This window comes from Mustela nigripes, chromosome 11 (genome assembly GCF_022355385.1).
Source record: "Mustela nigripes isolate SB6536 chromosome 11, MUSNIG.SB6536, whole genome shotgun sequence".
Classification (NCBI taxonomy): Eukaryota; Metazoa; Chordata; class Mammalia; order Carnivora; family Mustelidae; genus Mustela; species Mustela nigripes.
In genome coordinates, this window is record NC_081567.1 from 6,844,859 (window position 1) to 6,956,977 (window position 112,119).

General features: G+C 49.6%; 8 protein-coding genes across 15 annotated transcripts; 4 read left to right on the forward strand and 4 right to left on the reverse strand.

The window, feature by feature from the left end:
• The first annotated feature begins 957 nt into the window (after positions 1 to 957).
• On the forward strand, positions 958 to 6,507 carry COPS6 (COP9 signalosome subunit 6). 2 transcript variants are annotated; one of them, XM_059414504.1, is made up of 10 exons: positions 958 to 1,070; positions 4,165 to 4,290; positions 4,498 to 4,629; positions 4,961 to 5,049; positions 5,140 to 5,202; positions 5,515 to 5,562; positions 5,639 to 5,753; positions 5,839 to 5,931; positions 6,039 to 6,139; positions 6,247 to 6,507. In XM_059414504.1, exons 2-10 carry the CDS (start codon positions 4,179 to 4,181, stop codon positions 6,385 to 6,387), a joined length of 894 nt encoding a protein of 297 aa, XP_059270487.1. In that variant the 5' UTR covers positions 958 to 1,070; positions 4,165 to 4,178; the 3' UTR covers positions 6,388 to 6,507. The 2 variants fall into 2 exon arrangements, with proteins under 2 accessions (XP_059270487.1, XP_059270486.1); XM_059414503.1 differs by lacking the exon at positions 958 to 1,070 and adding an exon at positions 3,510 to 3,943.
• An 874-nt stretch (positions 6,508 to 7,381) lies between these two features.
• MCM7 (minichromosome maintenance complex component 7) lies at positions 7,382 to 14,534 on the reverse strand. 2 transcript variants are annotated; one of them, XM_059414482.1, is made up of 16 exons: positions 13,491 to 13,606; positions 13,299 to 13,395; positions 13,126 to 13,205; positions 12,673 to 12,837; positions 12,380 to 12,504; positions 12,125 to 12,305; positions 11,684 to 11,821; positions 11,270 to 11,419; positions 11,008 to 11,122; positions 10,784 to 10,915; positions 10,446 to 10,529; positions 9,821 to 10,214; positions 9,507 to 9,590; positions 8,770 to 8,938; positions 7,887 to 7,996; positions 7,382 to 7,744 (listed from the first exon to the last, which is right to left on the reverse strand). In XM_059414482.1, exons 4-16 carry the CDS (start codon positions 12,805 to 12,807, stop codon positions 7,543 to 7,545), a joined length of 2,019 nt encoding a protein of 672 aa, XP_059270465.1. In that variant the 5' UTR covers positions 12,808 to 12,837; positions 13,126 to 13,205; positions 13,299 to 13,395; positions 13,491 to 13,606; the 3' UTR covers positions 7,382 to 7,542. The 2 variants fall into 2 exon arrangements, with proteins under 2 accessions (XP_059270465.1, XP_059270464.1); XM_059414481.1 differs by lacking the exons at positions 13,299 to 13,395; positions 13,491 to 13,606 and adding an exon at positions 14,399 to 14,534.
• A 143-nt stretch (positions 14,535 to 14,677) lies between these two features.
• AP4M1 (adaptor related protein complex 4 subunit mu 1) lies at positions 14,678 to 18,441 on the forward strand. 2 transcript variants are annotated; one of them, XM_059414501.1, is made up of 15 exons: positions 14,678 to 14,901; positions 15,003 to 15,091; positions 15,430 to 15,536; positions 15,622 to 15,718; positions 15,852 to 15,962; positions 16,041 to 16,121; positions 16,329 to 16,391; positions 16,499 to 16,565; positions 16,671 to 16,724; positions 16,861 to 16,967; positions 17,069 to 17,163; positions 17,431 to 17,475; positions 17,692 to 17,742; positions 17,874 to 17,985; positions 18,123 to 18,441. In XM_059414501.1, the coding sequence occupies exons 1-15, from the start codon at positions 14,844 to 14,846 to the stop codon at positions 18,342 to 18,344; spliced, it is 1,359 nt and encodes a 452-aa protein (XP_059270484.1). In that variant the 5' UTR covers positions 14,678 to 14,843; the 3' UTR covers positions 18,345 to 18,441. The 2 variants fall into 2 exon arrangements, with proteins under 2 accessions (XP_059270484.1, XP_059270485.1); XM_059414502.1 differs by lacking the exon at positions 15,430 to 15,536.
• Positions 18,442 to 18,533: 92 nt separating this feature from the next.
• On the reverse strand, positions 18,534 to 27,545 carry TAF6 (TATA-box binding protein associated factor 6). 2 transcript variants are annotated; one of them, XM_059414483.1, is made up of 15 exons: positions 27,439 to 27,545; positions 23,390 to 23,605; positions 23,199 to 23,285; positions 22,899 to 23,052; positions 22,666 to 22,722; positions 22,445 to 22,564; positions 22,084 to 22,229; positions 21,911 to 21,988; positions 21,703 to 21,804; positions 21,429 to 21,611; positions 20,701 to 20,775; positions 20,454 to 20,579; positions 19,770 to 19,943; positions 19,332 to 19,529; positions 18,534 to 19,096 (listed from the first exon to the last, which is right to left on the reverse strand). In XM_059414483.1, the coding sequence occupies exons 2-15, from the start codon at positions 23,543 to 23,545 to the stop codon at positions 18,716 to 18,718; spliced, it is 2,037 nt and encodes a 678-aa protein (XP_059270466.1). In that variant the 5' UTR covers positions 23,546 to 23,605; positions 27,439 to 27,545; the 3' UTR covers positions 18,534 to 18,715. The 2 variants fall into 2 exon arrangements, with proteins under 2 accessions (XP_059270466.1, XP_059270467.1); XM_059414484.1 differs by lacking the exon at positions 27,439 to 27,545 and adding an exon at positions 27,333 to 27,407.
• Positions 27,546 to 27,726: 181 nt separating this feature from the next.
• On the forward strand, positions 27,727 to 32,002 carry CNPY4 (canopy FGF signaling regulator 4). Its single transcript, XM_059414508.1, has 6 exons — positions 27,727 to 27,992; positions 29,812 to 29,938; positions 30,036 to 30,132; positions 30,365 to 30,487; positions 30,991 to 31,108; positions 31,203 to 32,002. Exons 1-6 carry the CDS (start codon positions 27,878 to 27,880, stop codon positions 31,361 to 31,363), a joined length of 741 nt encoding a protein of 246 aa, XP_059270491.1. The 5' UTR covers positions 27,727 to 27,877; the 3' UTR covers positions 31,364 to 32,002.
• A 182-nt stretch (positions 32,003 to 32,184) lies between these two features.
• Positions 32,185 to 37,847, forward strand: MBLAC1 (metallo-beta-lactamase domain containing 1). The gene has a single exon (XM_059414507.1). It carries the CDS (start codon positions 32,683 to 32,685, stop codon positions 33,433 to 33,435), a length of 753 nt encoding a protein of 250 aa, XP_059270490.1. The 5' UTR covers positions 32,185 to 32,682; the 3' UTR covers positions 33,436 to 37,847.
• Positions 34,983 to 48,905, reverse strand: LOC132026533 (paired immunoglobulin-like type 2 receptor alpha). Of its 4 annotated transcripts, none has more exons than XM_059414511.1 (4): positions 48,664 to 48,905; positions 47,949 to 48,335; positions 41,369 to 41,566; positions 34,983 to 35,068 (listed from the first exon to the last, which is right to left on the reverse strand). In XM_059414511.1, the coding sequence occupies exons 1-4, from the start codon at positions 48,716 to 48,718 to the stop codon at positions 35,001 to 35,003; spliced, it is 708 nt and encodes a 235-aa protein (XP_059270494.1). In that variant the 5' UTR covers positions 48,719 to 48,905; the 3' UTR covers positions 34,983 to 35,000. The 4 variants fall into 4 exon arrangements, with proteins under 4 accessions (XP_059270494.1, XP_059270496.1, XP_059270492.1 ...); XM_059414513.1 differs by lacking the exon at positions 34,983 to 35,068 and adding an exon at positions 37,693 to 38,127; XM_059414509.1 differs by lacking the exon at positions 34,983 to 35,068 and adding an exon at positions 38,496 to 39,158.
• Positions 48,906 to 57,868: 8,963 nt separating this feature from the next.
• LOC132027278 (NXPE family member 3-like) lies at positions 57,869 to 67,336 on the reverse strand. Its single transcript, XM_059416029.1, has 4 exons — positions 66,546 to 67,336; positions 61,815 to 61,888; positions 61,496 to 61,708; positions 57,869 to 59,508 (listed from the first exon to the last, which is right to left on the reverse strand). The coding sequence occupies exons 1-4, from the start codon at positions 67,334 to 67,336 to the stop codon at positions 58,976 to 58,978; spliced, it is 1,611 nt and encodes a 536-aa protein (XP_059272012.1). The 3' UTR covers positions 57,869 to 58,975.
• Positions 67,337 to 112,119: the final 44,783 nt, after the last annotated feature.

Below are 112,119 nucleotides of genomic sequence, written 5' to 3' on the forward strand. Positions count from 1 at the left end.
AATCAGGCATCCATTTCCAATAACAACTAAAACCGAGCTGGAGTATCGCCGTCATTCATTCGGGGTCCAGATGGTCCCCAGTGCTAGTGCTCTCATCCGTAGAGCTATAGCGGAAGGATGTCCAGAGGTCCTGTCTGTCCCTCTCCATCGCTTAGGCCTGCTCTGTCCCCACGTGCCCGGGACTCCCCAGTAGTCAGATGCTTCTCTTGGGCTCTGCCCTGGGATGTTAGACAGGAGGGGCCGGGCAATCAGAGGAAACTGGTCCCCCCCAATGGTGGGGGTTCCTGAGCGGGAGGCTGGAGTGGAGGAAGGCCGCCCTTGCTCCTGGGCTGGCCTGGGGACAAGCACGGGCCAGCTGCCCGCTCTACAGTGTGTCTCTCAGTGAACCAAATGGGTTCAAGTTCTTTTTCATTCCTTCCATCTCCGTCTGGACTGCCCTGAAGCCGTGGAGATGGGGCAGCTGCCGGGTCAATCGTCCTGTAGGGTTGGGGCTGCAGCCTGAGGAAAGGCAGCTGGGAAGCATGGTCAGATCTCTCCCGGAGGAAATGCCAAGTGCATGAGCTCTATTATTCCCAAAGCCATGCTGGGAGTGTGGTTGTGGCAGCTGGTAACCGGCTCCAGCAGCTACTTCGGGAGCCCAGGTGCCCCTCGCAGTCCTCGTCAGGCCTCGGAGGGAAGGCAGCCCTCCTAAACTAAGCTTGGGGAGAGAGCCTGTCACAGAGAGCCAGGAGGTACCCCCACCCCCACCCCAGGGCAGAGGCAGTACGAATTGTGGCTGTTGACCCCGGAGCTTGAGGCCAAAGTCAAAAAACCAGCCTGAGCGTTCAGTTTCCCCTTGGGGGCCACCATCAGGCCCTGCCCTCGATGTCTGGTCTGGAGGAGTAGTCTGGTCTCCCGCTGGTTGTTGTTGTAACCCCTGACAAACAGGTTAAATTCCTTGGTCCTTGTTCCTGTAGGGGAAGACATGCCTGAATCCAGCCGCAGGGTCTGGACAGGGTTTGCGGTGGAGAAGCCAAGCCCCAGTGATCTTGCGTGCGGCCAGTGTCTCTGCTGCTTCTGCACCTAAAGATGTAAGTGGGAACCGGAGGGGGATATGCCCGCAATTTTCCAGCCCCTTAAGAGTTAGAGGGGATTTTCCCATTCAGGGCCTGCTGTGTGCAGCTGGGGACAGTGGGACCCGCAGATGGCTAAGCAGAGGAGGAGGAAGGGAAAGCACAGCTTGCCTACCAGGCGCCGTCAGTGTCGGTGCAACAGCGCCACCTGCAGGACACAGCTAGGGGCACACCTGCTCCTGAAGGACTCCAGACCCAGGGGGCTTGGTAATTCTCCAACACAATACTCCCATTTTGGGGTGAATCAAGTCAAAGTTGATGGATGGCAAGATCGGCAGAGCCTAGCAGACCTCACTGGTGAGACAGGAATGGTCTATTTAAGGGCACAGTCCTTGTGCTCCCGGAGGGGTCTTACATGAAGTGGCACTACGGCTTTGTAAGGAACTTGAACCCGAGACGTGGATCAGTAGGGACTGGAGGTCTCAGAGTCTCCCCTGAATGCCTGGGCTTGGTTCCCTGATGGCTCCTGATGAACCCTGATGGGGTGAGCCCTGATGGGCTCTACTGGGGAGCTGCTGCTGCCCAGCTTCAGGGCCAGCTGCCCCAAACTGAAAGCCAATGTCACAGCTCTGCTCAGTGGGCAGAACTCAACGCTGTTCTCATCATACATCTGGCCAGCACTCCCCACGAGGAGGCTGGTGACATTTCGCTGACTTGGGCTGTCAGCCAATGGCTGGCTGCTCACTTGGCCCCTTGAAGCTGACAGAGAAGATGAAAATCATGTGCTTTGGGAGCAGTGAACACACCTTAGCTCTGACAGTCGAGTCACTCGTGTGCTTGCCCATGGTGGGGACCTGGTCTCTGGTAAGACTGGCACCTTTAAGATGCTGATCAAGCCTGTACTGGCCAGAAGCTCCTGCCCACACCTAAACCAATTCCATTGAACCTTCGACACCTCCTCGGGTCTTTCTGGGTGCTGATGTCCCTGTTCTAGTCTGATCCCCTGACTTAGGCCACATCATTATGGCCCTTGAAACTAAACCGTGTCATGTTTTAGGTTTTGCAGACCATCTACAGTCTGACATTGGGGTGCATGAAGCTTTATCTCACAAAAGCTACCCAACAACGGGTCAGTAGTCAAGGTGTTGCGTGGACATCCTACACTCCCCACCATCCTCAGCATCTGAGTCCCAAGGGCTGGGACGGCCTCCTCCAGATCATCCTGACCTCCCTTACCTCCTCCTGGCCCACAGACCTTAGTAAGACATCCTGGTTGCTAAACGTGGCTGTTCCCTGAAAGTGTTCATCTCCTCCTGCTCAGCCATCTCTTGGGTAACAATCAGGATGAAAGGAAGGCTTTCTAGACTTGTTTTGAAAATTAAAGATTCTGTCCTGACCATTTCTTGGTTTGACACTTCTCTCCCTCCCCCTGCCCCCCACTGCATGGCTACCCCGGGGCCAGCCTGGTGGTAGCCAAAAGGGAGCCTAGGGAATTCCAATCCTCTGGGTACAGCCCAGGCAAAAGGGAGCTTAGCGAATTCCAACTTAATTCTGCTTCAGCCACCAGGATTCTCTTCATGGACTGACATAATGCTAGTTCATGAAGACAATGCTCTCCAGCTCCCCCACAGTGTGCTGTGGCGGGCTGAACAGTGGCCCCCAAAGACAGCCAGGTCCCAATCCTTGGAACCTGTGAATGTTACTTTACAGGGAAAAGAGATTTTGCAGATCTCATTAAAATATGGATCTTCAGATGGGGAGATTATTATGGATTTACAATTAAGATCTTCAGATTGGGAGACTGTCGGGGATTTATGATTAGGTTAAGGATCTTCAGATGGGGAGATTATCCTGGGTTATCCCAGTGGGCACTACGTGGAATGCAGGGGGTCTTTATAGGAAGAAAGCAGGGAGGCGGTTTTATTACCGAAGGTGATGTGACAAAGGGAACAGAGGGACAAAGAGAGTTTCGAAGACGCTGCTAAAAGACTGGACTTGAAGATAGAAAGTGATAAAGCAGCACACATCTCCGGGTACCTGCTGCCTGTGGGCGCTGGGGTGGGCTCTGCGGGGTCGGGACACAGGTGTCCACCTGCTTTCTGAGGGCTTACACTTTGGACACACAGTAAAAGAGCCAGCGGGACAAACTGTAGGGGCAGCAGGGGGGTAAACGCAGCCCTCAGCCTGCTCGAGTGTAGGAGTGGGGGGAGGTCTGGAGAGGGCGAGGTTTGCCACAAGCCAGTTTTGCGAGGCTGCTGGAGACGGAGGGTAGAGAGGTCGGGAAGGCTTAGAGTGCTGGGGATGTCCCTAGTCCTGTGGGGAATACGGTATTTGGAGGAAAACCACTTCAAAATAACCATCCGCTGAGAACTACTTGGGTTCCTGTGTGTCAGGTGTGGCGTTGGTCACAGAGGCCCTCACGTGGGAGCGAGCGAGAGCCCGTGCGGCTGCAGCAGGAGGACCACGGGACAGAGCAGAGGACAGGCCGGCTGGCAGGCGGGCCCGGATACTGCAGGGCCTTGCACGCGGCTTGGATTTCATCCTGAGGGCAAACACATGATTTTTCATTCCTCCTGCAACAGCCTTAGGAACTAGGCCGTTTTATTCCAATTTTACTGACGAGGACGATAAGGTTGGGAGGGATCAGAGTTAAGCTGTTTGTTCCAGGACTTCCGCAGCTGCAGGTGACACCCAGGACCGGGTCTTCCGGAGCCCGGCGGCCTCGGGGCAGCACGCCCCGTCCGCCGAGGCCCCGCGCCCACTGAGCATGCGCCGCCGACCTACGGAAGCCGGCAGGGAGGGGGCGGGGCCGAGGCTGGCGGGCGCGGGGAAAATGGCGGCGGCGGCGAACGGGACTGGAGGGAGCAGCGGGATGGAGGTGGATGCAGCAGGTAACGGGCCTCGCGGGGGCCTCCTCTGGTGACGCCCCTCGGGGAGCGACAAGGCCCCCCTGGACTCCCGGGAGGAGTCAGCAGGCAGGACGGCAACACCTCCCCCTGGACTAATTTGCGGGAGGGATGTCTGGCTCCGGCTCCGCGGTCTTCCGCTCGCAGCCCCGGGGCAGAATGTGCCGCGCCGAATCCGACTCGCCCTCCTTTTCCTCCACCCTCAGTAGTCCCCAGCGTGATGGCCTCCGGCGTGACGGGCAGCGTCTCCGTCGCTCTCCATCCCCTCGTCATTCTCAACATTTCAGACCATTGGATTCGCATGCGCTCCCAGGAGGGGCGGCCTATGCAGGGTGAGTGTTCGGCGTAGTTCTCCCACCTCCTCTCGGTCACCTCCCCCAAATAGGGGTCTTTGCCCATTCCGTCCCTGAGACCGGTTCCCCGTCCCCCAGGTCACCGTGGCTCCACGGTGGTTCACACGGACCTCGACCCTTGGGCTTGTAGTGATGAGGGCCAAGATTCCTCACCCTCAGGTCTCACGTGTCGTTCTCTCCCCGCAGTGATCGGGGCTCTGATCGGGAAACAGGAGGGCCGAAATATCGAGGTGATGAACTCCTTTGAGCTGCTCTCCCACACTGTGGAGGAGAAGATTATCATTGACAAGGAATATTACTACACCAAGGAGGAGCAGTGTGAGAGGGGAAGAGGCTTGGAGGGGGAGGGAGGAGTGGGAGTAAGAAACAAAGGCAGAGTCGGGGAGATGCCCGGGTGTTGGGAAGAAACAGAATGGGACAAGAAGGGGCGGGGGAGTGAGAGTAGTGGGAAGGATCTCAGAAAGAGACCGCATTTAGGCATTCCCCCCAAATGACAGTAAAGGACAAGAGAAGATAGAAGGGATTAATTATTGTGAGTTGAGCCAGGAGTTGAGTGCGGAGGGGAGAAGTCGAAAAATATACCAGGCGCTTCCAGTTACGGGAGGGTGGTTTAAAGAAAGAACCCTGTGCTCTGGTTCTTTCTCCGCAGTCAAACAGGTGTTCAAGGAACTGGAGTTTCTGGGCTGGTATACCACCGGTGGGCCGCCTGACCCCTCCGACATCCACGTCCACAAGCAGGTACACGTGCTCACACGTGCGTGCTGGGGGAGAGTGACGGGAGGGAGGAAGATGGGCCTTGACTCTCGTGCCCACCATCCCCTCTTCCAGGTGTGCGAGATCATCGAGAGCCCACTCTTTCTTAAGTTGAACCCTATGACCAAGCACACAGATGTGAGTAATGCTGACCCTGTGCCTGTTTGGTAGCCCCACCCCCACCCCCAGCCTGTCCTTCCTTTCCCGTCTCCGACCGGCTGAATCTTCACCTGAGGGGTATTCTCCCACTCAGCAGCTGTGACTTTGGGTTAGTCATTAAACCTCTAAACTGCTTTTTGCCTCACGTGGGAGATGGGGATGATCCTTACTTCAGTGGGTCTTTGGGAAGATTGGATGGAAAAGTCTACGGTGGAAGAGCCAAGCCCAGCGTTTGGCCTGTAGTAGCTCAGGGGCACTTGATGTCACGCCGTCTCCGCTGTTTCTTTACAGCTTCCCGTCAGCGTTTTTGAGTCTGTCATCGATATAATCAATGGAGAGGTAATGGCCTGCCCTTCAACCCTCTGATCCTGCCCCGGGCCTTTTCTGCTTCTGACTCTGCCTTTGTGCCCTGTAGGCCACCATGCTGTTTGCTGAACTGACCTACACTCTGGCCACGGAGGAAGCTGAACGCATTGGTGTGGACCATGTAGCCCGGATGACAGCCACTGGCAGCGGCGAGAACTCCACGGGTAAGGAAGGGGCTTTCTCGGCCGTGGGGCTGCAAAGTCTGGCCACGTTCATTTTACACGTTGGCCTGTTCCTGTCTCCCTGCAGTGGCCGAGCACCTGATCGCGCAACACAGCGCCATTAAGATGCTGCACAGCCGGGTCAAGCTTATCTTGGAGTATGTCAAGGCCTCCGAAGCGGGTAGGACAGTGTCTCCCTGGCACTCCTCTCCCTCCTGGGAGATCACTCCGTCTCCCTCCTGGGGAGGTGACAGCATCTACATTAACGCAGTCCTTTTGCGCCTTTAGGAGAGGTCCCCTTCAACCATGAGATCCTGCGGGAGGCCTATGCTCTGTGTCATTGCCTACCAGTGCTCAGCACAGACAAGTTCAAGACAGACTTTTACGATGTGAGTATAAAACCCAGGCTGGGGAGGTGGGGCTTTTGTACATCATGTCTATATGCAGGACATGGGACAGTCCGCTGTCCCCCGGACAACTGGTCTTTTCCTTCCAGCAATGCAATGACGTGGGGCTCATGGCCTACCTCGGCACCATCACCAAAACCTGCAACACCATGAACCAGTTTGTGAACAAGTTCAACGTCCTCTACGATCGACAAGGCATCGGCAGGCGGATGCGGGGGCTCTTCTTCTGAGAGGGTATTTGAAGGGACGACACACAGGTCGGACAATGGTCCCACAGGGGAGGGGTGTCACACTACCATAGAAAAACCTCCTGTCGATAATAAAAGGGGAGCAGCCCCTCAGCACCCCTTCCCGTGGCTCTGTCCTCTCTGTTGGGCACCACACAGCCTTCTCAACTCGGATCTTAAGGAAGGGCCTTGGTTCCAGCCTTGCTCAGGCAGGACAGCCTGCAGTGGTGGGGAGCTTGCTGCCACTTGAGGTGACCCCAGGTCTGGTCAGGTGAAGGAGTCTACATTTGAGCCAAAGGCTGCCCGCTTCCGCCTAAGCGAGCCGTTTCTTAAGGTCTCCCTAGGACAGCAGTGCAGAGACCAACTCTATACACTTGACTAGTGACTGATTCTCCAAGCTGAGTGAATTGGTCTTTTTTGGACAACCCGGAAGCTTTATGGGCCCGGTCTACTGCCAAGAGGAAGTTTTCTCTTCGCGCTAATGTTCAGTGCTTATGACAGTGCCACATCTGACCCCTGGCACCTCACCCCTAGCAGGTGGGGGGGCTCCAGTCACCACACTAGAGAGCCAGGTGTGAATGCGGGGACTGGTACCTGTGATCACCTGTCCGTGGTGTCCCACCTCCCTGTGCCACCCTGCAGCTCCCTGTCCTCACCCCTGAACAAAGCTTTAGAGGGAGAGTTGGCAACAGAAGGTCTGAGCATTGAGGCATTTCAGGAAGCAGACAAGGGGAGGAGTTGCCTGAAGCCTTGTAGTTCACCTCCGCAAGGTGAACCTCCAGAGCCGGGAGGCACAGTAGGACCGGGAAAGGGACTGGAGACCAATCTTTCATGTCATCTCCGCACAGCGGACTTACAGGCTGGGGACGCAGCAAGCAGTAACCGTGCCTGGCAGGTAGAGCGGGCGCATTACTCAGTCAGTTTATGGAGTGAACCGGGTAAGAAGCACGAAGGGAACAAGGTAAGAATCTAGAAAATTCTTAAAACCTTGTCTGAATAGAATAAAGCAACCTACAAACACTTTATTAGCAAAAAGAATAAAACGAGTGCAGTTCAGGAGAAACGAGGGGGTCCTCTTTTCCCCTCAAAGGCACCACGGGCTCTTTTGGGGGGCGGGGGTCACCACACGGAACGCAGAGTCTCACCAGCAGGATGGACTCAGACAAAAGTGATCCGTGTCCGGGTGGTATTAACCTGCCAGACGTTTAACTCCTCGTACTCATCGAGCGCCGCTTGGAACTGGGCAGGGGTGAAGCCCCGGGAGATGCAGCGCTGCTCCGCCTCTGCAAAGCGCACGCTCCGGCCGTCGGAGACCAGCTCCCGCACAGTGGCAAATATCACATCCGCGGGCCTCTGGGTCCTGTAGGGAACAGCAGGGCGGTGTAAGGTCAGAGGACCATCGGCCATGTTAGCGCCGAGGCCAGCACCACACACGTGAGGATGCGGGAGCCGTAAGGCTAAGTCGCCGGGGCAGGTGAGGCACGGGGCCTGGTGTGGCTCACCTCGCCGCCTGCCCCTTGTCGCCCAGCAGGGAGTCCTTGGACATCTCCATGAGCCTGATGGCTTCGTTCACATCTTCCTTCTCCACTGTGTCCACCATCCGCAGCCGCGCCTGCGGGGAAGGGAGGGAGAGATGGGCACGGGAGGAGGGGAGGGAACCACCTCAGGGGACCCCCCCACCCCGCTCCAGCTTCAAAAAGGGCAGCCCCGAAGACGAGAGGAGAGCCCCCCGCCCAGCAGCCGCAGTGCGGGGCCGGCACTGTCAGACCGAGACAAGTGCAATGCGCGGGCAGCGTCCAGCAATTGCCCAAGTCTCCGCCTTGCAACGCTGGCCAGTCCCGGGCTTCCGCTGTCCTGTGAGGGAGACCAGACCCTCCGGAGCACCCCTGGGCTCCCCACCACGACAGACAGAGCAGGGGGAGCTCGGCCAGGAAGGCGGCTGGCAGAGAGGTCGCGTCCCCGGGGCTCGGGAAGTGCTAGCTCAGCAGTAGGTCAGGTAATCACACTACCTGCACGAACAGCACTTTGGAGCCCCCGGGACCAAGGTCCAAGGTGTGCGGACAGAACTGCAGGTTTCTAGCAAGGACGGAGGACACGGGGGAGCGCAGGCGACCCCCCCCCCCCCCACCGCCGTGAGGCTGGAGCAGCGGGGCAGGCCTCTCCCTCCAGGGACGCCGTGCGTGCCCTGCCGGAGCAGCAAGTACCCACAGTGCGGTAGCCCGCAGGACCGCTATCTGCACTGTCAGCACTTTAGCACCGGCAGGGCCTGAGCGGGAGGGAGGCGGCCGCAGGCACAGCGGGGCCGGGGTGCTGGGGGGGGGGGGGGGGCTGCCCGGGGAATGTTGGAACGGCCCCCCCGCTGGCGGAGCGGGCCCGGGCGCTCACCAGAGCCGTGGACAGCCGCAGGACGGCCAGCAGCGTCCGGGCGGAAGTGTAGGTGGCGTCCTTGCTGGCCCAGGCCTCCCGCCTCATCTCCACGTACGCGGCCGTGATGTAGTCGGCCAGAGACTCCGGCACCGTGGGCTGCTTCTCCCGGCACATGGCGATGTAACGTCTGCGGAACAGGTTGGTGGGAAAGCAAGAGTTCCCCACTGAAGGCAACACCTGCTCCCCCAAGCAGGAAAAACAAATTCGCTTGAGCACCGCTGGAGTTCTCCCACTGGCACCTTCCAAATGACTTCAAAGTTTTCAGAAAAAGGATTTTACAGGAAAAATCCACCAGTCATAAAAGATGGTCAAGTCCCCTCTCCTGAACCTAGGACAGGGGCCCCACTGTGCTGTTGACTGCAATAGAACAAGACAACAGGGACAAGACCAGGAGAACTGGGGGCGCCTGGGGCCCCTCGGAGCAAACCCATCAACTCCACGGAACAGGGTCCAGCCACTCCTGAAATCTGGACCTGCCTCCACCCGAGACGGGCAGCTGGCGAGAAAGGCTCTGATGCTAGGTCTTGTGAGGCCACCAGCGGGGTGGGGGTGGGCACAGACTCCCTGCTCTCAGCCCCAGAAGGGAGCGGGGCGGTGGTGAGAAACACCCGATTCCAGGAGACGCACACACGGCCCAAGCTGCTGCCATGTGGGGGGACAGGCCAGGCACGCTGGCCTTGCCCCCGCTGTCCTACCTCATCAGCTTCATGTCCAAGGGTTCAAACTGGGCTGGGGGCTGGCGGCTGTGCTGGTGCACGTAGGTGATGTGCTGGGCCAACCTGGGCAGAGCGGAGGCAAGCAGACCCGTTCTCCTTGGGGCCACATACCCTGTGCCCCGTGCCTCTACCCACGGCTCAACCCACCAACTCTTCACAGTGTGGAATCCTCACTGGGGTTTTAGTCCCGACTCCCTATCTCCCGTAAGCAGGAACTGGAGGGGTTTCCAACACCTCCTCCCTCCCCACGGAGCACTAGGGCGGTGTGTCCTGGAGCGCTGAGCTCCACTTACCGTAAGTCATTGTCCCGGTCAGGCCGGTCCTGGATCAGCCACAGGAGGTCGAATCGGGAAAGCAGGGCAGCAGGAAGCTGTATGTTCTGCTCCAGGCTGCGGCGAGGGTTGTAGCGCCCGTAGGCAGGGTTGGCGGCAGCCAGGATGGAACAGCGGGCGTTGAGCGTGGTGAGAATGCCGGCCTTGGCAATGGAGATGGTCTGCTGCTCCATGACCTCGTGGATGGCCGTGCGGTCGGCCTCCGCCATCTTGTCAAACTCGTCGATGCAGCACACGCCCTGGTCGGCCAGCACCAGGGCCCCGCCCTCCAAGGTCAGCTCTCCGGTCACCGAGTCTCTGAGCACAGCTGCTGTGAGCCCCACTCCCGAGGAGCCCCGGCCCGTGGTGTACTGGCCTGAACGACAGCATCAGGAAGAGGGAAGAGGCAGACACGTTGAAGAGGAAAAGAACAAGGGCAGAAGCAAGGACAGGACGGAGGTGGGGCCCGCCGGGTCCGGGGCTTCCCGAGGCCTCTGAAATCGAGTGTTGGCTCCGGAACCACGTGCCCTCCCCGACCCCCCGAGGAACAGAGAAGCATAGGGCCCCGAGGTCTGGTACATTCACCCCTCCCAGGGTTGTTACTCACTGCGGGGCGCCAGGCGATCGATGTAAGACAGGAGCTGAGACTTGGCCACACCGGGATCCCCCATCAGGCAGATGTTGATGTTGCCTGGAAGAAGGGTTGAACTCCAGCTGACCCCTTCTCTCCACGCGCGCTGCCCGACAACACGCACTCCTGAGGTGCTCCCCGACAGCCAGCGCTACTTCTCAAACCCCCACCCCGCCCCGTGCCCACGAAGCCCGCATGCTCTCTTATTCTGTGACACAGAGGTCCCAGATTTGACTTGTCACAGAACGCTGGACCCTTGACATTCTGGCTCCCTCCCACCTGCCCTGTCCCCTCCTTCCCTCCCCCAGGCTTACCCCTGATCTTCATGCCCCGAGGAGACTGGTCGACCCCTCCCACCAGCAGAAGCAGCAGAGCCTTTTTCACGTCTTCATGCCCATAGATCTCTGGGGCGATGGAGGCCGCCAGCTTCTCATAGAAATCCTCCTCTGCGGGGAAGTTTAGAGTAGTTGCTGGGGGGATGGGGGGGGGGGGGGGTCAGAAAAAAAACCCCGTTCCCAGGCCCGCCCAGGCCCCGCACCTGCAATGTGCCTCAGCTCCTCCGCGCTCAGCTCTCCTGCCACAGCCTCGTCGTCGTCGCTCTTGTTCATCTTCACGACCCGATGGGCCTCCAGGTAGGTTTCAGAGAGGAGACCCTTGGGTGGGAAAACGCCAGGACACGGATGAAGGCCCTTTCACTGGCATTTGTGCTACGTTGCCCCTGACAGTTCTCTTGGAGGGGGGTGGGGGCGAGAACGGAGGCAGAGAGAGCGCATCTTTCCTCCTTCAAGCCCCTTTCCTACCTGTACGACCTGTCGGAACCCAGTGCGCAGGATCGGCAAGAAGATACCAGTGACACTGACGTGGTCCCCGGGCTGGGCGAGCCTCGTGTTCTCGCCTTCTACCAGCACCGTGATGCTCCGAGGGATGTTTCCCACAGGCACTTGGTCACTCTATAGGGGAGAAAGCCCGCGGGCAAGGAGGAAGGTACATGAAGCCGACGAGGCCCTCATCTTCTGGGCCTACGCATCCCACCCCGCTTCTCAGCCTGAGGAGCCAAAAGAAGGGACCCCGAGATCATCTTCGCCAAATCTCCCTCCTGCTCTAGGTCACCCCTCTGCCTCAGCCTCTTTTTCTTCCTTCCGCTCTGCGAGTGGCTGCGGAACCTGAGTGGACACCTCAACTCTCTTTCCCCAGGCCCTGTACCCCAAACTCACATGTTCCTGCATCTTCATCTCCTGGAATTTGATGAATTTGGAGCCGCGTGTTTGCAGATACAGCCGCCCTCCTGAGCGGTTGGTCTGGCACTCTTGGCTCGGGCACATGATCAGAGGCATGAAAGTAGGGGACTGGATCTGGGATGTGAGGAAGGAAAAGCAGAAGGAAACGAAGTCAGTCACCTGAGTGAACACTTCCTCCCCACAGCACCCACCACAAATGGTGAAGGAGGTCTTGACCCGTCCTGAGCGAAATGATGATACGAACAAAAAACACAAAATAGATGAAACGACCACTACAGACCAGAAAAAGACCAGCAAGTGAACACAGTCACGTTTTACAAGAATAAAATAAACGACAAATAAATATCATCACACAAACCAGTTCTGGGCAAAATCACCAACAATTAAATGTGTTTCTATTCCTTGCTCTGTACGTACCGGCTGGTAGGTCTCCGCCCCACACTGGTCACAAGTGTAAGTGGCCACCACCATTCTGGGTTTGACTTCAGAGACACGAGTGACAATTCCACGCACAGTGACCAATTTCCCCACAGAGTCAGCCCGCACTTCCCGGATCACACGAGGCTTGTTACTGCTTGGGCCTTGAAAGTACAGCTCGCTACGTGTAGAAAATGGTCACATTAACGTCCTGGAAAACAAATTCCCATAGCCCCCCCCACGGAGACCACTCACAATCTGCGCATGAGCTCAGGGGGGTACTGGTTTTGCGGGCTTCGGGCTGCCCCAGGGTCACGGCTACGCTGCTCCATCATCAGCCGGTGCTCGATGTAAACATCCAGAACATCTTTGTTTACCACCTAAAGAAAGATGAGAAAAAGGAGGAGCTGAATGAGGTAAGCAAAGACCATGAAGGGCACGAGGCAGAACTGACTGCTCTCTTTCTGCCAGCAAGAAAATCACCAGTATCCGAGAAGCTTCCCAAAAGCAACTTGTCCCTCGCCCTGCGGTATTCTGCAACCACTCACCTCCCTCTCCTTGTACTGAGGAAGCAGCTCCTGCACAGCGTCGGCGAAGAGCCTTACATAGCGCCTGGTGTTCTCACAGATGGAGTCCACCAACTCGGGGTCGTCCTCAGCTACATCGTCTAGGTCTACGTACATTGCCACTTGCTCCCGATGAGCCAGTCGAACCTGCGGCAAGAAGAGACAGCAACGGAGCCACGCTTTACCGGACCTGGCAGTGTCCACCCGCCATAGCGGGGAAAGACCAAGCAATACTCCCTTCTCAGCCCCCCAAAGACATCCTAACTCGTAAAGTACACTCTAATCTTTAAACATTGTACAACCACACCCACTTACTAAGTACTAAATAGAACACCCCAGCGATCATTTACAACACATACTTAAGAAAATCAACCCGAACACCTTTTACAACTCCTTAAGCAAACACCCATTCCCTCCACTTTATCTTAAACTTACCAACTGGTTCCCATATTTGAACTGTTTCTTGCCAAATTCATCATCCTGATAAAACTCCTGTAGGAATTTCTTAACCTTTTCTGGAAAAAAAATGTAAAACCACCAGAATCAGTCTTTCAGATACTTTGCCAAAAAACCCCTTGATGCAAACCTAAAAAACTCGCTTCGCTTACAAAATGTATGAAGTAATCAGTTTACATGAACATCGAAGAAAGCCTTTGTAATTCTCCCCAAGTAGAACAGAACTCCTTCTCACAAGTCCGTTCCTACCTACGGAAGAAGGGGCCCGGGGCAGTTAGAGCATTACCCAAAAACCTACGCCCGCCCCCAGGGAATTCCAGGCTCTTAGTTAAAATTCTCAGTACCCCTTTCCCAAAGGGCTCCCGCACTCCGCCACACACTCCGAGCTCAAGGTTCTCGGCTTTTCTTCCACGCCCAAGAGTCCGCCTTTTCTTTCGGGCTCCTCAACCTCTCCACTAGGCCCGTGCTCCACCCCACCCCCTCTCCCGCCACTGCTTCCGCTCTTAGTAAACAAAGAAGCACATGGGCCCAGATGCAGCCGCCTCACAGCCCGGGATTCCTCCGCCCAGGGCGGGAGCCCGTCCGGCGATTGGCCCGCTCGTCCAAGGCCGCGCCGTGCCGCCGCACCTCCTCCTCCCCGGGGCTTCCGCGAAGCCCCCCAGTTCCAGGCACGCCCCCGCCCCGAGCAGCTCTCTCCAGGGCCGCCGCGCGGAAGGACACTGTTTACACACGACACTCCCTCCCGCGACGTCGCGCAACTTCCGCCCGCCTTCACTTCCGCTTGGAGGTTGGCCTAAACTGGCCAATCCCGACGCGCAGCGGCCCGGGCCCGCCCGCCCCCGGGACTCCGGCGCGTCTCCGAGGGACGCGGGCGCTCCGAATGCTTAAGGGCGCGGAGTTAAGCGAACCCGGGGTGGCCGTCCCTGCGGACGCGGGGCCCTTGGACAGGGTCTCCTGAGCTCTTGGTTTTTCCTGGGCGCGACCCTCTCCTCTGGAGCCCCCAGCCCGGCTATCAGACCCCCCACACCCCGCGAACCCCCCACTCCTTCCCCAAACAAGATGACCGACTCTTCTCCGACCTCGGTGGCCCGCGTGCCTCTCAGGCACCGTCTGCCTCGGCCCCGCCGCCTCCCGATCCTGCCTCTGGCCTCGCGCACCGACCCCAGACCCCCAGGACGCCGGTTCACACCAACAGGTGTTGGCCGGAAGGCTTCCTGCGCAGGACGCTCCTCCCAAGTTTGCACACCCTCACCTTTCTCGAGCACGTAGTCCTTAACTGCCATTGCCCGTGCGGCAGCAGTTGGCGAGTTCAAGGTTCTCACTCCTGGGACGGCAGAAAGCGTCCGCGCGGCGGGCTACTCAGGACCAACCGAAATTGGCGCGAAACGTCGCGCCCCACGTGACCGGCGCCGCTGCGAGCAGGCCTATCAGAGAGGAGGCTCTTCGCCCCTCCCAGGCCCCAGCCTCGGCCAATTACCGGGCGAGCGTGGACTGAGTGACGGGGCAGCATCGCGGGCACCGGGAGGAAAAGGCGGGACGGGGCGGGGCGGGCGCCGGGTTTCCCGCGGTCCGAGCTGGCACGGGCAGAGGAGAGATCGCTCTTAAAGGGCCAGCCTCCTCGCGTCCTTTTGTTCCGGGGCCGCAGGGCGGGGCAGGCCAGACTTTAGCTGTCTCCTTGCCTACTCTCCGGAACCGCCATGATCTCCCAGTTCTTCATTCTGTCTTCCAAAGGGGACCCGCTCATCTACAAGGATTGTATCCTTGACCTGCGGGGCGGGAGGAGGGGCCTGGGTGGGAGTAGCGCCCCAGAGCCAGCCTGTGTCGCTGACTCCTTAGCTGCCCTTCCATCCGGTCAGTCCGCGGGGACACTGGCGGTCGGGATGTGGCCGAGCTCTTCTACCGGAAGCTGACGGGACTGTCCGGAGATGAGTCCCCGGTTGTCATGGTAACCAGTGGCGGGGCGTGGGGTAGGCTCCCGTCGGGCTGGGAGTGGGGGGCGCCTCCTTCCGCCCGGCGCTGTTTCCCTGAGAGCTTGTGCTTGGTGGGGGGTACACGCTACCAAATAATCCGAGCGACAGTTTCTCGAGCGCTAACGCTATACCGGGCACAGCTCCGCCACTCCGGAGTAGGTGCTGGGGACTCCCTCCGCCGACACATTAAGCAGCTGGGTCCCGGGCGGGGGTGGGGGTGTCCCTGGCTCACCCCAAGGCCCACCGCTAGGAAGTCTCGCGGGCCCTTCGCACAATTCTGTCCCTAACGCTCTCTTCCCCGCCTCTGCCTCAGCACCACGATGACCGTCATTTCATTCACATCAGACACAGCGGCCTCTATTTGGTGGCCACGACTTCAGAAAACATTTCTCCCTTCAGCCTCCTAGAGCTGCTCTCCCGGTGAGGAGGGCAGGACCGGGCACCGGGGCGCGGGGATGCGCGCGCGCAGGAGGATATGCACGCTCCGACCGCCCTGTTTTCTCAGGTTGGCCACTCTCCTGGGCGATTACTGTGGCTCCTTGAATGAGGGGACCATCTCCCGCAACGTGGCTCTTGTCTACGAACTCCTGGATGAAGTGCTGGTGAGGGCCAGGGGGTCTCCCCCACGGCACTCCACACCCTGCTGATGTGTGCTGGGATGGGGAGGCTGAGTACATTCATTTTCACCCCTTTCCTGCGCTGATCACCCACTGGCTGTCCTTCCTCTGCCGGCAGGACTATGGCTACGTACAGACCACATCCATGGAGATGCTGCGAAACTTCATCCAGACAGAGGCTGTGGTCAGCAAGCCCTTCAGCCTTTTTGACCTCAGCAGTGTTGGCTTGGTTAGTCAAGGGGAGGAGGAGGAGGAGGGTTGGTGGGTGGCGTCGAACCTGAAGATTGTTGCTTTGGGTGCTTTCCAGTTCGGGGCCGAGACGCAGCAGAGCAAAGTGGCCCCCAGCAGTGCAGCCAGCCGCCCCGTCCTGGCCAGCCGCTCTGACCAGGTGAGGACAGGTGTGATGGGTTCAGACCCTCTGATTTTTTTCCGGGGACGCCAGAGATGGAGATCCTTGCGTTGCTAGATGTGGATTATCTCTTCCCTAACCCCCGTGTCCCCACCCCGGGGTTCTAGCCTCCACTGCCCTGTCCTGTTTGTCCACTTGAGGACACAGGCTGTTCAGCCTCCAAGCGTCCAAATCTCTCTTCCTCAGAGCCAAAAGAACGAAGTGTTTTTGGATGTGGTCGAGAGGTTGTCCGTGCTCATAGCCTCTAACGTAAGTTTGGGCCCCCAGCCCTGAAGCTGAGGACAGACGGCATTTGGAAAATGTCTGGGGCATTGCGGGGTGTCACCTCTGGGCATTGAGCTCTCTGCTATTCTTAGGGCTCGTTGCTGAAGGTAGACGTGCAGGGAGAGATCCGGCTCAAGAGCTTTCTTCCCAGTGGCTCTGGTGAGAAGTGTGTAGGCTTGGCCCAGGGTGGGTTCTGGGACAGGCTCCTTGGTGCCTTGTACGGTGGTATCTGGCAGCCTTTTCTGACATTCTTTTCTCTGACAGAAATGCGCATCGGTCTGACGGAGGAATTTTGTGTGGGGAAGTCAGAACTGAGAGGTGAGAAGAAAGTAGGTCTCTCGCTCCTGCATCACCAGCCGGAAGTGGCGTGGGACAGAGACACGTTCTCGCCCAGCTCGCCCCGGCTGCTCTTCTCTCCCACACGTGGGTTCCAAGAGACTCTCTCTCCTTCCAGGCTACGGACCGGGGATCCGGGTGGATGAGGTCTCGTTTCACAGCTCAGTGCTTCTGGAAGAGTTTGAGTCTCATCGAATTCTGCGCCTACAGCCCCCTCAGGGCGAGGTGAGGATTGGGCTGGCCTAGCGTGTTCCATCCACTATGGGGAAGGGAGGCAGTTCAGGGGTGAGGAGACCAAACTGATCTCCGTTCTTGTCTGGTCCCAGCTGACTGTGATGCGGTACCAACTCTCAGACGACCTCCCCTCCCCGCTCCCCTTCCGGCTCTTTCCCTCTGTGCAGTGGGACCGAGGCTCAGGCAGGTGAGACCATTTCCCTGTTCTAGAACTTCTCTGAAGTCTGAGCTAATACCAAGATGCTCCCGAAACTCATTACGGAGGAGTGGTGGTAACAGGATAGAAGTCAGAAAAAGACACCCTCCCCCCAACATGGATTCAGCCCTTAGTGGATCCGTTGCTTGGGGCACGACCCAGCAGCAGCCACGCATGGAGGCCGCGGGGTTGTGAGGGGCAGGGGGGTGAGAGGGAGGATGTGAGCTGCCAGTAACCCCACCGTGCCCTTCCACCCAGGCTCCAGGTTTACCTGAAGTTACGATGCGACCTGCCCCCAAAAAGGTACAGGCGGGCCTTAGCCTAGCTCCTTCTGCAGGGGGGGAGGACACAGGGCCCACATACCTACTGCTCCTGCCTTCAGGTGCATCCGCCAGCTTCAGAATCCTGTTCGGTTAGAGGCAGGAGGGCTGGGGAAGGGGACGGGGGAGCACTGGTGCTGATCCCTAGTTGTGATGTGAATGAAACACGGGGCTGACTCTGTTCCTTTTTCCTTTGCAGCCAAGCTCTCAATGTCAGGCTGCACCTTCCCCTGCCACGAGGGGTGATCAGGTTAGTGGGCGAGCCACGGGGGCTCGGGCAGTTGCACCCACTTCCCTGGACGAGAGGGTGGCCCCGGGAAGGGTGGAACTGGCCTGCCCCGGGAAGGCAGGGACTGAGCCCAGCGTTTCTCCGAATTCCAGCCTGTCTCAGGAGCTGAGCGGCCCCGAGCAGAAGGCAGAGCTGGGGGAGGGCGCCCTTCGCTGGGACCTGCCTCGGGTTCAGGGCGGCTCCCAGCTGTCAGGCCTTTTCCAGGTACAAGCTGCGGACTCTCAGATCCTCCCCTCCGCCTGCACGTTCAGCCCCAACCTGTCCCTCCTCCCGCGGTGGGCCTCCCCGCTCTCCATCCTCTCTGGGCCTCAGTACCTCTCCCCGGCCTCTGTCCCTTCCAGATGGATGTTCCAGGCCTCCCCGGGCCTCCCGGTCAAGGACCCTCCACCTCGGCCCCTCTGGGTCTGGGCCCTGCCAGCCTCTCGTTTGAACTTCCCCGGCACACGTGCTCCGGCCTCCAGGTTCGCTTCCTCAGGCTGGCGTTCAGACCGTGCGGCAACACCAACCCCCACAAGTGGGTGCGACACCTGAGCCACAGCGATGCCTACGTCATCCGGATCTGAGGCTCCCCAGACCGGGCCCCAGGCAGCAAAGGTGGTCGTCTGGGCAGCTGGAGAGGATGACCCTATCTTGTCCACCTTCTGGCCCGTGGCTGTGGACCTGGCTGGGGCGTCCTGAGAGGCCCGGAGACGAGGCCGGGTTGGCAGGCTCCACCTTCCCGTGGTACCTGACACAGGAAGGGCCGAGGTGGATCAGAACTTACAAATCAGACTTTTATTCTGAGGAACTGGCTGTACAATATCTAAAAAAAAAAAAAAAAAAAAAAGGAACACGGAGGAAGCAAACTATTACTTCCTTCGACCCCGCACGCGCGCATGAGAAAGAGAGAGACACAGAGTTGAGACAGAAGAAAGTTGGCAGATGTGCAATAGCGTTAAGGCGCAGGTTGAGGGGAGCCAGACCCAGGGGGCTGGGAGCCATTAGCTTTCGGAGTCCCTGGAGCCGGAGGGGGGCTATCCCCAGCTTCCTGTTTCCCCCCACACAGGGCACTGCCCCCCAGCGGGGAGGGGGCTGAGGACGGGGGAGGAGCCGGAGAAGGGTGGGAGGCGGGGCCTCCTTTGCCCTCCCCCGTAGGGGGGAGAGAGACCACGATGTACTTCTGGACGCTGCCGGGCCCAGACGGAGCCGTGCTGGGGGGTGCGGTGGTGGCAGTGGAGACCAGCTTGACGATGGGCTGCACGCTGGGGACTGTGGTGGTGACGGGAGAGGTAGTGGTGGAGCCTGAGCCAGGGGCTGAAGTGCTGAGGGACAGGACCTGGGGGAGGGAAGGAAAGGCGCTGCCTGGGGGAGCCTGGAGGCTGCTGCCAGCCCGAGCGCGCTGCTCAGGGACGAGCGGCCATGGCCTCGTGGGCCTCCTCAGAGTGCCCCTTCCTGCTCTCGTCTTTGGGCCCAGAGGGAACTGGGCTCTACTCTGGGGCCCCCAAGGTACTTGGAGGTAACCCTGGTCATGCTCTCCCCCTCTCCCCCCGGTCCCACATGGCCCCCGGTACCTGTTGGGTGGACGAGGCGCTGGAGGAGGACGACATGACAATAAACTTGGTCGGAGGAGGGGACGGCTGAGGCGGGGCGGCAGCTCGCGCGGACACCAGCGTCTGCACCGGCAGTGCGATGGAGCCTGGGACCTTCAGCAAGCCAGGGGTGCGAGGGCCGGGCTGAGGGGCCTGTGAGAGGGTCAGCGTGGGCCGGGGCTGCAGGAAGGAGAAGCGGGAAAAAAAGTCAACGTCTAAGAAAAGCAGGGTCCCCTGTTGCTGCTCCTCGGCGGGTCTCCCTGGGGTTGGGGAATCATCCACAAAGGGGGCCTGGACTCTCCCCAACACTGCTCTCTCAGAGGCCCTGTGTTTTCCAAAAGCAAGCTCAAGTCTGTGTGAGTGCCGCCCTCCACGTGTTTCTTCACCAACCCCCGCCCCCTCACCGCCGCCATCACAGACCTGAGTGATGGTCAGAGTGGTCCTGTTGACCTGCTGAGCCTGGAGGGCGGCCTGGGCCCGGGCCTTGACAACATGGGAGCAGAGGAGGGGTCCGAGGGACCCAAATTCTGCCCGATAAGCATCCTGATTGTCAGGTGGCAGGCGCAGCTTTGCCAGCACAGGGGCACAGTGTTTCTGCAGAGAAAGCAAAAAACCAGTAGGTGGAGGCCGGGCCCGCGGGGAAGGGGAACAGGGAAGGGGTGAGGAGGAGACGCCTGATATCTCAATATGCTCCTGGTGCAGGCCGGACTGCTGGGGTCGCCGTGTGTGTAAGGGCCACTGGCTTTTCTGCAGAAGAAAACAAGCACCCACTGGTGTGACTGGGCGGCTTGCTGAATACACTGGTGATGTCTAAGGGGTGGTTGGTCCATAGGGTGAGGCCTTGCACGGAATGGAGCGCAGTGACGCAGAAGCCTTGGGCAGTCCCGACTAGGGGACGTCCTGGGCTGAGAGTTATGATCTCTTTTCTTACTTAACCTCTCGGTGCCTTGGTCTCCATCTGCACAGCAGAACTGGGCTCTGAATGTATGAGGCAAGTACGGGACGAGGGAATAAAAGCCAACCCTGGCTGAAGATTGTGTGTGTGTGTGGGGGGGGGGGGGGGATAGAAGTGCGGAGAAGTGCAGGGATGGGGGCTCTGGTCACCAGGAGGAGGCTCTGCACGTGGTCCGCTCCGATGCGGTCAATGTTGCTCAGCACAGGGCCGTCCAGGACGCTGCGGATCCGCTCCCCCTCCTGCTGCAGCCGTGGCAGAATCAGAGTCTTAATCACCTGTTGGAAAGGTGAAGTCAGGATCCCGGGGTCACCATGGGGTCTCCCGGGTGGGGCTCTTGCCCACTAGGACCCAAGATAGCTCCTTTCCTCCACGCTCCCCCTACTCCCGGGGCCTCACATCGTGTCCCAGCTCTGCCAGGCCGGCGATGGAGCCGTAACGCGTGGTCCACGGAGTCTTCTCGTCCACCCAGCTCTGTTGGGGAAGGAATTAAAAACCTGGGTCAAGGGGCCTGCAAGGCGGCGCCTGGGCGGCTCCGTGGGTTAAAGCCTCGGCCTTCCGCTCAGGGCATGGTCCCAGCGTCCTGGGATCGAGCCCTGCAGTGGGCTCTGCTCAGCAGGGAGCCTGCTTTCCTTCCTCTCTCTCTGCCAGCCTCTCTGCCTACTTGTGATCTCTGTGTCAAATAAAATCTTTAAAAAAAAGTGGGGGGCCTGAGAGACTATTAAGGACCGAGTCTCATGAACATGCTTTTATTGTGAATCATTAAGGCATTACAGAGAAGGCCCGAGTTCGAGGCCCTGCCCCTCTGCCCTGTGTTTTCAGTGTCCTTTCCTCGCTCCACACTGACTGGCCTCTGGCTTGGCTGAAGACCTTTGTCCTGGTCACCACCCTGGGTTGGAGGGATGAAACTGATTACATTCCTCATTCTTTAAGATTTATTTACTAATTTGAGGGGGAGGTAGTGGGCAGAGGCAGACGGAGAGAGACTCTCAGGCAGACTCCCTGCTGAGCACGGGCCACCACAGCTCAATTCCACGACCGAGATCACGACCTGAGCTGAAATCAAGAGCCCAGCGCCCAGCCCGCTGAGCCGCCCAGGCACCCCCACACTCCTGTTTCTTGCTCACCTTGGTGAAGGTCTTGGTGATCCGGGACTGGATGTTGTTAGTGGTTGTGCTGAAATGCTTGCAGATCTGGGCCACGAGGCGGGCAGCAAAGTCCCGAAGGGCCCAGTGATTGTCCACATCTGGCCGTAGGCACAGCTGTCTGCTCACAATGCATGTCATCACAGCCGGAATCAACTCGTGCACCTAAGGAAGAAGGCGAGAGCTGGCGGATTCAGACAAGCGGATTCTCGCTGGCGGCCCTGGTGGGGCAAGGGGGGCGGGCAGGGCGGCTCACGTATTTCTCGAGGTACAGCGTGGGGTTGTCCATCAGCGCCTTCACCATGCGCATCAGGTAGATGAGCAGGGCCAGATTGTTCTGCACCACGTTCACACGGACCTGTGGGGAGACGTGACGGGACAGCGAGGCCCTCGGGTGAGCTCCCCCAGCGCCGCCTCACCACCCGGAACCTACTCCTCCGTCCCAGCCGTCTGCCTGCGCTCACCCCCTCCGAGATGAAGGTGCTGAATCGTGGCAGCATCTGATAGAGCCCCGGGTCCGTCGCAATGCTCTGCAGAGCCTCCTGTGGGGGGAGGGCGTGAGTGGGGAAGGACGGGCAGGGATCCGTGGGGCTTCGGGGAGGAAGGGCCCCGGGGGGCGGGGGCAGTGGGGCCTCACCGCTCTCTTGGCCTCACAGGAGCCCACGCAGGCCTCGGTGATCTCCTTGTAGTACAGCTGCTGCTCCACAGACAGCTCGTGGATACTGCGCGGCTTCAGCCGCAAAGGGGCGCCCTCCAGCAGGGGTGGCGCCTTCTTCTCTTTCCCTGGGTGAATCGGGAAGACAGGTTTGAAAACAAAAGCTCCAGGAGAGGCCTTGGACAAGACAAACCTGTGCTCCCCACCCAGTGAGACCCGGGCCTGGCTCCTTTCAGGGCTCCCTCGCCACAGGTCTCGCCCCCTGCCCAGCCCTCAGCCGCCTCACAGCTCACCATCTGGCTCTGGCACAGGAGCAGGGGAGGCCTGGCCTAGCAGTACTGACCTTTGCCGTCGGCTGGAGCAGCCCCTTGACCTTTGCCTTTCAAGGGCCCATCTTCCTCCTGGCCTGGCTTTGCTGACTTCAGGGGTTCCGTGGCCTCAGCCTTCTGCTGTTCTTTGGGAGCTGGTGGCAAAGCAGTCACAGCAGGGGTGACGAGAGTGGCAGGGGTTGGAAAGGAAGGAGAGGGGAGGGGAGGTGGAGGGCTGGGCTCTGGACAAGGTTACCTGGGGGCGGATTTTCTGGGATGGCCGGCTGGCAGCCTTCGATGCTCAGCCAATGAGCTGCAAGGAAAGAAGGTGTCAGATTGAACTGCGGGCTGGACGTGGACACTAAGGAGCCCCCCTGTGCTGCTCCCACTCCCTGCAAGTCACAAGCCATCTCACGCAGCGGGCTTCCCCACTCGCCACCCCGACCCCCTTCCCCTCCTCCCCACCACCTTGCTCTCCCTGCCCCTGACCTTTGAGGCAGACGTCCAGGGGCACCCGGGGCAGAGGGGTATTGATGATGTCGCTCAGATCAACCTCCTTCTCCTCGTAGAAGTAAAGCTCCCGGCCCCCGCCAGAGGCGAAACGGAAAGGAATGAACTCCTGAGCGTGGAAGCCGTAGAGTGGCTAGAGGAGGAGAGAGACACCGGGGTAAGAAGGGAGCCCGAGGAGGCACGGCTGAAGGCAAACGCAGCACCGGAGAGGACGGGTCTCACCACCCTGCCGCCGCCCCCGGCCCCCGCGCCCGCCTCAACCCTACGTGTCCCGGTCACCTCGACATTCTTTAGCTTCAGCGCATAGTCAATGTCACTGGTGGTGAGTTTCTGCCGCTTCCCCATGTGCATGAACTTCAAGGCATCCTGGGGGATGGAAGGCAGACAGACATCAGCCTGACAGCTTGAAGAAGGGTCCTGGGCAGCGCGACCTTGACACGATGCATGGCTGGGTGGACGGGTCAGGTTACCTGGGCAATCTCCTTGATGCGGTAACTGACCTCATCGGTCAGCAGCTGGCAGGTCTCCTCCTGAATCTGGGCGATCCCCATGGACTCGGCCACCACCTTCATCGACTCGGAGGGCAGCACCGTGTTGCTGAGTTTCAGCTTCTTCTCTTCGGCCATTCTGGAGCCCTGCCTTCCCTCCCCCAAAGAGTGACACCCCAGGGTGGAGAGATGGAGACCCTGGCAGGTGGATGCGGCGGGCAGAAGAGATTTAAAAAAAAAAAAAAAAAAGTCAGCGCCAAGGGTAACAGAAGCAGGTAGCAATCCGCAGCGGCACACAGTGTACTGAGCTCCGATCCTGTGCCCGGTGCTGGGCAAGGTGAACAGACGTGGCCTCGGTGGAAATCCTGGCCCTCGATTCCCTAGCTGGGTTATTTGGGCAAATTACCGACATTCTCCCAGCTCTGGCTTTCTTCCCCATATTTGGGATGCGGAACGGGCCTGGTTTCCTGAGGCGGTTTGGTGTACGCCTGCGCCTCTCCTGCCCCTTCTTGCACCATTATTCGTGCTTGACGCACACGCAGTAACAGATACAACGCTCCCACTCTGAGCCCATACACCCGTACAACTGAGCGTGACGAGAACACACACAACCACCCCGACCAGTTCTTACTTTAAACTCATGGCCGTGAACTTCGAACGAACCCCTCATGCTGCCGGACAACCGCTCTTCATCTGCTACACCTCTGTGCCCTCAGTCTCCCTCTGTCCCATGTGACACCTCCTCTCCTCCTTCTTCAGGCCATCAGAAGAGACCTCCACAGATTCCCACGACATCTACCGACCTAACAGCACCGGCACCCACATCCTCTGCCTCCTCACCTGCTACCTTAAATATTTATTTATTTATTTTTTATTTTTATTTTATTTTTTTTTAAAAGATTTTATTTACTTATTTGACAGAGAGAGATCACAAGTAGATGGTGAGGCAGGCAGAGAGAGAGATAGAGGGAAGCAGGCTCCCTGCTGAGCAGAGAGCCCGATGCGGGACTCCATCCCAGGACCCTGAGATCATGACCTGAGCAGAAGGCAGCGGCTTAACCCACTGAGCCACCCAGGCGCCCCCTACCTTAAATATTTAAATAGGCTCTACACCCAGCACAGAGCCCATTATGGGGCTTGAACTCACGACCCTGAGATCAAGACCTGGGCTGAGATCAAGAGCTGGACACTTGGGGTACCTGGGTGGCTCAGTCGCTAAGCGTCTGCCTTCAGCTCAGGTCATGATCCCAGGGTCCTGGGATCAAGCCTCACGTCTGGGATCCCTGCTTAGTAGGGAGTCTGCTTCTCCCTCTGCTTATGCACTCTCTCAAATAAATAAATAACCTTTAAAAAAAAAAAAAAGGTTGGATGCTTAACCACCCAGGCATCCCCAACCTAAGAGAAGCTGCTTGGGCCTCTCACCAACTCCCAACACTGCTTCCTCCCGGCATCTCCACCAAGGTTTCAACCTACCCAATCAGTCATTCCGGCCAGCCTACAAAATGTGGTTACTTCTCCCATCTTAAGAAAACAAAACGGTGGTCTATCCATGCAAAGGAATGGTTTTCAGCCTTAAAAAGGAAGGAGATTCGGACCTGTGCCATACCACGGATGAACCCTTAGGACACGATGGTGAGTATAATCAAGCAGCCACAAAAGGAGAGATGATGTACGATTCCACTTACGTGAGGTTCTTAGAGGAGTCAAATTCACAGACTCCGCAAGTGGAAACGGGTTACCGCGGGTAGGGCAGGGAAAAATGGGCAGTCAGTGTTTGATGGCAACTGAGTTCCAGCTTTACAACATGAAGAATTCTGGAAGGACGGATGGTGTGACAGTTGTATAATGAGGTGAACATACTTAATCCCACTACGCTGTATACTTGAATTGGTTTAGAATGATGAGCTTTTGTGTATTCCACAATTACAAATATAAAACAATTTTATTTTTTTCATTCCACTTTCTCTCCAATATATACCCCCGGTTTCCAGCTCCTCCTTGCAACCAAACTCCCTGAGTTATCTTAACTTTCTAATTCCTCTCCTCTCTTCTCCTGCACCTACTCCAAGCAGGCTTTGGACACCACCAGGTCCCTGAAACCACTCATCAAGGTCACTGATGACTCCACATTGTTCAATCCAAGGTCCACTCTCCCTCCTCATCATACTGACCTGCCAACAGCACACACTCTAGCTGACTACTCCCTCCTGAAAATTCCTTACTCTGCTGCCTTCTGGCTTTCTTTCTACCCCAACTGGCCACCTCCTCTTGGTTTCCTTGACCAGTTTTTCCTCTTCTCATCTGCCTAATGCTGGAGCACTGTAGGCTCAGTCTTTGGTTTTCTTCTGTAGCTGCACGTGCTCCTTTGGTGATGTCAACTACCCTCAATTTTTAGTACTGATAATAGGCTGACAGCGGCCAAGTTTATATCCTCAGCCAAGAATGTTCTTTCCTAACGTCGGACTTGTGTATCAATCTCTCGACTTAAAATCTCTTCTACAACTAAGCTCCTACAATTTCTACAACTAAATCTCCCTCCCCATCTGCTTTGTTTTTCTTCATCTTCATGAAAATGCCGTCTATCCAGGAACTCACTCTTTACATAAGCCCTCACATCAAATCGGCCTGGTGACCCAACCTGATTCTCCCCTCCCATTGCATGGCCAAGTTGCCATCATCTCTCGCCTGGCTACCTTCCACAGTCTCCTGAAAAGGTCTTCCTGCTTCCATCCTTGCTCCCCACATCTATTCCCAACACAGCAGCCAGAGCGATTCTGACAAAAGAGAAGTCACACTAGGTCATTTCTCTGCTCAAAATGGCTCCCCATTTGCCACAGAGTAAAATCCAAAATTCTAATTACAGTCTATAAGGCCCTTCATAATTTGCCCTCTCTCCCTACATCTCTGGTCTGCTTTCCTTCCTTCTTCCATCTTGTTCCAGCCCCAATGTCCTCCTACTATTCAAACCTCCCAGGTAAGCTCTTGCTTTATGACCTTTGCTCTTTTCCTTCTGTCTCGAATGCTCATCCCCAGATGCCAGCTTGGCTGCCTATTCCCATCACCCTATTTAGCACCGCACTCCAATCCCACTCTGGTTTTCCCCTTCAAGGTATTTAACATCGACTAACAGATAATGTATCATTTCTAATTATTTATCACCACCACACCTTCCCTTTCCACCCCCCTCCCCCCAACTGTGTGGACAAAAATCTGTTATGCTCACCGATGTATACAAGATCCCACACCGGTACCTGAGCATCTGTACTCAGTAAATCATTTGTTGAATAAATCAGTGAATTATAAGCCTTAGAGATGTAGGTGTTCGATAAATACACGGTACGATTGTCAAGATGAACAAGATACAGGTCCCAGCTTGGAACCTGATTTGTGGCCAAAAGGAAGGTGGCTCGCTTGAAGTTGGCACTAGGAAGACTGCTGTCAAAAGTGTTTAGGACTGACTGCGGGGTGTTGATGGGGGCGTGCTGGAGGGGTGAGCGCGGGGGCGAAAGAGAATTTGGTCTCCTCCTCCACTGTGCCTTATGTTTAGGGAACACATTTATTCCACGCATACTCTGTGCCTGGCGCCGGGTATATAAGACACTGTCGTATCCCAGAGGTCACTGGCGAACTCTTACTAAGCCTTCAATACCCTCCGTACCCTCTGCCAGTAACAGCTCACAAAACACGCTACGACCTCAGGAGCCCCTCGGGTCAGTGGAGCCGGCAGGAAAGCTTCACAGAAGAGGGCTAACTTGAACTGGATGTGGGTAGTGGCTTCCCCAGCAGGGAAGCGAGTCGAAGCTCCCCGAGCAATGGGGTACAGCGTGGAAGAAGGTGCTGAGAGCCCACCTCATCCCCCCAACATCCTCCAGTGCAAACACACACGCACACAGAGAGTCCGCACGCGAGCGGACACACAACCCACCGTCCTCCTCCAGGCTCCCACACAGACCCCTCAAAGGGCCTAGTCCCGGGTGGCACTCAGACCCGCCCCCGCCAGCCGAACGCCCCACGCAGAAAAAGACTCTCACCGCCGCCAAAGCGCCGCTCACCCGGCGCTCGGCGCCATGTTGGCCCCGCCCCCTTCCAGGAGCAGGTCCTGGCAGAGACGGAGAGGCAGTCACTGCCCCTTCCCCGAGCCCGAATGAGTCTCTTGGGCTCACGGCCTGAAGTGGAATTAAAAACGGATTTTTCTATCTACGTGCAAGGAGCACACCCTCCTGCTAAAATTACTTCAGTTTATACTTTTACTACCCGGCGGCCAGGACCCTAGGAAGCGCCACAAAACCTAGGCGGGATAGCCAGGAGGGCAACGAGGCCCCACCCACTTCCGGCCCGGAACTGCGCGTGCGTCTCCCAGGCCTAGCTGGATGGAAATTCCCGCCGACCCCCTCGGAATTTAAAGGGCCCGCTGCCTTCCCGAAGTTGGTCTGAAGGCAAGGGCTTGTTGGTTGTGGACAGCACTTGGTCATGGGACCTGTACGGTTGGGGATGATGATTTTCATTTTGGCTGTGTATGGCGCTTGGGTTGCGACGCCGAAGGAGGAAGACGATGACACAGAACGCTTGCCCAGCAAATGTGAAGGTATCTAAAGGGAGTGGCCCCTATTCGCATCCCTCAGCCCATCTCCTTAGTCGGGACAGGACCAAATGGACCGTGATTGGCGGGCCACTCGATCTCCTTGAAGACCTGAGGGAGATTCTGGTGGAGCCTGGCTGAATTCGAAGGGGGTCAAGGGAGGGAATGCATAAAGCAACCCCACAGCTGTGGCACTACAATTCCCACAGGGCATCCAGAGGAAGTCCGCTTTTTCTTGCTTGCGTAGCCGCATGGATCTGTGGGAATTGTAGTTCAGAGACTATAGGCCCGGGATCACCCACTCTACTGAGCATCTAAAGTGTGTCCCCCCCCCCACCCCGCCATGACACTAAACCTAAGCCTGGGGAGCCTGCAGGAGCTGGGTGTGAGGCTCATACCTATGGACATCCTGTGCTCCACCCCTGCAGAGAAGCTCTCAAATTACAGGCCCCACGCTGTAGGGAGGGTTTGGGTGTATGCAAATAACGCCCTGAAGCTCATAAAGAGGCCAAAGAAATGGAGGAGGTTCCCCATACGTGTGAAGTTTTGCGAAGTGTGTGTACTTATGGATTTTACTGTGAGCAGCGTCTTATGTGGCTTCATGACAGTGGTGACTGGGTGGGGGGGGGGGGCACCAGGGCTGCACCACTGAGTTTCCTGATTCCCTGGTTTGTTGCCTTCCTGACTTTAATTTCTTCCCTGTATTCTTTTTCCCCTCAACCCACCCCACCCTGCATTTCCGGATGACCTGAGCCTACCTTGCCTCTCCTCCTTGCTGTAACACCTCTGCAGGCTTCCTGCTGCAATCAGAATACACCCGTTTCGGGCACACTATAGACGTCTCTTTGCTGTATGGCCCCCACCGCTCTTATATTTCTGTACCTCCGCTCCTGTCCTCAAAGTGCCCATGATTCAGCCACACTGAACTTCACAGCTGTCACGGAGCCGGCCTTATCCCCTTGCGCTCTGTGGCTCAGCACACTTTTTCCCTTGGCCTGAAATAACCCTCTCCCTTCTATATTTGACTCTTCAAGACCGAGTTTAGATGTCAATTCCTTTGGAAGCCTTCTTCCTTTTCTGTCACCTCCCACTATATTGTAAGCCCTTGGAGGGAAGGAGAGTACCTGTGTCTCCAAGGTCCTAGCATAGTGCCTGGAACATCTTAGGCACTTTTGTTACCTGCCCTGTGTTGAGCTTGCTTGGTACTTCTTTGTAGGCCACTCCCTTTCTTGAGACCCACCTCATACCAGGTCAGGTGCTAGTTGCTAGCAGACAGGGTGGCACCAGACGCAATGCTCATCCTTAAGGAAATCACAAGCTAGCAGCAAGTCAGTAAAAGGCCACTGAATGCATTTTGTGTTTCCTAAAGAGACCGAATCTCTTGTTAACCTCTAGTGTGGGGCCCATCACACCGCACTGTCATCATTTTTACCCAGCTACATCAGCAATGTCCCGTGGATAGGGACAGCGGGTCTTATTGCTCTCATGCATAGAGGAGCTCAAAAGATAACTGCAGAATAAAAGCAAACATTTATACAGTGCCCACTATATGCCAGGCATTATTCTAGGGGCTTTACCGAGCTTGATTTATTTAATCCTCACCATACGCCTACGAAGGAGGTTCTGCGCTATTGTTATCTCAGTAACAGGTGTGAGGTTTTGCGGAGGGCACATAACCAAGGCACAGCAGAATTGCCACACAGCTATTAAGTGGCTGAGTCAGGATTCTAACCCAGCCAGTCTGGCTCGAGTCTGCTGCTTTTGCTCACCGACAGAATGAGTTGTGGGAATGTTTTTTATCTTTCACATCCTTGTGGACATCTAGTGTGTAAGTTGCTGAGCCTGGAGCTGCAGGAAAAGCTGAGTCGCACTGGCCGATCTCGGGAGGTGCTGGAGCTGGGGCAGGTGCTAGACACTGGCAAGAGAAAGAGGCACATCCCCTACAGTGTTTCGTGAGTTACTCTTGTTGATCCTCTACCTTCTAACCCCGAGGGATGCCTGGGAGCTCCTACAGCATCTAAGAAATCTTTGTTTCCTCTCTTCTCACAGAGAGACAAGGCTGGAAGAGGCCTTGGAGAATTTGTGTGACCGGATCCTGGACTACAGTGTTCATGCCGAGCGCAAGGGCTCACTGAGATATGCCAAGGTCAGACTCTTCCCTAGGGCAGCGTCCCACTTTTCAGAAACAACAGTGGGTATCCCCTGGGACCCATATCTCTCTGGCTCTGGAGAGCATCCCCTCCGCATTGTTAGACTCCCTCACGTCGCCCTCATGGAGTTCACCCTTCAGTCTATGGTAGTTGACACAATGCAGCTGTGGCAGAAGGGGAAGGAGGTGGGGCAGTGAGCTGGGCTGATCGCAGATTCCCGTCTCTCAGGGTCAGAGTCAGACCATGGCAACGCTGAAAGGTCTGGTGCAGAAGGGGGTGAAGGTGGATCTGGGGATCCCTCTGGAGCTGTGGGACGAGCCCAGCGTGGAAGTCACGTTCCTCAAGAAGCAGGTAGGACATGATACTGCACTGCCCAGGGCAACGAGAAGGGAACCTAGATCCTTGGGGAGTCCACCTGCTCCAGGCTGAGCAGGGAGAAGGGGACAGAATGAGAACTCTGTCATTGATTAAAGTGGGCCCAGAAACATATCAAGGAATAATAATAGAGGCTGGTAATATCTACTACCACATAGCGAGCACCTACTATGTGCCAGATTTGGACCCACATACTTTCCAGCTGCTGCCTCATTTTACCCTCACAACAACTTTATGTGGTAGGTACTGTTACCATGTCCCATTTTATAGGCAGGGAGCTAAGACACAGAGTGTTTAATAGCCTACTTGACAGAAGAGGTGCTAGTAAACGTTTGGTTGAATGAATGAGGATCACCGCCTCAGGAAGCCAAGTTTAGCTTCCTGCTCTTCAGGGTGGGGTGGGCAGGCAGGAGTGAAGAGCAGGAGGGTTTCCAAAGCCCAGCAGAGTAGACTCCCTTCTGACCCTTGTACTTGATCAGTGTGAGACAATGCTGGAGGAGTTCGAAGATGTCGTGGGAGACTGGTACTTCCATCATCAGGAACAGCCTTTACAGCATTTTCTCTGTGAAGGTCATGTGCTCCCCCCTGCTGAAACTGGTAAGTGTGTGGGGCTGGCCCCTTTGCCGCCAAGCCACAACCTCCCCTACCCCCCAGACGAATATCTAAATTGTTTTTCTAACACCCAACCTAGCGTGTCTACAGGAAACTTGGACTGGAAAGGAAAAGATCACAGATGGGCAAGAGAAGACAGAAGGGGAGGAGGAACACGATCAGGAGGAGGAAGAAGAGGAAGAGGAGGAAGAGAGGATCAACACACCAGGGCACTCCAAGCATGACCCTGAGGATCTTTGACTCTTGCCTTTGAGCCCCCAGGAGGGGCAGGAGTCACGGAGAAGAACCCTCTGAAATCTGAGCTCTCTGTGCTCCACATAACGGCATGTGTGTATGTGTGAGTGATCCCACCCCGGAGCTTGTAGCTGTTCTCACCTGTCTGCTCTCAGGTAGGATCCTGGTGGTGCAGCCTAGCAAGGCTGTGGGGACAAAAGCAGGAGCAGGAGGCAGAAGGCCTGCTCCAACAGATGAGTCCTCTGCCTGCCATCTAGCCCCTTAACTGGCAGGTGTGTGTGTGTGGTGACAATGCTGAAGGCTTTCCCCTTTAAATCTCTCTACTACTTCCCACCCCACCCAGAGGTCAGTGAAGCCATTGGAGCTATGGGTCTAAGGCGAAAGGCACTTTGTCCTTCGGGTCCGTTTTTAGATCCCTACAAGAAGAAGCCAGCTTGGATATTCTCTACGACCTATACCCACAGCCTGCGTCAAGGCTACAATCCAAGAAACTGAACAAAAAAGGGGACACTATGAAGATGGGGCGATGTTAAGTTAGGTGGGGTAGATATTTGGTCTACTTCATACGAATTTCACCGAGGGCCCACCATGTAATTTCACAGGCGCCAAATTTTCTACATCGCTAGTAAATTTTTAAAAATATCACCTGGGCCCCTAGTTTCAAACAACTTCCCTGCACACATCATACCTGGCCGATATAGCAGCGCCCAGAGAATGGGGCCGTTGGTCGCCCGCTGTTGGAAGCTAATGGTGGTTTGTAATTTGCAGTCCAGGGAGGCTGGCAGGGGTGCCCCGGCTGATAACCATTTAGGCGCGGGGCCGTGCCACGCTCTCGGCGCGCGCGGGGGAATGCACCGGAATTAGGAAACCGCGTCCGGCAGCGCGTCTCGGCCACCGTACTCGGGGTTTACGGGAGCTCGCAGAGGACAAAATTTCGCGCGCTTTTCCGGGGGCCGGTCTAACCTGGCAGGGAGGGAAGAATTAGGAGACGCGGTGAAACTAGGTCCAAGGCGGGAAGCGCCTCGGTTAGATTGAGGGAAATAAAGAGGATGTCCTTTGGGGGATGATGGGTGAGGACCTACCACAAGAGAAGCGCGGCGACGGCCGAAAACAGAGCGACTGGCGGGGTTCACGCTAAGGGCAGCTTGGGCGATGCCATCTACGGATAGGGGGTTAGGGCGATACCATCTTGAGGGAGTTAGGGGGTGGCAAGGAACAGCCTTGGAAAGGGCTACTTGGAGGAGGCGGGGCGCACGTGGGAACCCAAAGGGACCGGGCAGTCGCCCACATCCGCACTTCCCTTCCCCAGCCGTCCCGATCCTGCCATGAGCGCTGCGGTGCGGACCGAGCCGCTGCGCGGGGAGCCGCCTCTGCTGGTGCGCGGGGACCCCTACTCGGTGGTGGTCCTGCTTCAGGGCTACGCGGAGCCGGAGGGGGTCGACGAAGCGGTACGCGCCGACGGCTCCGTGACGCTTGTGCTGCCTCAGGCCTGGGGCTCAGCCACCGGCCACCAAGAGTCCCCGCCCCACAGCGGCGGGGCGAAGACCGCCCTGGAAGAGGCGGCCCGTGGCCCCATCCTCGTGGACACTGGGGGCCCCTGGGCTCGGGAGGCGCTCCTGGGGGCCCTGGCGGGGCAGGGCGTGGCCCCTGGAGACGTGACGCTGGTGGTGGGCACCCACGGACACTCGGATCACATCGGGAACCTGGGGCTTTTTCCTGGGGCGGCTCTGCTGGTCTCGCACGACTTCTGCCTCCCCGGAGGCCGCTACCTCCCCCACGGGCTAGGCGAGGAGCGGCCCCTGCAGCTGGGCCCCGGGCTCGAGGTGTGGGCCACGCCGGGCCATGGGGGCCAGCGGGACGTGAGCGTGGTGGTGGCGGGCACGGCCCTGGGCACCGTGGTGGTGGCAGGCGACGTGTTTGAACGCAGCGGAGACGAAGACTCATGGCAAGCTCTGAGCGAAGACCCGGTGGCCCAGGAGCGGAGCCGGAAGAGGGTCCTAGGTACTGCGGACGTAGTCGTGCCTGGTCACGGAGCCCCCTTTAGGGTGGTCAGAGAAGCCCCTCAGCCAAGGAACTGATGTCCAGAAGACCAGAGGTCAGTGTGATCGCTTCCAGCCCCCTTGCAAGAGGCCGGTTTTCCAGCGAGGACAGTCATCTCTATCACTGGTTCTGCAACCAAAACTAGGACCAAAGACTGGCTCAGCCGTGTGCCACCCCTTGGGGTCCCCTGTAAAGTAGGAGAATGTTCTTGGGAGGGTCGTCCAAAATAAAAATAGGCAACTGCATGGAAAATCATAAAGCCCTAAGGTAAATGCGAATCCTTAATGGAGATAATCCTGCAAATTTGGTAATTAGCAACCGCAACAGAGGGGCACTTGGGCCAATTGCTTATTTCTCACAAGATGCAGGCTTGCTGAGAGAAGGTGCAGGACACAGAAGTAACACCTTAGTCACCTGCCTTTGATCCATCTGTTCATTGGAGGAATGGTTCAAGCACTGCCCTAGGTCGTGGGGATGCGACAGTGAGTAAGCTAGACAAACTCCCTGTTCCTTAATAGTAAACCAGATAATTATAGATTGTGTTTAGTGATATGAAAGAAAAGGAGAACAAGACTGTGGTAGAGTGCCTGGCTGGGAAGATGGCTTCTTTTATTGAAGGTGGTCAGGAAAAGCCTATGAGGAGACGATTTTTAATCAGGGAGCTGAATGGGAAGAAAGCCAGCCATATGAGGGTCTGGCAGATGTGCCTTCCAGGCACAGGAACAGCAGGTATAAAGGTCCTGAGGCAGGACGACTTGACTTGCTTGAGCAGGAAGAAGAGCATGGGGTTGGACGGCAGAGAGTGACAACAAATGATGTAGGGTTCGGCCGGGCCATCACGGACCACAGTTAGGGCTTTGGATTTATACTGAGATATAAATTTGGCTTTGGCTTTTGAGCAGGCTAATGAAGGTCTCATTTAAAGTAACTACTCTTAAAAAAAAAGTAACTACTCTTGTTCTGAGTAGAGAAGTGGTCAGAGTAGGACGAAAATAGAATAGGCTGGACTGGTTAAGAAACTACTGTGGCCTCTCAGGCCAGAGAAGTCAGTAACACCCGCTTTTATCCTAGAATTCCTATTATGACTCTGGTCCTCTTCACAACTGTGTCCCAGGCCCTCCATCCACACAGTCGCAGGACCCACAGAAGCACTCAGATGGGGCAGATGAAGAGGAGGAGCAAATCCTCCTTGTGGCAGATGAACCACCCTGGGTGGGGGGTGCCACGGGGCAGGGCCTGATTGGGGGTTATTTCCCTGGTGTCCAGAAAGGCCAGGTGGAGGTCCCCAGATGCAGCACAGAGGGGCCGGTTCACCTAGAGGGGAAACCAGAAGCTGCCCCACACACAGACTTGGAGTCGGTGTTGGCCAATTTGATGACCACAGAGTTCAGGGTTCCCAGGCCAACAGTTCAGCCACAGCTTGTCCAGATCCCTGCCAGTCACCAGGTAAAGACAGATGGAGTGAAGGTGGCGATGTAGCGGACCCAGCCTCAGAACTACCATGCCGTGGGGGCCCTTGGGCAGCTCTTCTAGCTTCTGGGCCACGCAGTGCCAGGAGGCTACTGGTGTGTGGAAGAGAGTACGGGCTCCAGCTGTGGGCCCATCAGTGCAGCACTGTGGCCTTCAGGGACCCCGGCTGATATGTGGAGTGCAGCTCCAACACCTTCAGGGCTGTAGGAAGGATGGAAAAGGGGCAGATGGGGGTTATGTAGAACAATGCACTTTCAACGCATACAAGTAAAAACTCCAGTCCTGACTTTCTTTTTCCAGAACATGCACCTCTTCCCATGACTCAGGTCTGGTCATGTAGAGAGCAACACATCTCTATGGCCACACTGATTGTTTCCAGGATGGACAGGTCACCTAAGCTAGTTGAGGCGTGGCCATCTGAGGGGTTTTGCTGGAGTTAGTGGAAAAAAGTAGTTCTTCCCTGAAAGACCGACGTGGGAAAGTTATGGAACTGTTGAATCCCTATAGTTACATATATCATGATGTGTACACCTGAAACTAATACTCCACTGTTAGCTAACTGGAATTTAAATAAAAACGTAGGGGCGCCTGGGTGGCTCAGTGGGTTAAGCTTCTGCCTTCGGCTCAGGTCATGATTCGTGGGTCCTGGGATCAAGCCCCGCATTGGGCTCTCTGCTCAGCAGGGAGCCTCCTCCCCCCACCCCCCGCCTCTGCCTGCCTCTCTGCCTACTTGTGATCCCTCTCTCTGTCAAATAAATACATAAAATCTTTTTTTTTTAAATTAAAAAAATAAAAACTTAAAAAACTGACATGAGAAAATAGGTCATATGCCACCTTGTAGGAAGAGCCCATGGGCCCTGAGACCCAGTGGAGGCCGAGGATGAAGCTGAACAGTAGGGGGCAGAAGTGAGCAGTTCAGAGAAAAAGATCCGGAGAGAGAGTAGCTAGAGCTCTGAAAGCCAGACCAACCCCAGCATTCTTCGGTCACCTGGGCTAATCCCCTCCTTTGCTGCCTGAGCTGCTTTCTGTTTCAGTCACAGCAAGAGGATACAAACACTTGTGGAAATGACCCATTAGAGAGGCCGAAGGAACTGTGGGAAGGCAGCCTTGGAGGGTGAGGCCCAGGGTGATGATCCTCTTAGACGTTTTTCCCAGCTTCCCTTTTGTGTAAACTCTTGGGAAAACTTGACCCCTATGGTTAGATGCTTCTACTCACAGATATTCAGGGGCTCCACCTTGCCTGCAGAATAACCCAAACTTCCTCTCCCAACCTAAAACCAACTCTGCTCTAGCTGGGCTGGGTCTGCCTGCCTGTGTCACCGCCTTCTGCCTTCTCCTGCAGGCCTCTGATCCCGCTCTCTGTCCGGCTTCCTTCCTCTCCTGTACCATCCCAACCATCCAGGCTCAACTCAGCTCATCCCCTACAGGAAAATGCCCTCTGAATTTTCCATCCATACTTTAAACTCTTGTAACGCATTCCCTTTATTATTCACGTAGCAGTAGATATGCTGGTGTTGGTTCTTTTCTTGCCTAACGTCCTTTCCCGACTGTGTCCCTTGAGAGCAGAAACTGAGAAAAATGTTTCTCTGAATGCTCCAGAACTTGGTGTTTTCTCTGTAAACACCACGTGATAAACACTGCTCATTTCCTCACTTCTCTGGGCATCTGTTCCCTGTGGCCCAGCTCTGAATCCTTGCCCAGGACTTCAGTGTCTGACCCTGCCCAGCCTCCGGAGAAGCTCCAGTATCTTGTCCGCTCTGCAAACACGGGGGCACCACTCAAAGTCCTCCCCGATCCTGTCCTCCTACGGGAAGCTCCAGGTGTCTTGCCAGGGGGCTTTGGAGCAGGGATCCCAGGGTGGGATGAGAGTTATGGGTCAAAGCTGTAGGAGGGAGAAAAAATAATCGGGCTAAAAAACAAGAAGTTCCCCAAAGCAAGCAAGCAGCTTGTCTGAGCCTGACCCCACCAGCTCATCCCTGGGGCCTGTCCCATGGTGGGGGGAGGGGAGGGGAGAAGAAGGGCCCAGACCCGAGGAGCCATAGCCTCAGGAGGCTGGATGTGACCCGCTGACGATGACGCCTCCAGTGACCTGGACCTGGAGCAGTTCCTGGAAGATGTTGGGACAGAGCCAGAGCAGCTGGAGGAGCCCTGGTGTGGAGATGCCGCGGGGGACTTCACCTTGGCTTTCTTCGAGGAATAGCTGTGTGCACCTGGCTCCCTGCGGCTCTCTCGCCCTTTCCCTGCCGGCAGCAGGGGGCGCCCCTCAGAGGGTCCCTGAAAAGCTGCTGAGTGTGCGCTTGGTGACAGGCTACAGGTCAACTGGCCGAAGTCCTAGCTGTGCAGTTCCCGTGTTAATAGAACAGGTTACAGCTCTCCGCAGCTGGTCTCTAACCCCGTGCTTCCCTTCGGCTTCCCTCCCTCCCCTCCGCTCCCAGGACACGTCCCTGTGTCTGTGGGAGGCTGGCACAGTCTGAGGGATCGGGGAAGGCCGGGACACCTGAGTCCTGGGAGAAGGCCGTCGTCGGGGAGGGCAGGTCTGGGTTCAGACCAGGCTCAGCCACTTACTAGGCGCGTGGCCTGGAGAAAAGCGCTAACCCCTGTGGTCCTGTTCCCGGTTCGGGTGAGCGCATCCAGCCCGGGCACAGCGTGTTGGAGGTGCCTAAATGAGGTGGTGCACTTGGCAAGTGCGTGCTCGTTCTGATCGGAGGGGAAGGGGAATGGGCAGAGGAGGGGCAGCCCCTGGCTTCTGGGCTGGCTACCAGGGTCTGGGTTTATTGTGTCCCGCCCCGAGGCAGTCACCCAACTCCAGTACTAGGGGAGGGATCTGGGGTGTGACCTTTTATTATAATTCATTCGTGGTGAGAAGGAGAAGACAGAAATGGAAGGAGCCATCAGTTTTCTCCTTAGATGCCTTCGGGCAAATACCACCAGCCCTGTGACTCTCTGGGCAAGGGCTGGGAAGGTGGAGAAGGGGTTGGAGCAGATGGCTCTATCTCTCTGTGGTCCTTGGAGGCCTTCCACACCCACTGGCTTCTGAGTCTGCCCGTCTGGCCGGGGTCATTATCAGAGGCTGTGACCCGCTGGGCAGCTCAGTCTAAGGCATCATCCTCCAGTCCCACTCGTCAGGCCTTTACGAGAGAATATAGGGTCTCCTCCTGCGGGGCCTCCTTGGGAGGGAGGTGGGGAGGTGCTGCCCGTGACGAGGAGCTGGGGAGGGTGAGGGAGGCATAGAGGCTGGGGTTGTCGCCCTGGGCTTCATCCTGGCGAGAAGGAAGGAGAAGGGGGTGAGACCGTGGACGGGGAGGGGCAGCTGTTTCTCTCCTGCCTTGTGAGCCTCATGGTTGGGACCTGGGTCTGAGCTGCGGCCCGTTCCTCTCCACCCTCCGCCCCCGAACCCCGCCAGTCTCCCCACCAGCCCCTTCCTTCCTCATCATCCAGAGTCTCTCTGGGGCGTTTCCCAAGAATTGGCCCCTGCATCACAGACATGCCCTCCACCACCCAACACCATCTAGGAGGTCCCACCATCCTCGGAGACAACCCTCTGGACACAGGGGACTCCTACTCCAAGACCCTCTATCCCACCATACCCCTTTTTTTTTTAATCCCTGGGACTGAGAACTCCGCAATATTAAACACCAGCATCATTTTTCTTTTATTAAACACCAGCATCAACTTTCTTTCCTTCCAGCTTTCTCCTGTTATCATCCTGCTGGCTATGCCTGCGCTTTGACCCCGTGAACTCTTGTCCCTTAACAATCCACTTTCTTTCCGGCTGTCCAAGCTCCCTGCTGACCCTCTCCTCTGCATTCCCCCTCTCACGAGCACCTTGACCTCTCCTGTTCCCCTGTCCTTAGGCCACACTTAGCTGACACATCTCTAATTCCGGATGAGGCCTATGACAGCGGACGCTCTTTGCTTACCCAATTTCCATTGATTTCTTTCTACTCAGTTACAGAACCTTGGTTTTATTTGGGGTGGCAGCGTGCTCCCCTACTGACAGATGTGGGGAATATGACTGCATCCTCGCCAATATGATTCAAGGGGAAGTTGTGGATACGATTTTCAGGAAGACTGAGTAAAGGACAAACTGCCGCAGCATGGTCTTTTTGTCCTTTCTTCCTTCCTCCTGTTTCCTGCCTGGATTCAGAAATGATGGCTGGACTCCAAGCAGCCATCTTGGATCACGAGGCAACCTTCAGGACAGAAGCCAGTAGCTAGGACAGTGAGCAGGAAGTTAGAAGCCTGAGTGCCCGAGGACAGCAGCCTCTGCCATCCGCCTTCTCATCCTTTTCTGTGAGGGGAAACAAGGAACTCTGTCTTAGGTAAGCCCTGGTACTTTTCATCTGCGGTGCCAGCAGGGGAACATAACTTCTAACCAACATGTTCTAGAAGTTTCTACACCTGCATGGGGGAGACATGATCATGCACAGTGATGCTTTTACAGAGCTCTGGCTTCTCATCTGGGTGGAATCCTGAAATACCATCTTCTGTTCCCTCAGTGACTGTCACAGCTCTTCCTCTCCGACCCTCAGCCTCACTCTAGAGACAGCCATTGTGACTTTTCCTCTGCAGAATGAAGAACAATTTGTATATGTTGAGTTTGTCAACATTTTTCTTCATGGCTTTTAGGTTTTACGTCATACTTAGGGAGGCCATCTCCACTGCATGGACATGAGATGGTCTCACGTGCTCTCCTCGAGTACTGGGGTTATTTTTCCCCTCATTTAACTCTTTGGTTGATCTCGGTGGAAGTTATTTTGGTGTGAGTTATGAGATAATATTATTTTCCCCAGATGGCCGCTCACTCGTTCCAGCACCATGTACTGAATGACTCATCCTTCCCCATTGATTAGAAATGCTGCTGATTAACCTATTAAATTCTGAATATATTTTGATCTGTTTCATCCTGCCTATTTTGGGGCTTTTCTCTTCTTGGATACTGGTTTATCTGTGTTTCCATAGGACTGGATTGAATCATTTCAATCATTACAGCTTAAAACTGCAGGTGCTAATGCTCATATGGTCCTTAATGTGTGCCGGGATCTAGTCGCGATGCGTTACATGTGATTGTCATGACAACCCCGGGAGAAGTGTAATTACTCTTCTCGTTTCACTGACGGGTGAGCTGGGGCAGAGAGTAATGGTACCATTGCACCGGTGTTTCTGCAGCCAGGACCTGACTGCAGCTGTCCGGACTCTGTGCTCCTCACTCTGTGCTTTAGTATCTCCCGCAGCTCACCTCCTCTCGCTGGAAGTTTTCTTCAGAGGAATTTCAGATCAATACTGGAGGCTGGTGGGGTATAAATGATGAATGCCTCTAGCCCTGTCCTCTTGAGCTATAGATGCAGACACCCACACTGCTCAGGGACATCTCTCCGCGGAGGCCACACAGGCACCTCTCCAACATACCCCAGACTAAGGAACCATCGTCCTCCCCCTAACATGGTCTTGACCTCCGTGTTCTCTAATTTGCTTGGTGGTTTCCCCAGGACTCTTTCACCCGAGTTCTTCCCACTCCCTCACCTCTACGCCAGCCCAGTCCCTAAGTCTTACTGGTTTTCCTTCCTTTTTTCTTTCTCTCTCTTTTTTAAAAACTGTTTTCCTTCTTAAACTGTTCCAGGATCTGGCTCTTTCCCTCCACCCACTGCCACTGCATTAGACTGGCCCCGCCTCTGGCCCCTCCAGCACAGACTGATGGATCCGGAAGGCAGAGCTGAGGTGGCCACTTCCCTGCTTCACGTTGCCTCTGGGATCAGAGGCTCTTGTGAGTCATTTACAAGGTTCTCTTCTCCCATTGCCAGCCTCCTCCACAGCACTGAGGTACCTACAGTTTCTTCACTGACTTCCTGCCCCTGTATGGATAGTGACCTTTTCACCACCCTCACATTGTACAGGGTCACTTCCTATGGGAAGTCCGCCTTGATTCCCCTCCTTTCTCCAGACCTACACAGCTCTTTGCAAGTGAGGCAAAGAGCTCTCCTGCCTCCAGCTCTGAGCTCCTGGAAAGCAGGACTTATGCTTTATTTACATTTGTTATCTCCAGTCACCCTGCTCCAGGGCGTGGAGCACTGGTTCTCAAACTTGATACACGCACAAAAACACTTGACTTTAAAAATGCAGATTCCAGGGCACCTGGGTGGCTCAGTGGTTCAAGGCCTCTGCCTTCAGCTGGGGTTATGATCCTGGGGTCCTGGGATGGAGCATGGAATTGGGCTCTTGGCTCAGCGGGGAGCCTGCTTCCCCCTCTCTCTCTGCCTGCTGCTCTGCCTACTGGTGATCTCTATCAAATCAATAAATAAAATCTTTAAAAATAAATAAATAAATCCTATTAAAAACATAAAATTAAAAATACTAAAAATGCAAATTCCCAAGCCCAGACCTCGAGCCCAGCAGGGAGCTGCATTTTTCAAAGTAGAATGACCTGGGGTTATTCTGATGCAGGTGGTTCTGAGAAACACTCAGTAGGGAAGTTTGGTGGGACCATGGCCCTGAACCACTTACCTTTGCTCCTCTTCCATCTGAGGTAGAGTATCAGTCCCAAAATTGCAATTTTGAGCCCAATGTCAGCCAGTGTAACTATGACCATAGGTCCTACACCCATTGAAGGTGCTGAGCTCCAGTTGCCTTCCAAGACACCACTGGTGGGGGCAGTGGTCATGGGGGCAGCGGTCGTGGGGGCCGTGGTGGTCATCTCGAGAGCTGAAAAGACATGAGAATTTAGCAGATTCTCCCCTGGAGGACTGGAGGTTTCTGGGTGAAACCATCATATCTTGTTCCCTACTTTGGGGAACACTGGGGGTGGGGACCACTCTCTGAAGCTCTCACACAGGGAGCAGGTAATGAATCCACATCACCCAGCATAGATGCTGATTGTACCTCCCATCAGTGGTGTGACCTCAGAACCTCATTTCATAGCCAACAAATAGGGATCCCTAAACTCTAGCCTCAGGCACAGCAGAGGTAATCCTCAGGGCTGGGAGATTCCCAGAAGGCCAAGACCCCATGTCCTTGTCCCCTTGGAGGCCAATGTACAGAAGCCACGCTGACTAGAGCCTGGGAGAAAGTACTTATCTGCTACTGGGCTGGGAGAAAGTGCTTGTCAGCTACTGGGCTGTAGGATCTGTTAGGATTTCTGGATCCTTTGGGGTTTCCATCAGAGAGATTTCCCAGAGAAGAATCTCCTGATTTCTTGCCCCTCATGGGATGGGGGACACCAGCTGGGTTGCCTGAGAACTGGGAGGCATCTAAGGGGGCTGGGTGTTTAGGGTCTCATCAGTTCACCAAATCTCCAGTTTTAAGGACTGATCCCTTGCCCCCAGTATGCCTGGGGTAGTGCCCCCAAAGTCCCTCTGGTCCATCCTTTCTGGAAAGCAAATCTCCAGTCTGCTGGGTGGGTAGGGGACCCAGAGGTTTCCCTGCTTCTTAAATAGATTCTGGCCCAATCCTCCAGCTTTCTGACGCTCTTGCACTCCCACTGTCAGGCGTTCCGGGGCCGCCCTTGCTGAACCGTCAGGGGATTTTGTAGTTAAAAAAGTGCCTTTCTTCCGGGTCTCCCCACTGCTGGTTTAGGGCTAAGCTCCCCTGGTCTCCTAGGCCAGGTAATTAGGCTATGTGTTTCTAGCTTCCCAAATACTGATTTTGACCACATGACTCACATATTTTTTTTGTCCTTGGGCATTTTGTCTTAAAATTCCCTTTGCTAGAAAAGGTCAAACTTTTTAAAAATCCTCTTTGCTAAAAGAGGTCACTCTTTGCAGATGACATGATACAATATGTGGAAAACTCAAAAGACTCCACTCCAAATCTGCTCGAATTTGTACAGGAATTTAGTAGAGTGTCAGGATATAAAATCAATGCACAGAAATCAGTTGCATTTCTTTACACGAACAAGACAGAAGAAAGAGAAACTAAGGAGTCAATCCCATTTACAACTGCACCCCAAACCACAAGATACCTAGGAATAAACCTAACCAAAGAGGCAAAGAATCTGTACTCAGAGAACTATAACGTACTCATGAAAGAAACCGAGGAAGACACAAAGAAATGGAAAAATGTTCCATGCTCATGGGTTGGAAGAACAAACACTGAAAATGTCTATGCTACCTAGAACAATCCACACATTCAATGCAATCCCTATCAAAATCCCTTCCAGTTTTTTCAAATAAATGTAACAAAGAATCCTAAAATTTATAGGGAATCAGAAAAGACCTTGAATAGCCAAAGGAATATTGAAAAAGAAAGCCAAAGTTGGTGACATCACAATCGCAGACTTCAAGCTCTATTCCAAAGCTGTCATCATCAAGACAGTATGGTACTGGCACAAAAACAGACACGTAGACCAATGGAACAGAATAGAGAGCCCAGAAATGGACGCTCAACTAATCTTCGACAAAGCAGGAGAGAATGAGCCTCCTCAACAAATGGTGTTGGGAAAATTGGACAGCCAGATGCAGAAAAATGAAATTGGACCATTTCCTTACACCACACATGAAAATAGACTCAAAATGGATGAAGGACCTCTATGTGAGAAAGAAATCCATCAAAACACTTGAGGAGAACACAGGCAGCAACCTCCTCAACCTCAGCAGCAGCAACTTCTTCCTAGGAACATTGCCAAAGACAAGGGAAGCAAGGGCACAAAGGAACTATTGGCACTTCATCCAGATCAAAAGCTTTTGCACAGCAAAGGAAACAGTTAACAAAACCAAAAGACAACTGACAGAATGGGAGAAGACATTTGCAAATGACCTATCCGATAAAGGGCTAGTATCCAAAATCTATAAAGAGCTTAGCAAACTCAACACCCAAAGAACAAATAATGCAATCAAGAAATGGACAGACGACTTGAACAGACATTTCTGCAAAGAAGACATCCAGATGGCCAACAGACCCATGAAAAAGTGCTCCACGTCCCTCGGCATCAGGGAAATACAAATCAAAACCACAATGAGATACCGCCTCACACCAGTCAGAATGGCTAAAATTAACAAGTCAGGAAATGACAGATGCTGGCGAGCATGTGGAGAAAGGGGAACCCTCCTACACTGTTGGTGGGAATGCAAGCTGGTGCAGCCACTCTGGAAAACAGCACGGAGTTTCCTCCAAAAGTTGAAAATAGAGCTACCCTACGACCCAGCAGTTGCACTACTGCGTATTCACCCTAAAGATACAAGCGTAGTGATCCAAAGGGGTATGTGCGCCCGAATGTTTATAGCAGCAATGTCCATGATAGCCAAACTACGGAAAGAACCTAGATGTCCATCAACAGATGAATGGATAAAGAAAAGGTGGTATATATGTACAATGGAATACTATGCAGCCATCAAAAGAAATGAAATCTTGCCATTGCGACATCGTGGATGGACCTAGAGGTATCATGCTTAGCGAAATAAGTCAATCGGAGAAAGACAATTATCATGTGATCTCCCTGATATGAAGATGTGGAGATGCAACGTGGGAGCTTGGGGGGTTGGAAAAGAATAAATGAAAAAAGATGGGATAGGGAGGGAGACAAACCATAAGAGACTCTTCTCAAAACAAAATGAGGGGGGCTGGGGGAAGGGGGGTAGAGAGAGGGTGGTGGGGTTATGGACATTGGGGAGGGTATATGCTATGGTGAGTGCTTTGAAGTATGTAAACCTGGCCATTCACAGACCTGTACCCGTGGGGCTAATAATACATTATATGTTTATTAAAAAATAAAAATTAAAAAAAAATTCCCTTTGCTGTCATTTCAGTAGAGTTTGGTAGGAAGGAAAGGTAAACATGCATATCACCCAGCATTTGGCCTGAATTTATGTAATGTTTTCTAGTGAAAATTATAGAAAATGAACATTCAAAAAATAATGTTGCATATTAGTTAAAAAAAAAATAGAGGATTTAGAGGAAAGCGTCTTGTGAGATATTTACATGGTCCGTGGAAGAACACTGCTGAGGTTCCTGAGGGATATAAAATAGCGGCCATTCTGGTCGGAGGATTGGACTCACACTGATTTCCGTTTCTATCAATTGCCTTATAGTTTTAATGCAAGTCTGGTTTTAAAAATGTCTCTAAGTGTTTTCTTCAGAACTTGGTGAGCTTATTCTAATATTCATGTGACACAACAGACCAAAACAATAGTGAGGTTTTTAGGGAAGTAATGTGGTTCTGCTGGACATACACTTAGCAGCCACTGAACTGTGACATAGTGCCAGCCACAATCCCTAGAACAGTGCAGTAGCGACAAGGGAAAAGACAGGGAAATGGCCATTGACAGACCAGAAGTGGGTGCTCTCCTACAAAAAGGCCAGGCCTATGAGTCAATGGAGAAGAGAAAAAAAGATTCCATAAAGCTAGCTGGGACGATTGATTTGTTTCTCGCTATGAAGATCAATGTAGTTCTTGAGCTCACACCATATAGCAAAAGAAATCCTCACTAGATCAGTGAGTTTTCCTGCCAAAAGAAAGCATACAAAAATCAGAAGAAAATAAAGTATTTTCAGCTCCTAGTGGAATACCGGTTTTTGGCCTAAGACATAAAAAGGAATTTACAGAGGAGAATACAGTGAGATTTGGATACAAAAAGAAAACATCTGTATGTAAAAAGCATGGTTAAGCCAAGCACAGACTTCTCAGTTCTATTTGCTGCCAATTTCTCTTAGGGGGATGTTTTTGTGTGGTGATAGTCCACTTAGGTAAAGACTTCTCTTTTTATTACTTCCATGTATTTTAAAAAATTATGAGCATGAATATCCAATTAATTGTACTAACTGAAAAAAATAATTTATTGATGAAAAACTCATAGCGAATGTGACTGAAACTGAGAAATGAGAAGAGTTAGGAGAATTAAGGAAGGAAGAGGAGGAGGGTCTGAGAAGAGCCCAAATCTCCCCAAAATGGCCACTTAAGGGAAGATGCAGGAAGTGCCCAAAATATAAACCCAAGGCTGTCTGGCCTAATTCAGTCGTGAGCCATTTTCTGTTTGCTCTAAAACCAGCACAGTGGTCCTGTGGGGCAGTGGGTACCAGGGCTGGGGACACAGACAGTGTCCTTCCCGCCAGGAGCAGTGATGTATAGTTTGGAACTGATGAGGGAGCACGAGGCTGGCTGAAGACAAAGCAAAAGCTGGCGCCTTGTACCCCCCCCTCCATCGGCTCCCCCTCAGTCCTATGTGTAGCATCCCTCAGGCAGCCCTGACTGCCATGAACAATAAGCAAATAGTCAACTTGCAGAGCTCACAATCCTGCTAGACAGGAGTCTCCCTTGGCTTACAAATGTCCTAAATCTCACTAACAAAGACGATAGCTAGCAGGACTGTGACATCCCACCAAAAAGTCTCCCAACTGTCTTAATGTTAATGGCTGGTCTAAAGACAACATTGATCAAGCTGCAAGGGCAAGGCCTCCGGTAGGCCTCTGACATCCTGGCACCTTGTAGGCCCTCTTTAGCATGAAAAAACTCCGTTGAAACCCCCCTTCCCCTCCCCTTCCCCCAACCACAGGGTACAGAACCTGCCACCCCTCACAACCCCGGGGCAGCAGCTCTTCCTGCCCACGGGTCCTGTCCCCGTGCTTTAATAAACCACCATTTTGCACCAAAGATGTCTCAAGAATTCTTTCTTGGTCATCGGCTCCGGACCTCAGCCCACCGAACCTCACCTAGGTTCTAGAACTTCATCAGAACTGCTAGCGCGAGGGGCGCCTGGGTGGCTCAGTGGGTTAAGCCGCTGCCTTCGGCTCAGGTCATGATCTCAGGGTCCTGGGATCGAGTCCCGCATCGGGCTCTCTGCTCAGCAGGGAGCCTGCTTCCCTCTCTCTCTCTCTGCCTGCCTCTCGGTCTACTTGTGATTTCTCTCTGTGGAATAAATAAATAAATAAAAAATAAAATCTTAAAAAAAAAAAAAAACTGCTAGCGCGAGTAGCTGTAAAAAGCAAACCTACGGTTTTTCATTTTTAAGGAAGTCTACAGACAGCGCACCCCCCAGTGCCTGCTCCTGGGAGAGATGCCCTCCCCCCTGCTGTGGGGACAAACGCAGGTTCAAGTTCCCATGGGCTGCCGAGTTACATGGAGGATCTAGTAATGTAGCACATCCATTATTCACGAAAAATAGGTCAAGACAATGATAGCCTCAGGTCAGCTGGTGAGGCTGAGCAGTTACTGGTTAAGAGTGGAGGCTCCGGGGATAAACTGGGTTCCAGTCCCACCTGCACTAAGATGGTGGCTTTGGGGAGGTCCTTAGGCTGTTCGAGCCTCAGTGTCCCTATCTGCGGCAGGAAGACGACAGCAGTACCTGCTGTTACTGTAGGGCCGTGGGGCAGGTTAATCCCGGCGACACATACGAAGCTGTTCACCCCACAGGGCACACTGAGCGGGAGCGGCTGTACTTGTGCGTCTCAACGGCCAGCACGGAGGGGCGCGATCGGAGGGGACAGCGGGGACAGGACAGGCAGAGGCGGGGACCAGGGATGGGACAGCAAGGAGGGTAAGGAGGACGGAGGCAGGGGAAGAGGGAGATGGGGAAGGAGAGGAGGGATGGGGCTGGGCGGGGAGCACTGCCGTCTGGGTTCCGAGGAGCAGAGCAGGAGGAAGTTGGGGGATCGGGAAAACAGGGCATGGGGCGTCGCCGGGGGACCGGGCTCTCGGGTGGGTCATCTCTGGGCACCTGCTGGGTGCGCTGGGCTGGGCCCATGGCTCTGGGGAGACGCAAGACTGGGGCTGGCTGGGGCTGCGCACGTGGACGCATGACAAAGGGAAGGCGGCCCACGTGCTGGATGGATGGGGGCAGGGCAGGGAGAGGCTGGAGCCCCCGCTTAGGGCAGGAAGGGAGGGAAACTGGGCAGCCCAGAAGGTGCTGAGGCTGGGGGCGTGGGGCTGGGTCTGGGGGGAGCCGTGAGGGGGTGGCGGGAGGGCAGCCCGGGCCTGGGGACATGGCGGAGAAAGAGTCAAGTCGGCAGAGGGCTGGGGAGGAGGTGGTGTGGGAGAGGAGTTTGAGTGAAGGGCACCCAGGAAGAGGGGGGCCTGGGCCAGGCCTGGGGGATGCGGGCGCCATGGCCTTTAGGAGCCTCAGGGCGAGCGTGGTGGCTGCGGGGCAGCTGGACTCACCGGGGGTGATGGTGACTTTGGTCCCGTTGAAGGCCTGCCACACCTTCCTGCCGCATCTTAATGTTTCCACTTGGATCCGGCAAAAGTACAAATTCCCATCCTTCTTCTGCAGGTTCCATATCTGCAGGGAGCCAGGCCTCTGACCCTTTGGCAATTCAAGGGAGATCCGGTTCTCGTAGTCCTCATGGATGAAAGGCTGAGTACTGTTGTAGATGACCTCCCCATGGAAGTGTGTCCGTCTCAAGGCTACACTCACTCTGGGATCCGGGGCTAACTCCAAGTCGTGATAGAAGGAGAAAGGGATGCGGACGGAGCCACCCTCGGGGGCTGAGAGGCGGTCTGGTTGCTTGATTCCGTAGTTAGTTGTATCACACTTTGCTGATCTACCTGCAGGAGCGGGGAGAGGAGAGACCTGAAGCCACGGGGAGAGATGAAGACGATAAGCCCAGCCCTTCTGACACCCTCCCCGACGGGCAGTAGTGGGACAGATGGTAGGACTGGCTCCCTGGCCTGGGTGTTCCCCTCGCCCGGCATGGGGTAGGGAGGAGGGTGAAGGGTTGGGGCTGACCAGCACTATGGGACCAGCCCGTCGCTTGCTGGGGCTGGGAGGCCTGGCCAGCTCCCCCAGCAGACCCCCTGTCCAGCTGCACAGCCATAGCCCTTGCTGGGGACTTGCTGGGCCTCGGGACAGAGCCAGGGTGTCCCGGACACTCACCGGCCTGCAGACGTGACGGCAGCAGCAGCAGAGACAGCAGCAGGAACAGACCCATTGTCTCACTCTCCTCCCTGGGGAGGAGATTTCAGCAGCTCTGTCAAAGCCAGAGGGAGGCCCTAGGAGGTGCCTCCTTGGGGAGTCAGGAGACACCCAGAGAGTGAGGATCAGGCCCCTTCAGAAGAGCAAGGGAAGGTGCGAGCCTTCCCCAAACTCACCCGTCTCCAGAGTGACCAGCACTTCCTTTATCAATCTGGTTTCTTCTTTTCTTATATTGCAAAAGTGCTTCCTTGTGGTCAGAGCACAGAGAGCCATGAGGCCCCAGCCTCTATCTTCCTGCAGAGGGCCATGTTTCTTACCTTGGCCATGTGTGGCCTCTCCTCTTCTGCCTCCGCTCCTGGCCACTGCCAGCACCTCTACATCTCCTTAGGAGTCCGTCTTAACTGTTCCTGGCAGGGAAGGGGCGTGAGCAGATTCAGCTCCAGGTCTGCCAGCGAGAGGACAGGCAGCGAGGAGTCTCTGAGAAGAGAGAAGGAGGAGGGAACCACTGGTGTTGAGATGCCCTCGACCTCCAGCCCCAGCACCAGGAACACCCACTTGCTCTTGGTCCCTGTCCTTCCTGGCCTTGGTTCCCCTTCAGCCCCTCCCCTGCTGTCCTGTGCAGAACCCAGGCCTACCAGACCCCTTCCCTGCCCTGATCAGATCCTTTTGGGCAATCTCACACCCTCCCTTTGGTTAAGAGGCTGGGTGGGCCTTCTGGAGGCCATTCCTTGACCCCCCAGGATGCAAGACCATATCTGTAGGTCCTTCTGTTCTCTACTCTAGGTGAGGAGACCAAGGCTCAGAGGAGACCTGCCCTAGGTTTTATGAGTCTAAGGTAGGAGGCCCATGACCGATACTCTAGACTTGCTGAGTCCACAGAGCATTCTGCTCCTTCTGGATGCTTCTGTCTGGTTGTCCCACAAAACCTCTGGGCCTCAGCTCCTGAGAGCAGAGTTCTGGAGGGTGACTCTCTGGAGGCTATAGTTTTCTAATGCTCCTCAGGTGATTCCCTCCAGAGCTGGGAGAGTCCTGACTCATCCAAAGCCTTCCTTGACTAGGAGGGATATTAGGCCCAGAGCAACAGAGTCACCCTGGTGACAGTCTCTGGACCACCTGCAAAGGAGCACACTGCCAGCTTGTGCCTGGTGGCAGTTGTGGGTGAGAGCGTTGGGTTGGGACCTTTGCTGACTCACTGGGCAGGTTCTAGGAGGCTCTGCTCCCTCCCTCCCCACGATGAGGTTGGCATTGGCTTACTGCGTAGACGGTGATGGTGGAAGAGCATGATTTCATCACAGGAAGTGGCCTCCTCCTCTGGCAGTGGAAGCAATGAGAGGGACCAGTCATCAGCCTTGAGTAGTGGCTCTACTCATGGAGGGGGTTTCTGAGAGCAGGAGGAGGGCCTGGAGTTCTGATTCATAGATGGGCCGATCCTAAATATAGCTTTTCAGCCCAGAGGGTGATCATATGGGAGGGGTCAGAAGCGGAGAGAGAGAGAGAGAGAGAGAGAGCAAAGGCTATGAGTGGTGGGCCACATTTTGAAAATATCACCTCAGAGCTTCTCCCCAATTCTCCCAAGTTTCTGTTCTCCCCTCCTCACTGGCCACATCTATCACTACCGCAGTCCCTTCTTACTCCAGGGTACCTCACCCTGCTCCTGCTTCCCCCCCCCAGACCAGGAATAAGACAAATATGCCTGGTCTCACTACCTCCATTTATTGTGATGGAGGTTGTAGCCCTTACTGTCTTGCAGTAAGGCAAGACAAAGAGGCAAAAGTGTTCTGTGTTTTCTAGATTTTGTAATTATGTACTTGGCATTCATTCATCCAAGTCAATTTATTAATTAAAAAAAAACTTATCTGCACTCTTGATGCTCTGACACATGAGTCCTTGCTGACTGAGGAGAGATGGCCCCTCCTAGGGCTAGCCTGTTCTTAAAGCAAAGTGCATTCCTAGGGCATTTCTAGTTCCTATGCTAACTAAATAATCCAGGGCCCATCCTCTAAACCACCTCCTTTATCTAACTCTCACACACCAAGTCACTATTTTCTCTGCCCTGACTCAATCCTGTGCCAGGTGCCAGAGAACTTGAGGTAGTACTTGTAGCCCAAAGCCCACGAGAATTAGTCAAACTAGCCAATCCTAAGCTGTTTCCCCTTCCTTGCTTATCTTGCCAGGGGAAAACAAACTAAAGGCTATGGTCTGTGTGTTTTCCGTGGTCTTGCTTCTACCTCCTCTAGTGCTTCCCCAGGTCGCCCTCTGTGGCATGGCATTTTCATTCTCTGCAGGAAATGTGAGTTCTAAAAACCTTCTTTCACTGTTATTACCTGCTCTGTGTCAACACTCAGTCACCTGTTCAAATTAAAACCCTGTGAGTATAAGAATCAAGCCCAACCTCCCCCAAGGAATTGAGCCAAAAGGAATCCAGATTGGAAAGAAAGAAGGAAAAGCTCTTCATTTATAGATGACGTGATTGTATATGTTGAAGATCCAATGAAATGGACAAAAAAAGCTACTAGAGCTGTAAGTGATTTAAGCAAGGTCACAGGATACAAGAGCAATACATGAAAATCTATTCTTTTGCTATATACTAATGAAAAAAATGGAAGTTAAATGAAAATGGCACCACTTACAATAGCTTCAAAATATGAAACACTTAGAAATATATACAAGAGAAGATGTGTAAGATATGAACACAAAAATATAACATGTTACTAAGAGAAATTAAAGATTAATGAATGGAGATGTCATACATATGTATGAACAGTATTCAATACCGTTCAGATGTCAATTCTCTCCCCATTCATATGTACAGAGAACACAATCCCAACCAAATCTCAGCAGGCTCTTTTGTGGAAATTGGCAAGTCAATTCTAAAATTCCTATAGAAATTCAAAGTAGTTAGAATGGCTAAAAACTGAAAATGAAGAACAAAGTTTACACTACCTGACTTTAACACTTAGTATAAAGCTACTGTAATCAAAATGTATTGATGTCAAGACAGAGAAATAGATCAATGGAACAGAACAGAGTAAAGAAAGAGATCCACAATTCTGGGGTCAGTTTATTTCTAACAAAGATGCATACGCAATTCAGTGGAGAAATCAGTCTTTTGAATAACTGGAAATTTACATTTAAAAATGAGCTTCAATTCATATTTTGCACTATCTACAAAAATTAACTCAAAATGAATCATCAGTCTAAATGGAAGTCCTAAATTATTTAAGTCAAGAAAAAAAAAAAAAACGAGAAAATCTTTGTGACTTTGGGTTAGGTACAGATTTCTTAGATTCAACACCGCAAGTATTAAAGAAAATATTGACAAATTGGAGCCCCTCAAAGTGAAATCTGTTCTTCAAAAGATGCTGTCAAGAAAATGAAAGGAGACACTACACACTGGGAGATACTGGCAAATATTGGCAAATCATGTAACTCACAAAGGATCTGTATCCCAAATATACAAAGAACCCTCAACATTTGTGAAAAAAATTCCAATTGAAAACATGAGCTAAAGATTTGAAGAGACACTTTGTCAAAGAAAACATACAGCTCACAACATTAGTCATTAGGGAAATGTGAATGAAAACCACAGTGAGATCAGATCACATATCTGTTAAATGGCTCAGACTGAAAGACCAGCCAATGCTAAGTGTTGACAAGGAAGTGGAGCAACTGGGGGTGTTATCCACTGCTGGTGGGAATGCACAGAGGTGCAAATATTCAGCCATTCCTTACAAAGTTAGACCTACTTCACATCCACACACATGTACCTCATATCACAGTATAGACCAGCCGCATGTGGGAACTTGTGAAAATGAAGTCTTGGGCACCACTCCAGACTGTTGAAGTTTGAGAACCACTGCCCTGGGGCAAGGATATGGACATGGAAGACGAGTCTTGTGTTTACCTTTCCTTTTCAGTCCAATCCTGTGAGATAAAGGAATTTTTTCTTTTTAAGGTTTTAACTTGCGGTCTCTGGAGAAAAGGAATACTTTGGTCTGAGCAAAAGTCACTGTTTCTCGGTACAAACTGGAGAATGTCGTTTCTGAAGGCAGAGACGGGGATCATCTCTGCTTGTGGGATGGGACGCGGCCTGATTAATGAATTGCTTAGGAAAGCCGATTCAAAAGGAAAGGCGGATGGGGCGCCTGGCTGGCTCAGTCGGTTAAGCTTCTGCCTTTGGCTCAGGTCATGATCTCAGGGTCCTGGGATCAGCCCAGAGCCCCCCATCCGGCTCCCTGCTCAGCGGGATGTCTGCTTCTCCGTCTCCCACTACCCCTGCTTGTGTTCCCTCTCTCACTGTCTCTGACAATAAACAAAAATCTACCAAAAAAAAAAAAAAAAAAAAAAAGTAAAGGTGGAGATGATACCAAAACAGGCGGCGTTACTCAGAGTTGGGCTTCCTGTAACAAAGCAGGGCCCACGACCTCGGGTGGGATGTGGGGCCCATTCTCCCTCCTACCCTGGCCTGAGCCCCAGGCGCATCTGCTGTACCCAGTTTGACCGACAGACGCCCCCTTGTGCTCAGCCAATGGGAGCAGCGTCTGGATCCTGTTGGGGGGCGGGGAGATGCGGTCACGTGGGGACGCCTGGGGTCCCTAAGGCCAGAAGGGCAGCGCCCTGCAGGCTGTGGTCAGGTTCCCTCTGGGCCCAATCACCTTCCTTCTGGATGGTGGGTTTGCGCCTATCGGTTGGGTGAGACCCGGGTCAGAGCACAACCACAGCCCCATGCCTTATGGAGACTGTTTGCCCAATAAGATCTCTCTGCCCTGAGGAGTCTACCATCCTCATACAGAGCTGAGAAATATGTTTTTACACAAATAAAAGTTAGCAAAACAAAGTCAACAGTACTGATTATTATTACAAGATCCTGGATGATCTGTTTTAGGTTGACAATATTTGCAGGACGCTAAAGATGTGGAATTTCAAGTATTACACATTTATGTCGTAAAAATTATCTTTTCTCTCAGTAAAAGCACTGAATATGTTGTTATCAGCAATATTCCAAATAACGTATTTTTTTTTTTTTTTATCGACAGCAATGCCAAATTAACAACATTCCTTTGTCTAAGAACACCAATAGGTCTTGGGAAAAGTCTATCACACGGCTAACCCAAGAAACACTCCTTTTAATTTTTTGAATTAAAATATAATTGACATATAGTACTGTATTAGCTTCAGGTACACAACATAATGATTTGATATTTTTATTATTTCAAACGATCATCACAATACATCTCGTTGACTTTCTCTGTGTGTTACAATCTCATTGGCCACCTGTGTGTGGCCAGGCTCAACTACATGGCCTTTGCTCTATAAAAGTTAGTCTGTGGGGTGCCTGGGTGGCTCAGTGGGTTAAAGCCTGTGCCTTTGGCTCAGGTAATGATCCCATCGTCCTGGGATCGAGTCCCCCATCGGGCTCTCTGCTCGGCAGGGAGCCTGCTTCCCCCTCTCTCTCTCTGCCTGCCTCTCTGCCTGCTTGTGATCTCTGCCTGTCAAATAAATAAATACATTTTAAAATAAAATAAAATAAAAGTTAGTCTGTGAGGATGGGAGGGGTCGCCCTCTCTGTAAGAGGCGGCCCCAACCGGTTGGTTTGATTCTCCATGCTTGGTGGGAAATAAAGCTTTGCTTGACCTTCACTTTGTATCAGTCTCACTCCTTTGATCACGGACCCTAACATTTGGGGGCTCATCCGGGATCAAACGACCAGACTGAGCCAGCATCAGAATTCCTGGAAAAAGCCTCCAGAGGTACGATCTCAAGATTTTATTCTGTGAGATCCAGTCTGTCTGTGTGGTTGCAGAGCTCCAGGGTATAGCCCACTGGAGAGAAGTTGGATGCAGCATTGCTCCCTAAGGCTGGAGTGGATGCGGGGATGCCCCATCCCTCCTCTGGTAGATTGCCAGGGGGTTCGAGTCCCCCTAGGTGGTCGGGAGACTGAGAAAATCCCCACCAGTGGGTTTTTGCAGGGGACCAAGAAAATCCCCACCGGCTGTTGGGTCTGCGGTTGTCTGTCTTGTCTTTTTGTTGTCTGTTGTGTTGCTTGTTATATTTATAGGGGACCAAGAAAATCCCCACTGTCGAATGTTTGTAGGGGACCAAGAAAATCCCCACCAGCAGGAGGTTCTGGGTAAGGGCCGCAGGGTCTGCGGTTGTCTCTGTCTTGTCTTTCTGTTGTCTGTTGTGTTTGAAGAAATGGGGTAAGCAGAGTAGGGGGACTCTGACTTTCATCTCTCCATTCCTCCAAATAGATGTGGGGCTTCTCCCTTACTTATTTCTTGGTTAATGGCTATAACTGTGGTTAGTCTAACTCGAGACAGAGACTTTAAGGAATATTCCCAAGCAGCTGCCAAAACTCTCTTTGTTTTGGGGAAATTTCTTGCCTTCTCTGGCCAGATGTGGACTGCCTAGCCCCTCCCCCTTGCTGGTGGGAAAGCATGGCGTCTGCTCCTCTGTTGGAGCTGATGAGCTCTCAACCTGGTAACCCTTTCTCTGCCTTCTGGTGGCACTTTGTTCTTCTGTCTCCCCCTTCTGTTTCTGCCCCAACTTGGCTGCGGCCTGCATAACTGGCCTCTAGACCATTCTCGGTGCTTCCTGCACCACGACTCCTTCCCTCTTCACTCTCAAGGAGCAAGAAGAGCACCCTCTGGACCTAACACCCCCCACTCCAGACCTTCCCACCATGTCTCAGGTAAACATTCAAAGTGGAGTGGGCCCAGGTGGAATGTAAATCAGTATTTGAACTAAGTTAAGTTTGTTGGTTTAATTAGGATGAACATGTCTTTTGAGTTAACAGCAGTAAATGTGAAACTTCAATCAAAGTTTATTGAGGGTCAAATAAGCTTGTGTTATTTGTTGACATCTGTCAGCAAAGAGATGACTAAAACTAATGGTTAATTGTCTGTCTCAAAGTTTTAATGGTTAATTGTTAAAGGAGCTTTCAGAGTCTTTGGTAACCTGAAACGTTAAAGTTTTGCTTGGCTGACAAATGGAATTAAATTTGTTGGACATCTAGGTCTTAACCAAATGGGATAAAATGCTAGAGTGCTGGTTGCTTGAACCAGGTTTGTGCTTTTGAAATCTGTTGGTAAACATGTTTTGGGCTTAACTGATTCATAAATTTGCCTTCTAAGATTTCTGTTGTAACAGTTCACAATTGGTTAATGTTTAGTCTTCACTAGAGATGAGATGTTTCTCAGAAGATTGTAAATGGTTTTCTGTTTGCCTGCCCAGAATTATAAATGATATCTCTTTGACTCATATGACTTTTCCTTGATATGCTAAGTTACTCAGGAAGTACTGCTAAACCAATGATAAACCTTGGGTTATATTGGGTAAATGCTGTAACTACTCTAGAGGTTCTATACACTTCCTAAAGTTTTAATGTTTTGATAGGGTCATCAGTTGATATTTAACCATATCTATTCTGAGTTTTTGTCATTTTTAATTGTTTTAATTCTCTTGTAAAATGAATTCCGCCTTAAAGGAAATTCATATGGGAGACTTTCAGGACAAATTCAGGTCTTTGATATGTTGAAATCCTGGAACTGAAATGGGTAAGAATTTCCAGAAGTAAGAGTTGCATTCAGACTAAACCAGAATTAGTTGCATGGGGCTAGATGAACCGAAAGATTGTAATGTTGTGTCTCTTAATGTTTTGTCTTATTTTAAACAATTACTCGTTCTGTAATGTTTGTTCTTCCAGACTAGGGAAACTTTTCCTTAAGCTGTCTGTAATTTACAGAGATGTAAAAGTATTCCAAACTGCCCACACTGAGACAGAGAAAGAAGTGGAAACACACCCTTACCAACTCGGAGACTTGGTTTGGATATGCTGCCACTGAGTGGGAAACTTGGAGCTTCACTGGATGGGACCATTTACTGTCATCCTGACCACGGCCATGGCAAGAAAAGTAGAAGGCATCAGGGCCTGGATTCACATGGGTCTTGTCAAATGAGCCGAGGACGAGGATGTACCCCAGGATGGATGCCACTGCCAATGGACCCAACAGATCATGGACTAAAGCTAAGACTCAAAAAACAATGAGTTCATTGAGTTCATTGTTGCTCCTATTGTTCAAATATAGGTGGGATATATAGACAATTGCAAAATAGAGGAGGGCTTGAAATACTATTTCTAGAAAAAGGGGTCTCTGCATAGCCCTAGGAGAGGAATGCTGTTTTTGGGTAAATCATACTGGAGTCATTAAAAACAGTCTGGCAGCCATTAAAAGAGGACACAGACCTGGCTGACAAGTCAAGGATTTGACTAATATGCAAAGAAAAGGGAGGAAAGTAAGAGCCTATTTAGCCAGAGTGATTTCATCTCCGTTAAACAGGGATTTTGTCGTTTATGCAGTAAAACTTAAACTGATCCTGCCCTTCCCCCAACCAGAGGAACTTACTTAGAAGCAAGTCTGGGAAACCAGTAAAATGTGGTCCACCAGTCCCTGATAAAAGAGCCCAAATACAAGGGTGGGTGAGGTGAGGTGGAGATAACACAGCTCGAATGCAGGGATGAGTCTGGCCAGATGGAGACATCCAGTCAGTGGGGCGTGCATACTGTCTCCCTAGCTACCAAGGAGTGGTAGCTGTCGGGCACCTTTTGGGAGCCAATTCTGACCAAGGTGAAAGTCTAGTTCAAATAGCTACTATGGGGTGAATTGTAATTCAATTGGTGTGTGGCCTACTATGACTATGCAACTTTCTCTCTATGTTGCAATCTCATTGGCCACCTGTGTGTGGCAAGGCTCAACCACATGGCCTTTGCTCTATAAAAGTTAGTCTGTGAGGCTGGGAGGAGTCGCCCTCTCTGTAAGAGGCGGCTGCGACAGATGGTTTGATTCTCCATGCTTGGCGCAAAATAAAGCTTTGCTTGATCTTCAATTTGTATTAGTCTTGATCCTTTGATCACGGACCCTAACATGACCTCCTCCACCCATGGTGGCCCCTTCCCCACCTCTGGCAGCCACTGCTTTGTTCTCCTTATGAGTTTCTCCACCCCCACCCCCCCAGATTCCACATGTAAGTAAGATCATTTGTCTTTCTCTGTTGTATTCAGTGAGCATAAGGCCCTCAAAAGCCAACCACATTGTTCCAAATGGCAGGATTTTTTTTCCTTCTTTCTTTCCTTAAAAGATTTTATTTATTTGACAGGAAGAGAGGAAACACAAGCAGAGGGAGTAGGAGAGGGAGAAGCAGGCCTCCCACCAAGCTGGGAGCCCCATGTGGGACTCGATCCCAGCACCCTGGGATCACGGTCTGAGCCAAAGGCAGATGCTTGACAACTGAGCCACCCAGGCATCCCGATTTCTTTCTCTCTTATGGCTGATTAATATTTTACTGTGTATATATGTTACCAGACTCTTATATACAGACTTGGGTCTTTGTACCCAGCTACAGTAGAAACCAAGGCTGGACCCCAAATTTAAAGGTACAGGCAAGGCTTTCTTGGGGCAGCAGGTACCGCTGAAGGGAGACACAGTCACGAGTAAGGTGTCACACTGGCTCTCTCAACAACAGCCAGGGCAAGCTTTAAAGGGGCTGAGGTGGGAAAAAGGAATGATGCCCGGCAGGCAGGAGCAGGGACTCCCAGGAAAGTGGGCGGTATCTGCATCTGACACAACCTGCTCCTTCCTACCCTGGGCTTTCATTTGCATGAGGAGTCTCCACCTCTGGGCATGTTTTTAGCATTAAAATGAGGAGGAAAGTCAATGAAAAGTCAATTTTGGCGACCACGTGTCTGGCATCATTTTGAAGTGGTCTGAGTTTGCTCCTTGGTTCCTGCACTGCAGGAAAGGGAGGGCCTTGTTCCCAGGGTCCTTCTCCATCTCATCTAGGCCACATTTCCTTTATTCATTTATCCACTGGTGGACACTCAGGTTCCTTCCGTGTCTTGGCTGTTGTAAATAAAGCTGCCGTCAGTGAAGGCGGGGGTACAGATACATTTCTGAGTTCGTGTTTCCCTTTCCTTCAGATAAATACCCAGCAGTGGAATTGCCGGGTCCTATCTGTAATCTCTTGTTTGACTGAAGTTTGACTTGGAAGGCTCGCTGACACTCTAAATGGAGACTCCGGCACATAAAATGACAAGCCTCGCAGGCACGGATGTGACAGATGTCGCTGGACCACTGCCAGGCTTCCCTCGCAATTCTTGCTGGCCTGGGCATGAGAAAAGTCTGCGAAGAGTTGAGGACGGCTGAAGGGAAGGATGTCCAGGCTTGATCATCCCCTCAGCTTCTCCGTCCACGCAGCCCAGGACCCGCAGCAGCGCTCAAAGGGGACAAACCAAGGACAGGAAGACGTTGACTTCATTGCGGACGATAAGCCGGCCTGGGTGGATCCTGTCGGGCAGGCCCAGACTGGAGGTCATCTCCCAGGCGTCCACAAAGGCCACACGGAGGTCCGCAAAGGCAGCTCGGAGAAGCCGGTTCACCTGGAGGGTGAACCAGTCACTGCCATACACGGACTTGTAGCCGGTGTTGGCCAGCTTGATGACCACGAGAGTGCGGGGCTCCCGGGCCAGCAGCGCTGCCACCGCCGCCCTGATCCCTGCGAGGCGTTGCACAAAGACAGACGGGGGAAACGTGGTGAAATGGGCGCCCAGGCCCAGCACCACCACGGTGTGGGGGCCCCCGGCCAGGCCCCCCAGTTCCCGCGCCACAGAGTGCAGGGAGGCCACCGGTGTGCGCAGGGAGCGCAGGGGCCAGCTGTGGGCCCGCCAGTGCAGCACGATGTCCCGAGTGGTCTCCACGGCCATCAGGGGCCCCGTGTGATACGTGGCATGTAGATCCACAGGCTTCAGAGCTGTGGGGAGGACAAGAGGAGGCTTAGGGGTTAATCTGGGCCTGTACTTCCTCATTTAAAAACACAAAAGATCTAGCATCACTTTCCTCTTAGGACTCAAGTCGCTTCTGGCCTTAGCAGCAGGTTGTGCTCTCCCTAATCTGTAAGATCGCCAGTGACCTCCCGGTTTCCAAGACCCCAGACCTCTTCGGGGTCCTGGGCCTCCCTGGCCCCCTGGAGCATTTTGTCTCGTCGATGTTCCTTTGGCTGCCCCCCGCCTTTCTTAGCAGTGTGTGTGGTCACTCTCTGCGGTCTCCCCTCTGACCCAGCACTTCAACTCGGATTCACCCATCAGCTCCCTTCGGCCAGCCCTGGATGAAGCCTTACCCTAGGTGAGACAGTCAAGGCTGTCCGGTTTCTGTCCTTGTGCAACGGTGGCCAGCTGGGGGCCAGAGGCTCCTGACATCTGGTCTGTCCCCTCAACTGTGTGCCCTGATAGAGAGCCAGATGCACCTGCAGGGAAAGGCCCTCCTTTCTCTGCACACAGTCCCTGCCTGTTGGCCCAACCTTGTGTTTCAGGGCTCTGTGGGCACAGGGGTCCCTTTTTCTATCTCACAGGAAGGTGCCACATCGGCTAGCAGAGGATCTGGTTTTCCCCACTTTCTGACTCGAGCTTCTGTTCATCTCTAGAGACATCTCCTGCTTAGGAAAGTCACCTGCTCCACCTGCCATGCGCATAATTGTCCCAAAGTGACCCGGGGGGGGCAGGGGTCACTTGACGTTGCTTACACATCAGATTAGTTGGAACTGGAGCCCTTTTTTTCCCCCAAAGGAAGGGGCTTCACCCAGGCTAATCTGCCTGGGAGGCAAGGGCCTTCGGTTCCTGCAGCAGAAGGGTACATGACATCCCACAGACCTTAAGGCCTCTAGGTGGGAGCAGTGGGTGCTTTTAGGACTTCTGTAAGCAAACGGCGGCTCACATCCCTCTTGTGCCCTGTGGGCTCTGCACGCTTCTCTGGGGTGATGGCGGGACAGGGAGGGGAGGTAAGGTTTGGTGCTGATGTTCCTTCTTTCCTCGGCTGTCATGTTGCCCCCACTCCCCAGTCAAGCATCCTCGATAACCCATGTCACGTTACAGGGTAGGATCTGTGCACACAACGTGGAGGCTCTGACGGGACTCCGCTTGCACGACACTCACCTCTTTTAACTTTTCTCCTCCGGGGAATAAACATGAAACTCTATCTGAGGCTCAGACATCTCCATTCAGTTCCAATCCCGTGTTCAAAAGCGTCATGCACACCCTCCCCGGAAGACCCCTCCTCACCTGTTCAACCCAATGTGAAGAATATAAAATAAAGACACCATCGCCTCGCACTGCTGCTTCTTGCTCCCACATCTAGTCAGGCCCGCCAGGAACTCCCATTCTGAGTCCGTTTCCCGTTACCCCTAGTTACCTGGGCACCTCCCCCCTCTCTAGAAGCAATCAGTCAACAAGCTGTCGGTTCCTTCAGGGTGGTGGTTCCTGGACTGCTGACCCCGGCCTGCATACTGACCTCCCCTAACGAGGAACTGGTCTTTGGACTTTCCTTTTTCAATCCAATCAATCCAGCAAACTGAAAACTCTGCAAACATTCAGCGTCTCCCCAGTGTCACAAGATAAGTCCCTGGTTTCCCTACAATATTTTTCTTAAGTTGGAACTCGATTCCTTCAGTATCTACTGCCCGCCCCCCAGCAAATCCTCACTTCCGGTGAGGGTTATGGGGTTATGTATTCATCATTCTTCAAACCCATTCCCCCTCCTGTGAGAGCCTCCCATCATCAACCTAATTGTTGAGATTATGTGTAACTGGGCATCCTGTTCTCCATCCCTGTTTCTGCCCCAAACCCAGGCATCTGGTGCTTCCCCAGGGATCCTTCAGGTCCTTGTCCTGAAATCTTCTGTGCCTTCTCAAAGCCCTGGCTCTTCTCTCCTCCAAGGAGCCCCCCGCTCCCCTCACGGCCACTCACAGGGCACGGTGTCCCGCAGGTACTCCCACCACTGCCGGAGCGTGGAATCCCCCATCATGTGGACGATGCGGCCAGCCAGGCAGCCCAGGATGCTGACAGCGGTGGAGAAGGAGCGGCCAGAGCAGGACAGGGAGTGCCACACAGCTCGGTGGTAGAAGCCAGAGGGCCTCGGGCCCGGGATCCCAGGGCGGCACGGTTGTTGAGGGGACACAACTGTAAATAATTATTTGTAAGCAAAGCAATCTGGGGGTACAGAAGAGTCCAAAGCCACGGGCACGGAAGAAGTGCTGCCTTTTCTGCAAGCCCCGGTGTCACTTACCCAGACTCTTGTTGCTCTCCTTGGCCACCCAGATTGGAGAAATACCCTGAGGGAGGACCTTGTCTGTCACATTCCTGAAGAGAAACCAATTGGCGAGAGGGGAGCCCTTAATGGGAATGTGTGATGGGAAGGAATCCTGGGCTGAAGTGACATGGGGCTTCTTGGACGAAAGGATGTCCTCAATGTCAAGAGCATCTGTCCAGTGTCAGGGCTTCTGGGAGACAGTGCGGGTCTGGGGCCAGGAGAGGATTGGAAGCTGAGTTCAGGGATCCAGGGACCCGGGTTCTTTGCCTTGGGGATTCCGTCAGTGCCGAAAGCAGAGCTGTTTTACAAAGTACCCAGGATTTTGGTTTTATTTAGGTATTGCGGAGGCCAACGGATCAGGAGATGATGCCATGAGAAAGATAAGGGATTACCCAGAGTTCCTGAGAGGCAGGGGCACACAGAGAAGCACCAGGGTCAGTCAGGGGCAGAGGGAGCAGGGGCAGAGGGCAAAACCTTTGTTGTGATTTTCATAGGAAGGAGCAGGAAAGGAAGGGCAGGCAGCGGGTGGGGTGGGGTGGGGGGAGTTAGGATTGGATCCTTTGAGTAATGTCAGCAGGCTCTGGGCTATAGAGGGAGATTCTAATCGTCAGTACAGGCCCTCACCGGCCGGGGGTGTTGGCTTGGACTGTAAGAGCCGGAGAAAAGGAGGCAGGGTGGTGGTGTGCACTTAGGAGTGGGGGGTTGTGCTGAAGGCAGGTTGTTTGCTCTCTCCAGGAGCTAGCTAACCTGGGCAGTGGCCACCCCTCCTTGGTCTACAAGGCTGCAAGGTGTCAAAGCATCACAGAAGTACAGGAAATTAAAAGCATGATTCAGGGCGCCTGGGTGGCTCCATCCGTTAAGTATCCAACTCTTGATTTCAGCTCAGGGCATGATCTCAAGGTCATGAGACTAAGCCCTGATTCAGGCTCTGCGCTGAGTGTGGTGGAGCCTGCTTAAGATTATGCTCCCCCTCCACCAGGCATGGAGCTCTCTTAAAAACAACAACAACAAAGAACAACAACAACAAACAAACAAACAAACAAACAAACAAAACCCATGATTCATAGGCTTGGAACGTTTTTTGCAAGAAGTGCTGACTCTCCTCGTGGTCTCACTGAGCCCCCTCCTGTTGGATTCTCCCTGACCATCATCAAGCCAGCAGTTGCCCCCTGGTCCCTGGGACCTCTCCCTCCCCTACTAAGTAGCCTGTTGTGGGAGCCCCTTCTTCCCAGGCTCCAGCCACAGCCCTTGGTTCCTCTTTCGAGATCACACTCCCTCCCTTGGTGGTCTCACTCAACCAAGATCTCCAGCCCAGTCTTCTCTGCCGAATTCCAAGTTTGTGAGTCTAGTCATTTGTTCAACATCCCCACTTGGTGTCTAATACACATGACCAAACTCCCCCTCTCCAACCCCCTACACCCCACCTGCCACTTTCTCACTCCAGATGATGGCAACTGTCCTTCCACGTGAGCAGGCCCCAGACCCCACACTCATCTGTGAGCTCTCACTTTTTGGCACGTTCCATGTTCTCTCAGGACATCCTATAGGTACTGCCTTCAGAGTATACCCAGAAATGAATCACTTTAGACACCTTGACTACCGCCACCTGAAGCAAAGGTCTCCCACCTTTCAGTCTCGCTGATTCTCCCTTAACCTGCAATCCATCCTCAAAACAACTGTCTGAGAGACCCTTTAAAAATGTGATCAGGGGGGACGCTTGGGTGGCTCAGTTGGTTGAGCAGTTGCCTTCGGCTCAGGTCATGATCCCAGCATCCTGGGATCGAGTCCGACATCGGGCTCCTTGCTCCGCGGGGAGCCTGCTTCTCCCTCTGACTCTGCCTGCCACTCTCTCTGCCTGTGCTTGCGCGCTCTCTCTCTCTCTCTGACAAATAAATAAAATCTTAAAAAAAAAAAATGTGATCAGGGTGCCTATCTTCTGCTCAAAATCCTGCAAGTGACTCCCTTTTCACTTACACCCAAAATTACGTTGCCTACAGAGCCCTTCCTGGTCATGCCATGTCCTTCCCTTAATGCTACTGGTCTTCCCCTGCCCCTTCTCAGTTATTGGACTTCCTTGCTGTTCCTTAGACACACCAGGCACACCCCGGCATTTCCTCTGCCTCGAACCTCTTCTCTCGGGTATAGCCTGGGTCTCATCCCCTTCAAGTCTTGGCTCAGGTGTCACCTTCTTAATGAAGTCTACCCTGACCCCCTATTTAACATTGCAACCATACTCCTAACCATACAACCCACCATACTCCTAATCCTCACCTCCTGTGTATTTTAATTTCCCCCAGCCTGTATCTCCTTCTTTTAAAAAAAAAAAAAAAAGTTTGTATTTATTTATTTGAGAGAGAAAGCTTGAAAGGAGAGGCCAGAAGGAGAAGCAGCCTCCCCATGGAGCTGGGAGCCCGATGCGGGACTCGATTCCAGGACTGCAGGATCATGACCTGAGCTGAAGGCAGCTGCTTAACCAACTGAGCCACCCAGGTGCTCCCGTATCTCCTTCTAACATTCTATACACTACTTGGGTATTGCCATGTTCACTGTTTCTGACCCTCCCTCCTGTCGTAAGGAAGCTTTACGGGAGCAGCGTACACGTGGTTGCCTTTCCAGTGCCTCCAGCAGGCCCATGCAGGCAGACGTGCTCAGCTTGCATTTGCTGAATGAAGGAACGGACTGCCTGAAGGGCTGTGTCTGAGGAGGAGAGAAGAATTTGCTTCTGGGGAGAAAGGGTTGAGAATATTCCTACAATCTAGAAAAATGCCTGTGGATGGCCTTCCTTGAACGTCAGGGCTCTAGCGCCCTCTAGAGGCAAAAGCTTCCGGAAGCAGGTGAAGGATGGTCCCAAACTGGACCCAGGTGAGGTTGGCTGCTCTCCCAGCAGACCCCAAGGTTACACAAGTCTGGACAGTGGGCACCTTGGGGTGACCAGAGGGCCAAGGAAGGATCCCAGATGGCCAAGGTGTCAGTTTCTTTGCAAGACCTTAGGTGAGGGAGCTCTTGCCACCAGCCCAGCTGCAGGGGTCCTCAGATGGGATTAAAGTTGATGTAAAGAAAACACCTGACCTTGGAGCTGCAAGTGCATGTCAACTACACATATGCCACATGTGTACACGTGTGGTTATCTCTTTAACGCCCGTCTTCTATCAGCACACTGGGGCTCCCGCGGGACGGGGCCACTTCTGCCCTGCTCTCCCATCCCCAGAACCTCCAGGCCTTTGGACAATGTCCGACAGAGCAGGGGCCACTCGACAGCAGCAAAATACTTGGGACACGATTGTAAGAGCCATCAGAGCCGCTATATGCTGTCCCTGTTCCAAGCACTTTACACACATTCATTTATTTGTTCTTTACCACAAGCCTCTGAGGGAAGTTCTATTATTATTCCCCTCTACGGATGAGAGAACAGAGAGGTTAAGTGACTTCCCAGAGGTCACACAGATGGAAGCTGGCAAGTCGGAGCAGGTGGAGCCGGGATCGGAACCCACACACTCTCCCTCCAGAGACTCCTGGGCTGTACCCCGAGCGCCATCCCGAGATGGTTCCTGTAATTTCATCTTAGAATTACTTTTAATCGACCAATGCAGAAAGGGTGTGTGGTTCTCCTTTTCTGACCAAAGGGAGCATAAGAATTGGTCTGGAAAGACCAAGGTTTCTTGGCACTAAATTCTCATGCCAGGAAGTCAGTGTTAGTGGGAATTCCCCAGTCTGAGCTCCCGAGAGCCTCCCAGAGACGAGCATCTTGTGGGGCCAGCAGGCACCCCCGTAGCTCGGGCATCTCCAGCTTGGCTCACCTCATGGCAGCCCGTGAGAACTTCCGTGCTCCTTGGGGCCACGGAACAGCACGCATCCCAGCTGCCAGCCCTCGCCGCAAACACCTCTGGCTCTTCTCTCCCCGCACTCAGTGAGGGTGTCCCCGCACCCCTGCCTTCTTCTGGGACCCTGTTTTTGCCTCCATCTCCGATTCTCCCTGCTGGGGACCAGATGCCCATGTCTCCTGCCTTAAAAAAATGCCTCCCTCTTTCTTGGGGTCTCTCAAAATACCCCTCTCCTCCTTGGGATCTCTCTGTCCCCACCCACCATGCCTTAGATCTCAGGGACAGTAAGGCTCACAGTGAGCCATGTCTTCCCTCTCTCCCCAGGGAGCCTTGCTCCCCCAAGACTGAGGACAGTTCTCAGCCCTCCCCAGCTTCCAGGCTGCAGGCTCTGCTCCCCTCTCACTCGGGGAGGTCACATCTCTCCTCCATACTCCCTGACCACACATGCTGGTGATTTCAGCACCACTTCTCTCCTCCCAAGAGCCCTCAGAAGAGCAGTGAGGCCTGGAATGCTTTTCTTTTGCCAGAGGTCCCTGGTTCTCCTTGAAGCTTAGCTAAGTTGCCACCTGCCTGACCTACCAGGTGGGGTCCCCCTTGTCCGTGCCCTCACCTCACTCTGTGAATATTACACTTAAGTACTCATCACACTGTGGGTTTTCAAAAGCCATGAGTCTCTTCACTGAAAATTTGGAGAGGGCAGCGATGCCAACCATTGCATGAAAGTAGCCAGCAGTTACTAGGAGACCTGGCCCACAGCAGGAAACATGTTTGATAGAAGGGGACAGATTCATAGCTTTATGAATAAAGGTAGCTGGGGCAGAAAAATCACAGGGACCAGGGTTTGGGGGTGGGGGACAGATATCCCAGATGATGCTGGGTTTCTTACCACGCCAGCAGGGCCTCCTCGTGTGGTGTGGTCACATTCCAATAATGTCCACTTGAATGGCCCACCAGCGAGTCGCAGGGCAGGGTGGGAGGCCGAGCACAGAACCAGAGCTCACCAGTGTCTTCATCCCTGTAGTGACAGGTGGATTCTTCTTCCCCAGTTAGTAGGGGGTTCACATTGCAAGTCACAATTTCTTCATGTCCTGTGGGTCCTCGAAAATAGCCCGTGAAATCGACCGTGGCCCACTGGTCTCTCCAGATTCCCCGCAGGACCCCAACGGCCTCACTGGAGTGGATCAGCCGCACTTGCACCTGGACCTGTCCAGCCCAGAGTAGGGGGAAGGTCAACAGGTAGGTGCCGTTCTCCAGATCCTGGATATCCCCAGGGACTCCTGCCTTCAGGTAGGGACTCAGGAGCTGTGCCCGAAACAGATCCCCACCATGGGTCTTGGGCCTGCCCTGGTGGTCTCTGGCGACAAGAATGGCCTCCAGGTAGCCGCCCAGGGTGTAACTGGTCTGGGAAGGTCCCCTCAGGTGGTAAGTGGAGGTCTGGGGACTGGTAGAGGACAAAAGGTTCCCTCCATCTCCTGGGGTAGGAGGCCAGTGCAGAAGATGGGTCAGGTCCGAGAGCTCCTGGAGGAAAGAGCCAGAAGACTTGCAGGCTGGGTGGGGCTGTGGGGGCAGAGGAACGGTGCCATCACGCCAGGAAACTCTGATGTACAAGATCTGTGGGTAGAGAAAGAAGAACCTGTCAGACATTCGTGTGTCTTCACCTTTCTTCTGGGAAGGCATGGTCAGCCCACCAGACCTAGTTCTCTTACCTGCCCTACCTCAGGTTGCTTCTGAACCAAAGCTGGTGTCTCAGTCACCACCAAACACGTATGCAGATACCAACTCATGTTTAAAACCATATGTCTGTGGGTTTTGCTATATTTCTCAAGGTTGGTCATTTACAGAACCCACACCTTACACAGCAGTTGGATATCAGGACCGTGGAACTTAAAGGAGAACAGGAAATTGAGATGTTTCAAACATACATGATCTGGGGAAGATGGACCCTTCCAGTAAGATCTGACGATGACGGTTTTGCTATTACGCATTTCCACATTTTTCAGAATGTCCCACACCCTACTGTCTGGAAGAGGAAGAAACAGGCAGACGTGGTTTTTTCCTTCCTGCTAGAATATGCACAGGACAGTCACCCTCAGTGCGGGAAATGTCCCAGCAGAATTCAAGTTCATAGGTTGTGGACTTCAGACAATCAGTGCAGACCAGCCTCTGGTGAGGCTGAAACCAAGAAGCTTTTGTCTTCTCTGCCTACTGACTTGCCTTCAGCTACCTCTGAAACCCAGCTTTGTTCTTTGCCAAAACCAGAGGTTGAATTGTATTAGGCTCTGGGAACATTGTTTCTTGGGCTCACTGCTCAGAGGAATGGGATTTTGCTATCATTTTCTAACTTTGGTGGTTGCGGGTCTGGCGCAGTGATAGTTTGGGAGTCCCGTTGGCCCTGAAGGCCCTTCTTCCTTGTTCTCTGTATTCCTTCATTCTAAACTCTCAGGGCATGTGTATGTGAGACAGCGATGCTGTAGGAGTGTGTCTCTTGTGCAGATCTGGGCTCTCTTTCAGGCAGGTTTCCCTAGGTCTAGACTCAGGGAGGGTGTTTGTGACAGACACTGTTGGTTGCCTATCCAATACCCCATTTTTATTTGGGACATAATACAGCCAAATGAGCTATGCTATTATCATGTGGGGTATTATTACTAGCTTGAGCCGGTCTCAACAGTCACATTCCACACTTAACCTTCTTTTTTAAATGCAATGCAAGCTTTTCTTTCTTTCTTTCTTTTTTAAGATTTTATTTGAGAGAGAGACAGACAGATAGAGAGAACAGGAGTGGAGAGAAGCAGGCTCCCCATTGAGAAAGGAGCCCAATGTGGGGCTTCACCCCCAGACTCCTGGGATCATGACCCAAGCCGAAGGCAGATGCTTAAGTGTCTGAGCCACCCAGGCGCCCCTACACTTCCCCAGTGTTCTTGAGAGTTTCTCAGTTCTGGCTAATAAGATACAAGGAGAGGTCTGAGGAGAAGTATCTGAGACAGCTGTCATGTACCAACAAAGCTGGGGTCACCCCTATTTTATTTCCACCTGTGATGGGGATTCAGTCTCTGGAGGTGTGTCGGCCATCTTGCAATATGCTGTTTCTAATTTTGTTTCTCCTCCAGTACCTCCACTATTGGTGCTGGGGGTCACAGGAAGCATTCATACCATGAGAGGATTTCTGGCTGCTTCTTTGTGTCGTGATGCTGGGTTGGCACAGTGTGGGGAGAAGTAGTCCTGGAAGCCATTCCTATACCGAGACAATTAGCTACAACTTAGCTATACCCAAGAATGACTGCAAATCACATTACATCAAAACTAAATTGTTCCTCCACTCAAATTTCTCTTAACAGGCTCTAGGAAAATGCCTGTGATCTACCCCTCCAATATCACCTGACATGGGGGAAGTTGTAATAGGTACATGACCTTAACAGATGGAGGTCAAAATATTTTACTACTGTAAAATTTACAGAATCATGTGACATTGCTAGCACGCTGCCAAAGCAGGTTGCAGGCTGAATTTTGTTTTTCTGAATTTTGTTTTTCCCTAGAAAAACAAAAAAGTCCTGGCTTAGAGGTTCTGTTCTTAGAAAAAGGTGTGTTATAGATAACTGACAGTCCCTTCCTATACGAGATATCACCCCTTCAGTGTCCCAGCAGGCCCAATCACCCTACATTGAAAAGCCACCACTCATAACAGGTTAATGGAGTGGAGAGTCAACATTGTAGATGACTTATACTTTCAATTATGGATGAAGAGATGCTGAAATTTCTAATTGTGAATCTGTCTATTTTTTAAAAATATTTTATTTATCTATTCGACAGACAGAGACCACAAGTAGGCAGAGAGGCAGACAGAGAAAGAAGGGGAAATAGGCTCCCTGCTCAGCAGAGAGCCCAATGCGGGTCTCAATCCCAGGACCCTGAGATCATGACCTGAGCCGAAGACAGAGGCTTAACCCACTGAGCCACCCAGGTGCCCCTGAATCTGTCTATTTTTATCTGAAGTTTCGTAAGTTTTTACTTCGCATATATTGAAACTCTGCGATTAGGTGCATAAACAGGTCTGTTATGTCCTCTTGATGGGTTGGTGGGCTGCTCCTTTTTTTTTTTTTTTTATTTGACAGAGAGAAAGAGATCACAAGGAGACAGAGAGGCAGGCAGAGAGAGAGAGGAGGAAGCAGGCTCCCTGCTGAGCAGAGAGCCTGATGCGGGGCTCGATCCCAAGACCCTGGGATCATGACCTGAGCCAAAGGCAGAGGCTTAACCCACTGAGCCACCCAGGCACCCCTGAACTGCTCCTTTTTAACGTTATAAAATAACTCTGTTTATCCCTTCAATTCCAGGCCAACACCTCAAGGTCTGTTCTAGTCTTCCCTTTTCCATTATCTGTAACTCCTTCAACAATGAGAAGCTCGTTTCTCCTTATCCCCAATGAATTTACTTACTTGTGTGATTTCCCTGGATGAAACCAATTTCCCGACCTTTTCCTGCTCTTGCCAAGCAACATGAACCCAGCATCATGGGATCAAGCACTGTATCAGGCTCCCTGCTCAGTGGGGAGCCTGCTTCTCCCTCTCCTTCTGCCTACCACTCTGCCTACTTGTGCTCTTTATCTCTCTGTTGAATAAATAATAAAAATCTTTAAAAAAGAAAAAAAGAAGAGATTCTCAGTTTCACCAGAACTAGTCATAGCAACAACATAAACTCATCCCAGGCTAAATGACAAAAACTTTGAACTGATGCCCAGAAAAAAGGAGCTGTGGAAGCAACTCAGTTTGAAGACAACTGTTATCTAGCATAACATAAATGATTTGTGGGTCCCCTGGGTGGCTCAGTCGGTTAAGCACCTGCCTTCACCTCAGGGCATGAATCCAGGGTTCTGGGATCGAGCCCTGCATCGGGTTCCCTGCTCATCAGGGAGCCTGCTTCTCCTCTCCCTCCGCCTGCTGCCCTGTCTACTTGTGCTCTCTCTGTCAAATAAAGAAATAAAATCTTTAAATACACAAATAAATAAATACACAGATAAATAATTTGTTCTTTGTAAATACATAGATGTATATCTTTAAGGTTTCTTTTACTTTTTCCTCTATTTATTCCCGATAAAGCTTCTTTTTGAAGAATTCGACTATTTTTCAGCAGAACCAAGAGGAAAAGAAAACTTTTACATATGCACAGAGGTAGAGAGGGAGAGCAAGGTATCCTCAGAGACAAGGTATGGAGGCTATCTCAGTTTGAAGAACTAGAAAGGATCCAGGTGGGCTGGAGCAGAAATACAGCACCTTGAGAAAGGAGAAAGCACGGAGAGCTCAAGTTTCCATGCTCCCCTCAGACAAACTGCTTTTTGGGCTAATGTTTTGGACTCCATTACAGCTACCCCTCCCTGATATAATATGCTCATTGCTTTTCTTTTCTTTAAAAAAAATACACACACACACACACATACATATATTAGATTTTATTTATTTACTTGACAGAGAGAGAGATTGCAAGTAGGCAGAGAGGCAGGCAGAGAGAAAGCGGGAAGCAGGCTCCCCACCGAGGAGAGAGCCAGATGAGGGGCTCGATCCCACAACCCCGAGATCATAACCCGAGCCGAAGGCAGAGGCTTAACCCACTGAGCCACCCAGGCACCCTGCTCATTGTTTTTCTAAGAGCTTGTCCCTCTTTGTCACTTCTGTTTCTGGATTAGAAAGAGGAAAAAAAGAACGAAAAAATGGAAAGCTTCCCTCAGCCTCCTTCTCCTAGATGGAAAGCAACTGGTTCAAGCTTTAGAGACAGAGACAAAGGGAAGGAAATATACTTACACAAATTGCAACAACTGATCCCACAATCATGGTCATGTGCCACTTGAACTGTCTGATGAACAGATCTGTGGGAACCTGGAGTGGTTTACTAGTCATCTGGTGCGTGATCAAGAGCCTAGGTAGATAAAGAGTGTCATTATGGACATGGTGAAGCAAGAGTTTCCTACAATATCTCCTACAAAGAAGACCAATAATGACAATGACTGTGGATGAGAAGGCTTCTGCCCAAGTTCAGGTGTCCAGTGGAGAAATTCCAGCAAGTCTCTTGGACCAACTATGATCCAGCAATTCTATTTATGTCCCCAAAAAAACCACATTGGAATGTTCATAGCAGCCTTATTCATCATATTCCCAAATTGAGAAAGAATACAGAAATATCCACCAATGGAAGATTAGATAAGCACGTTTTGATATGTTCCTACAACTGAATAACAACTAGCAAGAAAAATAAAACATGATGAAAGAAGGTATGGATTAAAGGGTATCACATTTCAAAACCAAGGGGGGAAAACCTATCTAATTATTTATAAAATATATTCATATTATATAAGCATAGATATGTAAACATACATAGATATCTGTATGATAGTAATAGGATATGAAGAATATAGAAGGGCACACAGCAGATAATAATATTGATCATATGTACGACAGAAACAGGGAGACAGGGTGTTCATTTAGGAAGAAGAGATAGGGAGAGGGAAAAAGAATCCATGACTTAAAACGTGCACACGCACACACACACTCACACACACAAAGGATGTGTAATATAATCCCATTCGTGTAAAACTATACCCACGTATGCCTAAATGCATAAAGAGATTCTTGAAAGGATGGTTACCAAATAATTAGTTATCTCAAGGTAATGAGATTTCAGGGGTCTTTTATTTTCTCCTTTATATTTCCATGTGTTGTTCAAATTCAAGTAAAAAGCACGTGTTATTTATATGATCACTTTTTTTTTTTTTTCCAAGAGAAAGCACTGGGGGAGGGACAGAAGGACAGAATCTCAAGCAGCCTCGCCCAGCCCGGGGCAGGGCTCAATCTCATGACTCTGAAATCATGACCTGAGCTGGCGTCGAGTGTCGGATGTTCAACGGACTGAGGTACCCAGGTGCTCCTATACGATCACTGTTTAACTGTGGAAATAAAAAGCATACTTTTGGGGAGGAATTCTCTTCCTCCTCTGCTAAATCCCAAGAAAAGACAGGATTAAGTGAGGGCAAAGACAGGCATAGCCCTAAGTACTGCCTCGGTGACATGTTAACGTAGGAGAAGACCAAGGACTTGAGTCAGGAGCTAAGAAGGACCTAGTGGCCCAGGAGCAAAGCCAAGGGAGGGCCCAGAAGACTACTTCTATAGGGCACACAGGCTTGGGGGTTCTTTCAAGCGGTCTACAGCCAGAAGGAGATACCTCCACTAGAAACCTGGCCTGGAGCTTGAGAACTAAGCCTTCCACTGTCTAGCATGAGTCCTGGGAATGGCAAAGAGCTCATTTTGCCAGACGCAGTGGCAACCTGGCTGTTGGGTAGGATGGGGGACCATAAAGCTGAGGATAAACCAAGACTCCTCTTGGCCTTCTGCATTCATTTCTTATTCATTCATTCATTCATAATATATAGATACATACACAGGGCTTTGACACACCACCCTGAGATCAAGACCTGAGCTGAAATCAAGAGGTACATGCTTAACTGACTGACCCACTTAGGCACCCCAACCATCTGCATTAATTTCTGCCTGTTCTCTAATCCAGAAGAGCAAAAAGGCCTGGGCCAAAGCAATAAAGCCAGTAAGTGGTGTTACCAATGCCATTATAATTTTCTATATTATGGTCTCCAACAGTGCCTATGTGGAGACCAAGTAAATATACAACATGCAAATGCAAGTAAAATCATGAGGTCCCAGGGTGCCTGGGTGGCTGAGTGGGTTGGGCCTCTGCCTTTAGCTCGGGTCATGATCTCAGGGTCCTGGGATCAAGCCCCACATCGGGCTCTCTGCTCAGCGGGGAGACTGCTTTCCCCTCTCTCTCTGCCTGCCTCTCTGGCTACTTATGGTCTCTCTCTCTGTGTCAAATAAATAAATAAAGTCTTTTTAAAAAAATTACAAGGTCCCAGAAGTGCCTGACTGGCTCGGTCAGTTGAGCACCCCACTCTTGATTTTGGCCCAGGTCATGATCTCAGCGTTGTGAGATCGAGCCCCACCTAAGGCTCTGTGCTGAGCTTGGGATTCTCTCTCTCTCCCTCTCCCTCTGGCTTCCCCTCTGCTCTCTCTCTCTCTTTCAAAAAGAAAAAAATTATGAGGCTCCATAAAAATGTGAAGCGATAATGACAGCAAGAATAGTAACAGCAACACAGGACACCCGGGCAGATTTTTAGCTTCTGCCCCCAATGAAGATGGGAGGCAGGGGGAAGAGATTCAGTTCCCCAATGGCTATTAGCAAACTGTAGATAACATTCCCATTCCATTTCTTTTCTTTTTAAAGATTTCCTTTTTTTTTTTTTTAATTTGAGAGAGAGGCAGTGAGAGAGAGCATGAAAGAGGAGAAGGTCAGAGGGAGAAGCAGACTCCCCGTGGAGCTGGGAGCCCGATGTGGGACTCGATCCCGGGACTCCAGGATCATGATCTGAGCCGAAAGCAGTCGTCCAACCAACTGAGCCACCCAGACATCCCCCATCTCTTTTCTTGAAATGTGAGGACTTGACCCCAAGTTCTACTCACCTACTCACCTCCATCAAGCACCGAGAAACTCCAGCCCTGCTTCCTTGCACCTATAACACCGGACAGACTTCCTTAAAAATCTAAGAACTGGGCGCCTGGTGGCTCAGTCGGTCAGGTGTCTGCCTTTGGCTCAGGTCATGATCCCGTGGTCTGGCATCGAGGCCCCCGTCAGGCTCCCTGCTCATCGGGGGAGTCTGTTCTCCCTCTCCCTCTGCCCCTCCCCCTCTTGTGCATGCTCTCTCTTTCAAATAAATAAAATCTTTTTAAAAATTGAAAAAAATGTCAGAGCTGCTGGCACTGCTGTAATAAATGCAGTCATCCTACGCTGTCGGGTATCTGCTTCCAGATTATTACCACATCATGTTTATTCAACGTCTTATCAAAGCTAAGGCAAATACTAATAGGAGAATTTCACTTGAGATGGAGCCAGGTATCTCTTTCCCAGCTTCATAAAGCAACTGCTGCCTCCCCTTTGATTCCTCCCCTTCCAGCTCCTCCTTTAAGAAGGAGCTATGTCCTCCTCTCAGCACGTACTTGTTGGGGCTGTTGAAAGACGTAGGAATCCAGACCACCCTCCCTTAGAAATTCCAGACATTCTACCCCTCAGTTTCTCCTTTTCACTCCTGGGACTAGGTTGGAGGCTCCCTATTTTCCCCAACACAGCTCTGGGACTTAGGCAGACACGTTCAGCTAGGGCAGACCAAGAGGAGGAATCAATCTTCCTAATTATAAACGTTGCCCAGGGATGAGTCAAGTTGATGTCATATTTCAGTCCCCAAAGGGGTGCCAGCAAAGTCATGTCAGAGAAGCTTGTTCAGCTAGTAGATGAGTAAGTCACTACTGTACCTAGACTTGAACATACTTTTGAAATTTGGGTGGCAATCAGCAGGCATGGTTCCCCAGCCAGCACTGTATTCAGGGCCACCTAGATGATTGCCACGCATCAGGCAACGGTCGATAGGAGCAAAACGGGAAATAAGAACCATGATGGTCCCCTGCCACCCAAAGCCACCTCCCTTTCGCCTTTCACCCAGTTCATGAATGAGAATGAGCTTGCAGGGAAACCATGAGGTAGGTTACAGAACCACAGGGTCAGCTGTGGAGTGTGTAGCACCACACTCCAAGATGGCTTAGACATTATCCTTGTCTTCGTACAGTTGGAAGCTGGCTACTGGCTTTCAGGGGTGGACATCTGGTATCCTATCCTAGAGACACTCCAATCTTCTAGAAATAAAAGGTCCATCTCACTACCACCCCCAACCATGAACCCTGCTTCGAGTTCTCCACAGGATTGCCAGTGCTAACTGCCATCTCTGAGGTCTCTTTCTCTACTAGCTTTCTCAAGTTTCCCAGCAGTATCGAAACTGTTGACTACTTTCTCCATCCTGAAGCCTTACCAGAGTCTCCTGTCTTCTTGACCCCTTGGCACTGCCCTTCTGTGGTCATTACCCAATGTTCTAGTTCAATATATCACTTTCTCAAAACCAGGCACCACAGCTTGTGTATTCTTTTATTCCACAAAACATTAAAGACAGTAATTTGCCCAGATCATGATTTGGGCAAATCATGCTTGACAAGTAGCCCAAATTCCCTGTTCCCTCAACCCGAGTCTGCCCATGTGTCTACCTCCTTTGCTCATATTTCCTTTCTGAAGCGCAAGCCCGCTTACCTCATCTCAGGATACCTCCCAGTGCTTCTGACTCTTTCTTTCCTTCCTCTACAAAGCCCCCAAAGTCTTGTTTCCTCTCTTCATAGCGACTCACAGGGTAACATCATGCCAGTGCTTCAAATATTTCCAAAGTACAGCGTCTCCACACATGTGGATGATGGAGCCAGTCAGGCACCCAGAATGAAGCCCAATGTGCAGAGACACCACTGTGGTAGGAAAGACAGCCACGCTTTGCAGCAGAATAAACTTAGAGTCTGAGAATGCAACAGCAAAGAAGAAATGTGGGAATAAGTCTGCAGGCAAGAGGCGCTTAACCACTGTAGAACACTATGGTCCAAACCCCCAGACAAAGCATAATGACTTCCTCTTCCCACTCACTAGAAAGCCTTTGCTACTGACATCTGTAGAACAGAGCAACATCCTGGGGAGAGGGCCATGTTTGTGTCCTTTTTAAAGAGAAACTAGGCTTGAATCCCATACCTAAGCAGATGTAGGGAATTGTCAGGGGATGATGTCCTTGCTTAAAGACTGAGTGCTGGGGTGCCTGGGTGGCTCAGTCATTAAGCCTCTGTCTTCAGCTCAGGTCATGATCCTGGGGTCCTGGGATCGAGCCCCGCATCAGGCTCCCTGCTCAGTGGGAAGCCTGCTTCTCCCTCTCCCACTCCTCTGCTGTGTTTCCTCGCTTGCTGTGCCTCTCTCTGTCAAGTAAATAAATAAAATCTTTAGAAATATATTTTAAAAAAAAAAGACTGAGTGCTTTTTTCCTGAGGGTGAATTTTCATTGTCTTCTAGGTAGCACTCAATCACTAAGAGGAGAAAAAGAGGCTCAAGCTGGGAGAAAGGTTCCCAATGCTGTGGCTAGAGGGAATGCATGGAAGGTTGGGGGGAAAAAAGAAACTCTGAAATCCACAGTTTGTATAGGAAAATATTATTTTGATTCTACTTCCAAAATACATAATACAAATTATTTGACCAGACGAGATAAGAAAGATTGATTTACAAAAAGGAATACTCAGGAAGCAGAGAGGAAAGTATTCGGGTCAGGGTCTGGTAAGGAGACAGAAATCCCACCGGATCACACACAGAATTTAATATAATGAATCATTAACCAGGTACACGGAGTGGTGCAGAGGTAACTGGAAACGCAGAATGAGAACACTGTGTAGTGTGGATTCCAACCGCAGGAAGCAGCCACCACCCTTGGGACTGAGGGAGCCGAGAGAGGTTGTTAGAATGATGAAAATTTAGAAACATAGGAGTCCATGGAAATAACACTCTGTAGAAGGGCACTGTTCAACTCATTCTGAAAGTGGTGGGAAAAGCACCACTGCATCAGCCTCTGTGCAACGATCAGGTGTTGTCAGCAAGACGAGGGCAGCTGATGCTCATTGGAACGGGGCCCAAGCAGCGATCCCATAAGAAGCAGACGGGAATAGCCAGAGGAAAGGAATCTACATACAGATGAAGGTTAATAGTAGGCAGTAAATGAAAATAAGGCTATGTTACATCAGATCAGGTACTTAAAACACTCAACCTCTTCAGCTGGGGGAGCCCGTGGAAACAGCCAGGCTGGCGTTCCGACGGAGAGGCCTGGATGGGGTGTCCTCTCGTCGGGTGAGGCTTCCAACTGGCCACCCTGCAAAGGGCCGTAATTATAGGGCAAGTAACAGGGTTTGAAATTAAACATTTGTTGGCCGATGTGCAGTTTGGAGCGAGCTGCATTTCCTTGTTATCATTTTTCTGTATTTTCAAGGAGCCTGGGTTATGTGTGTCTGCCTCCCCTCCTGGATTCCATCCCGGGGGTCCAGCCCAGCCTGGAGCAGGAGAGGATATGAGACAGATTTATAGCTCTTGGCGTCCAGAACAGAAGAACAGTTCTGATCTGGAGGCCAGATGATATATCTCAAACCGTCAGGCTCCCAAGGTCATTCCCATGGCACAAGTCTCACAAACAATATTCCTTGGCCTGCCTGTGTACGTGCAGGTCCGTGTGGTCAGTTCTGGGGGACAAATCACAGAAACATCTATCCATATAGAACAATAAGATACAGCTTTAGAGAAAAATGCTGTTAACTACACTACAGAAGACATGGGGAGGGAGGAAGCTTGTCTGGGGGAGAACTTGAGGGAACGAGGTCTCTAAGGACATAGAGTTTGGCTGACCTGGTTCAGAGCTGACATGGGGAGGGGAGTTGTGCTCAGGAGTTCGGGTCCAGCATTCTGGTTTCTTTCTGGGTCAGGTGTTTCCATCACGGGCTATGGTCACTTTCAGCTAGCTCTTTCCTGAATTTTCAGGCAAGGTTGACAACTGAATACAGAGTACGTCCTCATCTAAAATCATAGCCAGGAAGCGTCAAGCATCTACCTTTTCCTAGGGTATACGTTCCAAGGCAAGGGCTCAAGCCGTGCTACTTGTCCAAGAAACCACTTTGGGCATAGTATATAAATCCTCAGGGATCTTCTTCTTGCTTAATTCTCCTCTCTTACCTCTTCCCTCACCCTGTCCCCATCTCAGAAATGTTGCCATGTGATTTATATCATCCCTGGGCTTCTCTGTTTCCCAACCTGGAATGCCCTTTGATCTAGAATATCCTAGAATGCTCTTTGTGCCTGGCTAACTCACAATCCTCTTTTTTTTAAATCTTTTTTTTTTGTTTTAAAGATTTTATTTACTTATTTGACAGAGAGAGATCACAAGTAGACAGAGAGGCAGGCAGAGAGAGAGAGAGAGAGAGAAGCAGGCTCCCTGCTGAGCAGATAGCCAGACGCGGGACTCGATTCCAGGACCCTGAGATCAGGAACTGAGCTGAAGGCAGCGGCTTAACCCACTGAGCCACCCAGGTGCCCCTTAAATCTTTTTTTTTTTTTTTAAGATTTAAAAAAAAATTTATTCGAAAGAGATAGAAAGCACACAAGCAGGAGGAGTGGCAGGCAGAGAGAGAGAGAAGGAGAAGCAGACTTCCCGGTGAGTAGGGAGCCTGATGTGGGGCCCGATCCCAGGACCCTGGGATTGTGACCCGAGCTGAGGGCGACGCTTAACAACTGAGCCACCCAGGCGCCCCACTCACAGTCCTCTTTTAGAACTCACTTCAAGTATCTTCCCTATGCCTACCCTGTATACTCTCATAGTTCACCCCTTACCACATGACACTGTAATTGCTGGTCACCAGGAGCAGTATGATTGCTTACTCTGATTAATCAGAGTTCTTACTTTCCAGAAACAGGAGTTAATTTGCCCGAGTAAAGAATCATGGATGTTAATAGGAGGATTCTGGGTACCCCAAATACTGCTCAGAGACTCGAAAAGCAAGCTTGAATGCAAAGCTTCTAGGAATTATACCCCACACCATGCTCTGGGGTATTCACCGCCACTGCTACCGCCTGCCTAAGCAGTAGGAGAAATCCCCACTGTTGTTTACACCAAGGATGCCAAATTTTTAAAAAGATTTTATTTACTTATTTGACAGAGAGAGAGCCAGCACGCAAACACAAGTGGGGGGAGCGAGAGAGAAAGAGGGAGAAGCAGGCTCTCCATTGAGCAGGGAGCCCGATGCAGGGCTTGATCCCAGGACCCCAGGATCAGGACCTGACTTGAAGGCCACCCAGGAGCCCCCAAGGGTACCATTTTTGTGTCAGGAGCCTGACCTTGCAACCACCTCTACTCTTGAAAGCCATGAAAGGAAGGAAGAATCAGCAAAGCCACCACCAGGGGACACCCTACAGAAACACCCGTCCATGCAGGAAGGAAGCCCGTCCGCCAGCCACATACCTCTGATGTCGCTCTTCCCAGCAAAATGGACTCTTGTGTGGACCTTATTTTTTAGGTCACTCATGTCTGAATCGAAGGATGGGATATTATGGAAGCTGAGAGAAAAGAGGGTTTCATAAAGGAAGGAGCGTTCCGTGACCCCTGTTCACTTGTACTGGTATGTGTGTGTTTTCCCTCTTAAATATTTGAGAAAGAGAGAGAGAGGACAAGCGGGGAGGAGGGCCAGAGGGAGAGGGAGAAGCAGGCTCTCACTGAGCAGGAAGCCCAATGCAGGGCTCAATCCAGGACCCTGAGATCATGACCCAAGCCTAAGGCAGATGCTCAACCAGCTAAGCATCCCTAAATAAGTAAAATACTTCAAAAAAACCAACTAGTCCTACATAAACAATAGAACTATTAATTGCAGAATCCACATGTGGAACATTTACAAAAATTGATTGTATACTGGGCCAAAAATCAAGGCTCATCAAATCTCAAAAGACTAAATTATATGACATATATTCTCTGGTCACAATGTAATTACATCAGAAATCAATGACAAAAATAGTACCAGTGGAAAGATGTTCATTGTATCTCAGCTGAAACCAAACTGAACTACAAATTCAGTATAATCACAGTTATTCAATATAATCACAACATAATCCAACAGGAATTTTCTTTTCAATTTCATAAATTGGTTAAAAGATTTCTATGGAAGCCCAAAAGGCCAAAAAACCCCACAAAAAAACAAAAAAACAAAAAAACACCACACACACACACACACACACACAAACCCCTGCCCAGACCCCTTTAAAGAACAAAAGTGGGGACACCTGGGTGGCTCAGTGGGTTAAGCCGCTGCCTTCCGCTCGGGTCGTGATCTCGGGGTCCTGGGATCGAGTCCCGCATCGGGCTCTCTGCTCAGCGGGGAGCTTGCTTCCTCCCCCCCTCTCTCTGCCTGCCTCTCTGCCTACTTGTGATCTCTCTCTGTCGAATAAATAAATAAAATCTTAAAAAAAAAAAAAAGAACAAAAGTGTAGGTTTTGTCCTGTAGAAATGCAGAATTACTCCAGAACCTCTGTTATGAAGACTGGGTGGCATTGGTGCTGGTACAGACAGAACAGAATAGACAGCCCCAAAACAAACCGATAGACCAACACCTGATTTATGAGGCAGAGCTACGGGGAATGGACGGGAACGTCCCAGGCCATCAGGTATCCAAACATCCTAAACTCTTTTTTCTTTTTGTCTTTTTAAATTAAATTTAATTTATTTATCTGACAGAGAGAGAGAGAGAGATCACAAGTAGGCAGAGAAGCAGGCAGAGAAGCAGGTGGGGTGGGGGGCGGGGAGCAGGCTTCCCGCTGAGCAGAGAGCCCGATGCGGGGCTTGATCCCAGAATCCTGAGATCATGACCCAGGCCGAAGGCAGAGGCTTAACCCACTGAGCCACCCAGGTGCCCCTCTTTTTTCTTTTTTAATGTTCTTTTATAAGTAATCCAGAGAGATTCAAATGAAAACCACGTAAGTTGTTATTACACCCCCACAAATTTTGCTAAATATTTAAAAATGATAAAATCTTTAAAAAGTGATAATATCAGATGCTGGCAAAAATATGAGACAACTAGAGCTGCTTATGGAAGAGTAAACAGGCAAAACCACTTTTGAAAAATTGGCAGACTCCAGACGTCAAAAGATACATCTACTCTCTGATCAACAAAGCCACCACCAGGGGACACCCTACAGAAACACCTGTCCATGCAGGCTATAAAGTCACAGGCACAAGAATACAGCAATTTTTCATAATAGCCCATCAACGGTACAATGTAAAAATATAGTGCGATATAATCATACAACGAAACATCGTATAACAGTGGAAATGGATGGTTTGCAATTACATGGAGAATCTGGGTGAATCTTAAATACTATATTTGAGCATAGGAAGCCAGACAAAACGGAATTCATAGTGTATGTTTTCATTTACATGAAGCTGAAAATCAGGCAAAATGCACATGTATTGTTTGGGAATGCCTTATACGTTGGAAAAACTTATATTAAAATATTATAAAAGAATAATGAGTACATCTAGCGTAACAGGAGAAGGGGAGGGGCTATAACTCCGGAGAGACATGGTGTCAGAAGCTTCTGGAGTGAGGGTCTTGTTCTCTTTCTTATTTTGGGTGGGGATTATATGAATGATCATTTTATAACCATTTGTTGAACTGTTTTATACATTTTCTCTGTTTTATTACATTTTCTAAAAAAATTTTAAGTAAATTTATGCACACCAATTTTTATATATGCATTTAAATCCTTGTATTTGTAAAAATCCTTATATTTATAAAAAGAAGCATCTGATGCATAAATAAACAAAATAATTGCCTATAGATGGAAAGGGAATGGAGTTTGAAGGGCAGGTATGGAAACAAGACTTTTCTTTGCATAATTTGCTGTACAGTTTTGCCTTTTGACTCATATATATGCAATACCTATTAAAAATTTAAATCTAGGGGCCTCTGGGTGGCTCAGTGGGTTAAAGCCTCTGCCTTTGGCTCAGGTCATGATCTCAAGGTCCTGGGATCAAGCCCTGCATTGGGCTCTCTGCTTGGCAGGGAGCCTGTTCCCTCCTCTCTGCCTGCCTCTCTGCCTACTTGTGATCTCTTTCTCTCTCTGTCAAATAAATAAATAGATAAATAAAATATTAAAAAAAAAACCTAAAAAGTGCAGCCCCTGAAATTGGGAACACAATGAGCAACTCGAAATAATTATCAAATTACTAACCACCACAAATAGAACAAATTTATTTCAAGGGACTTGACAACCCAGTTCTTTGTACTTGGTTAGGGGGATGGATGCATTCTAAGGACAAAAAAAGTTTACAAAGGAGTATTACAGTTGGTTCAAATCATAGAAACTTTGCACGTTGTGACTGGCGGCTCTCTCTTCCAACTTTTTCAGTCTACCTGCCCCTCTCCTCCACTTACCCACCCCCCTGTTTGCAATTATTGGTTGAAGAAACCAGATTGTTCTTTCTGTAGAGTTTCCTATGGTCTGGCTTTTCACGTCAATACTGTTTAACATTTTCTTTCAACCTCTATATTTCCTGTTAATTAGTAATTATATCTAGAGGCTTGATCAAACTCAGATTCCATTTTAGGGGGGGCACGGAGCTTCAAAAGTAATGACTCTGCTTCCCTCAGGAACAATATTGTCAGGATATCTCTATTTTTTCATGCTATGAGCTGCTATTGATGATTACAGACTAATTCTATCAATTCACAAGGAGTTATGAAATGATGATATTCTAGTGTTGTCATTCTTTCCGGATTTATCAGCTGGAGTACTATTGTAGAGAGAAATTTCCCCTTGCCCACCGTTTGGTTATGGAAAGACAGGATAAAAACTTGATTCTTTTCCTTTACTTTTTAGTTTTCAAAATAATGACTTGATGGCCTAGAATTCTCCAAAGTGTTACAAGTTCGTGGATTTAAACATGTCTCTCGTGTTTCAGTCCGGCACAGCAGTTGACAATCAAATGTCCTTTATTTATTTATTTACTTATTTATTTTTGGTCTAGTGGAAGCCTCTTCAGGTTGGATTCTGAGTCTTTTTGATACAACCCTGGTCATCTATAAACAGATCTTTAACTTCATTCAGTGTTTTGTTTTGTTTTTTTTTAGATTTTATTTATTTATTTATTTATCTATTTGTCAGAGAGAGAGAGAGCACAAGCAGGCAAAAAGGCAGGCAGAGGCGGAAAGAGAAGCAGGCTCCCTGCCAAGCAAGGAGCCCGAGATGGGACTCGATCCCAGGACCCTGGGATCATGACCTGAGATGAAGGCAGAGGCTTTAACCCACTGAACCACACAGGCACCCCTGTTGTTTTTTTTTAATAGTGATATTGTTACTTTGAAATTACTTTTTCTAATATGATAGAATACAGCAAGTAAGGGTTTTTTTTTTTAGTTTTTATTTTATTTAATTTTTTAAAAAATTTATTTGACAGAGAGAGATCACAAGTAGGCAGAGAGGCAAGCAGAGAGAGAGAGAGAGAGCGAGAGAGAGGAGGAAGCAGGCTTTCTGCCAAGCACAGAGCCCGATGTGGGGCTCGATCCCAGGACCCTGAGATCATGACCTGAGCGGAAGGCCGAGGCTTAACCCACTGAGCCACCCAGGTGCCCCTAAATTTTTTATTTTAATTCTAGTTAACATGCAGTGTTATATTAGTTTCAGGTGTACAATCTATTGGTCCAACAATTCCAAGTATCACCTGGTGTGCATCACAGCAAGCACGCTCCTTAATCTCTGTTACCTATTTCTCCCATCTCCCTACCCCATCCCCTCTGGAAACCATCAGTTTGTTCTCTGTAATTAAGAATCTGGTTTTTTGCTTGTCTCTCTCTCTTTTTTTCCCTTTGCTGATTTGTTTCTTAAATTCCACACATGAACGCAATCATGTAGCATTTGTCTTTCTCTGACCTATTTTGCTCCATTCGTGTCATTCCAAATAGCAAGATTTCATTCTTTTAATGGATGAATAATATTCCATTGTATATATAAATACCACATCTTTTTTCTTTTTAAGATTTTATTTATTTATTTGTCAGAGAGAGGGAGCACGCGCGTGCAAGTACGAGGACAGAGGAAGGCAGAGGGAGAACAGGGCTCCGTCCCAGCACCCAGGGATCATGACCAGAGCTGAAGGCAGACGCTTAACCGACTGAGCCACTTAGGCGTCCCTATAAATACCACATCTTCTTCATCCATTTATCTATCAATGGACACTTGGGCTGTTTCCATATCTTGGCTATTGAAAACAATGTTGCAATGAACATGGGAGTGCATGTATCACTTTGGATTAGTGTTTTTCTGTTCTTCGGGTAAATACTCCGTACCCAGTAGTGTGATTGCTGGATGGTAGGGCAGTTCTATTTTTAACTTTTTGAGGACCCTCCGTACTATTTTCCACAGTGGCTATACCAGTTTGCATTCCCACCAGCAGTACATGAAAGTAATTGTGTTTGTAATGTTAGATTTTCAGTGTAAGAGAAAAGAGATACAAATATAAACTCAAATAAGAAAATAAGCCACTGGGGCGCCTGGGTAGCTCAGGCATTTGCCTTCAGCTCAGGTCATGATCCCAGGGTCCAGGGATCGAGCCCCATATCGGGCTCTCTGCTCAGTGGGGAGTCCGCTTCTCCCTCTCTCTCCCCACTGTCTGCCTTGCTTGTGCTCTCTTACTATCTCTGTCAAATAAATAAATAAAATCTTAAAAATATTAAAAATTAAGAAAATAAGCCACTAACTCGAAAATAAATTTGAAATATCAGTATGAATTTGTGATTTTTAGTCTGTCTGTGATATCTATTATCCATCTGCATTCTCTTCGGTTAAGTGCCCTAGAAACAATGTTACCCCAATAATCGTGACCACTCACAGTGACCAGATACTCATTTCTAATTTCACTCTATTCACTTCTAATTCCATGAATTCTTGGAGAATCAACAAATTCTAGATCTGGAGCAAAATAGTACAAAGTGAGCCTAGGATATCTTGAGCCAGAAATCAAGGATGCTTTCTAGTGTTGGTAGTATGTCAGAAAGGACACAGGAATCTATTTGGCAGAAACTGTGAAAATTTGAATATTAAAGAAAAGAATGAGAGGGAATGATTAGGGAAGATGATAATTTTATTAAATTAGTTCAGTCACACCAAGTTGATAAAAATCTATATATCCACAATGATACTAAAAAAAAGGTAGTCACTTTTTCTTTGCAAATTGGCCATTAAAGGGAAATAGCTGAATGTTTTCTTGCCTTTCCAGGAGACGCTATCTTTCAACTAACCTATTAGCGCCAGTTAGTGAGAGGAAACATTATTTTTTTTTTAATAAAAGTGGAGCTGTAACTATAGAAAGAACAATGGAGTTAGAAAATTGCCCTTTTGGGGGCGCCTGGGTGGCTCAGTCATTGGGTGTCCACCTTTGACTCAGGTTGTGATCCCAGTGCCCTGGGATCGAGCCCCGCATCTGGCTCTCTGCTTGGCGGGAAGCCTGCTTCTCCCTCTCCCATTCCCCCTGCTTGTGTACCCTCTCTCACCATCTCTCTGTGAAATAAATAAATAAAATCTTAAAAAAAAAAAGAAAGAAAAGAAAAAGGAAATCACCCTTTTGTAGGTTACTTGGGTGGCTCAGTTGGTTAGGCATCTGACTTTTTTTTATTTTTTTAAAGATTTTATTTATTTATTTGACAGACAGAGATCTCAAGTAGGCAGAGAAGCAGGCAGAGAGAGAGAAAGAGGGAAGCAGGCTCAGGCCCAGGACTCTGAGATCATGACCTGAGCTGAAGGCAGAGGCTTAACCCACTGAGCCACCCAGGTGCCCCAAGGCATTTGACTTTTGATTTTGGCTCAGGTCTTGGTCTCAGGCTGTGAGATCAAGCCCCTGTCTTGTTCTGCGCTGGGCGGAATGGAGCCTGCTTAAGAGTCTCTTTCTTCCTCTGCCCATCCCCACCCTCTAAAAATTTTCAAAAGAAAGAAAATCACCCTTTTGTAACATGTTTACAATGATTCATACGGCAGGCAGTAATTATCAGCAGGTGTTAAAATCATTAGGAGAATGGTTAATGGGAATTCATACAAGATTTCATACAAGACCAAAATGATACCATTAGATTCCTTTCTGCTCCCAAGGGGAAAACATAACTGTCGTGGAGAGATTAGGCTTATATAACCTTATCCAGTGGTCACTCATGGTCATGGTCATTGATGGTAAGCAATCTGATACTGTGCATATCCCCCAGTACACTGCAAAAAGAATTTACAATATCCCTTTGCAAATGCCTTAGTTAAATCTACCAAGTCTTTAACTCTTGATTTACTTTTATCAGGAACACAAGAAATAGAGGACTAACTAAATGTCACCATCAGGAAGCAATCAGAAATATCCAGAAGGTGGGACATTTGGCAGGACAACTGGCCCTGACTTTTCCGTTAAAAAGGGTAAGGAAAGGGAAGGACTAGCCTGAATTTAAAGAAATCAAGGGATTGGGTTTTAAGAAAATCAAGGTATTGGGCCGCCTGGCTGGCTCAGTTGGTGGAGCATGTGACTCTTGATCTTGGGGTTGTGAGTTCAAGCCCCATGCTGGGTATAGAGATTATAAATAAATAAGCTTTTTTAAAAAATGAAGAAAGAAAGAAATCAAGGGATAAATGACCAGGTTCTGGAATAAATCTTGACTTTTAAAAAAACAATTGTATGGATTCCTGAAGAGCAATGGAAGAAATTTGATTTTGAGCTGCATATTAGATTTGGAATTATTACTCATTTTGTTCACTGTAATAATCTTATTTTGGTTATGTGTAAACATAGTCTATTTCTAAAATATTTTTAAAGATATTTTATTTATTTGACAGAGAGGGAGCACAAGCAAGCACAAGCAAGGGAAGTGGCAGGCAGAGGGAGATGAAGAAGCAGGCTCTCTGCCAAGCAGGGAATCATGACCTGAGCTGAAGGCAGACGCTTAACCAACTGAGCCACCCAGGCGCCCCTTTTAAAATATTTATACTGAAATATTTGGGAGTGGAACATCACTATTCTGAAATTGACTCAAATACTCAGGCATACGAAAATACAGTAAAAAGAGACAGGTATATGCCACAGGAACGTCTTGGAAATAACACTGTGGAAAGGGAAAGTGATCCAGGAGGGAGGAGAAATTGGTGGAATGATGTCCTTGAACAGGCGAGAGGGGACGAGAACCAGAGCAGAAGCGGAAGGACCCGTCATAGATAAGGGCAGGGAGGTAACTTTACAAAAACCGGTGGGAAGATGGAGAATTCTGGTACAGTCTCCAGGAGGTAAGGAAATGTGGTCGTGGGAGAGTCTGCAGCCTCGCCTCCAGTTGCTTTGTTTTGTTCAAGAGAATATGTTAGGTCATCGGCTGAGGGTGAGGCTGGGGAAGGTTCCAGGAGAGAGGAGACACGGGGGAAGCAGTCAGCTAGGAGTGGCCCAGTAGAACTAGGGCAGTGGCTCTCCGGCTTCCGTGCACAGCAGCAGCACCTGGATGACAAAGACGGGCTCCTCCCCAGAGGTTCTGACTCAGCGGGTCTGGGGCTGGGCCTGAGGAGCTGCATTTCTAAAAAGCCCCCAGGTGATACTGATGCGACCCATCTGGGGACCACATTTCGAGAACCACAGTGATCACTGTGCTTCCCTAGGGCCCCCCTGAGGTGTATGGTCTAGCATTTCAAGGGAGAACTGTCAGCAGGGTGGGACGTTCTCCTCCAGGTGTGTTCTGCTGCCCAGGCCGACTTGCAAAAGAGGCAACTCTTTTTTGAATGAGCTCGAGTCAGAGCCAGAGATGATCACCAAAATAATCATACAGGGGGCTCCTTCTTGTCATTCTGGATTTGGCTCCAGGGACACTGGTCAAGAAGCGCCTTCTCTGACCTTTTAATCTAACCATCTTCCTCCTCTTCACCATCCTGCACTTTCATGCTGTTTTCTCTCACAGAACTTCCCACTGTCTAGAGTTGTATGTGTATGTGTTTATTTTGTTACTTGTCTCTGGGTCTTTCCACTAGAGTTCACGCACAGCAAAACAGGAATCTTGATTTCTTGTTTCGGTCACTGCTACCTTCCTAGAGCCTGGAACAGAGTGCCTGGACAGCAGAGGTTCTCAATAATTATTTATGGATGAAAAACAAGTGGGTGTGAAAAATAAGAAGGAAGAAAAGGAGGAACAAACAAGGCAAAAACCTAAATAATGACAAAAATAGAAACAGTTCACCAATATGTCTAAAATTAATATAAATACATTGGAAAAATAGGGACCTGGCTAGTTGCTTACTGCCCCATTTTCTCTTCCTGAAGACTTTGCTTCCTAAATTCTGTGAGTGGACTGTGGACACTGGAATTTGGGCAGCAAAGATGTGTAACACTTCCCTGCCTGGGCATTAAACAGCCCATATAATCTTCTATTTCTCGCTCTTTCTTTCAATCTACCAGTGGGCCAGATGCAGAAGATCCAGTAGGGACCCTGGGGGGCTCTGACGGACAGTGGGGGCTTCGGATGAAAGGGACCTTGATCCTAGAGTCACTGCTTAAAGGACAGCAGTATGGAAGGTTGCTTCCAAACACTGACTAGACTTCAGATGAGTTCAAAATAAAATTGTGTATCAAGCCATTGAAATTGCAGGGTTCTTTTTATTTTATTTTATTTTTAATTTTTTTTCTTCTTTTTTAAAAGATATTTTATTTATTCATTTGAGAGAGAGAAAGAGAGAGAGAGAGCACAAGCAGGGGGAGAGGCAGAGGGAGAGGGAGAAGCAGACTCTCTGCTGAGCAGGGAGCCCCATGCGGGACTCGATCCCAGGACCCTGGGACCATGACCTGAGCCGAAGGCAGGCACTTAACCGTCTGAGCCACCCAGGCATCCCTTTAAAATTTTTTTTTCTTTTATAGATAAGGGTTCTTTTTATTATGCAAAAAAGAGGAATGTCAAAAATTGAGTCATCAGGAATTACTAGTGTATCAGTTAGAATCCAGTGAGGAGAAAGACACACACAGGATTTAATCTGAACAGGCAAAGTTAATGTAAAGAATTACTAATTATAACAGGGTAAAGAGAATTCTGAACAACACTATAGAGTTGAGGGAGAGAATCTGAATTCTAGAATAATCTTTTAGCTTACTAATTTGCTCTAAAGGGTATCCATTCTATTTGTTCCATCTACTGGGAGTTTCCAAAGAATATTTCCACTTGGAATATATCTACTTGGTCCTTTGTAGTATGTAAAGAATACAAGGTAACATATACATGGATGAAGATAAAATTGACTCCAGGAGGGATCTGCGCTTCTATTCCCACCTAGAAGCAACATGGCGGACAAGGTGAAGTGAAGAAATGCTCGTTGCCCCGGGTGTCAGTAGGCCAAAGTGTGGAGCTGAACTTCCACCTTCACCCAGTGGCAATGAGACAGGGAGAGTTGGTGCTCCATGGTCAAGGCTGGCATCAGGAGGGCCCCCAAGGCAAGAATATACACCCACCTCGGTCTACACACCACACCTAAACAAGGTGACTGCCTGCGAAAAACAGCAAAGGTAAAATAAGACCCAGAGTCTCACAACATAATACCCAGAATGTCCAGTAAATGATGGAAAATCATTCTTCACACCAACAGCCGGGATAATCACAACCGGAATGAGAAAAGAGCATCACCAGGTGCCAACATCAAGAGTACCGAGATGTTGGAATTATCTGACTAGGATGTTTAAAGCCGCCATCATAAAAAAAATGCTTGAATGGGGAGTGCCTGGGTGGCTCAGCCCCTTAGGTATCAGACTTTGGCTCAGGTCATGATCCCAGGGTCCTGAGATCAAGTCTCGCATTGGGCTCCCTGCTCAGTGGGGAGTCTGCTTCTCCCCCTGCTTGTGCTCTCTCTCTCTTGTCAAATAAATAAATAAATAAAGTCTTTGAAAAAAGAAAGAGGTTTTGGGGTACTGGGTGGCTCAGTGGGTTAAAGCCTCTGCCTTCAGCTCAGGTCATGATGCCCCGCATCTCAGGTCATGATGCCCCGCATCGCCCTCTCTGCTCAGCAGGGAGCCTGCTTCCCTTCCTCTCTCTCTGCCTGTCTCTCTGCCTACCTGTGATCTCTATCTGTCAAATGAATAAATAAAATCTTTTAAAAAAATGCTTGAATGGACCATTATGAACGCTACATATCTGTTAGTACAGATACAACTTGAAAGATTGATCCTTCCAGAGGCACTTAGGTGGCTCATCAGGTAAGTGTCTGTCCTTGGGGCATCTGGGGGGGCTCAGTGGGTTAAGCCTCCACCTTCGGCTCAGGTCATGATCTCAGGGTCCTGGGATTGAGTCCTACATCCGGCTCTCTGCTCAACAGGGAGCCTGCTTCCCCCTCTTTCTCTGCCTGCTGCTCTGCCTACTTGTGAACTCTCTCTCTCTGTCAAATAAATAAATAAAATATATTTTTTAAAGTATCTGATTCTTGACTTCAGCTCAGGTCATGATCTCAGGGTCGTGAGATCAAGCCTCAAATTGGACTCTGCTCTGTGCATGGATTCTGCTTAAGATTTCTCTCTTGGGGCACCTGGGTGGCTCAGTGGGTTAAAGCCTCTGCCTTCAGCTCAGGTCATGATCCCAGAGTCCTGGGATCGAGTCCCACATCAGGCTCTCTGCTGGGCTGGGTGCCTGCTTCCCTTCCTCTCTCTCTGCCTGCTTCTCTGCCTACTTGTGATCTCTGTCAAATAAATAAATAAAATCTTAAAAAAAAAAAAGGTTCTCTCTCTCCCCCTCCTTCTGCTTCTCTCCCCCAATCTCTCTCAAATAAATAAATAGATAGATAGATAAATATTCGACTCTTCCAAGTGTTGGCAAGGATAAAGAGTAACTAGAAGTCCTAACTGGTGAAGGTGGCATATAAAATGGTATAACTAATTTGGAGAATGTTTTAGCAGTTTCTTAAAAAATTAGCATATACCTACCATATGATCTAGCCATCCCACTTTAAGGTATTTATTCAGGAGAAATGAATCATACATCCATACAAAGACTTGTGCACAAATATTCGTAGCTGCTTTACTTGTAAGAGCTAAACTGAAAACAATCCAAATGTCTATTGACAGATGAATGAATAGCCAAGGAATGGTATATCCATACAATGGAATATTACACAGCAGTAAATAGGGAATGAACTATTGCCACGTGCCGAAATGTGGACGAACTTCAAAATTATTATGTTCAAAATAAGCCACACAGAAAAAAAAGAGTACATATTGTATGGTTACATTTGTGCAGTTCTAGCTAATGCAAACTAAGCTGAAAAGACAGAAAGAAAATGTGTGGTTGGGGTGCCTGGGTGGCTCAGTGGGTTAAGCTGCTGCCTTCGGCTCAGGTCATGATCTCAGGGTCCTGGGATCGAATCCTGCATTGGACTCTCTGCTCAGTGGGGAGCTTGCTTCTCTCTCTTTCTCTGCCTGCCTCTCTGTCTACTTGTGATCTTTCTCTGTCAAATAAATAAATAAAATCTTTAAAAAAAAAAAAAAAGAAAATGTGTGGTTGCCTGAAGGGGCAGTGGGAGTAGGAGTGGGAAGGATTAGGAAGGGCTATGAGGAAATCTTCCTGGGTGGATATGTTAATTAATTGATTTGTGAAGATCGTTTTGCAGGTGGACATATATATTATAAGACTGCACACTTTTTTTTTTTAAGATTTTACATATTCATTTGAGACAGAAAGATAGAAAGCATGAGCAGGGGGAGAGGCAGAGGGAGAGGGAGAAGCAGACTCCCTGCAGAGCCAGCACTCGGCTAGGACTTGATCCCAGGACCCAGAGATCACGACCGGAGCCAAAGGCAGATACCCAACCATTTGAGCCACCTAGGTGCCCCGAAACTGCACACTTTAAGTATGTGTTTATGGTTTGTCAATTACATTTCAATAAACTGTGTAAAATAAAAGAGAAACTCCAACTAGTCTAGTAACTGACAGTGACAGTATGGCAAATTTATAAACTTTGTAGGAAGAAAAGAATGTATCTGAGCTTCCCATATGAGATCAGAGATAATATGCTTAGATGGACATTCTTCAAAAATGTGCTAAGCCAGAGCTGCAATTAGCTTATTGGTAGCTTTACAACTGAGTTCACAGAGAGTATGATCACTGAACATATGGCTAGCTTTTCTATTCTACCTTCCTCCTCTGCAGATATTTTCCACCTGGGTAGTAACTTTGTACAAGGTACAGCCTTCTTGAGACATTCTATATAACTTCTAGAGATGCTAGATGTTTTTCTTTTTTAAGTGGGAGGTAACCAGCTGCTGCCCAACCAGGGAAAGAAAGAAAGAGAAAAAGAAAAAGAAATTGAGGGAGAGTGTGGGACAAAAATTTGAATTTTATGTTGTTTACATTAATTTTACTTAAAAGAGAGTAAATGGGGGTTTTATTTATTAACTAAGTGAGAGGGACCTTTTTGTATTATCAGAAATCGTATTATTTGAAGGCTTTTTTTTTTTTTAAACACTGTCATTTGAGCTCATTACATAACATCTGGTTACCTAAACTGGAAAGGCAGCTCAGCAGTGATAATTATATTCTTCTAGCTCAGACTCCTTGGTTCCCTGGCCCTTGTACAAGTCCTAGCATCCTGCGCCACCTCTGTACCAAAAACCGTAGTAGGAGCCTCGTCTCTCAACATCCTTGTTCAGATTTTCCTTCAGGGCCGCCCTCTCACCCTAGAGCCACCCATAGCACATGGTTTCTCCCGGGTACTTCCACCACTGCCAAACCATGGAGTCCCTCAACGTTGTGGCCATGGCCAGTCCGGCAGCCCAGGATGCTGTCAAGAGCGGAGGAGTGGGGAGATTAGGACAGCAAGTGCCACACATCCCAGAAGGCTTTGGGACTGGAGTCCCAGGGCAGCATGGGGGCTACGTGGACGGGGTAGTAAGGAAAAAGGAAAAACAGAACAGAGCTAACATTTAGAACTTACAAAATGCCAGACACTCTTCTTTGTGCTTTACATGTATTATTTCATTGACTCCTTTACAAAATCCATGAAGTACTATACTATTCTTATTTCCATTTAGGAAAAAAAAAAAAACAAACACTGGGGCGCCTGGGTGGCTCAGTAGGTTAAGCCTCTGCCTTCAGCTCAGGTCATGATCTCAGGGTCCTGGGATAGAGCCCCGAATTGGGCTCTATGCTCAGCGGGGAGCCTGCTTCCCCCTCTCTCTCCGCCTGCCTCTCTGCCTACTTGTGATCTCTGTCTGACTTGTGATCTCAAAAGATTTTATTTATTTATTTGACAGAGAGAGAGAGCGAGAGCACACAAGTAAGCCGAGAGGCAGGCAGAGGGGGAGGGTGAAGCAGGCTCCCCGCTGAGCAGACAGCCCCATGCAGAGTTTGATCCCAGGACCCTGGGATCATGACCCAAGCTGAAGGCAGAGGCTTTAACCCACTGAGCCACCCAGGTGCCCCAAATAAATAAAATCTTAAAAAAAAAGAAAAGAAAAACACTGAGGCACCATACCATATAGAAAATTAATGCAAAATGGATTAAGACTTAAATGTATGACATTAAATCATGAAACTAGTAGAAGAAAACTTAGGGAAATAGCCTTTTAGCATTGTTCTGGGCAATTGTTTTTTTGGATATGATGCCAAAAACACAGGCAAAAACACAAATAGACATACAAACTAAAATGCTTCTGTATAGCAAAGCAAACAATCAACAGAGTGAAAAGGCAACCTATAGAGAGGGAGAAAGTATTTGTAAACCATATTATTGATAAGGACTTAAGCTCCAAAATACATAAGAAACTCCAACAACTTGATAACAAAGAAGCTAACACCCAGTTAGAAAATGGGCTGAGGACTTGAGCAGACATTCTCCAAAGAAGACATTTAAATGGCCAACAGGTATATGAAAAGATGCTCAACATCACTCATCATTGGGAAAGTGGAAATCAAAACCACAATACAACTTCACACTTGTCAGGATGACTATTTTTTTAAGGTTTTATTTATTTATTTGACAGAGAGAGACACAGCGAGAGAGGGAACACAAGCAGAGAGAGTGGGAGAGGGAGAAGCAGGCTTCCTGCCAAGCAGGGAGCCTGATGTGAGGTTCAAACCTAGGACCTTAGGATCATGACCTGAGCTGAAGGCAGACACTTAACCGACTGAGCCACCCAGGTGCCCCAGGATGACTATTATTAAAAACAAAACAAAACAAAAAACCCCTAACAAAACAAAGTGTTGTCAAGGATGTGGGAAATTGGAGCACTTGCAACACTGTTGGCAAGAATGAAAAATGGTGTAGCTGCTGTGGAATATAGTGTAGATGTCCCCCTCGAAATTAAAAATAGAACTACAAAATGATCTAGAAATCATACTTATTTTTTAAAGATTTATTTATTAGTCTGAGAGAGAGAGCATGAACAGGGGGAGGGGAAGAGAAAGAGGGAGAGAGAATCCTAAAGCTGACTCCTTGCTGAGCATGGAGCCCCACAGGGACTCCATCCCAGGACCCTGAGATCATGAGCTGAGCTGAAATCAAGAGTTGGCCATTTAACCAACGGACATCCAGGAGCTTCTAGCAATCCTACTTCTGAGTATTTACCCAAAAGAATTGCAATCAGGATCTTGAAGAGCTATCATTCCTATGATCATTGCAGCACTATTCACAATAGTTAAGATGTGGAAATATCCACCGACAGATGAAAAGATAAAGAAAACATGGCATGTATATACAATGGAATATTATTTAGCCTAAAAAATAAGGAAATTCTGCAATATGACACAGCATGGATGAACCCTGAAGCCATTATGCTACGCGAGAGGAGCCAGTCACAGGAGACAAATATTGAATGATTCTACTAATAGGAGGTATCTAAAAGAGTCAAATTTATGGAACTGAAGAATAGAATGGTGTTTGCCAGGAGGTAGGGATACCGGAAACAGGGAGTTACTAAGCAGTGGGCATAAAGTTTTAGTTAACCAAGATGAGTAAGTTCTAAAGATCTGCTGTACAACATTGTTCCTCTAATACTGTGTATTTTATTTTATTTTATTTTATTTTATTTTATTTTATTTGACAGAGATCACAAGTAGACAGAAAGGCAGGCAGAGAGTGGGAGGGGGTGAAGCAGGCTCCCTGCTGAGCAGAGAGCCAGCTTTGGGGGCTCCATCCCAGGACCCTGGGATCATGACCTGAGCCGAAGGCAGAGGCTTAACCCACTGAGCCACCCAGGCCACCCCTGTTCTCTGTATTTTAAAAATTGTTAAGCAGGTAGATCTCCTACTATGTTCCGATCTCAACAAAATTTTGAAATAAAAAATAAGCCATTTTCATCAAAAGACACTATTCATGTGAAAGGCAGGCAGGACGTAGAGCTGAAGGGGCTTGTATCCAAAATCTATAAAAGAATTCCTGCAAATTCATAAGAAACAGACAAATGACCCAATTAAAAATTTCACCGTAGAGGAAATTCAAATGATGAGTAAACATGAACAGATGCTCAATGGAATTCGTAAGAGAGGAATGAAAATTAAAACCACAATGAAGTACCTCGACATATTCAAAGAAAGGCTAAAACTAAGAGACAGACAATACCAACATTCATGAGGATGTGAAGAGAGACTAAATGCCTCCTATTATTTTGGCAAGAGAATAAATCAGGAAAACCACTTTGGAAAACTGTTTGGCAGTAAGTACCAAAGTTTAACATATAGTATACCTTGGGACTGAGCAATTTAGCTTGCTGGGGTATACCCAGCAGAAAGGCATGCATACCCACACCAGGAGTCATGGACAAGAAGATTTATAGAAGCAACATTTAAAACAGTCAAAAAAAGGGGCGCCTGGGTGGCTCAGTGGGTTGAGCCACTGCCTTCGGCTCGGGTCATGATCCCAGGGTACTGGGATCAAGCCCCGCATCGGGCTCTCTGCTCGGCAGGGAGCCTGCTTCCTCCTCTCTCTCTGTCTGCCTCTCTGCCTACTTGTGATCTCTGTCTGTCAAATAAATAAATAAAATCTTTAAAAAAAAACAGTCAAAAAAAGAAGACATGCATAAAAGAGTACATATAATGTATTTCTATTTCTATGAAATGTCAAATCAGGCAAAAATAAACTATAGTGTTAATATTTGGAAACAAGAGAGGGTGGTGGTGATGGGGATAAAGGCATAAGAGGAATTTTCTGGGGATCCTGGCAATGTCTATTTCTTGGCCCGAGTGATGATTACACAGGTGTGTTATCTTTTGTTTCGTTGAGCATTTATGATTTATATATTTCCATGTATGTGATAGTTCAACGTTTTTAAAAGGTGGAAAGTTTTGGCTGCTACACCAAAGGAGTCTGGTTCGCTCTTTCTCACACTGAAAGGTTACTCTGGAAATGAAATCAACTTTCCCTGGACCAGATTGTTAAGGAATTGGGGCTTCCCTGCCAAATTCCTTTATACTTTTAAAATAAAGACCAATCTTGCCAGATCAACCACTTAAATGGAACCAGAAATCCTATTTTCATGTGAAAGCCCCTACTGTTTAACTACCAACAACCCATCCAACTGTTTTAAACATGAGTTGAAACAGTCCACACGAAATACATCTGTAGCTACAGTAAGCCCCAGAACTTCAGTTTTGACTTATGGACAAACAGGGAAATGCCTTCTCTCAGAGATATCCTTTTCTTTTCTTAAGATTTTATTTACTTATCTGACAGAGAACGACAAAGTGAGAGAGGGAACACAAGCAGGGGGAGTGGGAGAGGGAGAAGCAGGCTCCCTGCTGAGCAGGGAGCCAACACAGGGCTCCATCCCAGGACCCTGGATCACGACCTGAGTAGACGCTTAATGACTGAACCACCCAGGCACCCCTCTCAGAGATATTCTTAGCTTCTTGCCATACCCATATTTCCAAAAGACACAGCCAATTACCCACTCTCTTTCCAGACAGGGATTTTTTTTTTTTTTCCTCTGAATCTCTGCCTCCCTCCAACCTTTTCTAAAAAGCAGGACTGGACACCAAAGATTTCAATCTCTTTCTTTTGCACTGGGACAGAGAGGAAACACCTTTGAAGGGTGAGGAGAGTGGAGAACCATGGGAATTGCCTTTTTGTTCCCCCCTCCATAGGGATTTTCTTTGAACAATCTCTTAGGGATTTGCGTTTTGGATTCCCTAATAGGACCTAATACCCAACCACTCAACCTCGTCCTAAGGACGATGTCCCACCCTGCAGTGACTGCCCTTGGAGTCCCACAGGGACACAGGTAAGGACACTGAGAGCTTCCCTCAGTCCCCTCACCCAGATTAAAGCATTAGTCAAGCCAAATCTTAGGCCACACAGTGAGAGAACACAAGAGTCAATGATGAGAGGCAGCAGAGGCAAGCGTGGTACTCCCCCAAGCCAGAAAGACCAACCCCACAGTCAGAATTTTGTACCCCATGAAGGGATCTGTGACAGCCTAGACTTTTCTGTCAAATGTCCAGTATAAACCACGGACCCATGTGTAGCATAAAACAATAAAATAAAAGCATAAAACAATAGTAGACCTTCCTAATGTTAAGGGTTAACTCTGGCAACTTTCCAAGAAAGGGTGTGGAAACTGGTATGTGGCATATATGTAAGTTCTGCCTCATATTACAAACTCTTCCAGGCCTTTCTAAGTCCTAAGTTTCTAATCCACCTTTCTAAGTCCTAGCCCCGCCACCCCACCCGTCTCAACCCCTGGAATCCTTGAGTCTCACTTTCTGTCCTTTGGAACAAATACAGCTCCTATAAGCAGGCAGATTCCATTCTGGGGTGCCAAGAACCCTCCCCCCCAACACCCCAGGCCTTTGCATAAAGTCTGGCTTACACATCGGAGGTCTCGCTTTTTTCACAACTGTTTTGGATAATGATCCACTATATCCAAAAGCCAACAGTGAGAGACTTTACTTTCTGTCATTCATTTTAAATTTTCACAAAATATATTTGGTTTTCATCATAGTTGTTTTATTGATATATTGTGAGTCTAAAATGGGAGGACTTTGGTGTGACTGTAGGAAAAGGGTATCTATCTGAGAGCGTCCGAGTGGATTATTCCAGAGGACAATGATTAGCAAGAATAGCAGATACAAAGGGAGCTACCATTCTTAGGGCTGAGTTCCAGACGTTTTTGGAAAGGACTCAAGTCATGGCCTGCTGAATGGCAGAGAAGTCACTGTGGTGTCACAGCAGCAGAACTTGCTGTAAACCTACCTTCTGGAACCTGCTGGAAATCAGTGCTTGAAGGGGTTAGTGAGAGATGTTCAAGGGGGATACCAGGTAATGCAGAAAACTGCACCCAGCTGAGCCCAGTCACATAGGAATACAGGAAACCCACAGCGCACTCATCTAAGCATTTTCCACCTCCCTCAGCTCCCTGGATGTGTGAGAAGCCACACCCCCCCCAGATCGCCCGTTACAGCTTTGTCCCATTTTAGATTTCCTCTTTGGCCACTTGACAATTCTGAAGCTGCAACTTCTCCAGTGCCCACTTCTACAAGCAAATGTCAGGTCTTTTTCAGTAGTACTGCTACAACCATTTGTGTATAAGTTTTATGTTTTCAATTCTCCTGATTTATGAATTTTAGAAGTGATTTCCATTTCTGCAAAAAGGCCTTTGGGATTTTGATAAAGATTGCATTGAATCTGTAAATCACTTTGTAGTATGACAGATCTAATATTGTCATCCTAACAATATTAAGTCTTCCAGACCATGAATTTGGATGTATTTCCACTTATTTAGATCTTCCTTAATTTCTTTCAGCAGTTTTTTTTTTTTTTTTGTAGTTTTCAGGGTTCAAGTATCACACCTCTTTGGTTAACTTTATTTCTAAGTACTTTATTCTTTTTATGCATTCTAAATGGAATTGTTTTTTTTTTTAAGATTTTATTTATTTATTTGACAGAGAGAAATCACAAGTAGGCAGAGAGGCAGGCAGAGAGAGAGAGGGAAGCAGGCTCTCTGCTGAGCAGAGAGCCCTATGCGGGACTCGATCCCAGGACTCTGAGATCATGACCCGAGCCGAAGGCAGCGGCTTAACCCACTGAGCCACCCAGGCGCCCCTGGAATTGTTTTTTAAAGGTCATTCTTAGATTGCTAATTGTTCATGAATATAAATGCAACTGGTTTTTGTGTGTTTTGTATCCTGCAACTTTGCTGAATTGGTTTATTAGTGCTAATATTGTTTTTGTGGATTCTCTGGAATTTCTCTCTTTCTCTCTCTCTCTACACACACACATGCACACACACACAATCATGTCATCTGCAAATAAATATAGTTTTAGTTCTTCATTTCCAATTTAGATGGGTTTTGTTTTTCTTGCCTAGTTGCTCTGGCTAGAACTTCTAATATAATACTGAATAGGTAAAATTAGGCATCATTTTCCTGTTTTAGCATGAAAGAATGTTGGATTTTTTTTTTTTTTTTTTTTTTAGATTTTATTTATTTATTTGACAGAGAGAGCTCACAGTAGACAGAGAGGCAGACAGAGAGAGAGAGAGGGAAGCAGGCTCCCTGCTGAGCAGAGATCCCGATGCGGGACTCGATCGATCCCAAGATCCTGAGATCATGACCTGAGCCGAAGGCAGCGGCCTAACCCACTGAGCCACCCAGGCGCCCCAAGAATGTTGGATTTTATCAAGTGATTTTTTTGCATCAATTAAGGTGATTGTGTGGGGATTTTTTTTTTCCTTCTCTCTATTACTGTGATGTATTATATCGCTTGACTTCTATAAGTTGAACCGTCTTTGCATTCCTGGAATAAATCCCCCTTTGCCGTGTGCATAATCTTTTCAATATATTTAGTTCACTAATACTTTAAGATTTTTGCATCTGTGTCCATAAAGAATATTAGTCTGCTGTTTTCCTTCCTTGCAATGTATTTTTCTGACCTTGGTATAAGGACTAATAGAATAAATTAGGAAGTGTTCCTTCCTTTCCAATTTTTTGAAAGAGTCTGAGAAGAATTGGTTCTTTAAATGTTTTGTAGAACTTTTCACTGATAACATCAGTAAAGCCATCTGGTCTTGGACTTTTCCTTTTGGGGATGACTTTGATTACTGATTCAATATCCTAACTTGTTACTGGTCTATTCAGATTTTTTATTTCCTCTTGAGTCAATTTTGGTACATTGTGTGTACCAAATTTAGGAATTTTGTCCATTTCATCTAGATTATTTAAGTTATTGGCATGCAACTGTTCAGAATATTCTTTTGATCTTTTTTTTCCTGTAAGGTCAGTAGTAATGTTATCACCTTCATTTCTGATTTTATTAATTTGAGGCTTCTTTCTTTTTTTTTCATGGTCTGGCTAAAGATTTGTCAATTTTGTTGATCTTTTCAAGGAACCAATTTTTGGCTTAATGGATTTTTCTCTATTGTTTTTTTAAGATTTATTTATTTATTTGACAGAGAGAGAGAGATCACAAGTAGGCAGAGAGAGGGGGGAAGCAGGCTCCCCGCCAAGCATAAAGCCCGATGTGGAGCTCGATCCCAGGACCCTGAGATCATGACCTGAGCCAAAGGCAGAGGCCCAACCCACTGAGCCACCCAGGTGCCCCTCTCTATTATTTTTGTATTTTCTACTTTGGTTATCTCTACTCTAATCTTTATTATTTCCTTCCTTCTGCTCTTTTTAGGTTTAGTTTTCTCTTTTTCTAGTGCGTGTGTGTGTGTGGGGGGGTGCTTTATAAGCCTGACACAAAGGACAAAATCATAAAAAACCTGACAGCTTAATTACAAGAAAAAAATTTAACTTGTATACTCAAAAAACGTATGAGTAAATTAAAAGACAAAAAGCAAACTGGAGAAATATTTAAAACCTGTGTCGGACAAAGGTTAACATTCTAAGAGCTCCTCCAAACAGTACAATGAACATCCGAGCAGAAAAGTAGGCAATAGACAGGCCTAAGAGAAAGAATAAAAGAAAAATAATCCTAATGGTTACTAAACATATACTTAAATCCTCAACCATAATTGTAAATAAAGATATTAAAAGATATAATATTTCTCTATTAATTTTCTTATTGGGATGAAATTCATGTAACACCAAAATTAATCATTTTAAAGTAAGCGATTCTGTGGCATTTAGTATATTCACAGTGTTATAGAACTACCACATCTCTCTAGTTCCAAAAATTTTCATCACCCAAAAGGAAACCTAGTACCCCTTAAGCAGTTACTCCTTACTCCCCCTCCCCTCAGCTGCTAGCACCATTGATACTTTTTTTTTTTCCATCAAAGAGGAAATGAAACAGTGATAATTCACCTATCTGTCCATCAGAATCACCTGGGAAGCCTCAAAAATTTCAATGCCCAAGGTCACATCCCAGACCAATTAAATCAGAATCTTGGAGAGTGGGACCAGTGTGTATCAGTAATTTTTAAGGTTTTCCCCATGATTCCAATGTACAGCCAAGGTTGAGCATTACTAATTTAAAAGAATGATAATATCCAACATTAATTCTAGTGACAGTTTATCCTAGCATAGAGTACTCTGTAATTTGTGCAACTTTTTGAAAGAACTGTCTAGCAATAATAATAGCTCACATTTATTGAGCTCTTATCATGTCCAAACTCTAGGCTAAGTGTGTTATTAGTTCTTTTAATCCTCCCAGCAGCCCTATGGAGCAGTATGCTCGCACCCTCATTTACAGATGCACGAACAGAGACACAGAGAAACTAAATGATGTAACTAAATTACATAGCAAATAATGTTCTGTTTTCTTTTAAAGATTTTATTTATTTATTTGACAGAGAGAGAAAGAGATCACAAGTAGGCAGAGAGGCAGGCAGAGAGAGAGGAGGAAGCAGGCTCCCTGCTGAGCAGAGAGCCCGATGCGGGACTCGATCCCAGGACCCTGAGATCATGACCTGAGCCGAAGGCAGAGGCTTAACCCACTGAGTCACCCAGGTGCCCCACAAACAAGTGTTTTTAACCCATGGTTTAGCTACTACTCTACACTGTAGACTGCCATCCTTCATTTTATTTTTATGTTTTTTTGAAGATTTATTTATTTATTTATTGGAGAGAGAGAGAGAGAGAGAGAGAGAGAGAGAGAGAGATTGCATATGCAAGAGAGGGGCGAAAGGCAAAGGGAAAGGGGGAAACAGACTCCCTGCTCAGGACCCTGAGATCATGACCTGAGTGAAAGGCGGACGCATAACCGACTGAGCCACCGAGGCACCCCAAATGCCATTCTTTAAAATGCTCCTTCTAGAAAGTTATCCCCAGGAAATCATCCTGGATGGGCACAAGAATTTTCAGTGCATGTTGTTTAAAAATGAAAACTGAAATCAATTTAAGTACCCAGGTATACAATACAAAATTATTAAAATTACATAAATTATATGATTGAAAATGAGGTAACTGTTTTAAAGCTTTTATTTATTTGTCAGAAAGAGAGAGAGAACAAGCAGGGGGAGCAGGAGGGAGAAGCAGGCCTCCTGATGAGCAAGGAGCCCGATGTGGGACTTGATTCCAGGACCCTGAGATCATGACCCGAGCCTAAGGCAGATGCTTAACTGACTGAACCACCCAGGCTCAGGGTTGTTGAATATATGTGTGTACACAGTTGAAGGGCTCCAAATGCCGATAGTATTTCTGAAAGATAGCCTGTGGCTAAATATCATTTTCTTCTTTTTGCATATGTGCATTTCCTAATTTTTCTATAATGCTTATGTATTTTTTTGGTTTTTAAAGTAAGTTTAGGGCGCCTGGGTGGTTCAGTTGGTTGAGCGATTGCTTTTGGCTTGGGTCATGGTGCTGGAGTCCCAGAACCGAATCCCGCATCAGGCTCCCAGCTCCATGGGGAGTCTGCTTCTCCCTCTGACCTTCTCCCTTCTCATGCTCTCTCTCAATGTCTATCTCTCAAATAAATTAAAAAAAAAAAAACCTTTAAAAAAATGAAAAACAAAATAAGTTTAAAGGGGCACCTGACTGGTTCCATTTGGTGGATCGTGGGACTCTTGATCTCAGGGTTGTGAGTTCAAGCCCCATGTTTGGAAAAGAGATTACTTAAAAGTAAAATCTTTTAAAAAATAAAATAAGTTTGAACTGTCTTCATCAACAAACCTTCCCTACCCCTTTGCCCGTTGGGGATACAGTATGATCTAGAGACCTCACCCAAAACCTATAATGCTCTCATCATCCCCTTCCCATTTCTGAAACTTTTGGGTTCCAGACTGTACTATCCCAAGCTGTCTCTAGTCCAGATAACAAGAGAATCAGACGTCATTATTTTTCTTAATTCCCAAACTCAATTTGTTTCATTATCCCCTTAAGCCTCCTAAGCCTCCATGTCTTCAAAACAAACAAACATCAAATCCACCCTCTACTGATACATGGTCGAACAGCTTAATGTGACTGCGGACTTCAAGAGAAAAGCGTAGAAATAAAACCTACCCCCCTACTCAAATATTTTTTTTCCTTTCCTGTTTCTGGTGGCGGTGGTGCCGGGGGAGGAGCTTCTCCTTTTACTTTATCTTTTTTCTCCCTTTCCCTGAAAAGAAATAGATGATGTACCAGCACCACTTCCTTCCCCACAAACACCATCCTGGATTCAGGTCACCCTTCCTGTTACCATCAGTTACTCACTCTACATCTCATATAACTTGCTTCACCTGTTTCATCTGTAACTAAATTAATCCTATCTACCTTACTTGCATTGCAAAGTAGTTGTGTTGATAACTATAACCGTAAATGTTCCGAAGACATAAAACACACTTTATAAATTCTGAAGGAGGCGATTATTTTTCCTCTCTAATTTCTTCTTTTGTTCTGCCTCCTTTGCTTGTTATCAGATTTTCTTCCTTTTCTGCTCCTCTTTCCCATTTTCTCCCTCCTCACCTCTGTTCATTTGTTCATTCTGCACATACGGATCCCCGATTGGGTCAGGCACACTGCTAGGGTTCTTTGTAGCGCTCACAGCTAACGTGGGGAACCTGTCTCATACACCAGTAGCTGCAGTATGACGTCTAATACCAGACGGAACAGCACACAGGACCCTGCGGCAAAATCTGGGCACAGGGAGTCTTCCCAGAGGAACTGGTGGTTTGAAGAGGGCCTTGAAGGAGGAAATAGTTCACAGATAGGCAGAGGAGGGAGAGAAGAGCATCCCAGATAGAAGGGCCACGTGCACTGAGAAAAACCTGCGTGATCCCAGACAGGCAGAGGCAGAGACGGAAGGTTACAGCCACATCCGGGATGCTTTTAAACCCGAGAGTTTGAACTTGACAACCCAGCTCAGGGGTTCCTGGTTTTGTTTTTGCTGTGGTCTCAGGAGCGGGCTGGCAGGATCATTAAGCAGTCTGCTCACCTAGGTGGGGAGGGGTGAGCAGGTACCAGCTCTGCAGATGGAATTAGCAAGGTCTCATCCCAAGCACTTCCTAACCCGCACTTCCTGCCCCTTTGCGTCTCTCTTCCTTCTTGTTCTCCCTTCCCTGTCTTCCATTCCTCCTCCTGCCCTCTCCTTTCCCTCTTGCCATTTGCCACTCTCAGCTCCTGGTGCATTTGGAGCCAGAAAGTTCAATGATAGCGCAGGAAGTCTGCGAAAGTGCATGGGTGCCCACGCGGTGGGGGCAAAAGGTGGTGCGGGAGGTGAGTGGGGCTCCCCACCGAGGAGGCTCTTGGTCATTTGCTTAACTGTAACACATCTGGTCGAGGGGGAAAATGAAATACAGCACAAGGAAACAAAAGGGAGAGCGACAGGCACAGGATGTGCGGCAGGGGGTTTCCAATCAAAGAGGCAAGAGGGGATCCATGTCCATGTTTCTATTGTTTGATGCAAATGAACTGGGTCTGAGGCATAGACCGTGAGAGAGGGAAGTCTGCTTCCCTCCTAGCAGGGTCTGGAACAGTCCGCCTGAGTAACTCAGGGCCGTATCTTCCCACCAACCCCAAGAACTCCCACAGTCTGGTGGGACCAATTATAACGACTGGGGGCCCCGGGGCAACATGGAAACATGGAAACATGGGGCCCCTGGTTCAAAGATTATTACAAATTTCAAAATGGGGACAGCAGAGCATTAAACGCAGCATAGGCCCTTCTGAGCATGGGGCTCTGTGTGGCTGTGCAGTTCGAGTACCCAGGAAGTCAGCCTTGACAGAAGGCGATGGTAATAGGGACAGGACTGACACGGTGCACAGGAACTGACCCAGGCAGCGCCGGAAATGAGGAAGTTGGGTTCCCACAGTGAGGTCTGTGAACTATCTGAAGTATTTAACATATTTAGTAGAAGCGGATACTGAAGGTATCCAATATCCAATGGATAGTGAAAGTGGAAAGGAAGATTTTAATAAATTTGAAACAAAAATGGGGAAACGGTTACATCATAAATGCAACGTTATAAAAAGAGACTAAAAAGGATGTGGTCGGGGGTGGACTAAAAGCATGGTCTTTTGAGTCGAAACTGCTGACTTTAGTTTTATCCTCACATGGTAGAGAACAGAGACCAGAAGGAAGCTCTCTCCTGTCTCTTCTTACCAGAGCACTAATCCCACTCTCGTGACCTAATTACCTCCCAAAGGCCCAACCTACTCCCATCACACTTGGGGTTAGGATTTCAACATATGAATGTGGATGCCGGGAGACAAATATTCTGTCCAGAACAAAGGGGGTCATTGGTGATAAAAAGATTAAGAATCATGAAATAAAATTAAAGTCATAGGTTCACCTTATAATCTAGTCAACTTGGGAGGACTTCCCGCCGTCCCCCCTCCCCCAGAGAGAGACAGAGACAGAGACAGAGTGTGCGGATAGCAAGGAGAGGGGGACGAAGAGAGAAGCAGACCCCCAACTGAGCAGGGAGCCTGGCCTCGAGACTCCATCCCAGGACTCCAGGATCATGACCTGAGCTGAAGGCAGATGCTTAACTGACTGAGCCACCCAGGCACCCTTGGGAGGACTTTTTGGGGGGAAAAGCCAAAGTCAGGAAAGAGTCCCATGTCCAACCAAGGAAAGTTCTCCTAGATGGGCCCAACCCCTTCTGTCTCTGAGTTGACTTGGAATTTGGTTAGACCCCTACGCTTCAGCATATACCCCCCCCCCGGGTCCATGTTACCATCCCGTGCCCATCTTAGCTCCTTCCTGTTCTCCGACACTTCCTCTCTTCACACTATCTGCCAAGACTTGCCCAGGTCATACTTCTTTTGGCAGTGGCTACACTGTCATTTGAGGAGAGCAAAGGGTCACCACATTTGGCTGCCTTACCTCTCATGGGTGGTTTTATGGAGGGCTAGCTGGAAAAAACAAAAAGATGATATTGGATTTGTGGGCCTGAATTCTGTTTGATTTTGTTTTGCCAAATTTTGAGAAAATAGGGCCCTAGCTTATGATCTTGGTTTGCAAGGCAAGGGCTAAATTCTAACAGCCCTGAACTGAGGTTTTAGGGGCTTAAGAGAGGATGAGGATGAGTCGATATTTTCAAATACAAGTCATACAGGGCTATTACTTCACAAACAAAGAAAATGTTATTTAACAAGTTCACAGGGGTGCCAATAGGACTCCTGGTGATCAGGCCCTATGGGATCATGTGCACTAGCAGCTCTGAGAATCTACACATCTCATCTCACTATTAGGATCCTTTCAATACAAATGCCTGCCCCAACCAGTACACACTCACCCTCTAATGAAAGCATAAGAACCTCTTCTTAATTTAGCTTCCAGTCAACCTTTTCACTTGTTGCTGACTGGCTGCCCCTGGGCCTCGGCTTTCGGGCTCAGTATGCCACTCCTCTGAGGTCATGTTGCCTGCGCTATCCTGCTGCCCTTCCAGCTCCACTTCCTTGACCAGGAGTGGGACTCAAGCTAACAACTGGTCAGGACCTTTCCAATCCCATCACAAGTTGCTTCTGCTATCTGCCAGCTGACATGTCCCCCCTCCCTCATTTCTAAACAATGTCACCTCCTGGCTTTCCAATTTCTTACCTGTCCTAACACTCAGCAATCTGAAAATCCATGTAGGTGAATCTTTCAACACCATACAGCTTTTCATTTCTGTGAGCGGCTCTCCACTGTTATCCACCGCCTCTCAGTCACTCATTCTGGGCTGACCATTTCATACCTGGGCCTCTGTCCTCAAACCCCAAATATGCCATCTGCTCCTCTCTCTCAGGCAGTGACTGTGGTTCCCATTGCTGAAAAAATTTCAGACTCCCCACCTCCATTTTCTATCTAGCTATCAAAATCTGTGTCCACGCCTATCAGCTACCATGGATGAACCATCTATATTTGTATCTAAAGACAATCCTTCACTAAACCCCATCCTTCCTCAGCTTCACAAAGCTATTGCCCCAGAACTTCTCCTTACTCTCTCTTATATCACCATATACATCCTCTTTTCTGAGTTATTCCTATTGGTGTACATCTATTCTCTCATTTTGATAAAACCCTCCTCCCTAGACCTCACTGATGACGGAGGTCTGTTCTGATCATTGATGTATCTGGCCCTTCTACCCAACGACTGCCCCATTTCTTGGATCCCTTTGTAGTTAAAACTCTTTTAACAGTAGATGACTTTACTCAATGTCGTTGATTTCTCCACTCCTGGTCTCTCTTAATCTTGATATAACCAGACTTTGCTCTGACAATTCCACTGAAACTGCCCTTCTTGAAGTTATCATTGACTTTTATAGCACATAATCCAACAATCAATCACCTACTGAAGGTTCTCAGCACCCATCAGCAGTGTTTGCACCAGCTGGATACTCCCTCCTCCCTGATACATGCTCTTTACCTGTTTTTCAGGACACCTCACTTTCCTGGTTTTCTCTGACCTCACTGACTGTTTCTTCTGACTTCTTCACTGATTCCTCCTCTTCTCACAACTTCTTGATATTGACATGCCCCAAGGATCAGACCCTGATTCTCTTTTCTATTGACACTCACTCCCTTGTTGAGCTCATCCAGTCTCGTGGCTTTAAGGACTATCTATCTACCAACAGCTCCCAAATTTATATTTCTAGCACAGAACTCTTTCCTGAATTCTAGATTCATATCTATCTACTCAAAATCTCCACTTGCAATACATCGCAGATAGATGTGGCAAAAATGAACTTTATTTCCACCACCCCCAAATGCCCTCTAAATAAACTACTCAATCCTTGGCTTTTCCCATCTAAGTTGATGATAATGCCATCCTTTCAGTGGCTCGGGTCAAAAACAAAATCATTCTTATTGCTTTGTTTTTTCTCATATGCTACATTCAGTGCATCAGGAAATCCTATTGTTTTTACCTTCAAAATGTGCTTATAATCTGACTACCTCTCAGTACCTCCACTACCACTACCCTGGTCTATGTCACCATAATCTCTTACCTAACTGGTCTTCTTGCTTCCACACTTACCTTCCTACAGCCTTTTCTCAACATAACAGTGAGAATGATCCTTTTAATAGTAGGATTTTGTTATTCCTCTGTTTAAAATCCCTGGTGACTTCCTAGTTCACCCAGTATGCATTCTCAACAGAAGCAATATCATCTCCAGGGAGATAAAAGTTGTTTCTTAGGGGTTGGGGGTAAAAAAAAAAAAAATCTTGGATATTACAATGGTTTGTGGCCCTCTGAAGGCCACAGTACATAGACAAATATAAGTCTATCTATGATATGCAAATTTTATGAGAGGGCACCAATTAGGAAATGAAAGACTCTCCAAAGGAGAATAATAGAGGGAAAAGGTCGGCAATAACTAACTCAGAGGAAAAACCAAATTCCCAACAGTACATCATCTGGCATCCATTACCTCCCTGAACTTTTCTCCTACTACTCTCCCCTTGATCATTCAGTTTCAGTCACACTGGCTTTTTTGCTGATTCTCAAGTCTATCAGTCACACACATCCCTACACGCACACACTGAGCCTTTGTGATAGTTACCTCTGCCGTGGATACTCTCTCCCAGGTCTCCTCCAGGTTGACCCCCTCACCTCCTTCCAGATTTTGCCCGAGTATTCTCAAAGTCTCCTCAGAGAGACCTACCGTGACCACCCTATTTAATACTATAGCATGTCCCCTCTTATCCCCATACTCTGGGCCCCATTTACTTTGATGATTTTTCCCCCATACCACTTACTATCTTCTAACATACTTCTTAATTTTCCTCTTATATGTACTGTTTGTTTTCTGTCTCCACTAGAGTATAAGCTCCATGAAGGTAGAGACATTTGTTCTACCCACTACCTCTAGAACAGTGGCTGACATAGAGTCACAGCTTTCAATAATGAATGAATTAATCCTTTCTGGCTTAGAGGAAAAACTTAAATCCTAGAAGGAATTATAATTTCAGCAGAGTGTGGATCTATAACTGAAAAAAAAGTATGAGTCCAGGGCTGAGGATATGACTCACGACCACATTATTAATTCTGTGACCCCCCCTCCTTAAGGACATAAAAATAACTAGAAACTCAAGCATGTTAAAGCTGTATCTGGAACCCTGCCCAGGCGGAGAGGGACTTTTTGCCTAGGCTTCACATTCACAAAATCCTCAAATGTAGATTTTGAACATTCCCTCTAAAGGGGTTTGGTTATTTATTCAGTCAGAGACATGCCCACAAGGAAGAAAGGAGACTTTTCAGATTATGACTTAACTGGTGTCTCATTATAGCCTTCTGCCTCACAGATTAACTTTGTAAACCTGGCAATTACTGCAGAACTGTCAAAGTCATAAGGCTTTAAAATATCTCTGTGTTAAAAGCATTTATCTGTTCAATGTAACCATTTCAATCATGCCACAATTTTGGAACCCTGTTTTTGCTTCTCTTTGGGTTTTTGCATACTATTAAATTTGAGAAATGGAAGCAGCCTGAGATTTGAGAGAGCCTGCATATGTTAGATGGGCTTTGTCACCTCTTGGCCTCAGAGAACCAAGGAAGTGGACTCTCCCAACATTATATGGGCTCCCAGTACTCACAAGCCGCCCGGCTCCAGACACTCAAATGCCTCCTCCCCTTCTGGCTCACCAGTGTTTCCCCCAAGATATGTACTTACAAAGCACATTCCTTCCCCTTTGCTCAGTTATCCCATAATACCCCTGGGTGGAGGCAGGGGAAAACCAGTGGGAAAGGTTTTCCTCTCCCACAACTGCAGGCCCAGGTATGAAAGCTGCCACAGAGACCATCACAGCAAAGGGGCACCCACCCTCTTTGGGTTTTGTGGCTGTGATGGTTCACTTTATGTGCTAACTTGGCAAGGCTACAGGACCCAGTGGTTTGGTCAAACAAGAGTCTAAATTATATACAACCATCAACAGACTTCCCAACCCCCACTCTGCCTTTCCTGCCTTGTAACCCTGACACGTCCATCCAACCAGCACCTTTTGAAGACTGTGGAGTAATAGTCATTATCTTTGGGAATAAAATGTTGGAAACATCACAGCCCTGACCCCTGCCCAGCTTGTAAGTGAGCCAGGCAGGCAAACAAAGAGTAGCAGTGAGACGCAATAAGTGTTACACGAGAGATACGAGCCCCTGTGATCCAAGTGGGACAAAGTACGTATGTTGGGAGGGACAAAGTTGGGGGAAAATAAAGGAATATGTAGTTTCTGGGCACTTCCCAAAGTCCCAACCTCCAAATATCATCAAAGTAGGGATCAGGGTCAATATATGAATTTGGAGGTGGGGGCACACAAGCATAATTCAGACTCTGAACGCTTTGTATCTCTTTCTATCTCATCCCCCTCTCAATCCCAGAAGTAACCATTATTTCAATTTTTAAAAACCATTCCCTTGACCTTTATCATTTTGAGACAGAAAGGAAGATAGATAATATCTCCAAATCCAAGAAGAGTGTCTGGTACACAGAAGGTGCTCAATAAACACTGGTTGAATGAAAGAATGAGAAACTTACCTCTCTACATGAGTATAATTTATAAAAATGAAATACTTCTGATGATGGCTGATGAGCATTGTCCTGTGAAGTGCTCCTCTGTGTCAAGTAAAATAAAAACATGGAATTTCTGAGGTAAAATTAAATGTAATAATAGGGGCTTCCGGGTGGCTCAGTGGATTAAAGCCTCTGCCTTCGGCTCAGGTCATGATCCCAGGGTCCAGCGGGGAGCCTGCTTCCCCTCTCTCTGCCTGCCTCTCTGCCTGCTTGTGATCTCTGTCAAATAAATAAATAAAATTTTTTAAAAAAGGTAATAATAACTGTAGTGGCTGATGGAACAATGGGAAAAGCATCAGACTCCGTGCCAGCAACTTGGACTGGAATCTGGCTGGCTCTGCCACTTGCTAGCTAGAATGCCTGTGAGCAGGGCTCAACCTCTCTTAAATTTGCACTTCCTCATCTGCAAAATGGGGATACTCTCACCGTGTGGTTAATGAGAGGGATAGGTGAGTGTTGGGATGAAAAATGCTCCGGAGAGTAAGTTAAAGAAAATGATGCTGTGAAGTGTCACCAATATTTAAGGTCAACGGGGAGGCCTTTGCAAATTAAGCATCTCCACATAACTTTGTTTCTATAGCCTCCTCCCAATTTAAATCTTATGTTATAAACATACCTTATTTGGGGCATCTGGGTGGTTCAATTGGTTAGGCATCTGACTCTTGATTTCAGCTCAGATCATTATCTCAGGGTTGTGGGATTGAGCCCCACGTGGGGTTCTGTGCTGAGTGTGGAGCCTCTCTGGGATTCTCTCTCCCTCCCTCTCTGCTCTCCCTCCCCCACTCACATGTGCACACACTCTCTCTCTCTAAAAAATAAATATATAAATAGATAAACTTCATTAAAAAAAAAAGGCATCCATTTTCTCTAATGAACCTTCTCAAGCAACAGTACTTAGTTTTATTTGAGACATAACTCACATGCAGTAATATTCACCGTTCTAAAGTGTGCAATTCAGTGGTTTTACTCCATTTACAGCCTGTGTAACCATCATCACTCTACCACCCCAAAACTTTTGGTGATTTTCATCACCAATTAGGAGTCGCTCCCCCTTTCCCCCTCTGCTCAGCTCCTGGCAACCTCCAATCTGCTTCTTGTTTCTGGGGATTT

Excerpts from the sequence above, each read along its gene's own strand:
- MBLAC1 (XM_059414507.1), top strand. The coding sequence starts at position 32,683 with ATGAGCGCTGCGGTGCGGACCGAGCCGCTGCGCGGGGAGCCGCCTCTG.
- LOC132026533 (XM_059414509.1), bottom strand. The coding sequence starts at position 48,718 with ATGGGTCTGTTCCTGCTGCTGTCTCTGCTGCTGCTGCCGTCACGTCTG. Across the intron at positions 48,336-48,663 it reads GCCGTCACGTCTGCAGGCCG|GTAGATCAGCAAAGTGTGAT; the intron begins GTGAGTGTCCGG and ends CCGCTCCTGCAG. Across the intron at positions 39,159-41,368 it reads CAGATGGAAGAGGAGCAAAG|AAAAGGATGAGAAGGCGGAT; the intron begins GTAAGTGGTTCA and ends TTCCCCTCACAG.
- LOC132027278 (XM_059416029.1), bottom strand. The coding sequence starts at position 67,336 with ATGCCTTCCCAGAAGAAAGGTGAAGACACACGAATGTCTGACAGGTTC. Across the intron at positions 61,889-66,545 it reads GAGGAGGCCCTGCTGGCGTG|GAATGTGACAGACAAGGTCC; the intron begins GTAAGAAACCCA and ends GTTTCTCTTCAG. Across the intron at positions 59,509-61,495 it reads CCTGCGGGACACCGTGCCCT|CTCTGAAGCCTGTGGATCTA; the intron begins GTGAGTGGCCGT and ends TCCTCCCCACAG.
- AP4M1 (XM_059414501.1), top strand. The coding sequence starts at position 14,844 with ATGATCTCCCAGTTCTTCATTCTGTCTTCCAAAGGGGACCCGCTCATC. Across the intron at positions 16,725-16,860 it reads GGGGAAGTCAGAACTGAGAG|GCTACGGACCGGGGATCCGG; the intron begins GTGAGAAGAAAG and ends CTCTCCTTCCAG. Across the intron at positions 17,743-17,873 it reads CTGCCACGAGGGGTGATCAG|CCTGTCTCAGGAGCTGAGCG; the intron begins GTTAGTGGGCGA and ends TCCGAATTCCAG.
- MCM7 (XM_059414481.1), bottom strand. The coding sequence starts at position 14,429 with ATGGCAGTTAAGGACTACGTGCTCGAGAAAG. Across the intron at positions 13,206-14,398 it reads GGACTACGTGCTCGAGAAAG|AAAAGGTTAAGAAATTCCTA; the intron begins GTGAGGGTGTGC and ends TTTTTTTTCCAG. Across the intron at positions 12,505-12,672 it reads CTCAGTACAAGGAGAGGGAG|GTGGTAAACAAAGATGTTCT; the intron begins GTGAGTGGTTGC and ends ATCTTTCTTTAG.
- CNPY4 (XM_059414508.1), top strand. The coding sequence starts at position 27,878 with ATGGGACCTGTACGGTTGGGGATGATGATTTTCATTTTGGCTGTGTAT. Across the intron at positions 30,133-30,364 it reads GCTCACTGAGATATGCCAAG|GGTCAGAGTCAGACCATGGC; the intron begins GTCAGACTCTTC and ends CCCGTCTCTCAG. Across the intron at positions 30,488-30,990 it reads TCACGTTCCTCAAGAAGCAG|TGTGAGACAATGCTGGAGGA; the intron begins GTAGGACATGAT and ends GTACTTGATCAG.
- COPS6 (XM_059414503.1), top strand. The coding sequence starts at position 3,820 with ATGCGCCGCCGACCTACGGAAGCCGGCAGGGAGGGGGCGGGGCCGAGG. Across the intron at positions 5,050-5,139 it reads ACATCCACGTCCACAAGCAG|GTGTGCGAGATCATCGAGAG; the intron begins GTACACGTGCTC and ends CCCCTCTTCCAG. Across the intron at positions 5,203-5,514 it reads CTATGACCAAGCACACAGAT|CTTCCCGTCAGCGTTTTTGA; the intron begins GTGAGTAATGCT and ends GTTTCTTTACAG.
- TAF6 (XM_059414483.1), bottom strand. The coding sequence starts at position 23,545 with ATGGCCGAAGAGAAGAAGCTGAAACTCAGCAACACGGTGCTGCCCTCC. Across the intron at positions 20,776-21,428 it reads TCACCAAGACCTTCACCAAG|AGCTGGGTGGACGAGAAGAC; the intron begins GTGAGCAAGAAA and ends CTTCCCCAACAG. Across the intron at positions 19,944-20,453 it reads ACGTGCAGAGCCTCCTCCTG|AAACACTGTGCCCCTGTGCT; the intron begins GTGACCAGAGCC and ends CTTTCTCTGCAG.